This window comes from Sus scrofa, chromosome 3 (assembly GCF_000003025.6).
Source record: "Sus scrofa isolate TJ Tabasco breed Duroc chromosome 3, Sscrofa11.1, whole genome shotgun sequence".
Taxonomy (NCBI): Eukaryota; Metazoa; Chordata; class Mammalia; order Artiodactyla; family Suidae; genus Sus; species Sus scrofa.
Genome location: NC_010445.4, coordinates 11,533,167 through 11,656,435, shown reverse-complemented (window position 1 = coordinate 11,656,435; position 123,269 = coordinate 11,533,167). Strand labels below are relative to the sequence as shown.

Genomic DNA, 123,269 nt, shown 5'->3' with positions numbered 1-123,269 from the left:
TCGCCTCCCATCTCTGGGCACCGAGCTGACCTGGAGGGCTGGCAGAAGCTGCTGGACTATTTGGATCGTGTACTTCGCTGACTCAGGACTCAGTTCCTCCAAGCAGTGTGGCCTCCTGCTGGGGCCTTGGCTGGACCCCACCGTCACCCTGACTGCTCCCAGCCCCAGCACTGGCATCCAGCTGACCTCCAAGTCCTGTTGGCTGACCTCCTTGTTATCCTCCACCTGGCCCAAACCACCGCCGGCTCTGCTAGCACAGCGTCAAGAGCCTCCCACGCGGCCTGCAGCTTTCTCTCTCCTCTGCCGTCAGTCACCTTTCGGCAGGAAGACAGCTCCTTCCACAATGCAGATCTGGCCAAGGGTCACCCTTGCTACTCTGTGCTGTGGCTCTCGCCCCCATCCCCCAGCCCCTCTGCCCGGCCCACGAGCTCTTCCACCAGGACCTGTGAGAGTAAGGATGCAACTCAGTTCCAGAGCACAAGGCTGGGCCGGCAGGACCCGGGCTGCATTTGTGCCCCGACCCCGTTCACCCCTTCAGTGCTACACCCTGTGCAGGGCACAGTCTGCTGACTGCCCCGACCTGCCTCTCCACCTCACCTCTAGCCGCTGTCTGCACGTCCTTCTGCTCCAGCGACTCCTTCTCGTTCCTGGAGGCCCAGGTTCAGTCATGTGCAGCTCCCTCAGAACACCGTCCTGCCCCAGTCCTCCCCACTGTGTCCTGCCAGCTCCTTGTTTTCTTGTCTTTCTATGGCCGCATGTGCAGCTTATGGAAGTTCCTGGGCCAGGGGTCAAATTGGAGCTGCAGCTGTGGTCTACACCACAGCCACAGCAACACCGGATCCTCAACCCACTGAGCGAGGCCAGGGACTGAACCCACATCCTCGCGGACACTCTGTCCGGTTCTTAACCTGCTGAGCCACAACGGGAACTCCTGTCCTGCCAACTCCTAAGGTGACCTGCAAGTCTTAACTACAAGGACCATTTCCTGACTCTGCAGTAAGTAGAGTCGCCCTGCCCTGTGCTCCCAGGGAGTCTTGCCCTTCCTCGTCAGGACACTCGGCCCCCATACCTGTCTCCCCCACTGGAACTGAGTGAGGGGCCACAGTGTGCCAGACCCGGACGAATGCCAGGCCTTTCTGCTTCTGGTCCCATCCTTTCCTCCTGCCACCAAAGTGGTCCTTCTGAGAGGCAGCTGAGCCCCATCACTCTGCTTAAATACCCTGAGCTCCAGCAAAACCCCAACGACCCCTCCAGGCCCAAGCCCAAGCCCCTTCTCCAGGATGCCATCCCTTCAGCTATGGAGATTCCGTACTTAGCATGCGTAATATTTTTGACTTCACCTGAGTTACTGGGACCAAGACCAGGTGGCCCCACCCTACCACGTGCTCCCTGAGGCCAGGCGGCTGGCCTGGCACTTTGCCTTCCGCGCTGCCCCATCCTGAGGCCATGTGACCCCCAGAGTAGAGACGTGAATGGAGCCTGTACCCAGGGCCCAGCGGTCAGGGCCACCGCCTCTGCTTTGGCAAGGAAGGAGCGCCCGGGCAGGCCACCTGAGCTGAGTCTCCCAACCTTGTTCCAGTGACGGCGGCAGCAGCCAGAGTCCGAAAGAGAACACACAACAGTTAAGAACAAAGGCGTTCGGTTTGTTTTTTTTTTTTTTTTTTTACTTATTTAAAAAGGCCTTGGTGGCAGGAATATAGTGTAAAAATCATTGGAAAAACTAAAAGGCATTGATACATATCCGAATATACACTTTGTACATAAATTACATTTCCTTTAGTCTTTCTGAGTGAGGTCCTGATTCAGCACTGAGGTCTAGTAGTTCAGAGGTCCCGGGAGCTGCACGTTCAGGCCGGCGTAGTCCACCATGTACATTGGCCATTGCTAGAGAGAGGGGGACAGGGCGTCCGGGTTAGGACTCCAGGTGACACGGAGGGCGCTCCAGAACACGCAGCGCTGCTTTCTGAAGGGCTCCTCCGACGCTGTCTATTGTGAGGCTGCGCAGGGCCCAGAGAGGGGATGGGACCTGTCCAAAGTCACTCAGGTCGCAGTGGCCATGGGGCCTGGGCTGGAGCCTTCTGACTGGTTCCCCCTGTGTCCCGAGGGCTAACCATGCAGACCAGTTTCGGGGGCCGGAGGGACTGGGGAGTGGCTCAGAAACCTCTAGAAACTGAGCCCCTCTGGGCCTCAAGCTCTAAAGCAGCTGTCAGGAGAGCTGTTCTGTCTAGACTGTGGGAGGGGCTGGGGACCCCCTGTGAGCATGGAGACAGGGACAAAGGCAAAGCCTGAGCTTTGGAGTTTTCCAGGAAGGGGTTCAAGGATAAAGACATCCTAAAATCATTTCCAACTGTGTTCCAATATCCTCCACATTTGGACTCAGGAATTTAAAAATTTTTTTATTTTTATTTTTTGGTTTTTAGGGCTGCATGCGTGGCATATGGAGGTTCCCGGGCTAGGGATGAGGCGGAGCTACAGCTGCCGGCCTACACCACAGCCACAGCCACGTGGGAGCTGAGTCGTGTCTGCGACCTATACCACAGCTCATGGCAACACTGGATCCTTAACCACTGAGCGAGGCCAGGGATTGAACCTGCAACCTCATGGTTACTAATCAAGATTTGTTTCTACTGAGCCACGACAGGAACTCCGGGAATTTTTTTTTTCTTTTTGGCTGCACCTGTGGCTAGCGGAAGTTGCTGGGCTGGGGCTTGAACCCGCACCACAACAGTGACTGAAGCCACAGCAGTGACAGTGTTGGATCCTCAACCTGCTACACCACCAGGGAACTCCTGGACTTGGATTTGAAAGCTACTATTTTGAAATCAGAAAAAAACCATTAGGCATGTGCTGCTAATGAGGTTTTGCTCTTGAGCGGGACGGAAAAAACCAGCCACGTGGCAGAACCAGTGGGGCTTCGGAGGTGGGGTCTCCACGCACCAGCTGTGAGACTGCAGAGTCAGTTGGCCTCGGACCCTCATTTTCCTTGTCTACATACTGTGGGTAACACCCACACCGCACAGGGCTGTGGCCCAGGCATGTGATGTGAGCAGAGATTAGCTTAGCATCTGTCTGCCCCGGGAACCTGGTGGTCTGCTCGGCATCTTCGGAGCAGGGAGGTCAGGTCTTTTCCTCCCCCAGCCCTTGCCCGGGGGGCACTGCGAGCATCTGATGGGAGGGGAGGGACTAGCTCATGGGTGGGGCAGGCAGACGTGTCTGCCCACCCCACGCAGGGCCAGCGTCTCCCCGAACCCCAGACCCACGCCCCCGCATGGACAACCCTGCCCCAGTGCCGGGTGAGGGCCAGAGAGAGCGGTCAGGTCCAGGGCGGGACAGCTTTACCACGAGTGAGATCTGATTGGTGGACGCCACCGACTCCGGGTTCGAGGAGGAGGAAGAGGAAGACGAGGAGGAAGAGGAGACGGAGTTCCCTTCAGAGACCCGCTTTCTCTTGCGCTTGGGAACGCTGCTGTCTTTGGCTGGCGGGAGAAAGGGTTGCTGACGTCAGAGCCCCTGTGTCTCTGCCTCCCAACCCCCCTGGGAAAAGCCCTGTTCTCAGGGGTTTTTTTGCTTTTTTTTTTTGTCTTTTTTCCAGGGCTGCACCCGCAGCATATGGAGGTTCCCAGGCTAGGGGTCGAATCAGAGCTGTAGCTGCTGGTCTACGCCAGAGCCACAGCAACGCCAGATCAGAGCCTTGTCTGCGACCTACACCACAGCTCACGGCAATGCAGGATCCTTAACCCACTGAGCAAGGCCAGGGATCGAACTGTAACCTCATGGTTCCTCATCAGATTTGTCAACCACTGAGCTACAATGGGAACTCCTGTTTTTTTTTTTTTTTTTTTTTTTTCCTTTTAGGGCTGCACCTGCAGCATACAGAAGTTCCCAGGCTGGGAGTCAAATCGGGGCCGCAGTTGCCAGCCTACACCACAGCCACAGCAATGGCAACACCAGATCCAAGCCTCCTCTGTGATCTATGCTGCAGCTCGCACAAAGCCAGATCCTTAACCCACTGAGCGAAGCCAGAGACTGAACCCGTATCCTCATGGACCCATGAGTTCTTAACCCGTTGAACCACAGTGAGAATTCCTTGTTCTCGGGTTTGAAGTCCCCTTCTCTGCATTCAAGGCTCCTGACCCACCAGTGGCTGAGGCCTGTCTCTCCAGTCTCCTTTCCTAATCAGGCCCCGAGCCCCACTTGCCTACCCTTCCTGCTCTCACTCGCCTGTCTGCTTTGCTAACACTACGGCTACCCCCCCAGACAGGCCTCCCCAGCAGGCTCTCCTCAGGCCCAGGGTCTCTTTATACCCTCCCAGACCACCCAGCCTGCGGGGTCCTGGCCTCGCCAGAACTCCCCAGACCTAGAGCCACACAGCCTTGGGCTTTGGGAAGAGTCACCTAACGGCATTGCACCTTCATTTTGTCATGAATAAAATGCATTTACAGGGACAGCGTGCCTGGCACCCTGTTACATACTCAAGAAACTGAGAGCTGGTATGAATGCTGTTGCTGCTGTTACTGTCCATGTGGGCTGACCCAGATATGACGATGCTGGGACAGGTCACAGGTACTAGTGGTCCAGAGCTGGAAGTCCAAAGTTCAAACTCCACCACTGCCACGTACTCGCTGTGTGACCTTGGGAAACTGATTAACCTCTCTGAGCCAAAAGGAGAAAAACTGTGTGATGTGAGACCCAAAGGAGATGATGAAAGAGCTGAGCACAAGCCCAGCGCAGAGCAGACTCAGCAGGGGTGGTATTGCTGCTGAATGAAATTCGTGTGAAGACGTAAGACTTATCACAACGATCTGCAGCCGTGTGCTACATCAGTGGGGACTGGGGTTTGACTGCGAGCAGGACAGGTTACAGAAGAGCAACCTGACACAGCCTACCGGAAGGGTCTTTTTTTTTTTTTTTTTAGGGCTACACCTGCGGCACATGGAGGTTCCCAGGTTAGGGGCTGAATTGGAGCTGCAGCTGTCCGGCCTACACCACAGCCACAGCAACGTGGGATCCGAGCCGCATATGCGACCTAGACCACCGCTCATGGCAGCAACAGATCCTTAAGCCACTGAGAGGGGCCAGGATTGAACCACAAAGGGAACACCTAGGTCAGCGTTTCTTAATCAGAGGTGCAACCCCCCCCTCCAGTCCCCAGGGGTCCACCCTCAAGTCCTGCAGCACAGTGGCTTAGTCAGAACCCCAGCGTCTCCCAGGTTCCTGTGCTCTGAAAAGTTCTAGATAACAGGGTCTGGTGCCAGTATTGTCCTGCAAATGCAGGCAGAATTGGGGGGGGCCCAGCCAGTCTCCGCATACCTGCCTACCTCATCCCTGCTGGTCACACGTCCCCCCCTTCCCAAACCCCAGGTGGCTTCCACTGTCCTATCGGATGTCCCCTCTCCTCCTGGCTCCAGCCCGTCCCTCGTCGTCTCTAGCTGATCTGACATGCTCAGCCCTCTGGCAGGGCCCCCTCTGAAGGGCACCTGCAGGCTTTCTGGGCCTCTCGATGGAGGTCTCAGGCTCCCCGGAAGGTACTGAGCAGGGGTGGCTACACTTTCCTCTGAGTGGGCAGCCACCTATTATGTACCACCTGGGCCAGATCTGTCCATAGATTCTGGTCCCCGGGAGGCAGAAGGGTGACCTTTTGAGCCTGTGACTTACCTGTCACCTTGGCGTCATTGCAGATTTCTGCAAAAGGTCTGAAAAAGAGAGAATGAAGTGGCCGTGAGAAAATGAGGTGTCTTCATGAGATGAGAGGCTGCCACCACTGCTGGAACACCAGCCAGGCAAGACCCGGATGAAAACGGACAATCGCCAACCTGCTGCTGTCAGTGCCGGGCCTGTTTTCCTCAGGACTGAGAAGATGCTGTCTGACCAAGCGACCAAGGACCCAGGGATCCTAGAAGGGTGTATCTAGGAGGTTTCCATGTAGCACAGAGGGTTAAGGATCCAGTGTAGTCGCCGCAGTGGCTCGAGTCACTGCTGTGGCAGAGGTTTGATCCCTGGCCTGGGAATGTCTACATGCTGTTGGCGTGGGCAAAACAGAACAAAACAGAAGTGTGTGCCTGGATTTATGGAAATGGATGTCTGAGACAGAAGGGTATTTTTTCTTTTCCTTTTTTTGCTGCCTCGAAGCATATGGAGTTTCAGCAATGCTGGATCCTTTAACTCACTGTGCTGGGCTGGGGATTGAACCTGCATCCTGGAGCTGCAGAGATGCCACTGATCCTGTTGCACCACAACGGGAACTCCAGTACTTTTATTTTTGGCTTTTGGCTTTTTAGGGCCCCACCCTGTGGCATACGGAGGTTCCCAAACTAGGGGATCGCAAACTAGGGGTCGAATCGAAGCTCTAGCTGCTGGCCTCCACCACAGCAACACAGGATCCGAGCCACACGTCTGCGACCTACACCACAGCTCACGGCAATGCCAGATCCTTAACCCACTGAGCGAACCAGGGATCGAACCTGCATCCCCATGCATACGGGTCAGATTCGTTTCCACTGAGCCATGACGTGAACTCCCGGGAACTCCAGTATTTTTAAAATGGCTCTTTTACTTTATTTTCTGGCTGCACCCATGGTATGCGGTAGTTCCCGGGCCAGAGACTGAACCCGTGCCACAGCAGCCACCCAAGCCTCAGCAGGGGCAATACTGATCCTTAACTTCTGCACCACAGAGGGAACTCTTCTTTTATTTTTTATTATTTTACTTGCAGCATTTTTATGTGAACCTCCCCCCAAATGAGATGGAACCTGTGTCCATCAGGAGAGGATGTCACGGCCCATCTAGGCCGTCACTAAAGGGAGTCATCACGGGCAGGGATGATGGTCAAAGCCCGCGGGGCGGACAGAGGAAAAAGCAAGTTTTACATACTGTCTGCAGAGAAATACCGTTGGATCTCAGCTTCACTTTTCAAAATGTATATCTAATTGGCATTAAAAGGAAATGCGGAAGGCAAACGCCAGAGTGCCTCTGGAGGTTCTTTTTCTTGGAGGCATGCCTGTGTGGGGGGCATTTTCTCTTATTTTCCAGAAGTTAATTCAGGGAGTGGGCTGCAGGTACGAAGGGAGGGAAACCTCTACTTTTTGTTTGGGACCCTGCGAAATAGTATGATTTTTTGACATGTGAAAATATTATTTACATTTTATTTACATTTTAAAAGATGGAGGATAAAACTGAAAAAAGAGGTGGAGAGGAAAAAGAAAGAAATGTACCATCAGGGTTAACGCTGAATAGTATCTTCTTTTTCCGTACCTTTCTGTATTTCCCAACTTTGCTGTGTACATTTTTAATCCAAAAATAATCAAATAAACTATTGTATTTACAAAAAAAAAAACAACAAAAAAAAACAAAACCACTAGGGAATTCCCATTGTGGTGCGGCGGAAACGAATCCAACTAGGAACCAAGAGGTTGTGGGTTTGATCCCTGGCCTTGCTCAGTGGGTTAAGGATCCAGCGTTGTGGTGAGCTGTGGTGTAGGCAGAAGACGCGGCTCAGATCCCACGTTGCTGTGGCTCTGGTGTAGGCCCGTGGCTACAGCTCCGATCAGAACCCTAGTCTGGGAACCTCCATGTGCAGCAGGTGTGGACTTAAAAAGACAAAAGACAAAAACAACAACAATAACAACAACAAAAAAGCACTCTAAGGATATATGATAAAATATGGACTGTGGTTACTCTGGGTGGTGGGGGTAATGAATTATTGGGTTTTTTTTTTTCATTTTTTGGCCACTTCATGGGACATGGAGTGCCCGGGCCAGGGATCTGATCTGAGCCATAGTTGCAACCTGAGCCACAGCTGCAGCAGTGCCGGATCCCTAACCCACTGTGTCAGGCTGGGGATCGAACCTGCATCCCAGCGCTCCCAAGACACTGCCCATCTCGTTGTGCCACACCGAGAACGCCTGTCTTTTTTTCCCCTAAATATAGTAAAATGGATAAAAATGAGTGGTATAGTCAAAAAAAGTCAGATTTAATCAAAATTGAAAAAAATAGTTCTCTCATGGCAGAGAGTTAAGGATCCAGCACTGTCACTGAGGCTCGTGGCACAGGTTTGATCCCTGGCCTGGGAATTTCCATGTGCTTCAGACGGGGCCAACAATAAAAAAATTTAAAAAAATAAGCAAATACCCATGAATGCTTCAGATGAAAGGGGTTAGAATCAGGACACCTGGTGCTGCAAATTGAAAGCTCGTGGCCCTGCAAAATTCAAACACTGAAACCTCCTCCCCGCAGTGTGGGGGTTTCTGTTGGGAGGTGATGAGGCCAGGAGGGTGGCGCCCTCATGAACAGGACTAGGGCCCTTTGAAAGAGGCCCCAGGGGGCCTCCTGGTCCCTTGCGCCATGTGAGGACTCGGCGAGAAGTGGGCCACCCTTGAACCAGGAACACGGCCTCACCAGACCCCCAATGTGCCGGCGCCCCTTGGACTTCCCAGCCGCCACAACTGCGAGAAATCCGTTTCCACTGTTAAGCCCCCCGGCCTGTGATGCTCTGCTCCAGCAGCCTGAGTGCACTGGGACCCGGGTCTGGAGCCCAGCTGACCCACTGTGACCTAGACCATCCTTTTCCTCACTCTGGTATATGTTTCCTTTTTTTTGTGTGTGTGTGTGTGTGTGTCTTTTTGCCATTTCTTGGGCTGCTCCCGCGGCATATAGAGGTTCCCAGGCTAGGGGTCAAATCTGAGCTACAGCTGCCGGCCTACACCACAGCCACAGCAACGTGGATCCCAGCCGTGTCTGCAACCTACACCACAGCTCACGGCCACACCGGATCCTTAACCTGCTGAGCAAGGCCAGGGATCGAACCTGCAACCTCGTGGTTCCTAGTCGGGTTTGTTAACCACTGAGCCATGAAGGGAACTCCCCCCATTTTTTTTTTTTTTTGGCTGTGCCTGAGGCATATGAAAGTTCCTGGGTCAGGGATCGGACCCAAGCCAGAGCAGAGCAGTAACCAGAGCCACAGCGCTCACAATGCCGGACTCTTTGCTTGCTGAACCACCAGGGGACGCCTCAGTTTCCTCATCCTTAAGAGGAGCGTGCTGGAGTTCCCGTTGTGGCTCAGCGGTAACAAACCCAACTAAGGATCCAGGAGGACGAGGGTTCAATCCCTGACCTCGCTCAGTGGGTGAAGGATCTGGTGTTGCCATGAGCTGTGGTGTAGGTCGCAGACGAGGCTCAGGTCTGGCATTGCTGTGGCTGTGGCTGTGGCGTACGCTGGCAGCTGCAGCTCCGATTCTGCCCCTCGCCTGGGAACCTCCATATGCCACAGGTGCGGCCCTAAAAAGCAAAAAAAAAAAAAAAAAAGAGGAGAGTGTTCAGCTGGCCTGTCTCCTGGATTCTGTGCAAGTGAAAGGGCCCCCCTCCCTCCTTTTCTCTCTCTCCAACGCTTGGGTGGGCGTGCTTTGGGGGTTCCCCCCCCCAGATCCCCGCAGCACCCTCCTCCACGGCCCCGCCCCCAGCTGCTGGGGACACTCACTGGAGCTGGTTGATGATGACCATGCGGACATGCTCGCGGGCCCTCAGGATCTTCTCCAGCCGGTGTATGTCATACGTGTTGGGGTTCCGGAAAGGGATGTCATCAGGCAGGCCCGTGACCTCGACGGCGTCGGGGCTGTCTCGGATCAGTTTGTAAGGGACCAGCACAGGCCGGTTCAGGCCCAGGGCCTCACCTAGAGGGCACGGGGGTCAGGGCAAGGGACCCTGTCAAAGCCAAGCTCTCTGGGGGAAGGGCGGGGATGCAGCCCCACGCAGCAGCCACCACACCACAGAGAGCTCACACGTCAACACACACATCCCTTAAAAAAAACATCCAGTTAGCAAAACTAAAAATCCCACACCCAACACTGACAGCGAAACAGGTACTTTTACACCTGCCCAGTGTGCACACCCGGACCTCCCACTAACATTGTGTCAGGGAAAGTAAGTCCTGGAGTTCCCTGGTGGCTCAGTGGGTTAAGGATCCGGCATTGTCACTGCTGTGGCTTAGGTCATTGCTAGAATGCAGGTTTGATCCCTGGCCTGGGAGCTTTCACATGCCTCCAGTGTGGCCAAAAAAAAAAAAAAAAAAACCACACCTGGGAATTCCTGTTGTGGCGCGGCAGAAACGAATGCAACTAGTGTCCATGAGGTTGTGGGTTCGATCCCTGGCCTTGCTCAGTGGGTTAAGGATCCGGCATTGCTGTGAGCTGTGGTGAAGGTTGTAGATGCAGCTCAGATCTGGCGTTGCTGCCCGGCAGCTGCAGCTCCGATTAGACCCCTAGCCTGAGAACATCCATATGCCGCAGGTGCGGCCCTAAAAAAAACAAAAAAAGGTCCTTACTTAAGTATTTATGGATGAAATGACATGATGTCTCAGATTCCTTTTTTCCTCTTATGGTCACACCCCATGTCATATGGAAGTTCCCAGGCTGGGGGTCAAACCTGCACCTCCACAGTGACTGGAGCTGCTGCAGCCAGATTTTTTTTTTTTTTTTTTAAGTATAGTTGATTTATAACATTGTGCCAATTTCTGCTGTGGTCGAATTCTTTTTTTTTGGGGCCGCATCTGTGGCATATGGAAGTTCCCAGGCTAGGGGTCGAATCGGAGCAGCAGCGGCCAACCTACGCCACAGCCGCAGCAACTGGGGATCTGAGCTACATCTGTGACCTACACCGCAGCTCACAGCGACGCCAGATCCTTAACCCACTGAGCGAGACCAGGGATTGAAGCTACATCCTCAGGGATACTAGTCAGGTTCATAATCTGCTGGGCCACAACGGGAACTCCCTTAGGTTTGTTTTAAAATACTAAAACTATCAAAGCGAGCCTGAGGAAATGGATGAAATAAAATTGGCAAAATGCTGGTAAGTGCAGAAGCGGGGCGGGGGATGGTTGCATGGTGCGTCACTGCCTTGTTCTCTCTGGTTTTGTATGTTTGAAAACTGACTCCAAAATAAGAAGTGAAAAAGACACCGCAAACCACGAGCAGAGTTCCTGTTAGTCTCAAAATGAACCCCCCGCCTGCCCGCCTCTCCTCCCTCATTGGGATCCGCCTCCCACCAGCTCCCGTGCCTGGTCCCAGGCCCTCCTGCCTTCGCCCTGCTCCCTGAGCGGTTCCCTCCGCCTGGCAAACTTCTCTCTGATGTTTGTCCCCTCCTGACATTCAAGTCCTGGTGAAAACGTCCCTGGAGTTCCTGCTGTGGTGCAGTGGGTTAAGGATCAGAGTCAGTCCCTGGCCCAGGAACTTCCACATGCCATGGGTGCTCCTAACAAACAAAACAAACTAGGAGTTCCCGTCGTGGCACAGTGGTTAACGAATCTGACGAGGAACCATGAGGTTGCGGGTTTGGTCCCTGGCCTTGCTCAGTGGGTTAAGGATCCAGCATTGCTGTGAGCGGTGGTGTAGGTCGCAGATGTGGCTCGGATCCCGCGTTGCTGTGGCTCTGGCGTAGGCCGGTGGCTACAGCTCTGATTTGACCCCCAGCCTGGGAACCTCCATATGCCGCAGGTGCAGCCCTAGAAAAGGCAAAACGAACAAAAACGAAAAGAAAAACAAAAACAAACCAAAAAAACAAAACTCAAAAGTCCCTTCCTGCAAGGAGCCTTCTTGTTCACTGGTCCAGACGGGCTGTGACGACTCCCGTCTTAGCCGCAGCCTCCTCCCCCCACTTCTCCATTGGCCTGTTTTCCTGTCACCCTCTGCAATTCTTCTCTTTTTCCTACTGTCTTCTCTGCTACAGTACGAAGTGGAGATGATACTAATACATTCATCGCAAAGGACATGTAGAGCGAGCACCTGGTACCGCCTGGTTCTCAGTCATCTAGAAAACGCTCAACCCGTGGTAACAGTATTAGCAACTGCACCATCCTGGCTTCCGCCCTGGCACCTGGATGCCTTCTGCACAGGACCTGGAACCTCTCATTATTCCACCGCCAATTCCTCCCCCTACACTGAGGCCCCTGACGGCAGGGTCAGACCTCCCCCCCGCCTGGAATCTCAGGGCTGAGAGACAGCTGGGCAGACAAGCGTCTGCATGAACAAGCACTTGGCTGTGGGCCACGGCCTTTGCCACACAGCCCAGCGCTAGAGGAGCAGAAATGCTGACTGCCGTCCTTGCCGTGTGCACTGCGGATCGGGGGTTTTTCTCCTTTCTTGGATGGGAGAATGAGGGGTCAGCTCCCGACCGTCATGGGCAGGGCCACTATGTCCCCAGGGAGCGGGCAGGCCAGCTGGGGGCATCTGGAGGCCAGGCTGGCTGCGGAGGGCAGGGGTCTCCTCTCCCCAAGGAAGGCAGCCCCCCACCCCCCCGCCACGACCCTGCCCTCCCCCGAGACGCACTGACCGTATTTCTCGTTGAAAAGCTCCTTCACCTGCTCCCGGAGGATCACCTTCTCCCCGAGTCTGTTGGCATCATCTTCATCTGCGAGAGGAAGACAAGGGGGCACAAGGGTCAGTGTGGCCTCTGCCAGCGGACACGCTTCTTCTCCCACGTGGCGGCCCAGACCCTCACCTGCGGGAACAGGCTCTCCAGGGCCCGCCCACGCCCCTGTGGTGGTTCTGGCCTCAGCTGTCTGTATATCCATCCACTCATCCCACATTCTCTGAACAGCTTCCCCAGCACAGGCCCCACGGCAGGCCCGGAGCACCCCGGGGGAGAGGGGGACCGTGAGCTTCCTCCCCGGGACTCAGAGCCTGGCGGGGATGGTACCCGGTCATAGCGCCCACCCAGCAGTACAGCCTGGACCGGGGCACCTACCCCGTCTATGCAAGTCTGGGGAGGCCCCTGGGAGAGCAGAATGCTCAAGGGACCTCCTGGGAAGCGAGTGACAGATGGGGTGTGGGTGGGAAAAGACCCCAGATGTAGGACTGGCCCAAACGAGGGCACCGAAGGGTGAAAGGTCACGGTATGCTGGGTGCGGCTAGAGCAGGTGGTGGTGTCAGGGGAGGGGCGGGGACGGGTCCAGCGTGGCGTGTGCCAGCCTGATCAAGCTGGGTTATCAGGAACTACGCTGGCTGCCTCACCCACCAAGAACCCAAGGCCTGTGACCGGGGAGACAGGCACATTTTGAGGGTGTAGGGGCTGCACACACTTCCTGCTTGGACCCTGTGCTCCCCTCGGCCCTCTCCTGGGCCTTGAAGAGCAGCTGGGGTCAGTGGAGCCCCAGACACGGGGCCTGGCTGGGCCAGGAGAAGCGGGGAGTGAATGGGACGGAGAAGGTCTGGGCACCTGCGGGCCTGTGCCCCGCGTTGCGGGGTAGCTGGAGTTCCGGGAAGGGCCCTGCCTGGGCGCCCTCGAAGAGATCCCACTGGCTGGGTCTCTGCGGCGGGGCGTGGGGAGCAGACTGGGAGCAGGCAGGGAGCCAGGGCCTGGGGGCTGAGGCAGGAAAACCACTCCCGTTTTAATCTGGAAGGTCTCACACAACCCGGTTCCATTTAGGAGGCCAACTCGGGGACCGCGTCTGTCTCCCAGGCCGGGGCTCTGTGCCTCTGGGACTCTCTGCCATCCCGGCCTGCACATCACAGCCCAGCCGGGGGCCCGGCCTCCCCACGCACCACTGGGGAAGGAGCCTCCCAGCCCAGTCACCTCCCCACTACCTGACACCCCTCCTCCTTGAGCGGCTGCCCAGGGCCACCCAGTCCCCCTGTAACCCACACTCCTGCCGTTGGGCTCTAGACCAGCTCTTCAGCCTCGACCAGCCAGCCGCCCAGGAGCCCACGAGACACGGCAAACGTCCAGCATCCCTGATAACATCCTCCTCCTGCACCCCCATCTCTGCCACACCAAGACCCCAAACTCAGCACTCTCGGGACCCTCTCTCTTGCCGCGTGCCCCCCCAACAGCCCTGCCGGTGGCCTTCAGGACCCCGGATGTGGCAAGAATCACCCTGCCCCTTCTCCAGCTCTGCAGACAACCATGACAGAGCCCCGGGGGCCAGGGCCACCTCGAGCCTGCAGGGAGGTGGAGGGTATTTTCTATCTATCTATCCCCTTGTCACCAGGGAATCGCCCTGGTGGCCGGGTGTCTGCACAGGCGAGGCAGAACAACAGGCCAGGGAACACACACCTGGGATTCACCCAGCCTGTGCCGGACGCTCTGCTGGCAGCTTTCCCAGACACGCTCATAGCCGGGCCTCACCACAGCCAAGGACACAAAGGTTCAGGGAGCTTAAGTCACCTGCCCAAGGCTAAGTCACCTGAGGCCTGGCACTGAGCTGGGAGAATCCAGTGATAGCTCAGGTCCTGGGCCTGGGAGTCTGCCCTCAGGGAGCACGCCTGTGTCTCTGTGGCTGCTCCCTGACTTCTCCCCCAACTCTTTATTTTTACTTAATCTGGAGCAAGGGGGTTGCATTTTTCTGAAAGGACAAGTTTTCGCTTTTTTTAAAAATCTTTTTAGGGCCGCACCCGCAGCACAGGGACGTTCCCAGGCTAGGGGTCGAATCAGAGCTACAGCTGCCGGCCTACACCACAGCTACAGCAACACCAGATCCAAGCCCCCGTCTGCAACCTACACCACAGCTCACAGCAACGCTGCATCCTTAACCCACTGAGCGAGGCCAGGGATCGAACCTGCAACCTCATGGTTCCTAGTCAGATTTGTTTCCGCTGAACCACAATGGGAACTCCAGAAAGGACAAGTTTTTGAATGAAATAGACCAGGTTAACCTGCCGGGGGCTGGAGGAGAGAGCCGCTGTTCCTCCGCAGAGGAAATTAGAGGCAGCTCCTCTGGCGATAGGCATGGGCAAAGGAGTGACCTGCTTCCTGGGAGGTGAACTTGAAGTGCAGGTGAAGACGCCCTGTATTCCTGCTCCAGCCCCAGGCCTCCAGCGTGATGCAGGGAGGGAGGGCAACATGCCTGGGATCAATCTGAACACTTGGGTAAGGCTCAGAGGTGCTCGGCCAGAGAGGATCTCCTGACATGAGTCGTGGCCACTGTCCCCAGCTGGCCCCTGTCCCCAGCTGGCCCCGAGTCCCGGTGAGCCCCGGACGTGGGGGAGGAAAGCCTTGCTTCCTGCTGGCCTGCCTGGCCCGGCCCAGGGGGCCTCTTGGCAGGCTGCGGGCGGGTCACGGGACTCCTTCCAGACAGAGCCAGGCTCCTGCCGCCACCGTCACACACCCACAGTCTGGAGAGGGGGCAGCCAGGCCTGTGGTTCCCATGGGGCTCCCCAAGGACGGAGGTGGGAAGAGGCCGTCCGAGTCTAGACCAGGGCAGGGCGGGCCCCAGCCACCATCACCTCGGAGTCTGGTTTGCTTGTGGTCAAAACAAGGATCAGGAAACAGCCTCAGAGAACAGGAGACCGTGGGGAGGGGGTGAGGCATAGTCCCCGAGGCCCTTGGAGCTTCCGCCTTAAACCCAGTTTTCTTTCCCAGGCTCTGAGGTGCAGCCCCGTTGGCAGGAGGTAAGACCGCAGGCTCTGAAGTCTGCCTGCCTGGTTTCCAATCTTGGCTCTGCTATTAGCTCATGACCTTGGGCAACCAATGAATTTCTTCGTTTGGAAAGAAGCAACAAGGACCACACCATGGAGCTGCCGTGAGAAGGAGGTGAGGACGTGGTTATATAAGGGCGAGTTATTGCTCCTCTTCTCGGGGGGCGGGGGGGGGGGGCTCTGTCTGAACTTCTCTGAACCCAGGCTGGCTGTAAGGACACCAAGGATTGCAATCGTTTCAGAAAGGTCTCCATCTGGAGATGTCACAAGGCTCAATATGGAGTGTGTGTGTCCTCAGTGAACCTGGTTGACCGTCTGCATATAGTGGGGAGAGAGGGTGTCCCCAGGGCCAGGGCCAGGGCCCTTCCTGAGTGCCAGAATGCAAGGCAATCTTTTCTTTTCTTTTTTTTTTGCTTTTTAGGGCCATACCTACAGCATACAGAGGTTCCCAGGCTAGGGCTCAAACTGGAGCTACAGTTGCCGGCCTACACCACAGCCACGGCAATGCTGGATCCGAGCCGTGTTTGTGATCTACACCACAGCTCACAGCAGTGCTGGATCCTTAACCCGCTGAGCGAGGCCAGGGATCAAACCTGCATCCTCATGGATCCTAGTCAGGTTCGTTAACCACTGAGCCAGGAAGGGAATGCCAAGTCAATCTTGATTATAACCCTAATGCTGTGTGGTGTTTGGAAAATCACTCAACCTCTCTGGGACTCAGTTTCCAGAACCCTCAAATGGGAATCCTGGCCTGTTGAGAGGGATTCAATGATATCACATATAAAAAAGTTTAAGGTTGGAGTTCCCTTGTGGCACAGCAGGTTAAGGATTCGGCACTGTCACTGCAGTGGCTTGGGTAGCAGTTGTCATGAAGGTTTGATTCCTGGCATGGGAACTTCCACATGCTGTGGGTGCGGCCACAAAAAAAAAAAAAAAAATTTAGGTCTTACACCATCAAAGTCAAGTTATCATTGATGTTATTACCAGACCAATGTCTCGATTATCTCACAGAGTCTCAGGAAGTGAAATCTTACATGGGAAATTCTTCCAGATAATGGAAGTTTATTCTCTTAAATCCCTGGGTTTGCTTTACTCATTCGGGAGAGAATATTTTCGACAACACATCAAGAACTCCTTTCTTTTTTAAAAAAATGTTATGGCCGCATTCGCAGCAGAGGGGAGTTCGTGGGCCTGGAACTTCCTGCAGCAACGCGGGATCTTTTAACCCACGGCCCTGGGCCAGGGACCAAACCTGCGCCTCTGCAGAAACCCAAGTTGTTGCAGTCAGATTCTTCATGCGGGAACTCTGAGTACTCCCTTTTTTTTTTTTTTTTTTTGTCTTTTTTTTTTTAGAGCCACACCCGGGGCATATGGAGGTTCCCAGGCTAGGGGTCTAATTGGAGCTGTTGCTGCCGGCCTCCACCAGAGCCACAGCAACGCCAGATCCGAGCCACATCTGCGACCTACACCACAGCTCAGGGCAATGCCGGATCCCCAATCCACTGAGCGAGGCCAGGGATCAAACCCACAACCTCATGGTTCCTGGTTGGATTCGTTTCCACTGCGCCACGATGCCACGACGGGAACTGGCCCGAGCACTCCGTTTTTATAAAGCACACCGCTGGGGGAAGGGGAAGGTCATCCTCACGACCTGACCTCAGTGCCGTCCAGAAAGTGCTGTTGAACTTGTCCAGGCAGCAGCGACCTGTCCCCCACTGAGAGCTGGCATTTCTCCCACCTCTTCCTGCTTTTTCCAGTTTCCTGCCCACCCCCCCACCTATTGTTGGCAGCTCTCATCTCGTGGTTTCTAATCTGCTGTCTGTTAGCCTGAGGAGTAACTGAATTCTGCCTGGGGAAAGAAAGCAGCCAAGCTTATTAACCCCAGCTCTGTACACAGCTTTAGGCCAATTGGCTCGGGGGGACGCCTGGGGTGGCCCCACAGCCCTCGTCAGGGGCAAAGTACAAGAGCCCCGAGCAGAGCAGCCTGGCCTTTCCGAGCTCAAGCTGATGAATCTATACTGCTAATCATGATCCAAACTGGCACAGAAGCAGCTGGGAGTGAGGGAGGCAGCGCGGAGGGAGAGACCAGGTCTCCTGGGACGAGTGGAATTGCTGTTTCTCCTCCCCCCTCGCCAGGCTTGAACTGCCTGCGATCCAGGCATAAAAGCCCCAGGCAGGCCTGGTCCACGAGAGAACATAGGTGGATATATTCCCCGGCACCCCATCTTGGCAGAATCAGGGGCTGCTGGGAGACGGTCAGGGTTGGGGGTCGGGGAGACAAGTCCCTCCCTGAGGCCCCGTGGCTTGTAGAACTTTCGCCAGGATGAACGGGTACACCCGGCTCCCCCCTTAACCCTTCCAGGACCCACATGTAGGTGCAGCAGGAATTGCATCATCTCCATTTTAGAGATGGAGAAACTGAGGCTCAGAGAGGGGCTGGCCATGCTGCAGTGGGGTGGAAGCCCTCCCCAGGCCTGTGATCTCTTGCACCCAAGAGAAACTTTTGTACGTGTGCCAAAGAAGACAGGCTCAAGCTTGCCCACAGCACTCGGGGAATGGCAGGACCACGGAGGGAAGCTGGGGGCGCCAGAGCAGGAGAACGGACGAATTAACTGTGGCGTAGTCAACGCAATGGGATATGACAGGGCCCCAAAAGCAAATAACTACGGCCACACAGTCCAACATTCTGCTGTTTTGTTTTTTCTTTTTAGGGCTGCACGGGTGGCTGTATGCGTTCTACACCACAGTTCACGGCAACACTGGATTCTTAACCCACTGAGCAAGGCCAGGGATCAAAGCTGCATCCTCACGGATACTAGTCGGGTTCGTTTCTGCTGAGCCACAAGGGGAACTCCAATGTTTAGTGACAGAAGCGAGTCCTAAGCTAACTGCAATAGGGTATCTTGGTTATGGAAGCTGAACAAAGTAGGAGTTCCCATCGTGGTTCAGCGGAAACGAATCTGACTAGCATCCATGAGGACACAGGTTTGATCCCTGGCTTTGCTCACTGGGTTAAGGATCCGGTGTTGCCATGAGTTGTGGTATACATTGCAAATGCGCCTGTGGCTGTGGTGGAGGCCAGTGGCTACAGCTCCAATTCACGCCTAGCCTGGGAACCTCCATATGCCACGGGTGCAGCCTTAAAAAGACAAAAAAACCCAAAAGTTTAGAAAAGGAGTTCCCTGGTGGTGCAGGGGGCTAAGGCTTGGGTGTTGTCACAGCTGTGGCTCAGAGAACTTCTGCACCCTGCAGGTGCAGCCAAAAAACCCCTAACAAAACAGCGAAATGGAATAATTTTGGTTTAGGCAAATATTATATGCAACAGACATATTTTAAAAAGTCAATCTGTGAGCAGTGATTAAATCCTGGGGATAACAGCTGTCAAAGATGTTTTGGGGGAATTTGAACACACTGTGTAGAGGATGATAGGGAGTAAGTTGCCTGTGACAGTGGCATTGTGGATATGCAAACGAAGGAGCTGTGGGCTGAAATATTTAGGCATGAAGAGTCAAGGTGTCTGCAACTCACTTCAAATGGAGAAAGAGACGAGACGGAGAGAAAGGGTGCGTGAGTGAGAAAGACAGGAAGGGAGGGAACCTGGCTAAGAATGAATAAATCCAGGAGATCCCTCTGTGGAGCAGTAGATTAAGAATCTGATTACAGCAGCTCGAGTCGCTGTGGAGGTGTGGGTTTGATCCCTGGTTCGGTGCAGTGGGTGGGCTAAAGGATCCAGTGTTGCTGCAGCTGTGGCATAGGTCACACCTGCAGCTTCGATGGTTTTTTTTTTTTTTTCTTTTTCTTTTTTTTGTCTTTTTAGGGCCTCACTCGTGGCCTACGGAAGTTTCCAGGGTCAAATCAGAGCTGCAGCTGCCGGCCTATGTATGCCACAGCTACAGCAACGCCAGATGTGAGCCTCGTCTGAGACCTATACTGCAGCTTGCATCAACGATCCATCAGATGGATCCTTGGCTTTTTTGCCTTTTTTTTTTTTAAGTCTTTTTCTAGGGCCACACCCGAGGCATATGGAGGTTCCCAGGCTAGGGGTCTAATTGGAGCTGTAGCCGCCGGCCTACGCCACAGTCACGGCAACGCCGGATCCTTAACCCGCTGAGCAAGGCCAGGGAATGAACCCGAAACCTCATGGTTCCTAGTTGGATTCATTAACCACTGAGCCACGACAGGAACTCCCATCAGATGGATCCTTTAATCCAGAGTGAGACCAGGGATTGAACTGGTGTCCTCATAGATACTAGGCAGATTCTCAACCTGCTGAGTCACAACGGGAACTCCCTGTGGCTCAGATTTAATCCCCGGCCTGGGAACTTCCAAACACTGTGGGTGCAGCCAAAAAAAAGAATAAATGGGTCCAGAGAAAGGATATATAGGCAGCATTATACTACTCTTTCTCTTTTATTCCCTGCAGTTTTGCAATTTTGGGGGGCAAAACCAAGAGAATGACACACATAAAATTCAGAATATTTGTTTTGGGAACAGAGACAGGCAGGATGAGGGAGAGCCCATGGGTGGGTGTGCATTACGGGTACTGTTCTGACTCTTAGGTGGGTGGTGGTTCGCAGGCGTTCACTGTAGTATTTGTGAACAAGAGAACGAGCCAACGAGGACAATGAATGAGAGAACAAAAACAAATGAATGCCAAGCGCAATGGGCACAGCCACTATGGAAAACAGTCTAGAGGTTCCTCAGAAAACTAAAAATAGAATTATTATATGATCTAGTAATCCCACTCCTGGGCATATATCCGGACAAAATTATAGTTCAAAAAGATACATGCACCCCTATGTTCAAAGCAGCAGTATTCACAATAGCTTGTGAATAGATGGAAACCATGGAAACCACCTAAATGTCTATCAACACGTGAATGAATGAAGTCTGTATATATATGTGTGTGTGTATGTATGTGTGTATATATATATATATATATATATAAAATGGAATACTACTCAGCCATAAAAAAGAATGAAATGTCATTCAAAGCAATATGGCTGCAACTAGAAAGTCTCATATTAAGTAAGTCAGAAAGAGAAGGACAAATACCACATGAGATCACTTCTATGGGAATCTAAAATATAGCACAGATGAACCCATCTATAACACAGAAACAGACTCACAGAGAACAGACTTGTGGTTGCCAAGAGTTGGGGGGAGTGGTGTGGACGGGGAGTTGGGGTTAGTAGATGCAAACTATTCCATTTAGAATGGATAAGCAACGAGGTCCTACTGTACAGCACAGGGAACTGTATCTAATCTCCCAGAACAGACCATGACGAAAGATAATATTAAAAAAAAAAAGAATGTGTAGGAGTTTCTGCTGTGGCACAGCAGGTTAAGGATTTGGCATTGCCGCAGCTGTGGTGTAGGTCCCAGCTGTGGCTCAGATTTGCTCCCTGGCCTAGGAACTTCCAAATGTGTGAATCCAGCTGATAGAAGAGAGAGAGAGGAAAAAAAGGACATTAATGAAAAAACTGAAGAAATCTAAATAAAGCCTGTCATTTAGTTAATTACATGGCACCAACCAATTTCTTAGGTTTGAAAATTTGCCTGGGCTGTGCAAGATGTTACTTACCATCCTACGTGGGTCAGGCAGTGTTTGGGAACTCTGAGCGATCTTTGCAACTCTTTGTAAATTAAAAGTTATTTCAGAATAAAAAGTTACAGCCATCCATCAATTGACCACTCGCTTATTTTTTAGCTTTTTAGCTGTGCCCACAGCATGCGATAGTTTCCAAGCCAGGGATCAAACCTGCGCCACAGCAGTGACCATGCGACCACGCCGGATCCTTAACCTGCTGCGCCACCAGGGACCCCGGATCTCTTGATCTTAACATGCGGGGACTGAAGGCAGAGTAGGTCGTGAGCCCAGGACTACGATGCAGCTGATCAGTGCATGGCCCACTGGGAAGGGGCAGTGGGAGGGAAGAAAGCAAGCCTTGTCCCGAGTTCCCTCAGGCTGGGATCTGTGCCCTCATCCCTTCGTTGGGACGGGATGTGGGTGGTGGGCAGACCACAACCTGCCCGGGCAGATGATAGATTCCTCCCTGGAGCCAGCTGTCTGACCCCCAGCTGACCCTCTGCACATGAGAGCCTGGAACAAAGGCCAGTAGAGGGCTGTCTGGCTGGGGGCCTCCCCGTGGGGGCTACCAGGTCCTTTCGCTGCCCTCCCGGTTGCCAGACACTGGGAGGCAAATCCTCCATCTGCTGATTACACGCCTGCACCGGAGATGGTGCCTGGGGACTCACACGGTGATGCTCTCTCTCTACCCTCACAAGCCAGGTGTTAGGATCCCCATTGTACAGATGAGGAAACTGAGGCTCAGAGGAGTCGAGGTGCCTGTTCACAGCCACCAAGGCCACATGGTTTGCAATGGGTGGCCCTAAGACGCAAACCCAGGTCTCTCTGACCGCAGTGGTAGCTTTCCCAGCTGAAAGCGGCACAGCACCTCCACAGGGGCCTTTCTCACAAAGTCTCCCGCAGCCCCAAGGCTCAAACCTGCAAGCCTGGCTGGGCAGAGCAAGTGCCAAGCTTTCTTGAGGGGGTCTGTCCTGGATGGACAATCCTGGAACCAGACACACCCAGGACCCTCCCAAGGGAAACTGCCTCCATCCCTCTCCTCTCCCGTCCCTCCTCCGCGGTCCCAGCTACATACACGCCAGGGACAGCACTGATCCAAGGCTGCCAAGGCCTGGGCTGAACTGTGGCCATGACTGGTACGCAGGTACCAGGATGCCAGGCATTAAACAAATATGATAAGTGGGGCATCAGTGCCCGGCTTGGGGAAGGTGGGCAGACAGAGGCAGCTGGATCCACAGGCGAGGGCTCTGCTGCCACGGGCTGGGGAGGTGGGTTTTGAGGCTACGATCCCCACGCTGTGCAACGAACTCTGCAGCCAACGACCTGAGGACACCTGCTCCCTGTGGGCTGAGCCTGCTCTCTTTTCATGTGTTCAGCACGAGAGCTCCCGAGCCACAGTCACGCCCGACACATCGCAGGTGCCCGATAAACAGCTGCCTGAGAAATGAAGCTCCCACGTGCCAGGCACTCTTCTCAGAGGCGTTGACGTAATCCTTCTGACAACGCTATGAGGTCGGTCCTAGGGGTGTCTCCATCCTACAGGCGAGGAGACTGAGGCACCCAGCGGCTAGAGGGTGAACAGGAGCTGCAGCTGCCGGCCACAGCCACAGCCACGCCAGATCCAAGCCGCACCTGCGACCTACACCACAGGGTATGGCAACACCGGATCCTTAACCCACTGAGCGAGGCCAGGGATTGAACCTGCATCTTCATGGATGCTAGTCCGGTTTGTTTCTGCTGAGCCACAACGGGACTCCCATTCGTATCTTTTTATTTTTTTGCTTTTTAGGGCCGCACCGACAGCCTATGGAAGTTCCCAGGCTAGGGGTCTAATCAGAGCTACAGCTGCCGGCCTACACCACAGCCACAGCAACACTGGATCCTTAACCCACTGAGCAAGGCCAGGAACTGAACCCACATCCTCATGGACACTCTATCGGGTTCTTAACCCACTGAGCCACAATGGGAACTCCATCTTAAGGCTTTAAATACCAGCAATATGCTTGTGATTCCTCAAATTATACCTCGAGCCTGGACACTCCCCTGAGCCCCTCCTAGGACATCAGACCTAACACACCAGACCTGCCCGAAACTCCCCCTCCCGCCCTCGCCCCCGAGCTGGCTTCTCCCACATCTTCCTTGTCTCGGTTACCTCCCAGCACCTTCCAGAAGCTCAGTCCAAATCCTTGAGGTCAAACTCGACTCCTCTGCCAGCCCACAGCAGCACATTCTGTTGGTTTCAGCCACAGACTCCGCGCAGAGTCAAGGACTCACCACTGGGGCTGCCACCACCGCCTCGCCAGCCCTGCTATGACCACCTCCTTATCCCACCCCCACTGCCGCCCCTGTGTGAAGGATCCTGTCAGACCCCAGACTGCACCCAGACTCTCCTGCTCAGAAGCCTGCACTGGCTCCCAGCTCCCTGGGAACGAGGGTCAGTGTCCTGATCCAGCCCCGACCGTGGGCCGTCGCTCCCATTTCTTTTTTCCTTTTTTTTGTGTGTGTCTTTCTGTCTTTTTTTTTTAGGGCCACACCTGCAGCATCAGCATGTGGAGGCTAGGGGGCCACAGCAACACCAGGTCCGAGCCACGCCTGCGACCTACACCACAGCTCACCGCAACACCAGATCCTTAACCCACTGGGGGCGGCCAGGGATCGAACCCGCAACCCCATGGGTCCCAATCGCATTCGTTAACTACTGAGCCATGACGGGAACTCCTCTCCCACTTCGACCTCATCTCCTGATCTCCTACCACGTCATCGTCTGCCACCCCACCCAGCCTCCCCCCACCGCCAGGGGCCTCAGGACCTTTATGCTCGGACCTTTAGGTCCAAGGCGCTTCCCTAGGCCCCCTGGCTCGCTACCGCCCCCTTCAGGCCTCTGCTCGCAGGCCTTCCCTGGCCACCTCACAGCTGCAGATGTGACTCTAAAAATAAACACAGCCTCTGCCATGTGCCTCTCAGCACCCACGTCTCCATCCTTTGCACACTGTCTGCTCCCCGGCGCTCACATCAAAAGCCCGGCCGGCGCCTCCCAACGGTTCCCATACTAAGTCAGTGGCCCTGAGCTCCCACTCCTGAAGGGGTCCTGCTGCAGGCCGTGCTGTCCACCCCCGGCCTGGGGGCTCCAGAGGCCGCATGTCCCCTCCCCCTGGCCACCACCACGAGCTCTCTTTTGCCAGGAGGCTGGAAAGATCCAGTCCACCCAGGAAACCACAGGCGCTGAGCTCTACTTAGCACCCCACCCCCAGGCCTCCCCTTTTGCGGCTCAAAGACGCATTTATCAGCCTGCGAGAGCTTCTGTTCAGCACGCGGTGCCGGCTGACCCTGAGGGCTGATCTCATTCCAGCCCAAATAAAGGCGCTGGTTGTTCCTGTCAGCTTGGGTGGTCCCAGCTGGGGAACTAATCTGGGCAGGGTTTTCTGGAATGTTGCAGAGAAGTTTGAAGCCCCCCGCTACCCGCTCCCTTGTGGGGCTGGGGGAGCCCCTTGTCTAACAGCCGCTGGGAACCTCGAGGTACCTCTCCCCCACCTGGCAGGGCCGGGACCACCGACCAGCCCAAGGGCAGGATGGGGTGCCACCAACCCAGCGGAGCCCCCACAGGCCAGGAAAGGGTGGGGCCTCCCTGCCATCTCATTGTTCCATCGCCCACTGGCCGCCCTGCCTGGAAGAAAGGAGGCAGGCGGCCAATTCCGGGCCTGGCAGCCGGGCGTCTGCCCACAAAGGCCTCCACGCCCCGCCCAGCAGATGCCAGCTCTTCCCGAGAAGGCAGAAGGGAGATCATTACTGGAGCCTAATTAACAAAGAAAAGCAGAGATAATTAAGTGGAGAAACATGTGGCTGGCGCTGGAATTGTGATTGCTTTAGAAACTTGAGAAAAGGATGCTTTTATTTTGAGCTCTCAAGAGCGTGGCTGAGTCGGAAGGGTGGAGGGCGGCGGGGCCAGCGCGAGGGGCGGGGGCGGGGCGGGAGGGCCTGGAGGGTGACCCTGCTCCACGTGACCTTGAAGCCCAGAGACAGCATTAGCTGATTCAAGATCAAGGACAGTGGGCGTTCTCCTGCGGCCCAGTGGGTTAAGGATCCTGTGCTGTCACTGCAGTGGTTGGGTCGCTGCTGTGGCTCAGCGTTTGATCCCTGGCCTGGGAAGTTCCACAGGGCATGGGTGCGGCCAAAAAAAGAAAAAAAATTAAATTAAATTAAGAAATACAAAAATTAAGAAAGGCAAATTCTAAAAAAGAAAAAAAAAGAAAAAAAAAAGAAAAGAGCAAAGACAGTAAGTTAACTTATCGAAGATCACCCAGCTCCCGAGGGGCCTGTGGGGGACTTTTCCCTGCTGGTTTTCAGTCCCTCGCCCCACCCCCCAATGCCCTCTGCTAAGGTCGACCCCAGGCCTGGCCTAGGTCCCCTTCTCCAAGAAGCCCACGCCTCACAGCACTGACAGGGGAGACCTAGCAGAGGCCCAATGGGGACAATGACAAGAGGTGCCATCCCATTTGGGGCTGGGGCCATTCTCTGTCTGCAAATGGGATCGTGGCCCTCTGCTCAAGTTTCTCAAACTGGGCCGCAGACAAGGCTGGGGGTGGCAGCAGGTAAGGTGGGATGATTTATTTTCTCAGCATAATATAATGTGACATAGTTCCTTAAATTAAAGCTCCAGTGAGAGTTTATGGGGTGGGGCCTTCTGAGATAAAGTTGGGGCCCAGCAGGGCTTGCGGGTGCTTGGGCTCTGGCCGTGGGGTCATCAATGAAAGAGTCTGCCAAGGCCGGGTCTGCACAGTCCAATCCACGCCACAAAGCCAGGCCTTCCAGGCCCACCACGCTCCGGCCTGGCCACCCGCCCCCTGGCCCTCCCACACACGGCAGCCATGGGTTCCTCCTCTCCTTGCCTTGGTGCTGCACCCCACAACAGCCCTGGCGGGGCTGGGGGCTTTTCCCCTTTGCAAGTGGGGAAAGTGAGGGCCAGGAAGGCAAACCGGATTTGCTGGTCACACAGGAAGCTGGCAGCTCTGCTCTGTCTGCAGAGCTGGAGCCCCTGCTCTGGGTAGGGAGTTGGGTGGAGGGGGCCCTGGCTGCTCCCCAGACAGTTTCCTCAAGCTGGCAGGGAGGGCTACACCGCTGGGATCCAAAGAACCAAACCAGGAGTTCCCTTGTGGCTGAGTGGGTTAAGGATCTGCTTAGTGTGTCACTGCTGTGGCTCAGGTTTGATCCCTGGCCCTGGGAACTTCCACAGGCCCCGGGCTTGGCTCAAGCAAAACAAAACAAAACAAAGAACCAAACCAAAAGGAGAGGAACCTTGTCTCTGGCCAGAAGGGACCTGGGGCGGGGCAGGGCAGCGGTGGGGACGCCTGGAGCAAGGCTGCAGAGGGAAGTGGGTGGGTGGCTGGGGAGGCTCCTCCCTGGTTCTAAAGGGCTGGGGGGAGTTCCTGTCGTGGCTCAGCAGAAACAAATCTGACCAGAATCCATGAGAACGCAGGTTCGATCCCTGGCCTGGCTCAGTGGGTTAAGGATCTGGTGTTGCTGTGAGCTGTGGTGTAGGTTGCAGATGTGGCTGGGACCTGGCGTTGCTGTGGCTGTGGTGTAGGCCGGCGGCTACAGCTAAAATTTGACCCCTAGCCTGGGAACCTCCATATGCCGTGAGTGCTGCCCTGAAGAGCAAAATTAATTAATGAATTAATTTAAAAAAATAAAGGGCTGGGGCTCCAGGCAGGCATAGGATGCACAAGCCAAAGGTAGCTGCAGCTGGCAGAGCCCTTCTTGCTGTCTCCTGCAGCCTCTCGGGTGAGTGGCTTCTTGGATGTGTCTAACAACGGGGAACTCACTACCTAACAAGGCTTTTTATTTTTTATTTTTTTTAAACCACCACTGTTGGAGAACAGTTCTAGAATGTTCATTTTCTGGATCCCTCTGGCGTTGCCCAGGACTCTACTCTGCTCTCCCCTTGGAGATTTGCAAACAGCTGCCTGACTCAGCTCTTCTTCCAGGCAAATCCCTTCACCTCCTTTCTCCAGGCTCCACCTCGCCTCCTCTGTTCCTTCACAGGCTCCTGTCCCTCAAGGTCCCTTGGAGGTCACTGTGCTCGGGAGCTCTGCCCTGGGCCCTCTGTGCTAAATAAACTCCACATTTGCCACAGTGGTGGCTGCAGCTGCCACCTCCGCCCAGGACACACCCAGCCCCAGTGCCACCCTGCAGGTTCTTGGCACTACTCAGGTCCTGCCAACGTGCTCCTGGGGAGAGACACCACCATCACCCTTCTGGAACCTTCTGCCCTCTCCCTCTCCTCCCACCCCACTGCCCCCTCTAGACCCTCACTCCACCCACCTCTGGATCCTGCAGGCCCCAGTGCCCCAGTTTTGCCTTCTCCCACCCACCTGGGTGGGTAGAAGTGAGGTTACCATGGTAACTGTAAGACAATACAAATCCCACCCTATCATTTCCTTGACTGAAAAAGCCTCCAGCGCTATCCCGGGAAAGCTTGAGTCACCAGGGTTTAAGTCAAGGCCTTGCAGGATTCCAGCGCCCTTCTCTCAGTGGCTTTTCCCCCTTTGCCCAGGCGCCAGAACCGGGTATGTGGACTTGGGCCCTGGGCTGACTACCCGACTGCCTCCTCCGGCCTCAGTGTGCTCAGCGGCAAAGTGGGAATGAAACCAGCATCTACCTCCGGGGCTTGCTGTGAAGATGCCACGAGGCTGTGGGTGAAATGCCCAGGGCCCAGCATGCCATGGGCACTCGGCGAAGACCGGATATGGATGGTCATTTCTTTTTTTTTTTTTTTCCTTGTTTTGGTCTTTTTGCCTTTTCTTGGGTCACTCCGGCACATGGAGGTTCCCAGGCTAGGGATCTAATCAGAGCTGTAGCCGCCAGCCTACGCCAGAGCCACAGCAACGCGGGATCCGAGCCGCGTCTGTGACCCACTCCACAGCTCACGGTAACGTCGGATCCTTAACCCACTGAGCAAGGCCAGGGATCGAACCCGGAACCTCATGGTTTCTACTCGGATTCGTTAACCACTGCGCCACGAGGGGAACTCCTAGATGTCACTTCAAGGCTCCCTGCCTGCGCAGGTGCCGCCCCTGGGCCTGGAACTCCCCCCAGCCTGCCCACTCCGCCTGAGGACCCTCAGCTCCTGGGGAGCTTTCCCAGACTCCCAGATGTGGGGCGGGAGTGGGGGGGAAACAACATTGAACCTGTACCACGGGGCTCAGAAAAGCCACACTGTTGCCATCATACTTCCTGGGGATCAACCTGTTGACAGAAAGGCCAAGCCCCTGACCCTCTGGTCTCCACCTCCTCCAGCCACTTGGCTCTTCCACAGTGTCCAGGGCACACATCCTTCTGGGTTCTTTCCCATCTTTAAGCCCTCCCTCTAGCACCTTCCTTTTTTTTTTTTTTTAGGGCCACACCCACGGCATATGGAGGTTCCCAGGCTAGGGGTCTAATCAGAGCTACAGCTACCAGCCTAAACCACAGCCACAGCAACACAGAATCCAAGCCCCCCCACGAGCCACACCACAGCTCACGGCAACGCCGGATCCTTAACCTACTGAGTGAGGCCCAGGATTGAACCTGCGTCCTCATGGATGCTAGTCGGGTTTGTTTCCACTGAGCCACAACAGGAACTCCCCCTCTAGGGCCTTCTGGACTCCAACCTAAAGTCCTCTTCTGCAGTCACCCTTCCTATGTCCCCCCTGTCCCCCTGTGGGCGGAGGGGCCCTGGCACACGCTCTCAGCACCCCATCCCCCCCTTCTCAGGGGGCTGCCCCCCTTCTGGCCGTTCTCCCCACCCTCTCGCCCCCACATCACTCATTTCTCTAAAATCACACCAGCACCATCCGCACCTCCGGACCCTCCCTCGTCCCATTTCACCCTGCAGTTCTCACCCCATTTCTCCTCTGCCCCAAAGGTGAATTCCACTCCTTCTCTCTTTTTACTCCTGATCCCAAGATTCTACTCAGGTCCCCTCTCCTCCCCGAAAATCAGCCCCTAGGCTGCTCCATCCTTCTGGACCCCAGACGGCAGTGGAGCCAGGTCACCATGCTTCTCCTTCAACAGCTTCTCACTCAGCTCCTGGGACGTCACACCCTCTGGGCGTTCACTTATCTCTCATCTCCCCAGGGCTCATCCTCAGACTCCTCCTGACTGTCCACACTGTGCCTCGCTGTGACCCAGTTACAGGACCACAATACGTGAAACACAGAAGGGCTCCGGCTGTATGTCTCCAGTGGGACTGCCTCTGGTTTGGAGACCTAGCTGCCTCCTCAACCTGTCTCCTTGGCTGTCCAGTTTACCCACCACTCAGAGCCTACCCCTGTTGCCCCTCCAGCTGCTTGGACAAACTCCTGATGCCATCCTTGGTCTCTTTCTTTCCTCACATCTACCACCAGCAATCCTGTTGGCCCAATTTTCAAAATATGTCCAGGACCCCAGGGCCTTTGCACTGACCAACTTTTCACAACCTAGATTTCGACATGGCTCACACTCTCTCTTCATACAGCCCTTAACTCCTGGTGGCCTCTCTAAAATTACCCTTGTGACAATCCTAACTCTGCTGTATCTCCAAGGCACTTGTCACTATCGAATATATTATTTGTTCTTATTTCTCTGTCTCCCCTAACTAGAAAATAAGCACCACAATGATAGGGATTTCTTTCTATTTTGTAGTCCCAGATCTTGCTTGGTATAGAGCAGGCAGTCAATAATTTTGTTTGTACAAATAAATGAACTCCAAGGATCGTGAGCCTAGAGGGTTAGACAAGCCAAATCAATGTTATAGATGCTGATAGCCAGAAGGGGGCAGCAAAGACCCATGCAGTGTGGATGAAAGGTCAGTGGGGTGGGGAGAGCCAGGGCAAAAGCTGTGTGATCTCCATCAAGACACTTAACCTCTCTGAGCCTGTTTCCTCTGGTTAAGATTGGTTTTGGGGGGAGATCAAATGTGCTAGCAGGGGAAAGCTTGGCAATTGGCAAATCATAAGCACGATAGGGATATTAGCTGCCCACAGTTTGAGGAGTTGCCCCAATGTCCACAGCTTGGAGACAGGGCTGTTATGTAAGTATGACGCACCCTGATGAGGGAACATTATAAAGTGTTTTTGTTTGGGGTTTTTTTTTTTGGGCCGTGCCTGAGGCATGCAGAAGTTCCCAGGCCGGGGATCGAACCCACACCATAGCAGTGACAGCACTAGATCCTTAATGGCTAGGTCACCAGGGAACCTCATAAAGGGTTTTACAGACATGGGAAAAATGCTTATGTTTTAAGTGTGTGTATGTAAATTTATAGAAAGAGCAAGGAGATATTCAATTAATGAGCTTGGGGGAAAATTTGGAAGAAATGTATCATCATAAAAAAGAAAAGCCATCTGGGCAGTTAGATTTCTGTATTTTCTAAATCTCCACCATGGGTATATATCCACCCGACCTACCAGAATGTTGTGCAGCTGTTGTTACACCAGCTACCTGGGCGGAGGGCCTTCCTTCCTTCGTCACGAGGGATCCTTCCCAGCTTTATCCTGAACAGCCCCCTTTGCTGCCCTGGGGCCTCGGGCCCCTCTGGATGTGAAGAGAGACCCACCTCGACTTGGGCACAGACTGTCCCCAGCCCCCTGCCTCTCTGGCCCCTCTTGGTCTCCCATTTTAACTCAGCGCCGCTACAGGTGGGGGGTAAGGCGGGGAGCAGGCTGGCCAGGTGGCAATGGTTTACACCGCTCCCAGGCCCCTCGGATCGAGGCTGGTCTATTTGGCCTCTTGAAGGCAGGCCTGGGCCTTGTTCTAGTACAAGTGGGGGGCCACCACCCTCTGGTCTCAGGTCCTCATCAAACTCCCTCTGGCCAGCAGGCCCACCCCCCAGGGATCCCGTGAAGGCCTTGGCCCACTGCTGCCCTGACCCGGAGCCTGTATCCCACCCACCGTCCTCCTAGGCTTGGTCTAAGCCCATCTTCCTCTCTAGCCAGGCACCTGTCCACTGCTCAGCATGAGCAGGAGAGGCTACCAGACACCAGTGGGGAAACTGAGGCCCTGAGGGCAGATGTGACCTAACTGGTTGGGACGACACCAAAGGCCCTCTGGGGTCACCTCTTTTGACCCAGAATAAAACCAGCACAGCAAGGGCCATACCCTCGCCCCACTTTGGGCTGGCCCACTGTTCCAGGCTGAGTTGCGAAAGCCCCAGATTTAATGACCAATTTAGCTTCAAAGCATACTTTCCTTCTTTAGAATTCCCCTTCTTGGCATGGTTCTCTTAGGAAAGGCTTCTAGGGGAGCCTTCGATAAATGACCTAGAAAATCTCAGAGCGATTCTTAACAGGGCCCCCCCCACCCCCCCAAGCCTCCTGTTCCGAGCGCCCTCCTCCCTCCTTGCTGCCTTCGCCTCTCCATCACCTCCTGCCACCCTCCCGCCGGCCCAGCCTTCCCCAGGCACGGGGCTGCTCCCAAGCAAGCCCGCTGCAGTGTGGCAGCGGCTGCAAGGGTGGGCCGCCCAGAGGTTCTAGGTCCTGGGGGAGCCTCGATGGATAAAACCAGGGGCATCTCTCTAACCACCTGAGCAGACAGTTGGATGTCTTGTGGGTGCCAGTCGGGCACGTGACATTCCAGACGTGAAGGGCTCCCCCTACTTCCAACTTCTGGGTGCTAGGAATCCTTCCAGAACTTGGACTCAAGCCTGGGGCAAACAGGGAACCTAAATGGACTGAGATTCAATTTCTGCCACTTTTTAATGGGGCTTCAAGTAGAATCTAGCCTGATTTTGGAAGAATAAAAAATACTTTAGGAGTTCTCTTGTAGTGCGGTTTACTGGCAATTGGTGTAGCAGCTTGGTTCGCTGCTGTGCTGTGGCGTGGGTTTGATCCCTGGCCCAGGAACTTCCATATGCTATGGGTGCAGCCGGAAAAAAAAAAGTTTACATGTCCCACATTTCTGAGTTTGTAGACAAAAGTCCACCTTCTCCCCCTTTTTTTCTTTTGTCTTTTTAAGGCTGCACCTGTGGCATATGGAAGTTCCCAGGCCAGGGGTCGAATCGAAGCTGCAACTGCCAGCCTACACCACAGCCATGGCCAATGTGGGATCCGAGCCACATCAGCAACCTACAACCACAGCTCACGGCAACGCCGGATCCTCAACCCACTGAGGCCAGGGATTGAACCCACATCCTCATGGATACTAGTCGGGTTCTTAACCCGCTGAGCCGTAACGGTAACTCCCATCCCCTATTTTTCAAAGAGGAAAGAAAAAGGAGTAAGTCTCCAAGTTGTCACTGTGCCCAGGAGAAGGCCTGCTGCTTTGCTCTGGCACACCACACCCTCCTTGCCGCTCTAGCTCCAGCCATCGGTGCCCCAGCCATGTGCGCCAGATAGCCCCTCTGCGCCCTGTGTCAGCATCAAACCCCATTCTGCTCACCTCCATGGCCCAGCTTAAGGTCACCTCCTCCAGGAAGCCTTCCAGGACCCCAGGAATAACAATAACAACTGCCATGCCCATTGGCTGAGCCCTTCCTGTCCCGTCTGGTCCAGGGCAGAGGTCTTTACAAACATCTCTCTCAAGCATCAGCAGGGGGAAGCCATCCTCCACTTGCCACCACTGCCCATCATCATTCACTCACATCACTTGGGGAGGCAGCTAAGCCCACCTCCACCTCCCCGAGGAGGAAGTGGAGGCTTGGAGATGCGGATACTGAGCCCAGAGTCACATGGTTAGTAAGAGGGCTCAGGGGGGTTTAACCTGGGTCTGAGCACCAGCCTGTGTGTCCCCATGGCCCCCACACCGCCTCAGCCACTCTCCCAAAGCAGATGATCTGTGGCCCCTCCACGGGCCCGGGGCACCTGTCTCCCCGTACAGCCCACCTTCCTCCAGGCTATGGCACCTGCTAACACCCCGCCTTCCTGATCTGACCTCCTGCTCCAATTCACCTTGAACCCCAGGATTTAATGACTAATTCAGCTGGCCCATATGTCGGGTTTGGCGACAGTGTGATAGACGGTTTGGGAACGGCTCTTTCTAGGGCAGGAGCAGCACCCAGCGATCTCTGGGGAACCCTCAGTGGCCCCTGTGAAACTGGACACCTTCCCAGCCCAGCGTGACAAGCGGCCTGAGTAAGCAAAGAGCTGGCCGGGCAGCCCGTCTGTCCCGGCCCCTCCAGGCTGACACTCAGGCCCGGGTGCCAATGCCTGGGAAGGTGCTGGCTGTTCCATCCTGAGGGCTGGCGCCAGGGCTGTGTTCCCATCTCCTCTTCCAGGCAGCCTGCCATCCTCTCCCACACCACATTTCCAAGGGCTCTCTCTGCACACACAGGAGCCAAAGGCAGGGCTGCAGGGTGGGCGGACCGGCAGAGAAATGGGGGGCAGGCGGGTCTGAGAATCCCAGGGCTGAGATTCAAGAAACTGCTCAAGCGGGAAGAGGAGCTGCCGAGCCCCCCGGCTGGAGGGTGAGCTGTGTCAGGGGAAGAAGTTGCCCTGAGAATGGGGTGAAGGCTGCGGGCCGCCTCTCCGACCCCAGGGTTTCTCCCCAAAGCCTGACGCTTGGTTATTCGGTGGCTGCTCTACGTTACATGCCGCCCGCCTGCAGCCAGTGGGCCCCCTGCCGGAGCCAATACCTCCTTCACTACAGGCAAGTCACTGAAGTTCTCTCGCCCTCCGTTTCTTCGTAAAAAGAGGACAGTAAAAGGTGACAGGGCAAAGCACTGACCCCAGCACATATCAGGTGTCATAAATGTCTTTTTCTTGCTTGCTTTTGCAAACCCATTTAAAGAAGCATACGTGTCCTGCTCCCCAAGGCATCTGGGCCTGCACTTCCCCGCCGGCTTCCTGGGGAAGCACTCACTTCCCCCTCTGTCATCAGCCCCGGCCCCGATGGCCCCCACCTGCTCCAGATCACAGGCCACTTGCTGGTCACATCTCTGAAACGTGAGCTCAGTTTCCCCCTGTTAAGTCAGGCTCTCGTGCCTCCATCACAGGTCAGATGAGTAAAGGAGAAGCCGCCCCAGTTCACTGCTGTAACCATGGTACTGCCTGGCCCTGCGAGGAACGGCCTCCAGAAACACGTGTGGAATGAACCCATGTGAAGCTGTCACCACAGGGGCGACACTTGGGGCTCTCTTGGCAAGGTTTCCTCGGGGCCACCACTGCAGCACGCTGCTGCTGTCACCTCCACCATCATCACCTTACGAACGTCATCGGATCGCGTTTGCACCTCTGAGAGTTCTAGAAACACACCTCTAGACCCTGCTGCCTACCCAGCTGAACGCCTGTCTCTCCTTCCCTCTCCTCCCAGCTCTGCAAGTCCCGCCGGCCTGAGGCCCAATCACAGCCTCCTTCCCCACGCCCCCTTCCTCCCCACACCCCCTCCACCCCCCTCCCTGGGGTCCCTGTAGCCGTCTGGCAGCTGCCACATCACTACAGGCTCAGGTGGGCCCTGGCCCCCTCCAGTCTGCCCCTTCTAAAGGAGCCCGCCGAGCCAGGCCTGGGCACAGGGAGTGAAAAGCTCTACACAGCGGGGTCAGCGGGCACAGAGGAGGGGGAGGAGTGATGTGGCCGTGACTGGGACTGTGACATTGGGTTCCCGTACTGCGGGCCTTCTGCTCCCAGCACAGCCTCCCCAAGGGCATGGGGCTGGCAGAGGCTCCTGATCGGGGAGGGGCAAGGCGGCAGCCCCCCCCCGCCCAAGCCCCTGTCTCTCCGCACACGGGCTCTGGGGTCGGTGGATGTCCCCCTCCCCACTCGCCACAGGGACAGCCTCTGCTCTTCAGGGTGTGGGAGGGCCAGGACACAGCCCAGGGGGAGGAAGTGGGGTATGGATGCCTTGGAAGGGGGTCAGGAGAGGCATCTTACAAAGTGGGTTGGATTCTCGGTACACCTTATCGCCAGGCCAGCAAGTTCCCACGCAGACACCCCTCCTGAGGTTAGAAGCCCCTTGCCATCAACCTCGGCTCACCAAGGCCCCTTCATCAGGGAAAGTGTGGGGCACGGACCCAGCCAGGCCCCTCCCTCCTGAATCCCAGCTGGGTGAAGTTTAAAAGTCGCCTGTGCCACCCTGCCAACCCGTTCTCTGTTGTGGGAACGGGGAACAGAAGGGCAGGGGCCTGGCTCCTGTTCCAGGGCATGGAATCTGTGCCCCCTGGTAAACTCCGTGCCAGTCTCTGGCCCCCAGCACCGTGGCAGGGCCCCCCACACCAAGCGGCCCCCCTCTAGCCAGTGCCTCTTACCAGGCTTTGGGATGAGTCCTTGAAAAGGCCTGGAAAAGAAACAGAGATGAGTGTGTCGGGGGAGGGCCTGGGAGCTTGTTAGGAATGCGGGGGCCCACCCCAGACCTGCGGAGTCAGAATCGGCCTTTTACCAGGCTGGTGCACGCGTGCGTGGGACCCTGGGGCAATGCAGGGGGCCCCTGTGCCCAAGAGCAAGGTCTCCCGCCGGCTCCACCCTGCTGGCTCGGAGAACTGGGGCACATCATCCGTCTCGGTGTCCTCAGTTCTGAGAGGGCCAAACGCCGCTCCCAGGGGGCTACGGGTGCAGCAAGCAGGAGCTGCGGCAGCCAGAAGGGGCCCCTGAGGGCTGCGCATGTTATGGTGGCCAGAGGGCTGGGGGCAGCTGGTCTCAGCTCTGTGAGGCCCCCTACACCCCGGCGGGCCTTCAGCCTCCCTTCCTCCAACCCCCGGGGACCCAGGAGGGTGCTGGGAGAGCCGCCTAGTCCAGTAGGGAGCACAGGACCACCCGGAGGCAAGGCCAAGGGTCGGTGGTGCCAGCCCCTCCCGTGCTGGCCTCCGTCCCCTGACTACCTGGTGACGGTGAACTTGATCTTGTCAGCCACTGCGAGGATCCTCTCCAGGTTCTGGGAGCCAAAGGTGCAGGGCTTCCGGAACGGGATTCCGGGGGGCAGCCCCTCAATGATCACCGAGCCCGGGTTACTCTTGATCCGCTTGTAGGGGACCTGGACCGGGTACTTGATGCCCAAGGCTTCCCCTGTGGACGAGAGGGACAGAGGAAGTGTCATCCGGAGCCAGGGCGTGTCTCAGGCTGTGCACACGAGGGCTGCCATGTGGCACTGCAGAGAGGCGCGATCAGCGGGGGACCAGGAGGCAGGGGGTGTGTTGTGCAGAGGGCCGTGGGGACCAGGAGTGTGGGTCTGTACCCAGGCCGGGCTGAGAAGGGGCCAGGGCACATGTGGCTTATGGCTGCTGGGGAAAGACAGGGGCTACTGTGTGTCAGTCTCATGGCCTAAGAATCTGAAAGCCATCTCCAGGATGGTACCTCATGGGCACAGCTGGCCCTACAATGCCTGCCCCTCCACCTCCATCTTCCCCTGGTTCAGGACCAGCCTGGCATCTGGGAGCAAGGGAGCCAGCCAGGGTGCGGCTCAGACCGCAGGGCCCTCTTTCCGTATCCAGGGCCTGGCCTCATTCCTGTCACCAACCCTTTGCACAGGGCTGTGACACGTCCGCCCCAGTAACTATATTTTGTCTCAGCAGGGGGCACTCCCGAGCCCACTGCTGATCCCTGCCTGGAGGCCTGCTGCCTGCTGCTGTGAGTGTCCATGGCTAATTGAGGTGGGGAGCACCATGGGAGCCCCCTCCTGGACCAAGGGCCAGACACCTTGAGGCGCTTGTTGGAAGCATCATGTTCCAGTGGTGCAGGACATGCCTTTATGAAGACGTGCTGCAGACATCTCCGCACTAGGAGGAATCTCGCACTAGGAGAGAGCTGAGCTTTTTCTGGGCAATAAACTAATGTTTATCTCATGGACACTGGCAATAGTATAGAAGGCCTCATTTCCCTTTTCACTCTGGCTCCTAGGAAACTCCGAGCCTGGTGCACACCCTGCTTCTCCCAAGTACAGAATTTCTGAGTCTTTGTGCCAGTGCTTCAGCTTGTTTGTTTGGTTTTACTGACTGATTGATTGCTTTTTAGGGTCACACCTGAGGCATATGGAAGTTTCCAGGTTAGGAGTCGTATTGGAACTGTAGCTGCCAGCCTACACCACAGCCACAGCAATGCAGAATATGCATCACATCTGCAACCTACACTACAGCTCACAGCAATGCTGGATCCTTAACCCACTGAGTGAGGCCAGGGATCAAACCCGCATCCTCATGGATTCTAGTCAGGTTCACAACCTGCTGAGTCACAATGAGAGCTCCTGTTTCGTTTTATTTAATGGAAATATAATTCATGTACCATAAAATTTACCCTTTTATCTTTTTTTTTTTTTTTTAATGGCCACACCTGCAGCATGTGGAAGTTCCCAGACTGGGGACTGAACCTGTGCCTCTGCAGTGACCCAAGCCACTGTAGTCGGATTCAAAACCCACAGCAGGAACTCCAAAATCTACCATCTTAAAGCATACAATCCAATAGTTTTGAGTGTCCCTACAGGGTTGTGAAACCATCACAGGGACTCCAGAACGTTTTCTTTTTCTTTCTTTTTTGTCTTTTTAGGGCCGCACTGGCGGCATATGAAGGTTCCCAGGCTAGGGGTCGAATCAGAGCTGTAGCCACCGGCCTCCACCAGAGCCACAGCAACGCCAGATCCGAGCTGCATCTGCAGCCTACACCACAGCTCACGTCAACGCCGGATCCTTAACCCACTGAGCAAGGCCAGGGATTGAACCCACAACCTCATGGTTCCTAGTTGGATTTGCACCACGACGGAACTCCCAGAACATTTTCTTTCTTTTTTGGCCGAACCTGCAGCATGTGGAAGTTCCCTAGGCCAGGGATCGAACCCGTGCCACAGCTGTGACAAAGTTAGATCCTTAACCTGCTGTGCTGCAAGAGAACTCCCAGAACATTTTCATCGCTCTAAACAGAAACCCCAGGAGTTCCTGTTGTGGCACAATGGGATTGGCAATGTCTTGGGAGACCTGGGGCTCAGGTTCAATCCCTGGCCTGGCCCAGTGGATCCAGCGCCCGTGCAGTTGCGGCGTAGGTGGCAACTACGGCTTGGATCTGATCCCTGGCCCGGAAGCTCCATATGCCACGGGGCGCCCAAAAAAGGGGAAAAAAAAAGAAAGGCCACACCAACTAGCAGTCGTGCCTCAGTCCTTCCCTCCACGCCCTGGCAACGACACTAATCCACTTTCTGTTTCTGGGGATTTCCAGCCCGTTTTAAATTCTTTCCCCTGACTCTGCTGCTGCTTTGCAGTTCACAGCCGACTGCGGAGAGATCCGTTTTGAAAAAAAAAAAAAAAAAAAAAAAATCAGACAGAAATGAACCTAAACCCATAATCCAGGAATGGGGGCACTGCCATCTTTACTTTCTCACTTCTCGCCTCTAAAAGGGCTCTTGTTACAATGACTGATGCCGCCATGTTGCCAAACATGGATATCTGCCCTCTTTTGGCAAAAATCCAACACAGACGACCACTCCCCACTCCCTGACGCCACCTTCTGGTGTCCATGATGCCTCGCTTCCCCAGTTTCCCATTCCTGGACCCTCCTCCCCTTCCTGGACTTGACCTCCAAACACAGGGCTCCTTGGCCTTCCGCATGGGTCCTCTTTGCGCTCCCAGGGGTATCTCCTCTACTCTCATGCTCTAATTTCTGCACCAAATCCAGAACCCCCCCCTCCCAAACAATAGCTCTGTCTTTCTACTCACCCCCTAAAAACTCAACACACCCAAATGGAACCCATCATTTCCCCTCTCCAAACTCCCCGCCACAGTGAGGGCACTGCCCCTTTGCCCTGGCTGGCAGTTTGGTGTCCAGTTGTCTCTGGCAGGTCCCGTGCTCCCCCCCGCCTCCCCCTTGTCATGGTGACAGGTTCAGGTTCAGGTAACCCAGGTTCAGGTAACCCAGGCTTAAGTCAATGACAATTGACTTAGGTCAATGAGCATGTGACATTTCTCTGCCATGGGGATTGGGTAAAGAAGGACATATGACTCAATGAGGACTGATGAGAAGAAACAGGGGGAGGGCTCAGGGAATTCCAGGAAAGAAACTATTTAGCTCCCTTGAAAATGCCCACGGAAAAGTCAGCTAGCTCTCTCCCTTCCTTCTGGAGGGTGTGGATGGGATATCTGGACCTGCTATGGCCATTCTGTTAGCAGGCGGGAAGTCAACCTAAAAAAATGCTGACACCATGGAAGACATCAAGGACATCCCTGAGCTGCTGGATCTAGCTGATCCTGAAGGCCACCCTACTGCTCAATTTCCTGAGCTATGGCCAATGGCACTGCCCAAAAACAGCTGCACCAATCGTTTTCCCATCTCACAGGTCCTCTTACAGCATAACACTCACTGACACCCCCCCATAAACGATGCGGTCGATGCCCCCTTCTCTTGTACTTGGGTGGGATTTTGTATCTGCTTTAACCAGTAGACAACCTCTGAGGCTGGGTCAGACACGGCAACACAGCTTCTACCTGGCTCCTTGAAGACACTCGGGAGCCCTGACCAGCAAGGAGGAAATCTACCTACCCTGGAGTTGCTGCACTGGAAAGCCCACGTGGGAGAGTCACACAGAAATCCAGAAAGATGCCCGAGGGGCCCACTGTGCCAAGCACCAGCTGTTTCCCCAGCCCTGGTGTCCCATGTGTGAGTGAGCCCAGCCGCCTTCTGCCTGAAACCTCTGCATGACAGACCCAGCACCAGAGCTGCCCAGCTCAGCTGGTCCCAAATTTCTGACTTGCTGACACCGTCAGAGATAATACATGGCCATGGTTATTTCAGGCAACTACCTTTTGGGGTGATCTGTTCTGCAGTCAAAGTACCTGAACCAAGAGGCAATTAACCCCCTTAATGGTGGAAGCCAGTTTGAGTTTATTTTTTTTACTTGAGGCCAAAAAGCATCCTAACTGATAAAGCTTGTTTCTCTCAAGCCAAGATGCAACCGGATGCCTCCACTCCCTCCGCTGCCCCTGCCCATTTTGCACCAGCGATTCTCCCTCTGAGGTACATCTTGACTTCATCGTCTAGTTTCCTGCAGCTTCCTGGCCAGGGCCTGCCTGAGCCATCCCCACTCTCGCCTCAACTACTGTTCCAGCCTCTGAGCTGGTCCCCCGGCTACTCACAGGCACTCACTCTCCTCACTACTTTTTTTTTTTTTGGCCGTGCCTGTGGCATGCAGAAGTTCCTTGGCCAGGGATAGAACCCTTGCCACAGCAGCAACCCAAGACACTGCAGTGACAATGCTGGATCCTTAACCCACTGAGCCACTGGGGAACTCCTGGAAGACAACTTTAAAAGGGCAAAGCAGAGGTCCTGTTGTGGCACAGCGGAAACAAATCTGACTAGGAACCATGGGGTTGTAGGTTTGATCCCTGGCCTTCATTCGGTGGGTTAAGGATCTGGCGTTGCCGCGAGCTGTGATGTAGGTGGAAGATGCGGCTTGGATCTGGCGTTGCTGTGGGGCTGTGGTGCAGGCCGGCGGCTACAGCTCTGATTCGACCTCTAGCCTGGGAACCTCCATATGCCGCAGTTGCTGCCCTAAAAAAGACAAGAGACAAAAAAATATATATATATATAAATATAAACAAATAAAATAATAAAAGAAAAGGGCAAAGCTACTTCCTTTACTTCAATCCCCCCAACAAAACACAAACTCGCTGTCATGGTTCCCTCCAAGGCCCTGGACAGCTGCTCTGTCTCGAGCCAGCTCCGTAGGGCCGTCTTCTCCCCAGGGCCTCCCTCATGCTTTTGCTTTTGCCTCCTTCCTAGGACAAGCCTCAGGGCCTTTGCACATGCCATTTCCTCAGCCCTTCCTTCACACTCTGACTGATTATTAACTGATTAACTTCACTCGGTTTTTCTTCAAAGAACCCTCCCCTGGCCTCCAATCTAAGGAAAGCTATTTTGTCTTGAACAGCCTGCTCTTTCCTGCATAATCGTGGAACAACGCCTCACTGTTACTGGACTCTGGGTAGAGGTGTTCGAGGCAGATGTCCCATCGCTGGTCCACAGGGCCTGTGAAAGCGGGGACTGTGTGTTTTCTTCACTGCTGTCTCCCCAGGGCCTGGCACATAGTAAGTGCTCAAGAAATATTTCAGTGGAGTTCCCGTCGTGGCTCAGTGGTAACGAACCCGACTAGTATCCATGAGGACTCAGGTTCGATCCCTGGCCTCACTCAGTGGGTTAAGGATCCGATGTTGTCGTGAGCTGTGGTGTAGGTCGCAGATGCGACTTGGATCCTGCATTGCTATGGCTCTGCAGCTGCAGTTCTGATTTAACCCCTAGCCTAGGAACATCCATATGCTATAGGTGCAGCCCTAAAAAGACCACAAAAAGGAAAAAAAAAAAAAAAAGAAAGAAAGAAAGAAAGATTTGTTAGCAAGGATGTGGTCTTTTCAAAGGGGACCACAGCCCGAACCGGGCCGTTCCTGCTTTTCTCCCTGCCCAGCCAGCTTCCCTCCCGCCTGGGCGCCCCGGCCTCTCCCAGCCTCACCGTATTTCTTATTGAACAGATCCTGGACTTGCTCCCGCAGCGTGTTGGCGATGTCGATCCGGGAGAGTCTGGCGTCGTAATTTTCTGCAAGGCGAAGAACAATTACGGATTTGGGCTGTTCAATGAAGAGGCACTCAGTGACTTCCAAGGAATGCGATTTTCTAATTAGGGGCAACTCCTCCTCGGGCAATTATCTGCTCCTTGGAGTGGGCCCCTCGGAGTCCTCCAGCTCTAACGTCTTGATGGAGATGGGGGTTTTTTTCCGGAAGGACGTACACTGTTGCGACAACAGTGATGAGTCGGAAATTAATTGTTGACATTTGAAAAACCACACCAAACCAACCTGGAGGTGAGAGGCTCTGTGAAGGGGAGCCGGCCCCTGGCGGGTGGGGCAGTGGGGAGGGGGGAGCCGGCCTGGCAGCTCCCCACGGTCACTCACTCACCCAGAGGGGATGTGTTAAGGAGCCGGCGTGTCAGCACCTGCCACAAGGCGCCTGACCTTGGGGAGATGAGAGCCTGGCACTGCCTTGTGGGAAGAGAGCGATGAGTGGGGGGAGGGAGGGGATGGATCTCTGGGCAGCTGGACCCCAGTCTCCTAAGAGGGCTGGGGGTGCAGAGCCGTGGGGTGAGGTGGGAACACAACCTCCCCCCCCATCATAGAAAGTTCCAGCTGCCCGGGAAGGAGTGAGAGGCGAGGCAGTAAGCAGGTGCCCCTCTGGGATCTGGGTCCTATCTCCCTGGACGCCGCCACCCCCCGGCGCTGGCCTTTCCTGTCACTGGTCTGGCAGTAATGACCCAGGGCCACCTGGGGAACACCTGCCCTTGGCGAAGCACAGCCACAGCCCTGCGCTGCCCAGGGACTGCTGTTCTCAGCCACCCGCAGCCTCCCTGATGCTCCACTTGATCCTTTTTTTTTGCTCTTTAGGGCCCTCCCCGTGGCATATGGAGGTTCCCAGGCTAGGAGTCGAATCAGAGCTGCAGGTGCCAGTCTACACCACAGCTCACGGCAGCGCCAGATCCTTGACCTGCTGAGCGAGGCCAGGGACTGAACCCACAACCTCATGGATCCCAGTTAGGTTCATTACTGCTGCGCCACAACAGGAACTCCCTGCTTCTGGTTCCTGCCTCATTCCTCTACCCAAGCTCTCCCCCATCTTCCAGGGCCCCCCTCCACACTCACTTCCTCCCCGCCACCTTCTTAGCCCTCCTCTCCTCGGATTTCAAAGCGCTATGAAGAGCCTGGCTGACTGCCTCATTCAATGAGGGCAGGTCAGCTGCCACCCCAGATGGCCAGCAGGCTGGCTCCTGTGCCCTGTACTCTGTCCTCCCCAGCCCCCCAGCGCCCCCATCAGGAGCCTCTCACTCACAGCTGGCCAACTACAGCCCTGCCCGGCTGCCTGCCTCATCTGCCTGCTTTGCTCAGACCCCCAGGGCCCCGAGGTTGGCAGCCAGCCCCTCCCACCCCCAGCCTGGCCCTCCAAGCCAGGTCAGGGTCATGGCACTGGGACAGCGGACCCCATCCTGAGCTTCAACCTTACCTTGAAAGCCCTGCCTCTTCAGGCTCTCGTCCACAAGAGGGTCCCCGGAATCCCTCTCTGGGGGCGGGGGGAGGGGGAGAGAAGCCAGGGTGAGCAGGCAGCTCCTGGGACCCAGGACAGAGGTGGTGTCTGGTGTGGGCAGGCAAACCCGGTGGGGAGGGTGGTGGGGGATGCCAGGGGACACAGGACCAAGTTGGAGGAAGCAGGAGGAGGCGTGGTGGCAGAAGCCTGGGGCCCCTCCCCCGCCCGGCCAGCACCTCCGCCCATGACCCCAAGCAGGGTACCTTGGGTGTCTGTGAGGGGCTCTTTGACTCCTTCTGTGAGCAGCTCAGGCCTGCAAAACACAAGTGGGGCTATCACCGAGGTCCCTCCAGGCCTCCCGGTATGGCTCAGCTCTCCCCTCCCTGGGCCTCAGTCTGCACATCTGTACAATGGGTGCTCCTGGCTCTGGACAGTCCAGGTCTAGAGCCCCGTCCCCCAGGCAGCTGTCCTGCCAGACCCACGTGCTGGGCTCTGAAGATCTAGCAGTGAGCCAGACCAGCCTAGTCCTGGTGGTTCCAGGATGCTGTTTAACTGCCACCGGCCAGGGTCAGAGCGTGTGGTCTGGGGGGCTTCCCACGGAGCTGGTTTGAAGTGCAGAAGCGGTCAGGGCTGATGATGTGGCAAGATCTTGGAGGGGTAGGCGAGGTCTGAGGTTTCTGGCTGACACTATTTCACTCCGGAGTTAGGGGCCTTGGGGACCAGGCCCGGCTCTGCACTGATGTCTGTTACCGCCACAGACAGCAGAGGCCGTCCCGGACATTAGGTGACCCGCCCGGTGGCCCCGAAGCAGGTAGTGTTTCCATCATCCCATTTGCAGGATGAGGAGACTGAGGCCTCAGGAAGTATGGGGCCCGAGACCACAGAGCGAGAGGGGCAGAGTTCAAACTAGGGCCCTCCTCCTTGCCAGCCCGCAGCCCGCAGCCTCTCCCCACCTCCCAGGCCTGCTTCCTCATCTGAAGTAGAGTAAGAACACTGCCCTGGCTTAAGCAGAGGGAGGGGGTCTTACAAATCCAAGTCTGAGGAGGCAGCAGGACCAGAGCTGGGGGCCCTGCTCCGTGCCCGTGGGGAAATCCGTACATTTTCTGGGCTTCGGTTTCCCCACGAGGAGAAGGCAGAGAGGAAGCGATGGGGGTCGGGGGTCGGGGGTCGGGGGTGTCTAGACGCAGACCCGGGCCTTGTCCAGCTCCCGAGACTGTGATCCAGGGCAGGGCTATGCCTCCTGCCTGACCCTATGAGCCCACCTCTGGCTTGGGCACAGACGCCTGCTGCCAGGACAGAGGGTAAATCCTCATCCACTGGCTGCCTGAAGCAGGGGGCGGCATCCTGAGTGTGGCCTTTGGCCTCACTCCCAGGCAGGGTCTCCTCTGGGCCACTGCCCGCCCTGTGACGGAGAGCTCATCACCTCTCCAGGCAGCCCACCCACAGACCCCTCCTCACACCGAGCCCGGGTCCGGCTCCCTGCCCTTCAGGAGATTGGAAGGGGTGGCTCTGCTAGCTGCCACCCTGCACCACCCCCAGCCAGCCCCACTTCCCCAGTGCCCTCAACCTGCCATAGAGCCCAGATCCCCTACCACCCAGACAGGCCTGCTCTAGCCGGACAAGGCTGCCCTGAACACTGGGCATTTACGATCAGTGCTGCATGATAAAGCCTGGCTGGTCTTCGAGCCACCTGCTATCAGACAGACCTCCTGACCTCTAGGGAGGTGGGGGGCTGGAGACTGAGTCCAACCCCTGGGCCAGGAATCCAAGCAAGCCCAGCAATGAATCCCAGTTCAACTGAGGTCGGTGGCGCTGTCTGGATCGTAAGCACACGCCTGTGCTGGAGGGCGACGGGCTCTGATTTCACAGGAGGAAGGGATGGAAGCTCTGTGTCTGGTTCCTTCCAGACCTTTCTGTCTCTTCATTTGGCTGGTCCCGATTTGTATCCTTTACACAAAACTGTCTTTGTAATACAATGCTTTCCTGGGTTCTCGAAGTCGTGCTAGCTAATTACTGAACCCACGGAGGGGGTTTTGGGAACGCCCGAATCTGCAGCCAGTTGCTCAGGAGCGGCAGTGGCCCAGGGAACCTCGGAACTTGGAGCTGGTATTGGAAGTGGGGGTGGCCTTGCTGGGGATGGTGGCCTGCATCTGAGGGGTCTGCGAACTCGGAGTGGTCAGCGCCAGAACTGCGCTGCAGCGCTTCCGTCAGACAGAACCCTCTGCCTCTCCTTCCCTGGACCCCCGTTTCCCATCCATGTAAATCCAGCCTTGGTTTTAAATTTCCCAAACATTGTCACTGTAGTTTCTTTCTTAGGGTTGCACCTGAGGCATACGTTCCCAGGCTAGGGGTCAAAGAGGCGCTACCAGCCTACACCACAGCCCCAGCCATGCCAGGTCCAAGATACATCTGTAACCTATGCCGAAGCTCACTGCAATGCTGGATCCTTAACTCACTGAGCAAGGCCAGGGATCGAACCTGCATCCTCATGGATACTAGTTGGGTTCTTAACCCACTGAGCCACAATAGGAATGCTTGCTTTTTTTTTTTTTTTAATATAGTTGATCTACCATATTGTGTCAGTTTCAGTATATAGTCAAGTGTATATATATTCTTTTTTCATTTTTTTCCATCAGTTTATTATAAAATACTGGATCCAGTTTCCCGGGCTATACTGTGAATCCTTGTTGTTTATGCACTTGGTATAGGGTAGTGTGCATAATCTCACACTCCCGATCTATCCCTCCCCCGCTTCCCCTTCAGTAACCATAAGTTTGTTTTCTATGTCTGTGCAGCTGTTTCTGTTTTGTAAATAAGTTCATTTGCATCATTTTTTTTAGATTCCACATATAAGTGAGATCCTATAATATCTGACTTTCTCTGTCTAACTTCAACCTCACTTAGTATGACAACCAAAGATTTTTTTTTCCCTTTGTTTGTCTGGACTGCACGCATGGCATGCGGAAGTTCCTGGGCCAGGGATTGAACGCACACCAGAGCAGCGACCTAAGCCACTGCAGTGACAACGCCAGATCCTTAACCCGTTGTGCCACAGCGGAACTCCAACCAAGGAGTTTCTTAATTTTTTTTTTTTTTTTGTCCTTTTGCCATTTCTTGGGCCGCTCCTTTGGCATATGGAGGCTCCCAGGCTCGGGGTCGAATGGGAGCTGTAGCCGCCGGCCTACGCCACAGCCCCACAGCAATGCCAGATCCAAGCTGCATCTTCCACCTACATCACAGCTCGCAGCAACGCAGGATCCTTAACCCACTGAGCAAAGCCAGGGATCAAACCCACAACCTCATAGTTCCTAGTCGGATTCATTAACCACTGAGCCACGACGGGAACTCCGAGGGTTTTTTAATTTTGGAGAATTCGATGAAAGCACAGGACCCTCTCTCCAGAAGAATGCACAAAGAAAATGAAAATTCTGGGTACATGTTTGTTTAAGAATCTGGGTTAAGACTGTTTTGTTTTGTTTTTTGTTTTTTAAACATTAACTTTATTTTTTAATATTTTTTAAGGCCACACCTGAGGCATATGGAGGTTCCCAGGCTCAGGGTTGAATGGAACTATATAGGCTGTGGTATAGGCTGTGCCGGCCTATACCACAGCCACAGCAATGCCAGATCCTTAACCCACTGAGTGAGGCCAGGAATTGAACCTGCGTCCTCGTGGATGCTAGTCAGATTAGTTTCCACTGAGCCACGACGGGAACTCCAAGCCTGTTTTTTGATCAAAGGTTTAGGAAGTATGATTTGATTTTGTGCTGGCTCTAATCAATTGGCAGTGGTTCTCTGGAGTATTATTTGGAGGGACTTGGGAGTCAAGTTTAAGTGCAAAGCAAGCAATCGGTGATATTGCCTCCGAGCGATGGCTTCTTACATGTATTTTATGGGCTGAACTGTGTCCTCTCCAAATCTCTTCTCTTTTTTTTTCTTTCTTTCTTTTTCTTTTTTGCTTTTTAGGGCTGCACCTGAGGCATATGGAGGTTTCCAGCTAGGGGTCGAAACAGCTATAGGTGCCGGTCTATATCACAGCCCCAGCAACTCCGGATCCGAGTCTTGTCTGCGACCTACACCACAGCTCACGGCAACACCAGATCCCTGACCCACTGAGCGAGGCCAGGGATTGAACCCACATTCTCATACGTACTAATTGGATTTGTTTCCACTGTACCACCATGGGAACTCCTCTCCAGATTTCTTATGTTGAAGCCCTAACCTCCGGAACATGACAGCATTTGACGATAAGGTCTTTAAAGAGACAATTAAGTTAAAATGAGGATATCGGGGTGGCCCTAATCCAATTTGACTAGTGTCCTCCCAAGGAGAGGAGATGAGGTCATGCAGACAGCGGTCCCAGGGGTGTGTGCACGCCAGGAAAGATCCGGGGAGACTGAGCAGGCAGGTTGTCAGCTGCCAGCCAGGGGGAGGAACCTCAGGGGAAACAAACCCTGCCCACACCATGATCTTGAACGTCCAGCCCCCAGAACCGCAAGGAAAGGGTTCTATTGTTGAAGCCTCCAGCCTGTAGGACGTTGTTACGGCAGCCCTGGCAAACTAATACACAGACACATACAAACACACATACACGCGTAACACACACACAAACACACTTGCGATTTACTGAGATGTCATTCACATGCCCCAAAATTCACCCTCCCCCTTTTTGTGGCTGCACCTGTGGCATGGGGACGTTCCTGGGCCACAGAAAGGACCCATGCCACAGCACTGACAACACTGAGCCTTAACCCGTTGCACCACAAGGGAACTCTGAAATGCATTCCTTTAAGGGGTACCTAGTGATGGTTTTCAGTAGAGCCACAAAGTTGTTTATGCAGCAACGGTTAATTCCAGAACGCTGACATCACCCCAAAAATGTATCCTTCTTTAAGATTTATGAAAACTGACAACTTTTCACTAGTATTCCCAAGAGTACTTTTGGTTACTTTTAATTTTTACTTTTTAAATTTTATTTTATTTTTTGGTCTTTTTAGGGCTGCACTTGCAGCACATGGAAGTTCCCAGGCTAGGGGGCTGAATTGGAGCTGTAGCCACCGGCCTACACCACAGCCACAGCAATTCGAGATTCGAACCCTGTCTGTGACCTACACCACAGCTCACAGCAACAACGGATCCTTAACCTACTGAGCAAGGCCAGGGATTGAACCTGTGTCCTCATGGACATTAGTCAGATTCATTTCCAGTGAGCCATGATGGGAACTCCCAATCTCTCTCAAAATCACCTAGGCCACAGCAGTGACAACACTAGGCTATTAGGGAACTCCTAAAATTGATTTTTTTTTTTAAAAAAAGAAATGAACTCCTGATACAGGCAACCAAAAGGATGAATCTCAAAAGCTGAGTGAAAGAAGCCAGACCCAATAAAATACAATTATGATGCCATTTATACAACATTCTGGAAAAGGTAAAAGGACAGAATATTGATCAGCAGTTGCCTGGGGCTTGTGTGGTCAAAAAGGGAGACACAGCAAGCTTTGGGGGTGATGGAACTGTTTCGCATCTTCATGGTGATGTGACTGTATGAGTTTGCCAAAAATCGAAGAGCTGCGGGGAGCTCCCTTGTGGCACAGTGGGGTAAGGACCTAGCACTGTCACTGTAGTGGCTCCGCTTGCTGTTGTGACTCAGGCTTGATCCCTGGCCTGGGAACTTTCACATGCCAAAAAAACTAAAGAGCAGTACATTTCAAAAGGGTGAGTTTTATTGAATGGAAATCAAACTTCAACAAACTCAACACTAAAAAACCCCAACCCATCTTGATCGAACAGCTATGATGTGCCAGGTCCTTTACTAAGCCTTGATCTCCATGGTCACCGCATAAACAGCACAGTGAGCCCCACGGAACACCCTCAGCAACCTGCTCAAGGTCACAGAGTAACAGGAGGAGCTGCCCTCCGCCCCAGGAGACTGTGAGCTACCCCAGTGCCTCCAGGCCTCGGCTTGAGGGGATGGACGGGCAAGCAGCCCTCGTGTGTTACGCCCCTCCTGAAAAGTGACAGCTCCCGGAGTTCTGTCCCCACCTTGACCTCTCCCCTTGGTCTGAGTCCTGTAACCCACCTGCCATCCCTCCCTGGAAGGCCCCCACATACCTCGAACATAACACACATCAGACCTAGCTCTTGACCTTGGCCTCTGTGCACATCACCTGCATCTCAAAAGATGACACCGCTGCCATGCCATCTACGGAGCCCCCAACCTTGAGTCATTCAGGCCCCTCTTTCTCTCACACCCCACATGCCATGTATCAGCTACCAGCTCCATTATCAAAATACTGTCTGTAGGAGTTCCCGTCGTGGCGCAGTGGTTAACGAATCCGACTAGGAACCATGAGGTTGAGGGTTCGGTCCCTGCCCTTGCTCAGTGGGTTAATGATCCAGCGTTGCCGTGAGCTGTGGTGTAGGTTGCAGATGTGGCTCGGATCCCGCATTGCTGTGGCGCTGTGGCTCTGGCGTAGGCCTGTGGCTACAGCTCCGATTAGACCCCTAGCCTGGGAACCTCCATATGCCGCGGGAGCGGCCCAAGAAATAGCAAAAAGACAACAACAACAACAAAAAATACTGTCTGCAACTGACAACTTTTCACCATTCCACTCCCCCTTACCAAGTCCAAGAGGCCACTGTGTCCCCCTGGGCCAGGTACAGCTTCCTCGCTGGTCCCTGTTTCTGCCCCTGCCCACCCTCTTCAAAATCTTCCAGTGAGTTCTCATGAAATTTGAAATAAAATCAAAACTCTTCAAGCTGGCCCAGGACCCTGTATGCTCCAGCTCCTGCTCTCTCCTGGTCCTCAGCATTCACACCCGCCCCTCACGCACTCTGCACCAGTCACACAAAGGCATGTCCCTGCCTCAGGGCCTTTGCACCTGCTGTTCCCTCTGCTTCAATGCTCATCCACCAGATATCCACAAGGCTTGCTTCATTAGGTCTCTACTTCAATGTCTCCTCCATAGACAGGTTCCTCCTGCCCCTCTTTGCCCCTTTAACCTCATCATTTTATTTATTCACTTATTTTTTTTTAATTTTAATTTTTTCCATTATAGTTGGTTTACAGTGTTCTTGTCAATTTCCACCGTACAGCAACGTGACCCAGTCTCACATACATATACACCTTCTTTTTCCCACATTAGCCTCCATCATGTTCCATCATAAGTGACTGGATACAGTTCCCTGTGCTGTACAGCAGGATCTCATTGCTTATCCACTCCAAAGGCAATAGTTTGCATCTGGTAACCCCAGAGTCCTAGTCCACCCGACTCCCTCCCCCTCCCCATCTAGTGATTTGAGAGATAAATGCACTAGAGCATTTATCTCTACCTGATTCTGCCTTGTGATTTTATTCGGTGCGATCAGCCAACTGAAGGGCAGGACTCAGTGGCGCTCGCTGCTGCATCACTCCTGGCACAAGGCGGGCACTCAAGATGTATTTGTGGGAGGGAGGAACCACGTATCCACTGCTGGCATCTCCTGGAGCACCACCCTTTCTGCTTCTCTTGATGCAAACCAGGCCTCATGAGCGACCCTGCCCCGCCACTCTAGGCGTATTTGTTTTTGTTTTCTTTTTACATTCGCACCTGCAGCATATGGACGTTCCCAGGCTAGGGGTCGAATTTGAGCTGCAGCTGCTGCCCTACCCCACAGCAAGACCACACGGGATCCACGCCACATCTCTGACCTGCACCACAGTTTGCAGCAACACCCAATCCTTAACCCACTGAATGAAGGACAGAGATCGAACCCGCATCACTGACACTAGTCAGGTTCTTAACCTGCTGAGCCACAACGGGAACCCCTCTAGGCATGAAGAACACTGCGAGGCTCCCAATTTAGGGGCCAGTTACTCCCCTGGGGAGAACAAACCCTTAAGAGTCTCCTCTTTCTTGTCACTTTTAACCAAACTAAGCCTAAATTTACAGTAACACACAGATGCAAAAAACAAAAAACAGGTCACCCGAGGTCCTCCGTCATCTTTTAAAAATACAGTAGCTGCCTCCATTCCCTCCAAAAGGCCTTTCTATCTGAGCTGGGCACACAGGCTGGATATGCTGGAGCGCCCTGGGTTCTTGCAAACCAAAAGCAGATGCCGTCGGAAACAGAAGAGACCTGAAACGCCAAAGCCTGATTTTTTAATCCTGAGGTCAGAGGGTATTGTCCCCAGCCTGGATGTCCCATGGCCCAGGATACAAACACACCTGACCAGAGGATGCTCAGAACTCCCCAGGAGATCAAGCCCGTGGGCATATTCCCATTTTACACCTGGGCAAACTGGGATCAGGTCTCTTGAGACTGAGAGGGCATCCGTCTGGTTGCTTCCGGTCCTTTGGGCCTGGGCTGGACCTGGGCAACCTCGTACCTGCCCAGTGGAAGCCAAACCTCACCTAATGCCCTCCCGTTCCCCAGTCTGAACAGGGAGATGGCTACTTGGCGCTGCTGCTGGGTGCCAGGCAAGCCTGGCAGGGCTGCCGGGGACCCGGCCTGGCCTTACCTCTTGATGACAAACTGGATGCTGTTGCTGGCCTCCAGGATCTTGCGGAGCTTGGCGATCCCGAAGCAGTTGGGCCTGCGGAGGGAGATGCCTTCAGGCAGCCCCACCACAAACAGCTCCTCTGGGTACATCAGGAACTTGGAGTAGGGCACCTTGACAGGCTCCGAGATGCCAATGGCCTTGGCTGCAGAGACACGGCTGCTGTAGGGCCACCCGACCTACGGGGCCATGAGCCTCAACTCCCACCTCCCATGTCTGCATGGGGGGCCGCAGGTGCCAGAGCCCTTGTGAAACCCGGCTCTTGGTTGAACCCTCCCGACCGTCCAGAGAGGTAAGTACTGTTAGCCCCCGTCTGCGGGCTCGAGACCCGGAATCCAGAGAGGATGTGACCTGTCTCAAGTCCCAGAGCTGGGAGATGTGAGCCTGAGTCAGCGGGACCCCCAAACCTAGGCTCAGTCTACGGTCCAACAAAGTCCGTGGTTTTGTAGGAAAAAAACCACTGACGGCTGGTGGGGCCTGGCACTGACTGCAGCCAAGTCCACTTGTTCCCATGCTGCCAGAAAGGCCCGCCAGAGGTCCCCTGTGCCACCATAAATAACCCTAAATCCTCTGCAGGGCCCAATACCATGCCTTGGGCACAGATCTGAGTCCCAGGCCAGGCACTGCCACTCACTAGCTGTGGGGCCTTGGACCAGCTACGGCACTTCCCCAGGCCTCGTTTTCCCTCATCTGTAAAACGGGAGAACTGGTGGGAAGCCCCCCCCCCAGTGCCCGGCCAGCCACGGGGGCGGAACCAAGAGCAGCTTCTGCCCGGCCTCCCGGCCTCATCCCTGGTCTTTCTAGTGGGAAAGACCTCGAAGGTGTCCTCCAGAGGACCCTGAGTGAGGGTGGTGGGGACTGAGGGGCAGGTACAGCAGACAGAGTGGCCTCTCCCAGCTGGGGCTGAGGCAGACGGCACGTGTGAGCATGCTGACCGAGGCGGCGGGGTGCTGCATTTCAGAAGGCGGGCTTCTCTGGCAGTGCCTGGCTCCCCGGGCAGGGTGCCTGGAGCCCAGAAGGTGGCTGGGCAGCCGTCCCTGCAATGCCCCAGCCCCTACCCAGTGGGTCCCAGCCCTTCTGGCCCCTCCCTCCCCCATCGCTGTTCAGGGAGCTGCTGGGATGGGGGCGCCAGTCAGGCCTAAAGTCCCTTGGAAGAACGGCAGCTGGAGGGAGGTCGGGCCGGCCAGACCCTGCCCGGCTCCTCGCTCACCGTAGCGTGTGTTGAAAAGCAGCTCCACCTGCTTCCGCAGAGGCCGGATGACGTCACCGTGACTGTCTGGAAGGCAAAGGGCAGCTTGCTGAGCTTCCCTGGGGGCGTGGGGACCCAGCTTCTCACTCAGATCCCAGTTCTGCTTTTCACCGAGAAGGACCCGAGAAGGCACCTCGGGATGGGGAAGGGTGGTGGTGGCAGGTAACCTTTTTCCTCCGAAGTGGCACGCCCGCACACAGGGCCACAATTCCTGGGCTCAAATACCTGCTTGTGAAAGCGGGTCTAGGGCATCACCAGGCCTGAGTGGCAGGTTTCGCGATCTAAGAATGACCATGGGCCTTTCGATATGAAAGTCACTCTAGCCCAGCAGTGACTTATCCAGTGCATGAGTACCAAGCCTCCCAACTGAGTACGCTGCCACCAAGTGGCAGTGGATATTTGCTAAGAGGTCATAGATTCCCACCCTCCCACCCCTGTATCCTCTGCCAAGCTGGGTTTGGGACTGGGAAAGTGACATTTCTCTCCTTTGACGCCACTCATTCCATTCCAGGGGTGGAAACAGACCCACCTCACCTTGGTCTCCCTGCCTGTCCTACTCCCATGCTCTGCGGGGCGGGACTGAGCAGTGTTCCTAAGACTGAACACGTCTGTCGGACACAAAGCCCATTTTGTGCTTTCAGGCCTGATGATGACTTGCTCAGGAAGACTAGGCTCAGATTTCAGCCTCAGAACCTTTCTGGAAAGCAGGGCGTATGTGAAAACAAAGTAAGAAAGCCCTGCAATTTCCTCTGCCAGAAAGAACTGCTCGGGCCCTGACCATGTACCCCCTAGATCTAGAAGACGGGTTTATAGACCTTCTCCCAACTCAGGCAGCCCACAGGACTGCCACCCCCAAAGTGGGTGCTGGGGAGAGACAAATGGGAGCCTTGGGATGGGGGAGGGGAGGAGACATGAGGGTGAATGGGGAGCAGCGCCTCACCCTCCACAGGCCTCTCCTCAGGCCGCGGGTCCTCGCTGGGGCCTTTATCTGAAAGAGAAAAGGATGCCAGGCAGCCACGTTCATCACCTCCTGCACTGTGCACCCCAAAGTCGGGCCAGACAGGTGGGGAACGGCAGGCCCAGACTCAGGAGCGTAGGAACCTACTCTAGTGCAGTAGGTTAAGGACCCAGTGTTGTCACTGCTGTGGCAGAGGTTTGATCCCTGGCCCAAGAACTTCCACATGCCAAGAGCATGGCCAAAAAAAATGTATTTAAAAAAAAAAAAAAAAAGGAGTTCCCACTGTAGCTCAGTGGGCTAAGGACCCAACATAGTCTCCATGAAAATGCAGGTTTGATCCCTGGCCTTGCTCAGTGGGTTAAGGACCGGTGCTGCTGCAAGCTGTAGTGTAGGTCACAGATGTGGCTTGGATCCCGCCGTGTTGCTGTGGCTGTGGTATGGGCCGGCGGTTGCAGCTCCAATGCAAAAAACCTCAAAGCTCCCCTAGCCTGGGAACTTTCATATGCAGCAGGTGTGGCCGTAAAATTAATTAATGAATTAAAAATAAAATAAACGTTCACCAGCACTGATGTAGAGAATGAAAAGAAAATCAATCTCTTAACCTGACATAGCTAATTTTTGGATATTTTTCTTCCCTCAAACCAGCGATTACGTTGTTAACATGGTCGTAAACAACTCGTCGTAAACAATCAGTTTTGTGTCTTCAACGCTCTTCCTTGTTGCTTATTTTTAGCGGCTGCGTAAGAGTCCACCAGGAGGGTACTGTTGACGGTTCCATGACAGAAGGACCGGTTCCAGTTCTTCCTGGTCCTTGTTAACGCTGCCACGAACATCTCTGGGCAGGAAACGTCATCCACATTTCAGACAGTTTCCTTCGACTGGGTTCCTGGATGTCCGGGCCGGGGTGGTGGTGGTGGTGGTGGGTTGCTCATTTTTGCAGTTCTTCAAACAGACCAATTTCTCTAAAAAGCCATTGGCCTGTCTGCATTCCTACCAGCACCATGCATGCCTAGTTGCCAGGTGCTCAGCAAAAGTTCTGTCCAGTCAAAAGGTGCAAGAGACATTGCTTTGTTAAGTCCCCGTTTCCCTGTGGCTGCACGTGTTTGTTTGCTGTCTCTCTCTCTCTTTTTTTTCCATATGGAGGATCCCAGGCTAGGGGTTGAACTGGAACTGCAGCTGCTAGCCTACAACCACAGCCACAGCAATGCCAGATCCAAGTTGCATCTCTGACCTGTACCACAGCTCATGGCAATGCGAGATCCTTAACCCACTGAGCAAGGCGAGGGATTGAACCTACGAGGCCAGGAATCGAACCTGCGTCCTCATGGATGCTAGTCAGGTTCGTTTCTGCTGAGCCATGACGGGAACTCCTCGGCCTGAGATCCTGACGTCATCCGAGTCCTCTCATTCCTACGGATGACCCCTTCTGATGGCTCACAGTTGTCCATGTGGAAATCCGCTCCAGAACTGTGCCTGGGACTAACACGCCGGCCACCGTTTGCAATTTGGGCAAACCCTCTTCTCCAAGTCTATCTTCTGTTGTCAGCTCCTTCTCCATCCACTGACTTCCCACCTCCTAAGGATGGTGGATCTTTTTTTTTTTTTTTCCTTTCTTTTTGGCTGTACCCATGGCATATGGAAGCTCCCAGGCCAGGAATTGAACCTGTGTCACAGCAATGACAATGCCACATCCTTAATCCACTGTGCTACCAGGGAGCTCCCTGGATGGTGGATCTTAGGTGTTATCTGTCCCGGATTAGACTCATGTTTTTTTTTTTTTTTTTTAAGGGCCACACCCACAGCATATGGAGCTAGGGGTTGTATTGGAGCTACAGCTGCCGGCCTACGCCACAGCCACAGCAATGCCAGATCCAAGCCTCGTCTGCGACCTACACCACAGCTCACGGCAACTCGGGATCCTTAACCCACTGAGTGAGGCCAGGGATCAAACCCACAACCTCATGGTTCCTAGTTGGATTCATTTCCACTGTGCCACGATGGGAACTCCTGGGATGAGACCCACGGGAAGCTGCAGGTTACGCGCATGCCCAGCAGCTCTGCAGACCCTTTTCATCTGGCCTCATAGACCTGGACCCCCGGGTCCTCCTCACTCTCTTCTGTTTCCAGACCATCCTCCCGACAGAGAAGAGAGAAGCAGACGAGAAGCAGAGACGTTCTGCCTTTCTTCTGTCACCAATTAACATGGCATCATCCATCCGGGCCTGTAGGAAACCTGCTTCTTTATCTTTCCAGTCACGTGCTCATTTTTTGGGGAGGGGAAGTTTTTAAAAGTGCAGTCAAACATTCACACTATTAGAATAAACATGCATGGACCCACTAGCTGGAAACTGAATAAATGTTAGCATTTTGTCATATTCGCACACGATTTTTTTTTTTTGCACCCAATTTTTGGGATAAAACATTAGCAATACTGTTTTTATGTTTCCAAATTTAGAGAAATGCTATATTGTCCATATCCATCTGCACTTGCTTTTCACACTGAACATGACATTTTGAGATTGCTTTGCACCGTTCTTTAAAAAACCATGCTTTTGCACAGTCTCCGTAAGCAATACCCACCCCTCCCCTCCTAATCAAGCCCACACTAGGCAGCACACCCGAGAGAAACAAACGCCAGCCTTCTTCCCGCCCCGGCCCGGCATCCCTGGTTACAGCATTTTCCAAACCCAAATCATTTACGTACTAATATCCATATCTGCAGAACTTCTATATTATCATTTACACACTATTTGTCTTTAAAATGATTCACTTCTTTGTTGTTGTTGTTTTTAGGGCCACGCCCACAGCATATGGAAGTTTCCAGGCTAGGGGTCCAATCAGAGCTGCAGCTGCTGGCCTACCCCACAGCCACAGCAACACCAGATCCAAGCTGCATCTGCCACCCACACTGCAGCTCATGGCAATGCCAGATCCTTAACCCACTGAGCGAGGCCAGGGATCGAACCCTCGTCCTCATGGATGCTAGTCGGGTTCGTTTCTGCTGAGCCATGACGGGAATTCAGAAAATGATTCACTTTTTAAAAGTATTACCTACGTATAATGATACTTATTTCTTTTCTTTCTTTTTTTCTTTTCTGGCTGCACCTGTGGCCTATGATAAGCTCCCACACCAGCGATCAAATCCAAGCCAGAGTGGAGACCTGCGCCACAGTTTCAGCGATGCTGGATCCTTAACCCACTGTGCCGGGCTAGGGATCAAACCGCCATCTTCCACAGAGACCAGCTGGATCACTAACCCACTGGGCCACAGCAGGACCTCCCCTTCTTTCTTTTCTTTCTTTCTTTCTTTTTTTTTTGGTCGTTTTGCCTTTTCTAGGGCTGCCCCCGTGGCATATGGAGGTTCCCAGGCTAGGGGTCAAATCGGAGCTGTAGCTGCCAGCCTACACCATAGCTCATGGCAACGCCGGATCCTTAACCCACTGAGCAAGGCCAGGGATCAAACCCGCAACTTCATGGTTCCTAGTCGGATTCGTTAACCGCTGCGCCACGATGGGAACTCTGTCCGCTTATTTTTTACCTATAACAACATCTGTTGAAAATGGATGCAAAAGGGCTGGGCATGTGAGATGCATTCAACTATCCTTTTCAACTCTGTGTGGTTTTGAACATTTCCAACGTAAAGTTTAAAAAACGAAACACACAGAACCCCACCCCATCCCTGCTGCTATCCGCCTGCACAACCACTCCACTTGATTAAATTATTACTAGAGTCTGTTTCTGACTTTGTCCCCAGCCTTCCGCAGTCTCTTCTCAGCCTCAAGGTCAGAATACTGTTAAAACGTCCCCCATTCGCACCAGCGCCCCCCACTAGTTTCTGTCTCCTCAGAGTCACGTCCCCAATCCTTCCTGGCATGTATGCAACCCTGCATAGCCCACGCCGCCACCTCCTGTCCCCCACCTCACTCCACTCTAGCCACCCTGCCTCCCTGCTCTTCCTTGGACATACTGAGCACAGCCCACCTCAGGGCCTTTGCACATGCTGCTCCCTCTGCCTGGGAAGTTCTGTCCTGATGGCCACATGGCTTCCGCCCGCATGGCCCTCAGGTCTTTGCTCCAATGTCACTTTCTCAGTGAGGTCCTCTCTGACCACTCAAATCCTGTAATAACCACCCGCTCCTGTCCCTGACTCTTCCCCTCCTGCTTCTGTGTCTCCCACAGCACTTACCACCATCTGACTTCCTATTTTTTTTTTTTTTTAATTGGCTGGCTTACTATGTGCCTCCCTGCACTGGGATGGGAGTCCACAAGGGGACTTCAGTCTACTGGGTTCACTGCTCTGTTCCCAGTACCATGCACCGGACCTGGTACCTAGCAGGTGCTCAATAAATAGTTGTTGAATAAATGAACAAGTTTATCCAAATGGGAGCTTCTGGGAAAGTCACAGTAACCAGACTTCATATAACTTAAGGCCCGTTTTGCATTTTCAGAAAGGAACTCAGCCTGGGTTAAGGAGGGCAGGGGGCAGGGGGGGGCACTCAATGCCAAGAAAAGTCTGGGGGCTTCCTGGCCCATTTCTTACCAGTCAGCATCTCCATCCCGTATCCAGAATCTTCTGAGGGCAGATGTCCAGGCATGGAGTCTGTCATTTCCTCGGAGGTTGGGGAAGGGTCTGGAGGCAAAACTCCGAATGACGACAGCATCTTCTGTCCGTCCCACCCCACTGGGGTCCCAGCCCAGGGACCCAGAGAGTCAGACAGGGAAGCTGCACCCAGGACTCAGAAAGGACAGCTGTGCTGGAGGCCAGTGGGGACCAGAGGGGCCTGGGGCTCTTGGCTACCACATACTGCGCCTCTAGAGGCCAAGAACACAAGCCTCTCCACAGATGTGGAAACTGAGGCTCAGAGGGTTCCAGGTCGGAGTCCAGCTCAGATCCTCTTACTCTGCAGACCTTTTATTCTCCCCCCTCTGCCTCCCAGATCCCGGGGGCCTCGGGCCAGAAAGGGGAAGGCTGGGGGCACCTTCAGGAAGGTGGGAGCTGGGACGGGACCCCAGCACAGAGGGCAGACCCAGCTGCAGAGAGCGCACGCAGTGCTGCACCCTTTCACGATCAGACCAGAGAAACGGCGCCCCAGAGACAGAGCAGGACAGCCCAGGGCAGGGGCGGGGACATGGGGGTGTGGCAGGTCCAGGGGCTCTGCCCTGCCTGGGGAGCTGCTCCATCTCTGCCTGGTCAGGTGGGGGGCAGCAGAGTCAGCCCTTACCTGGCACAGTGACCTGAATGATATCCAGGTCCTCTGGCTCAATTTTGATGGGTCTCAGCCCACTCAGCTCCCCGGAGGTTCCTGCGAGGGGGAAACGAGGGATCCGGTCAGGTGTGGGTGTGAGCCTGGCAGGGCAGGGCAAGTCATTCCAGAACATTCTCCTGTCTGTGACTTGTTAGTAGTGCCAGGAAACGTCACATCAGCCCTGGTGCCTGGGCTATAGATGGACCACAATGTACAGACCTGGCAGGTGAGACCCACCTTGCCAAGGACACATGAAGAGGTGGTGATACCAGAAACCAGGTCTCCCAAGGCCCCCTCAGAACCCCCCACATCCCATCTGCCCCTCCCTGGTCTGCTCAGCAACTCCCAGCGTGGCCTGGGGGGCAGGGGGCCGGGGTGGGCAGAGGGATTCCTTAGTACCCCAGGCTCGTGGTCGGAGCCTGCCTCCTCCCCAGGGCTGCTGAGCGGGGCTGGGGGACGCCCTCCCACTGCACGCGCGCGCACACGCACACACACACACACACACAGCGGGGCCCTGCTCCTCACCTGGCCCGCAGTCCTCCGAGAGACCGCTTTTGTCTGACCTGTGGGGAGGAAGCCAGGACAGGACGTTGCATCAGCCCCAGCTCCACCCACCTCAAGCCATCAGGGGTCCATCCCGCCCCCCACACACTGTTCCCAGTGCCACACCCCCCACGACAGGTCTCCTGGCTGCCCCTATCCTGGGGTGAACTTCTGGATACCCACCCTCCCCACCAGCTGGGCGCTCCTGAGGCCTGGGCCTGGCCCGTCTAGGAGCCCCACAGCTTAGGACAGCGGGGGTTTGACCAGTGCTAGTTGGGGGGGGCGGTGGGAGCTGAGGGGACCACCAGCCCGGAAAGGGTAGGAAGGCTGGGAAGGAGGCTGGGCGGGGCCTGCGATGAGGTTCAATTCATTCACAGAACCCTGTCCGGAGAGACCGGGCTGGGTCAGGAGCCCCGAGGTTAAGGGCCCATCCCTGGTCCCCAAGAGCCCGGAGCCTTGGCGGGGGTGGGGCTGGGGGTGCGCCAGTGACCAGGCCATGAGCCGAGGGCGGGTCTGAGACCAGGTAACGTGTGGCTAGATCCCGACAAGTGACAAGACCCCTCCAGGTGGGAGAATCCTGCAGAGGCTCTGGTCCCCTGAGCCCCCGGCCCGCTGAGTGCTGAGGCACGGGGGTGCCTGGAGGAGGGGGCCCCTGGCCAGCCCCAGGCCGGGCTCCTCCCCGCAGGTAACGCCACCTCGGCCCAGCTGGGCTGCAGCTGGGGCGCGGCCTCACCGAGCGGTCCCCGCCGGGTCTGGGACGGCAGGACGGGAGGCCTCTGCAGAGGTGTCCTCTGGCGGGCTGGCTGGCTCCAGCTTCGTGGGGTCTTTGGTAAACTTGTTCCCTGGGGGAGGGAGTTGAGGAGGGCAGGGGGGTCAGGGCACAGGGCCTGCGGCCTCCTCCGCCCTCGGGGCACCGGCAGGGGCCTCTGTGGGAAGCTCCTGGGGGCGCCCCTCCGGTGTGGTCTGGCCTCTGCCCCTCCTTCCCGTGGCCTCCGTGTCCAGCCAAGCCAGGAAGGGCTCCTAGGGAGGGAAGCCTCCAGGGATGAGGAACAAGGGCCCTTGCGCCAGAGGACGCCAGGGATCTGAGCGGACCGGGTGGGAGGAGGGAAAAGCCAGAACGGCCTTCCTGACTCACACACGCTCCTGAGGCTGGAAGGGGAGGGGGCAGAGCTTCCCCCAGGGCTGAGCCACGGAACCAACCATTCTTTCGCTGAGTTGCCCCAGGAACCAGAGGATGGTGCTCTTATCACCCCCACTTCACAGATGTGGAAACTGAGGCCCATATGACCTTGCCCAAGGTCACAAAGCCGGGGTGGGGAGTTCCTGTTGTGGTGCAGTGGTTAACGAGTCCAACTAGGAACCATGAGGTTGCGGGTTTGGTCCCTACCCTTGCTCAGTGGGTTAAAGGATCCGGCATTGCCCTGAGCTGTGGTATAGGTTGCAGACGCGGCTCGGATCCCATGTTGCTGGGGCTGTGGGGTAGGCCAGCGGCTACAGCTCTGATTCGACCCCTAGCCTGGGAACCTCCATATGCCGCAGGAGCGACCCTAGAAAAGGCAAAAAGAAAAAGAAAAAAAAAAAAAAAAAAAAAAAAAACAAAGCCAGGGTGGGACCCAGATGCTCCCTTTGCTGCACCTGGCAGAGCCCCCCTCTTCTACCTGAGAGGTTGGTTGCCTACTGGTCACTGCCCGGGCTCTGGGGCCACACACGGGTTTGCAGCCAGGCCCCAGGGCTCGCTAGCTAGACTTCAGGGCAAAGAACAGAAGCCACTTTACAGGGCTGCTGAAAACTAAATTAAATTAGAATGAAATATGCCAGCAGCTTAGGAGAGCACCCTGACATGCTAGTAGTTAGGAAACAGTAACTTTATTCCTCCCCGACCAGGGCATCCCGTGTCTGCAGCGGATGTCTGGACAGTCTCTCTGCGCCTGGGAGCTGGGGGCCCTGTGTCCACCCAGGACGCAGAAGCCACACCCAGGGGCCCTCCCTGCCCCGGGGTCCGGTGTGACAGCAGCTCAAGCACTCTTGGGGCATCCATTCAGCAGCTTCAGAAGGGCCTAGAAGGTACCCACACGTACCTGTGAAAATTCGCTCATCAAACATCCTGGGGAGAGAGGAGAGACGGGCATGAGAGGGGAGCTGGCACCCAGGTCCCCTCAGTGACGGTCACTTGAGTCTCACATGCACGGCTACTGCTGCAGAGCTGGGCACCGGGCTGGCCACACGGAGGGCAGGAGAGGGTGGTCCAGAAAAGCCAGATACCCCAAATAGCCAGCGATCCCGAGCCACTTCTCCTCAGCCAGGGGACACATCGGCCAGCCCCTGGGGGTCCGGGGGTGGGGGGGCCTCCTGCAGCCTTGAGCTCTCCTTGGCCACAGCTGGTGGACAACTCACCAGGACTCCACAGCCTTTGACCCACCATCATCTGTGTCTCAGCGACAGGGGCAGGGATGGGCCCTGCTTCCAAGAAGCTCTCTGTCAGTGGCACAAGCCAGGCCTGTCCCAGATTGTAGCCTTGCAGGGCGACATGTGGGACTCCTCAGGGGTGTCTCAGGGAGTCGGGGGTGGCGGGCTCAGGTGGGATGGTTAAGAGGTTGCCTAGGTAAAGGCACAGGGGAGGGCTGGAGGCGCTCAGGGGGCGGGAACCGGCCTTTGGTGCTGTGCTCAGGCCCGTCGTCTCCCCGTGGGCAAGGGGGGAGCCCACGGCATGCACGGCACCATGCGCGACACTCCGTCATCACACAGGATGGATGGGAGGGGGGACGGCTGGGGGCCCAGGGCCACCTGGGGACTCCTGAGTCATCCTGATAAGACACCTGGAATTCTTATTCCAGGAAATCGAGGATGGGGTAAAGGTCGGTGAGGGAGCTGGGGTTACCTGGCCGCCTACCTCCAGGGCTGCTGTTCTTTCTGCTCTACTCCCAGCCCCCACCGGATGGCCCCCCCCATGTGTCGGGGAGCCTCAGGCCGCTGGTCTGGGGAGCCTGCAGAGAGCCAGATGAAGTAGCTGGATGAAGGGACAGGCTCTGGTCGCTAAAGTCAGGCTGCAGAGGTGACATGGGACAAGTGAAGTCCTGTTTGTCGGAGCCCCTTTTTCCCAGAGTTATTCCCTCTGGCTGCCTCTTGGCCTTGGGGGATCCAGACGGAGCGGGGGGCAGGCGGAGTGGGTGCCTCTCAGGATGAGAACAGGATGCCATGCTTGGGGTCTTGCTGCCCGGTGACTCCAGGCTCTGCTTTCGGTCGCCCCCTTGTCTTTGGACTCAGACAGCGACGGGTGCCTGCCAGCATTGATGGCAGGTTATGTTTACTTATCAAGGAGCACGGGGGAGGGGCCTGCGCCATCCCCTAGGGGGGCTGCGGGTGGGGGAGAAGGTCTGTGTGGCTCCAGCTCAGTGACAGATGCCCTCACAGGCTGCCTGGCCCGGAAAGCCTGCCTGACGGGCGCTGATCAAGGGTCGCCGTGCATGCTCCCAAGTGCCGGGGTCCCCCTCAGGTCCTTTTTGCCCTTAAGTCCTGCCTTAGGTAGAACTGACACATCCAGCCCTCAGGTGTGAATACAGCCCTCACTCGGGGGCGTGTCCTGGGGGGAACCAGGGATTTGGGGGCCAGAGCTCAGCGTGAGCGGGGTCCCAGGGGTCAGGGAGCCCTCTTCTGCTAATAATAAGACCCCCAGGCCTTGTTGAGGGGCTTCTCCTTTGGGCAGGAAGGAACTCGGATCTCCCCGACCCCACAGACACCTGGGCCGAGGCAGAAACTCCACCCCTTGGCTGCTCCCCCAGCCCGCTTTTCTCTGGACTCGCTTCTGCTGGGACCATCTCTGCTGAGAGCACCTCAAATGTCTCACTGGTGAGGCGGGGACATGTAACACAGGGAAATGTGCTGGGCTCAGAACGGAGCAGCCTGTGTTTGAAGCACCTTGCTCACAGCCATTCAGTCTCCAACCACCACTGTGACAGGTGGATAACGGGCCCGATTTTATAGATGAAGAAAGTGAGGCACAGAACAGGTAAGGCACTTGCCCAAGGACACACAGCTGGGAAGTGGTAGGATTCAGACCCAGGCTGTCAGTGCTACCGCTTATACGTGGGGGGTGAGGTCAAGGAAAAGAACTGCTGTTTACTGAGCATCTATCACGTGCCAGGTGTGTTCTGTCTACTTCATTTCTGTTGAGAAAAACCTGAGACGGGGGCATCACTGTCCCGGTTTTTATTTTTTGGCTGCACCCACAGCACACAGAAGTTCTCATGCCAAGGACTGAACCTGTGCCACAGCTGTGACAATGCCAGATCTTTAAGCACTAGGCCACCAGGGAACTCCTCATTGTCCCTATTTTAACAAATAAGGAAACATGAGGCTTAGAAGAGAAGCACACAGCTCATGACTTCAAGCCCAGTCTGCCCGATGCCAAGCTTCCTCCTCCAGGAAGTCCCATAGGCTTGCTGCTCAGAGGCCACTCTGTCTACACCTGGAAACATGCTGTTGTCATGCTCCCTGAACTCAACACGGAAGTCACCATCCCCCATGACTGGCGGTAGCTGCTGGGGGCAGGGGGCGACGATGCCTTGAAGTCCTCTGTAGAGCCCAGGGCAGGGCTGGGCCTGCGGGAGGCGCTCAGCAAATACTGGTGAGGAATTAAGTGAGCTACAGTTTGGACCAAGGGAGATGAAAGTCAGTCACAGCGTGGACTCAAATACCAGGGTCAGGTAGGTAAGAGGACACCGGGAAGGCCCTCCTGCCTTCTGCTCCCCTAGCCCCTGCCTCGCTACCAAGAAGTCAACTGAAGGAAAAGGACTGAGGCAGAAGCCAGAGAGATTTCAGCGAGACAACAGGAGGCACTGCCAGACAGAGGGGAGACTGATTTCAATTCACCTCCAGAATGATTCAGCCCGGGGGACACCCCCCTCCCCATAGGCATCGTGAGGGCACAAGGGACGGCTTGGAGGTGGTCCCTCTGCTGTAAGTGACCAGCGTGATGGAGGGCTGCTGAGGGGCACTGAAAGTCACGGAACCACCTGCTGTGGAGGGGGAGAGTCTTTCCGAGTGAGGAGAGGGGAGGGCACCTGGATAGACAAGTCGGCCTCCTTGAAAGGCACGGCCAAGACAGGTGGGAGGGAGGAGGGGGAGGAGCTGCAGGCAGAGGCAAGGGCTTCGGGCTCAGAGGCAGGAGAACCAGGAGGGACAGGGGAGCGGCCCCAAGGCCATCACAGCGGCTGCCAGAGCGCCTGCGTGGTACGCTGGGAGCTGCTGCACTGGGGGTACACGGAGAGCCGGGGAGGTGAAGGGTTCTGAGCAGGAGTCCCCGCATCAGAGCTGACTCTGAGTCCCCTCCCTGGCCCACCCACCTCCCGGCCACTCCCAGCCTCCTCCGCCGATGGCCCCTGCTCATCCACGCCCCAGCCTCTAACATGGGGATCCCAGGGGCCACCTGGACCCCCTTCTCTTCTTGCCGCTTTTTCCCACCTGCTTTGTGATCCCTTCCTGGCCCAAGATGCCAACGCTCAGATTTTTATCTCCAACCCCGACCTCCCTCCCGAGCTTCTGACATCTTAGCTCGGCCTCTGAAAATTCCATCTCCTAAGCGTCTCCAAGGTGAACTCACTCAGAAACACAGGGGACCCTGGCCTCCCCACTCCCCTCCACATTCCACCTGCCGGCCCACCCCATCGCAGCCCAGATTCTACCCCCAATCCAGCCACTCTTCTCCCTCCGCGCACCACGGCCGCAGTGGCTTCCGCACCAGTCTTTCACCTCTGCTTCCTAGACTCTGCTGCCCCCACCCCTGGCAGCCAGAGGGCCCAGCAAACCCCGGCTCCTGCAGAGGCCCCTCCAAGGCTCTGGAATCACTCCTCGCTCTGAGTCAATCGCCACCCCTTTCCCCCTCAGGCATCTGGGCTGCTCACTAAGGACAGCCCTTCACCAGACTCTGCCCAGCTCGGTGCAGGTGGACCTTCTCAACCTCCCGGCTCTGGCCCAGCCAGCAGGACCTTCTCACAGAGGCCCCCGGACTCCCCTCAACAGGCCCCCAGCACGTCCCTCTCCCGTTACCCTGTTTGTTTCCTGAGCTCTAAGAAACTGGACGGCACGAGTGCAGATCTGCACAAGCACTTTCATCCGTCCATCCACCCCCTGCACAGATACAGCTGGCCTCTGCCACATCCCGGGGACGGCGAGGGGCACTGGGGGTTCAGCAAAGAGCCACAAAGGCCTGGCTTATGGTCTAGGGGCAACAAAAAAGCAAGCAGGCACGTGAGTCCCTGCCCATGCTGGGAGCCCCCCCGCCCCCAGAGCACCCGGACAGAGACCTGGGAAGGGTCTGCAGCGGTCAGGATGCTGGAGGAATGGCCTCTGGCCAGCCTCCATCTCTAACCGCTTAGGAGGAAGCATCCCAGGAAGTTGGGCTTTGCCTGGAGACACTGATGCTCGCTTGGTGGCAAGTTTCCCGCCGGAGTTGGGAGACAGGGGACTGGGGGGTGGGTGTCAGCAGGCATGGCGGGGAGAGCGGGGGATACAGTGTGTGCAGGCTGCTGCAGTTCTGGAGCCCATCGTGCTGGCCTTCTCCCACCCGCCCACACACTGCTGCACAGGGAGACTGGCCACCTGGAGGACAGGGAAGGTGGACAAACTCCCAGCAGGCAGGGAGCCCCGTGGGAGGTGCAGAGGAGGAGAGGCCAGCCCAGCCCCACCTGAGCTCAGGCAGCTAAGTGCGAACAGCCTTAGGTCATCTTCAGGGGCAGGAAAGCATCCCTGGCTAAGAACTTAGAGAGCACCCGCTTGCTCAGGCCAGGCACTGTGCCTCCATTTCTCTATTCAATCTTCAGAAGAGGCCAAAAGGAGGAGGCCACACAGCTGTCAGGTTACAGAACCCCTTCGCTCCACCCCTGTCCCACTGTGGCCTCCCCGGGGCCCTGCCTCATGCCTGGTGTTGCCCCAGGCCCAGCCCCAGCACCCTTGCACCTCAAGCCCAGGTCCGGCCCCAACACCCTGAACCCCACCCCAACACCTGGCACCCCAAGCCTAGGCCCAGCCCCGACAGCCTGGCACCTCAAGCCCAGGTCCAGCCCTGACAGCCCACCCTGACACCCCAAGCTCAGGTCCAGCCCCGACAGCCCAGCAGCCTAAGCCCAGGCCCCTGCACCTCTTAATGACGAAGTGGATGCTGTGCCGCTCCTCCAGGATCCGCTTCAGCTTGGGGACCCCGTAGGTGCAGGGGCGCTTGAAGGGGATCTTGTCCGGGATGCCCACGATCTCCACGGCCTCCGGGTCGCAGGCGATCTTCCTGTAGGGGACGGGGACCATGTGGTCCAGGCCCAGGGCTTCCGCTGGAAGGGCAACGGCAAGGCTGAACTGAACGCGGGATGGAGGCCGCGGGACATGCAGGGCCCCAGGGCCTGCTCATCACTGCCTCCCGCCTCCCAGGCACCACCCTGGCCACACGGAAGCCAGAGGGATCCTCCCCAAACGCCAGAAGCATCACTTCTCTCTTTAAAAACATGCCTGTGGGCTCTCATCTCACTCCGAGATGGCCAAAGTCCTACAAGGCTCTATGTGACTGCGACCCCCTCACCTCTGACCTTATCTCCGTCCTCTTGCGCCCCCGCTCGCTCCCTCTCTCTGGACTCCTTGTTGCTTCCCCAACATCCCAGGCACACACCCAACCCCAGGGCCTTTGCACCTGCTCTTTCATCCACTGAGACCCTCTTCTCCCAGATCCCATACCCTTCCCCCCTCCCTCTCTATTCAAACGTCCTCTCAAATGTCACCTCGGGAGCCCATAGCAGCCCCTTCAACCTCTTCTTGCTCCGGATCTGCTTTACGTTCCATTCCCCATTTATTACAACCTGACATCACAAATACATTCATCTGTGCATCGGTTCACTGTCTGGAACCTAAACAGGGCAGGACACAGAGGAGCCACTCCCTGCACACTGGGGAGTGGGCGAGCGGCGGAGGGAAGCTTCCCGGCTCAAGGTGGGCTCTTGGCGTGTTGCCTCTAGTCCGTGCCGGTGTGCCCTTTCCTCCAGGGAGGGGCCTGGCACTCTGCACACTCAGTGACGTAAGTGAGACACCACTGAAAGCTGACAGCTTTGCCAACAGCAGTGTAGACAGAATCCGGGCTCAGGAAGTGGTTATCTGCTTTTTTCTTCCAAACCATTAGGTTTGGTGCTGTGCCATCTCAGTCATTCCCTCACACCCCGGCTCCGCCTTTTCATTCAGTCACTCACCAAGTCCTTCTTTTTTGTCTTTTTAGGGCTGCGCCTGCAGCATATGGAAGTTCCCAGGCTGGGGGTCGAATCAGAGCTGCACCTAAGGGCCTACACCACAACTACAGCAATGCAGGATCCGAGCTGGTCTGCAACCTACACCACAGCTCACGGCAACACCGGATCCTTAACCCACTGAGCGAGGACAGGGATCGAACCCGCATCCTCACAGACACTAGTCGTATTCTTAACCCACTGTGCCACAGTGGGAACTTCTCACTACATACTTCTGAGCACCTACTGTGTGCTTGCTGGTACTTTCATGAGGCCCCGTTCTCCCCAAGCCTTGGGAGATGAGCTGGGCCGGGGGCCGAGTGTACACATCACTCTTGCCTGGTCACTCCAGCCTCTCCCAAGGGTCCTGCACCTCCCGGCTGCTCCTCAGGCCCCTCCCCATCCTGGCCTTGACCTCGGGCCACACCAGGCTTTGTCTGTGTCCAGACAAGTGCCAGCCCAGAGCTGGAATCCCCTGCAGCCGCGCCTGGACCAGGGCGGGGCAGAGTCGCCGGATGGACCTCTCCCTGGGGCGCCGCCAAGGCTGTTTCTCTGTTGCTGCGGCCCTGGTCTGCGTTGGCGGCGCTGGCAGCCAGATCCCACTGTGCAGCCACACTTAGCTCGCTGTCTAATTAAACCCTCGAAATCGCAACAGCTGTCAAAGCATTTCTTCCCTCCACTGCCGGCGTCACCAGCCAGCCCCAGCCCCAGCCCTTGAGTGACGGGTGCTTGGGTTCTGCGCGTCTACACAACTCCATCTCCCTGCGGCTACACCTGACTTGCTGGCCTGTCTTTTCAGTGGCAAGAAGATCCAGGGCACAGAGGCCCCGGCCCACCCGGCCTCTGGGCACTGCCCACGGGGAAGGGGAGGACGAAGCCGTCATGCACGATCCTGGGACCTCCGTGTCATCTCAACCTCTTTCCAGGTGACAGAGACGCTGAGGCTTCCTGAAGGCTGGGGTCCCCCCATTTCTTTTTCTCTCTCTCTGCACTCCCAGCTCCATCGCTGGCCCATTTCACCCAGATCTGGTGGCTGAAACGGCAGAACTAGGAGCAGGATCTGCTTGGCCAGGGTCTGCAGCATGCCTCAGGCTGCCGAACAAGGTCCCCGCCCACCCCCAGGACCCCCAGCACGTGGCGGGAGAGGGAAGCTTCTCCCCAGGGCAGCTGAAGGGACAGCTCAGAGGAAGCTCTGGCCTGAGGAAGGCAGAATCTCCGCCACTCCAAGCCCAAAGCTCCTTGGACTTGGCCGTGGGGATGAGCCCCAGTGCTGATCTCCGGGAAAGACCCAGAATCCCAGAAACACCCACCATGTACAAGAGGCTGGAAAACCAGCAGCTGCCAGTCTGCTCTGGCAGAAGCCGCCCCGCACGGACAGAGCCGGTCCTCCCCTGCTCCCCTCGCCCTACTCCCCATCCAGCTCCCAGCCCCCTGGGGAGGAGAGAAGGTGCTGCCAGCCTGGCTCAGCCCCACCCCAGCCAGGAAGGCCCTCCGCCAAACCCACGCGTGTGCGCAGGCTTCCCCAGCCGTAGGGTGGGTCAAACAACACCTCCTCCACGAAGCCACCCCTGACTCTCCAAGCCGTTGAGACCTCGCCTCTGAGCTGCCCTCCTTCCCAAGGGCCCCCACCCCTGCACGCTCAACACACTAGAATGTACCACCGTGTACGGCGCACTGATGCAGGCACCTCTTCAGGCACCTGCAGAAGCACCTTGAGACGAGAGTTCGCCTGATTGCCTGGCACACATGGCTGAGAAGTAAGCAAACTGGTAAATGTGTGAGAACCAAAAAAAAGGGGGGGGGGGGAAGCAAGTGGGACTGTGACAGAGTCTTCAACTCCTAAAACCTGGTCACTGCCTGAGTGACAGGGTGAGAGGGGGTCTTTTGTGATTCCTAACGAGCCCCTTTCAACCCACCTGAGCTTATGCCAGTGAGGTAGCTCTGAGGGCAAAGGTGGGCCCCTAGGTAGGCTTCGGGATGGGTGCTGGTTGCCAGAGGAACCAAACCCGTGATTAGAAGCCTGGAGCTTCCCCTCGCCCTGTGGGAGTGAGAGGGGCTGGAGCCTGAGCTAATTGTTACCGGCCAGTGGTTACATCGGTCACGCCGACTTCAGGGAACCTCTGCCAAAACTCTAAAAGAAGGGGTTCAGAGAGCTTCTGGGAGGAAGATCATGTGCCAGGAAGGTGGTCCGTCCCAAAGGCCACGGGAACAGAAGCGCCTGTGCTCGAGACCCTCCCAGACCTCGCCCTAGGTACCTCTTCGTCTGGCCGTGCATCTGTATCCTCGATGATAAACGGGGCAAAAGACGCAATGCGTTTCCCCGAGTTCCGGGAGCCGCTGCAGCAAAGGGCCGAACCCCAGGAGGGGGGTGTGGGAACCATGGGCGTGTAGCCAAGTCGGACAGAAGGGTGGGTTCCCTGGGGTCCCACCACATGGGACCGGCTTCTGAAGCGGGGGCAGTCTTAGGGGACTGAGCCTTTAACCAGCGGGGTCTTGTGTTAACTCTGGGCAGTTAGTGTCAGAGTTGAATCGAATTATAGGACCCCCAGCGGGTGGGAACAGAGAAGGAGGGTGGCTTGGCAAGGAAAATTCGCACGTCTGGTGTCAGAAGTGTTGTGAGTAGAGAAAGAGGGTTTTTTTGTTTCGTTTCGTTTTTTCATTTTTTTTTTTGGCTGCCCCGCAGTATATGGAGTTCCTGTGCCAGGGATCAGATCCGAGCCACAGGAGCAGCTGAAGCCGCAGCTGCAGCCACACTGGATCCTGAACCCACTGTGCCAGGCTGGGTATGGAACCTGCATCCCAGTGCTCCCAAAACGCCACCAATCCTATTGCATCACAGCGGGAACTCCAGTTTTTTTGGTTTTGTTTTTAAAGCTAAGCAGGAAGGGAGGGAGGAAGGAAAAGGATGAGAAAAAAGAGATGAGAGAGAGAGGGAAGTAGAGGCCGGGAGAGAAGAAGGCAAGCCCGACAGGTCTGACCTGGTCACGGTAAAAGGCCAGGGTCAGGGAGGGAGACTGCCAACTCCCGGGCATCCGGCAAGTGGCCGTGGACTCCCAGGGCAGTGCTCTCCCCCAGCCCCTCCTGTGGTCCCATCCTGCCCAGCGGCTCCCCCCAGAGGGGCTGCACAATTCAGGTGGTGTTCCATGACGCCACACCCACATGCTGAGTGGTCTCGGGTACCTGCGGCATCTCCCCAGGAACTGAAAGTCACCCACCCTGGCCCAGGCCACACTGCAGGTGTAGGAGGCCGCGCGGGTTCCCAGGACCCAGGGTGGGAAGGGCTCCCAGGCCGGTGTGCCCCTGCTCTGCAGCCAAGCAGCGGCCGCTCTTTTCACCTGGCTGAAGCTCTGCCCCACGGGGGACACACCCCTGCCCCAGAGCATCTGTGGCCCGGAGTGTGGTGAGCGGACACCTGCCCCGAGCTCGGCTCAGTCCTGGGTGCTGGTGACACAGAGGGGCCAGAGCAGTCCTAGTCCTCATGGGGGCAGATATAGACAAGACACATCGAGTGTGTGGCACGGAACAGAAAGACATCGGGGCTTTAAGGGCCTGGGTTAAGTCTTCAAGGACAGGTGGGCGTGTGTCTGCAAAATATGCAAAGGGCAAGCGGGGCGGGGGCACGGTGCGAGCAAAGGTAAGGAACGTGCAGGCAGGCGAGGCCGACAGCTGTTTTCTGGGCCCGCGGGATGGTCCTCTAGACGGGGAGCCTGCCCCCCGACCAGCCTGCCTGCCGACAGGTGACTCAAGGCCTGGGGCGCTGCCATCAGTCCCGCCCCCCCCCCAGAGAATCTGCAAGGGAAATATTGACACAACCACCCCCAACCAGACAGGAGATGACATTCGTGTTGATGGCGCGCGGGTGCCAGCATATGGCTCCCGCTGTCGTGTTGGGGAACACGAGTGATTGCCACATAATGAGATGCTCAGCGCGCTGCTGGGGCCACGCCGCGGCCCGTGCCGCCCACTCACCATATCTGCTGTTAAACAGGATCTGCACGCACTCCCGGAGCGTGTTGATGTCCTCGGTTTCTTTTATGAAGGCGTCCCACTTCTCTATCAAAACACGGGAGGCACCAGTGAGGGGCCGTCGGCGCAGGGACTCCACGGCCTGGCTGCCTCTTGCCTCTCTGGCCACCCCCGCGAGCAGCGGATTTTGTGTGGGCTCAGCTGGACCACCCTGGGCCTCTCCTGAGCCTTGACCTTGAAAACCAAAGCCTCGTGTCTCGTGCACCTGGGGTCTCACCCGGCTTTGGCTCCCATCGGCGTCCCTTGAACCCTCAGTCTTGGTGGCCTCTCCCATAAAACCAGTCTCTGCCTCCATCTAATAATAATAACTAGAGCAATCGTTGGGTTCATTAAAATGATAATAATAGCATCTTTAGCAAGTGTTCATCTGTGCTAAAGACTTTATATAATAGAATAAAGAGCCTAGTTAATCCCTCAGGACAACGTGTAAACAGAGATGCTATTCCCATTTTGCTGATGGGAAAACTGAGGCTCAGAGAGGCTGAGTAACTTGCCTGCGATCACCCAGGTAGGACAGGGGTGAGAGCCTTTCTCGGCCTGTATCCCTTGCCCAGCATGGCCTCCCACAGTGCTGCTCCGCCTGGACATCCAGGTCCCCTCCCTGGCAGCGATGCACCTTCTTTAGCACGGTGAGGTCTCTATTCTGATCCCAGGAATCTAATTTTCTTTCTTTTTGTCTTTTTAGGGCCACACTTGTGACACATGGAAGTTCCCAGGCTAGGGGGTCAAATGGGAGCTGCCACTGCCAGCCTACACCATAGCCACAGCAACACCAGGTTTGAGCTGTGTCTGTGACCGACACCACAGTCCCAGCAACGCTGGATCCTTAACCCACTGAGCGAGGCCAGAGATCGAACCCGTGTCCTCACGGATACTAGTCAGGTTTGTTACGGCTGAGCCACGCACGACAGGAGCTGGCCCAGGCATCTAGGTTTCTTAAAGAACTTCTCATTGAAGGCGAGCTTGAGACCTCCACAAGGCAAAAAATGCTGTAAAGTCTTACTTCGCCTTTGGGTATAAGTGAAATATACCCAAATCTTCCTGTTCTCTGTACTCTGCAAGGTACCTTTTTTTTTTTTTTTTTTGGCCACGCCCATGACACACAGAAGTTCCTGGGCCAGGGATTGAACTCAAGCCGTGGCAGTGACTTAGGCTGCTGCAGTGATAACACCAGATCCTTAACCCACTGTACCACCAGGGAACTACTTTTAAAATCTATCCACATATTTTTTTGACACTCAAGCCCTCATGAGGTGGAATTTTTTTTTTTTTTTTTTTTTGCTTTTTAGGGCTGCACTTGCAGCATATGGAGGTTCCCAGGCTAGGGGTTGAATGAGAGCTACAACTACTAGCCTACACCACAGCCACAGCAATGCAGGATCTGAGCTGCGTCTATAACCTACGTCACAGCTCATGGCAATGCCAGATCCCCAATCACTGAGCGAGGCCGGGGATCGAACCCACATCCTCATGGATGCTAGCAGGACCCATTTCTGCTGGGCCACAACGGGAAGTGCACCCAGCCGACACCTTGATTCCAACCTCACGAGAGATGCTGGGCCAGAACCACCCGGCTAAGCTGCTCCCAAATTCCTGAGCCACAGAAACTGCAAGGTATCCCTATGCGTCACGTCAAGCGACGTGTGGGGGCAATTTGCTACGCAGCAGTGTGTAGCTGTGACGCTCTGGTTTCCCTCACAAGTCTCTGGTGCAGAGCTGTTCCTTCTTTCTCTCCCAAAGCCCTGGGGGCAACGTGGACGTCAGCAAGCACCACCCCAGTCCTGGATCCCCACTCTGGTCAGGGTGCTGCACAGGCACCGTCCTACCTGACTTATCGTGGACGATGGAGAAGAGGATGCGCTTAGAGGCGTGGACGTTCTGGATGAGAGGACCGCCAGGCCCGGGGGGCTTCTGTCCTGGACAAGGGAGCAGAAAGGTACAGGTTCAAGGTGGGCCCCAAGAGGGGTCCCCCAGATGGGGCCTGAGTGCACAGACCAGATAACAGGCTCTGGGGGAACAGTCTCAGCCGCCAGGGAGAACCCGGGCTGAGCCCCGTGACCGTGAACTCAAGGCAAGTTCCCTGACCAGAGGCCTGAGACATTCTTAGCAGAGTCCACTGCCCGAACAGCAGAGGAGGGAAGGCAGGACGCCTGAGGTCACCCTTGACAGGTGGGGACACTTGCCCCATGCATAGAGGTCCCATCCCCCTGGTCAGCCCATATATGTATGGAGGGGAGAGGTGTCCCTTTTGCTCCTTCTCATAATAACAAAAATAGGTACAACTTACAGGCACCTACTATGTGCCAAGCTCTGGACTCGGTGCTTTAACAGCACAGTTCTCAAACTTGAGGACACATGAGAACCACGTGGCAGACTCGTCAATTTGCAGGCAGCTGGGCCCTGTGCCAAAGCTCCAGGTGCAACAGGACTATGGCTGGGCTGGAGAATGTGCATTCTTTCTTTCTTTCTTTTTTTTTTTTTTTTTTGTCTCTTTAGGGCTGCACCTGCGATATATGGAAGTTCCCAGGCTAGGGGTCAAATCAGAGCTACAGCTGCCAGCCTATGCCATAGCCATACCGGATCCGAGGCATGAATGCAATCTACACCACGGCTCACGGCAACACTGGATCCTTAACCCACTGAGTAAGGCCAGGGATCAAACCCATGTCTTCATGGAGCCTCATCAGATTCGTTTCCATTATGCCACAACAGGAACTCCAGAGTGTGCATTTCTTACATGTTCTCATTTAATCTTAAGCCAGCAAGATAAGCACTACCGGCATCTCTGTTTTACAGACGAGGAAAGTGAGGCTCAGAGAGGTAGAGATTTGTCCCAAGGACACACACCACCATGTAGCAGGGCCAGGATATGGGCACAGGGTGTTTCCATGGCCAGCTGTTACTTTTCTTATGTTTCTAGTACCCTAATCCACGCCAGGTATGTAGTAGGTGCTCATTAAATGCATGGACTGATTAGCAATGTCTACCCCCTCCACAGACCTCCCTGGAAGTCCTCTCGGGCATCTCTTGGTCCCAGGCCCAGGGTACCATTCACAGATGACTGGAGGCAGGCCTGGGGTCTGGCTGGGTCTGAGCTAGGGCATCATCCGACCTGCCACGGCCCCTTGCTCCTACCTGAGCCCTAAGCACCCGACCTGCCCCGGGGCTCATGGCAGCAGCTTACCACAGCAGTCCGGGAAGTCTTGGGCACCAGGGGCCTTGGGCTCAGGCCCGGGCCGGCCGAGGCCCAGGTCGCTGGGGGCAAGCGGGCAGGCGGGCGTCTCCTGCTTGAGCTCCCTCACGGTGTGGTTGGGGAGCGCGGTGCTGTACAGGAAGCCAGCCATGGACGAGGAGGGGGCGGTGGGGGGCAGGTCCTGGGGTGGCCCCTTGGGGGCCTGGCCGTGCAGGCCACAGTCCCGAGACCCCTTGGCTATCAGGGAGACGCCGTTCAGCTCCACGAGGGCCTTCGAGTCCCGCCCGCCGTCCTCGAGCGGCCTGGGTGAAGGAGAGGATGCGTGACAGCTTCGTACACCTGTCCTGCCAGAGGCTTCTCCACCCAGCGCCCCCTCTGCAGAGCATGACACTTTGGGAGGGGCAGGAGCTAGTCCCCATTTTACAGGTGGAGGGGGGCAGACCCCGGGCAGGGTTGGGACATGCCCAGGGCCACATGGCTGGGCCACCTGAGGCTCTGCCCCTCTGCTTGGTGCCTCATCTCAGCTGACGCTGATGGTCTCCCATCTCCTGTCGCATCTGGCTGCTCCAGGCTCGGGCACTGGCCACGGTGCCTGAGCACGGATGGGCGACTCAGGCTGGCTGCCCGGCTGCCCTGCCATCGGTACCCGACCCAGCCCAGCCTCCGCGACCTCCTGGCCCGTCAGTCCCTAATGGAACCCGAGCGGGTCCCCACGATGTGGCTTCCTGCCTCCACACTTTTGGGCGGGCTGATCCTCATACCGTGGGTGCTGCTGGTGCTGCTTTGTCCCCAGCCAAGCCCCTGCAACACAGATGTCCCCTGGAAGACGTCCGTGACCCAGCACCTGGCTCGGGGCGGGCTCTGTGATTGAGTTTCTGCCTCGCCTCCGCCATCAGACTGGGAGCTATCACAACCAGGGTCCCCTAGCAGTTTCTGAAGTCCCCTCCCCTCTGGTTGGATCAGTGGCCTGGAGGGGGTGAGCCAGCATGGAAGCGGGGCACCCTCGCGGTCCGGCCCCCAGGCCCTCGGCCGCTCCCAGGCCGCTGCCTCGCTCACCTCTTGAGCTTGAAGCGGATGCGGTGGCTGTGCTCCAGGATGGCCATGAGGGCCTTGGGGTCATACTCGGCCGGCCTCCGGAAGGCCAGGCCCTCGGGCAGCCCCTGCACGGCCAGCAGCCCCGGCTCCCTGAGCAGCCTCTCGTAGGGCAGCGGCACCACGCTGGCCCGTCCCAGGGCCTCGCCTGTGGGGGGTCGAGGAGAGGGCCTAGAATGAGAGGGCAGCCAGGCTGGGGTGGGGCCGGGCGCGCCCCAGAGCTGACTCCCTGCAGGGCCGGGTCCCCGGGAAAAGGACCCCACAGGCCCCTTAACCGCACACCTCACGCAGACTATAGCCCTGCAGGGGTGAGTGGGATGGGCGAGGCCCCCTCGTCTGCATCTGAGGGCATCCGCCGAGGTGGAGGGCATCCCTGCTTCCCCGCCGTGCTCTTCTCGGGCATCAGGGTGGAGGGGAAGCAGGGCCCGGGGCTGCAGGCACGAGGTGAGGAGAGAGGGGTGAGGGCGAGAACGTAGGCCAGAGATGGCGGGAAAAAGCCTTGGGAGGAAGGAGAGAGGATGAGAGAGCAGGGCAGGGGAGGAAGCGACGTGAAGAGGAAGAGACAGGCTGAGGTGACGGTGAGCACCCGAAAGGGGTGAGGGGAGACAGGGCCAAGGGACACTGCCGCCCCAACCTGGAGAAAGCGGCCCCTCTTGCCACAGCCACCTCTGACACCACCCGGGGTCGGCAAGGGGGGTCGGGGCAGAGTGAGCAGGGCGTGGACGGCTCTGGGCATGAGCTCTGCATCTGGCAAGGGTCCGCAATGGCCCAGCCAACCACACGTGACAAGTCCCCCCATCCCAGGTGGCCTGCGGGCCTGCCAGGTCCTCCAGGCCCCCACCCCTCTAGCCCTCCTTCTCCTGACATCGAAACAATGGCAGAAGTTTCCTCTCAGACCTTTGCTCCTCAGAACCAAAGGCCACAACACGGAAAGGGACACAGCAAGTCAGAACTTATGGGTGGGGCTCTCGGGGATGGACAGGACCTGGGGAGTATGAAGGCCACCACTGGGCCAGAGACTCTGCAACCTGATATTTCCTAAGGGAGGCCAGGCTTGCCCCGCCCCGCCCCCCTCTCACCCCACTGGAAGGACTTGGCTGGCCAGTTAGCTTTCACTCAGTCATTCAACAAACACCTTCTGAGGGTCAGCTGTTACTGGGCCCTGAATTACAGGCTAGGAATAGTAAAAAGGGCAGGCACAGTCCCTGCCCAGAGAGCAACTGGGCTAGTGAGGGGACAGGGCACGGTGGGTGCCCAGAGGGGTCCTAGCCCCGTGCACAGCAGGGGGCTAGCTAGAGCTGAGCCTTAGACAGCAATGTGGTGTCCACCAGACACAGGAGGGGAAGGCCGGCCCCAAAGGCACAGCGGAGCAAAGACAGGGACATGTGAAATGAAGCCAGAGTGAGCAGGAGAACAGGACGTGGGTCAGCAAGGCTGGAAGGGTGGGTGGGGCCGGCCGGGTAGGGCTGACGCCATGCCCGGGGCAACGCGGAGCCCTCGAAGGCTGTGGACGGAAGATGCTGTCGTCGGACTTGTGCTTTGGGAAGATGCCTGGGTCACAGGGCAGGTGGGGGCAGCAGGGAGCTGGCCTGGAGGTGAGGGGACCAGGACAAGCCTGGGGCCATTTCCAGGTGGGAGGAGGCAGTGACCAGGGCCCAGCGCCAGGGCAGGGAGGACAGAGAGGGCCGTTCAGGAAACGGGGCTGGGACGGAAGATTCATGCCTGGGGTTGCAGAATGGGGCGGGGGGTGGTGGCTGGGCAAGGCCCCCATGCCTGGAGGTTTTACCCAGGGTCTGCAGTGGGGCAGGAGGGGGCCTCCTCCGCTGGGCAGGAGAGGGCCAGGGCTCCCACCCGCCTGGGGGCCCCAAATGGAATGAGGAAGGATCTTACTATAAAGAACATCAAACACCTCCTCTACCATCTTCCGCAGAAGGTACACGTCCGAGCCGTGCTCCAGGGCAGACCGTGGGATGTTCCGGCCACCACCCTCAGCCCGCGGCACCTTCTTCGGGTGCTCTGCCTCCGGCTCCTTCCATGGGGCCCCTCCTGTGGGACACAGAGCACGCGGGCCCACGGTGAGTACCCGTCTCACCACCTGCCCAGTGAGCGGGGATGTCCCTGCCCCCTGCTAAGCCCTGCAGCTGGGCGGCCCACACAGTGCAGAGGAATGAATGAACCAATGAAGAGTTAATGAGTGAGCGAGCCCTGCTCCAACCACCGGTCTAGAGCCAGGGCTGGTCATTTCCGAGTTCCTCGTGCCCAGCCTAGAGCACCCATCCCTGGTCACCTCGAACCTGCTGTGTGACCTCGGGCAAGTCCCTTCCCTCTCTGGGCCTCAAAGAGACCAACTGGCCAGGCTCAGAACACCCCTTCGTGTCTTTGTCAATTGAGGCCTTAGTTTTCTTTCTTTTTTGGGGGGGCCGCACCCACGGCATATGGAGGTTCCCAGGCTAGGGGTCCAATCAGAGCTGCAGTTGCTGGCCTACGCCACAGCCACAGCAACACCAGATCTGAGCCACGTCTGTGACCTACACCACAGCTCATGGCAACAATAGATCCTTAACCCACTGAGCAAGGCCAGAGGTCGAACCCGCAACCTCATGGTTTCTAGTCATATTCGTTTCCACTGTGCCATGACAGAAACTCCGAGGCCCTAGTTTTCAGCTCTGCCAAATGGGGAGACGATGTGGGGATCCCACCAGGAGGCCAAGGGGCTGCAAGGAGGCAGTTGCATGCCAGGCTGGGTCAGGGTGAGGGCCTGTGAGCGTCAGTGGATTCTTGGGTAGGGAAGATGCTAGAAACTGCATTGGAAAGGGGGATGAGAAGAGGGCCTGGGGGCCCCTTCCCAGCTTGGAGCCTGCTCTCCTTGGGGACCTGCGAAGCTTGAAATAAATAGCTTGCTATAAATAGCAGCTCTGCCTGGCTCTGGGAAGCCAGGTGCACCTTCCCCAGGCCCCAGCCTGGCTCCTAGCCTGGCCACCTAGGGCCACAGGACCCTGCCACTGCCCACCCTGACCCTGGCCCGGCCCCCCGCCCAACCTGGGAGCAGCTACAGGCTCTGAGGGCTGATCAGGAGACGGGGCTGGCTGGGTGAGAGGCTGGACCCTAGTAGCAGTATGCCCAGCCCCCAGGCACAGCCTTCCCAGAAATGGCTGATGTCAGGATCCAGGCCCAGGGGGTGACAGGGTGTGATGCAAATGCTAGAAACAGTGAGGAAAACACCAGCTGGCCTTTACGGAGGGGGAACTGAGCGCCAGGCATTGTTGTAAGTGCTCCCCACATATCGATTCGTTTCATCCTGAGATCCACCCACGAGAGGGTAGCACCGTCCTGCCCTTTCACAGATGAGGAGGCTGAGGCCCAGCAGGCAGCAGGTGGCAGTGCCAGGACGGGGTCTGACTCCAGGGCCTGCTCTTAACCCCAAAAGCTCTAAGTCTCAAATCGCGGGCTCGGATGCCCTGCCCAGGCTCTGACCCTGTATGATCTGACCCCCCCACCAAGGGGAAGCTGGCCCCCCTTGGGAGCTCACTCGGGAGCTCGGGTGCAAGCTGGGCACCAGGCGCGGATGGAAGTTTAGGGCCTAAGACACTATGGGTGTGGGGAGCAGCCACAGTGTGGGTGCTGGGGTGCAGGGGCACGAAGAGGGCCTGGGTCGGGAGGGACATGAGTCTGGAGGCTGGGGAGGCGTCTGCCAGGCAGAGGGTAGGGGTGAGGGCCTCCCAGGCGGGGGTGGGGAGCGGGTAGGGGCAAAGGCAGCTGTGAGCAGGGACACGCAGTACAGTCGGGGAACGAGCACTGCAGCACAGCACAGCCCGCCTGAGCACCAGGGATGCTGGAGCGGAGAATGCAGAGGCCTGGAGCCAGTTACCGGGGGGCCCTGACGGCCCAGGCGGCACGGAAGAGTTGGTGGCTTTGGAAGCACCCTCTGCCTCAGGGCTCCTGGCCCACAGCTCGGAGTGCTGGTCACTTCTGGGAGCGATCAGGACCCCTTGGCAGGGGATCTGGGGGTGCCCTGCTATGCCTCCCATTTTGAAGACATGGAGTAGAAGGAGCAAACCCCTCCTCCATCACTCATGGGCTGAGTGTCTCCCAGGGGTATGCTCCTGTACCTCATTTTCTCACTTCTAACCCGGTGGTGACTGTCTCCTGCCAGGAGTAGTTAACAACACCGCCACACGGCCCAGCCCTATTTAGCACAATCTCCCTAACTGCTCGCCTTTACAGAGCATTTCCTACGTGCTGGGCGTGTCCCCAAGTCACTTCATCCCCCCAGGCCATCAGGAAGCGGTTCCGAGATGCTGTGATCATAAGAGAGACAGTGCCAGCCTCGTAGGACTGAGGTCAGGACAAGCGAGTTAGCCCTGTAAAGGGCGCTGTACACAGCAGGCACTCAATAAGAACCAGCTGAACACGTGCTCTCGGCGCCTGCGTCAGGGACACACAGGAACAAGGCCCCAGCACTGGGCCTCAGCGTCCCCTTTTGTCCATGAGCAGCGGCAGGCGGCTGGGTCCGGCCCCCCCTGGGGTCTGGTCAGCTGGTGTCTACGGCCGACAGGCTGCGGTGGGAACCCAGCAAAAACTCTGGCCACCCGGACAATGCCTTGTTGAGAAGCCTACACCGGCCCCTCCTGCCCCGTGCCTCCCCCAACACAGGGTCGGCCAGGGTGGCTCCAGGGACCCAGCAACGGGCCGGAGCTCCTGCCCTCAGCGACCGCGGGGCCTGGTCCTCCGGAGCCCTGGGTACTCACGGCAGAACCTGAGGAAGTCTGACTGCAGCTCCTTGCGTGCGTTCAGGAACATTCTCCCCTTCTCTGTGCCGACCACGAAGGCGCTCTCATCGTGCACGGCGACACACGCCACCTCCGCGTTGAGCTTGGAGAGTGCCGAGCACTGCGGGGGGAGCAGAGGTGTGAGCTGGGGGAAGGTCCCTGCTCAGGACGCCCCCGAGCAGCTGGGGCAGGTGGGAGGTGAGCTCCCAGGAGCCTGGGACCCCACCAGCAGCTCCAGGGAGCGATCACCCCCCCAACGTGTGGGTCTCAGAGTCTGCAGTGGGAATGAATGAATGACGCCCCTGAGCTTGGCCAAGGTCAGAGGGAGAAGACAAGGTCATGGGGGCCAGAGGGGGACAAAGGCACACACGGCTTCTGCCCCTCCCTCTCCCTGCTCTCCTGCTCTGGGGTGGGCTTCCTGTTCCCAGCTCCAGGGACGACCCTGTCCTGGGCTCTCTCCAAGTCCTGGATGAGGGGCTGGTACAGGCCCCCAGAGAACCGAGGCTCTGACAGATCCAGGCCTCGATCCCACATCGGCCTTTTTGCTGAAAGTCACGCCCTTCTTTGGGCCTCCGTTTCCAAATCTATAGAATGGGGGCCAGCAGCCCAGCTCCCTGGGTCGTGATGGGCTTGTGTGGGGATTCAATGGGAGCTGATTGGTAGGAAAAAAAATCTCAACTGGGCCATTGCCTACAGGCCAAGAGGGTATTTCTGCAGCCCCAGAGTTGAGATTGGCAGGCTCACTGCAAAGGAAACCCTAACACGGGGGCGGGGGCGGGGGTGGGGGGGGCAGGTGTGACCACGACCGAGGAGACCAGCATCCCGGGCCTCCGACCTACGGCACCAGGAAGACCCTGCCTGCAAAGCTTGTGGCAGGCAGTCAGCCCCTGATAAATGCTGGGTGGTTTTCTTTTTGAGGGCCGCAGCCACAGCATATGCAAGTTCCCAGGCTAGGAGCAGAATCAGAGCTGCAGCTGCCAACCTAGGTCACAGCAACGCCAGATCCGAGCTGCATCCGCAACCTATACCACGGCAGCTCGTGGCAACACCAGATCCTTAACCCACTTGAGCAAGGCCAGGGATTGAACCCATTTCCTCACGGACACTGTGTCGGGTTCTTAAGCCACTTAGCCACGGTGGGAACTTCTAAATGCTGGCTTTAATCTGAATTAGGGCTCTGTGAACGGTGCTCAAGAAGTCTGGCTTCTGATCACAATTCTGCTGCTGTGTGATCTGGGACAGGTTCCTTAACCTCTCTGGGCCATTATGCCTTTCGTGCCAGCTCCAGCTCGGAGCTGTTCTGGTGAGGAGGCTGGAGACATCTCAGGACCAGCCGACCTGTCCCCTGGGATCTCCTCGGGGCGGGGGAACGGTGTCCATTGCCTGCTCTGCAAGATTCAAACAAAACCCTTTCCCCGAGGCAACACCACCTAACAAACCAACAAGACAAGAAGATTCAGCTGTTTCTGAGGAGTGGCCACCGGAGCTGGAGGAGAACCTTCGCCGTGTGGTCACTTCTCAGCTGAAAAGCCGAGGCCACTGCGAGGAGGGGACTCACCCAAAGGCACAGAGAATGGTGGTCAGGAGAAAAAGCCCGGAAAAGGGTCCGGGGGAGGAGGGACAGCACTTTGGCCCCACCCACGACCCCCCAGGGTGCCTGAGGACCCTGGCCTGAGCCCTGGAGGATGCTGGAGTTTAATCACTGCCCAGCAAGTGCCACTGCCACCCACAAGGTCCCTCGGGACACCTATAAAGGCCTTGTCCCACAGCCGGGGGATCCTGTCTTGTTCATGCCACCAGGACAAAGACCGAGTCCCTGGCACCTCCAAGGAGCCTCTGAAACACCCTCTAGACCAGCACTGCCTCCTAGAATTCCTGCAATGATGGAAATGCTTCTGAGTCTACACTGTGTGACACTGCAGCCACCAGCTGCCATGTGGCCACCAAGCTCCTGAAATGAAGCTAGCACAACAGAGTAACTCCATTGTTTATTTAACTTTCAAGATTTACAATTTAGGTATCAATTGTCACATGTGGCTAGTGGCTGTGGCACTGCCTGTATCAACTGTACCTCCATCGCCATCAGGCTAACACTGCTGCAGGCACAGGGCTGAGCTCCTGGGGCCCCCTCCTCAGGAAGGCCGCCCCCCAGTGGCCTCCCCAGGGTTGCCTACCACCTCTGTCCCAAATACCACTGAGGTAGCCCTTGAGCCACCTGCAGCAGGGACAGCCTGGAGGGAGGCCCTTGGGGAACTGTAGACTTTGTCCCTGGGGTCCTCTTGAAAAACTGATCATGCTGTGTGACATCAGGCAAGGTACTGCCCTCTCTGAAGTTCAACTTCACTGTCCTAAAATGCAGGGGTGCAGTTAACTGATGCCAGACAGACTTTCTTTTTTTTTTTTTTAAAAAAAAAAAACACCTGCCTAACCCCCATCACAAAACTTGCCCAGGAAAAGGTTGGAGGGAAATGACATTATTATTTTCTCACGTGGGATAACCGGCTATAGGTTTGCATATGGAGCCAGTGGCATCAAAGGAGTGACGCAGTTACAGCCCTCACTTGAACCACGGGGACCACAGCTTTGTGACACATCACCGTCCACACACGCTCCTCCTGGTGACCCGCTGGGAGGGAGACCCGTGCCCATCCCAGCGACAGGACTGGGGTGATGAAATGGGGATGGGGCGAGGGGACGCGGGGCGTGGGCCGGGGCCAGCGGGACGTCACACACGCCTGATCTCACGCAAGCCTCCCGCCCCCCGATGGGGGGCAGTGGGGCAGATGGGGACAGTGAGGCCCAGGTGGGCAAGGGCTCCTGGGAGCAGCAGTGGCTACGGCTGCCCCACTCCTCTGGGGGGCAGGGACACTCACCATGGAATCTAAGGCAGACACGAGGCTGGTGATGATCTCGTCCTTGCGGGCAAAGGCGGAGTTCCAGCGGTCAGGCCCGCAGCCGTTGGCGGGGACGTCGCAGCGCTTTCCCAGCAAGGCCATGGTCGCCTGGGTGGAGGGAGGGAGGGAGGAGGCGGAGATGGGCGCGGGCCGCGGGCCCCCCACTCGCCCCCGGCCCCCAGGGCCACCTCTACTTCCCAGGCGGGAAGAATCTGAGAAAGCTGGCCTTCTCTTCACCCAAGGGTCTAAACATACATGACGGAATTTTTTTTCTCTTTTTAAGGCCACACCCGCGGCATGTGGAGGTTCCTAGGCTGCCGGTCTCATGGGAGTTACAGCTGCCGGCCTACACCGCAGCCACAGCCACAGCCACGCAGGATCCAAGCTGCATCTGCGACCTACACCAGAGCTCACGGCAACGCCGGATCCTTAACCCACTGAGCGAGCCCAGGATCAAACCCGCATCCTCATGGATACTAGTCGGGTTCTTAACCTGCTGAGCCACAACAGGAACTGCTACATGATGGAATTTGAGCCTCGACAGGCATGGACACGCAGCAGTCTGCATCACGGCCCATACAGTTATGGGCACAGAGGGCACAATAACAGGGGTGTGCCCCAGGACCTGGCTCCCCAAGTCTGCATCCCCAGAGGAGAGCCCAGTACCCTGAACAGTCTGCCCGGCAGCCGTAGCTGCCAGCTCTCCCCACGGCCCTCCCTTGCTCACACACCCTCCATAGCTCCCTACTGCCCACATGAGCTCGACTCCCCAGCTTGGTATGCAGAGTTTCCAGACTCCTTCCCTTGTCCCAACTTGCCCCCATATCCCATGCTCCGGGTCCTCTAAGTGTCACCATCCCCCAAACATACCAACACCTGTCATGGCTCCCCAGCTCTCGCCAGTTCCATTCTGCCCTCCCTGGCCCGTCTGGCATCTACTGACTGACCCTTTAGCTCTTTTTTTTTTTTTTTTTTTTTTTTTTGGCCACATCCATGGCATGCGGAAGTACCTGGGCCAGGGACTGAACCTGCACCACAGCTGTAATGAGAGCCACAGCAAAGATAAGGCTGGATCCCTAACCTGCTGAACCACAAGGGAACTCCCTACTGCCCCCTAAGCTTTTAACTGTCACCTCTGCTGGGAAGGCGCCCCCATCGCCCCACCTCCGACCCCTTCCCATCCCAGGCGAGTCAGGCATCCCCGAGCCCCCTCCATCACAGCTTTGAATCAAACCACACACTTCCTGGGGCAAGGCTGCTGCGCCAAAGCCAGGGAGGCTCGGTCTACTTCCTGGCCTCAGGACTGAGTCTCGGACGTGCAGAAAGATACTGCATGGAAGAGGCCCCTTCGTCTCAGACAAGGTTCCCCCAAGACAGGACTTTGCCCCTCGTCACGAGGCTCCTGGAGGACAGAGCTGTACCCTCCCCCTCGCCGGGGCACCCTCAGACAGGGCCCCATTCTGGGCTGCCCCAGGCAGGGAACAGGACCCCTGTCCCCACCCAGCCCCACTCGATACAAAGGTCCATGATCCATCCTTCCTTTTCTTTTTCTTTTTCTTTTTCTTTTTTTAAGGGCTGCACCTGCAGCACATGGAAGTTCGCAGACCAGGAGTCAAATTGGAGCTGCAGCTGCCGGCCTATGCTACAGCCACAGCAACTCCAGATCCAAACTGCACATGGGACCTACACCACAGCTCATGGCACTGCCAGAGCCTTAACCCATGGAGCGGCGCCAGGGATCGAGCCTGCATCCTCAAGGAGACGAGTCTGGTTTGTTGCCGCTGAGCCACAACGGGAACTTCTCCATGATTCATCCTGCACCTCCCTTTCTTGGTCCCGAGAAAGAGAGGTCCCGGAGGCGCACCCACAGATGCCCCAGTGCCAGTGCCTTCCTATGGGACAGCTGCCCCCTCACCAATCCAACCACACAGGACAGAGGGCAGGGACCGGGAGCCGCAGTTTCTCTCCCCTGTGCCTGGCCTCAGGTGGCCAGTTCTGGGGAGTGAGCAGGAAGCAGGGCTACAGGCACCAGAGGGAGCCTTTGAACACTGCTCTCTCCGCTTCCTGCGGGCAAAGGAGTCCTGCACAGAACTGGGGTTGGGGTCGGGGTCAGGGGCCCCCGGGCAGGTGACAGCTGGACCTGGCACCTGATACAGTGCCAGGCCCAGTGTCTTCTGCCACCAGAGCTGCCTCTGGACCATAAGCTCTATGAGGTCAGGGGCCGGTCTGCCCATCACCGCTGCACCCCCAGGGCCCAGCTCAGTGTGGTTCCAACCATGGACTGTGGCCTTTCGGTGGGTGGTGTAACTGATGACACAGAACAGCAAATGTCAGAATTCGCCACACAGAACAAGGGGAGCAGTGTCCGGCGTCAGCGACAGCAACATTCAAAGCAATCGGGGGTGCACTGGTGCTTGGCTCTGCACTCTGTCCTGGCCCAAGTTGGCTATTTGGCTGTGGATAAATATTGATTTTTAACAAACTGGCCAAGTCGGCGGCTGCCCAAAATGTGCATGGGGGTCACGTCTAAATGTTTACAAAATGCATTTCTCTCCCAGGCTGCAATATTAGAAAAGCTTGAAATCCATAGCATTAAGGGATGCAGAGGGCCTGACAGGCCCTGGCTGGGACGTGGACCAGGAGGCAGGCCGTGGCCTTCTGTGGCACGGAGCCCCAACGCAGGTCTGCCCTGTGACCAGCTGAGAAGCTTGCCTGCCTGGGGCAGGTGACGTCTGGCTCCCCCACCCCACCCCACCCCCGCTGTCCCTTGAGCCATTCCCAGAAAGGCCTCAGGCTGCCAGCCTCCCAGCTGCTGGAACCCAAATCGAATCAGGGCAAAGCAGGAGGCACCAGCCAGCGCTCCAGCCCTGGCCCTCCCGGTCGCCCCAGACGGCTGCTGGCTCCTTCCGGCAAAGGTCCTAATCCACTTAGGAAGAAACCAGGGACTCGGGCGGGAGGGGGGAAAGGGGCTGGGCTAAGGACCATCTTCCAACTTGTCCCGGCCACCTGGGCTCCCAGGACCCTCTGTCCTGAGCCGGAGCCCAAGAAGCCCAGCCCTGGGCAGGCAGGTGTGTTTGGGCAGGAGGCAAAGTGAGAGCAGGGCAGCTTCATGTGGCTGCAGCTGCAGCAGGTGGGACGGGGGCCAGAGCCATGGCCGTGAACCATGCACACAGTGAGACCCAGGACCTCATCGGATCAACCCCCTAAACCCCGTTTCCTCGCCTGCAAGGTGGGGCTAGTTCTAATTGGAAAACGAGGGAGAAGAAAATCACCCAATAAAACCAACAAACTGCAGAGAACAGAGAGCGTGAAGTAGAACCGTTCGCCAGGAGGCAAGCGCCCAAGAATCCACAGGACAACGTCCCAGGGGCGCGAGGGGAGGGGATGGTGAGGACGGAGGCCACACACGTCACACACAGGCAAGTGAGGACACGGGGCTGGCGAGGGTGGAGGCAGCCAAGGGCTGCTCTGTGCCACCCCGGAGAGGATCCTGGGAGTGACATCACAAGCGACGGGAGGCAGAGCACAAGCAGTCAGGAAGCCCTCCGTGACCAGGGACTCCCACTCACCCCGGCTTCCCGGGTGGGCAAGGGCTGCGAGGGCCGAGAGGCAGGAGGGAGGTCGCGAGCATCCTTCCCCCAGACATTCCTCGAGGCCCCAGGGCCGCCCCACCCGGCATCCCTCCCTACCCAGCCACGCGCCTCTGGTGCTGAGCGCTGCCCGGGTCCTGGGCCATCTCCCGAGCCCGTCCAGCCCCCTCCCTCACCGCAGGGCACTCTCCCGGCTTCGACAGCATCTGTATGCTGGTGACTCCATTTCTCTCTCCCCGAGCCGCACCCCCAAGATGCCACCACCTCCACGTCTCCTCCTCAGTGTCTCACAAGCATCCCAAATGGAACACGGCCCCTCACTCCCCGCTCGGATCCACTCCTCTCCCGCCACCGGCTCAGATGCAGGCTGACACCTGCCTCACCCCAGGGTCCCTTCTGCCTCATCCCTGAAACGACCCGGGAGGGGCCCCGCTGGCACTAGCTGAGCTCCAGCACGCACCCCTCTGTGCACTGCTCGCCACCTCCCCGGCCAGGCCACCATCCTTGCTCACCCCCACTGTGGCAACGGCTCCCCGCTGGCCTCCCCGCCCCCACGGCCCCCTGCAAACAGCAGCCACGTCAGTCTCTCGTGGCTCTCCTGCTAACAAGCTTCCAAGGGGTTCCCGCTGTGGGTACGACGTCACCTCCCCATGTGACCTGGGACCACGTGCCCTCTCCCCTCAGCATGGGGCTCTGGCACTGCCCCTTGCTGTCCCCCAAGCACACCGCATGCTTCCTTCTGGGGCCTCGGACTCGAGGGGAAGCTTCTGCCAGGTGCCATCTCCTCCCGCAGCCTCCCTCCTTCCTTCGACCTGGCAGCCGCTCAGCAGCCCCACTTTGTTTATTTCCTTTGTAGAGTCCGAAGCGACTTGTTCCCGTGCTTCCTACCAGAGTTCCCCACCTGGAACGTGGCTCCAGGGGGCAGAGGCCACGCCTGTCGTGTTTACCATATTCCCACTGCCTCAAACACCTGCTTGCATTTCCACGGACACTCAAGAATGTTTGGGAAAAATTAATAACAAGTGTGATGGTCGGCCACGCTGGGTGGGAACCAGGATGCCCACAAGCTATAAGCAAGGTGTCTGACAACTTACGGCTTGTGTGGCTCCCCAAAAAAAAAGCTGGAGAGAGCCACAGATATGCTCTGGGCATATCTGGATCTTGACACGTCCAGGAAGCGTCCAAGAGCTGACAGTGCAGGGGGCAAGGGTCAGACAGATGTCCTGGACAGGGGCTCCCCCAAGTGGGGTCCCAGGTCCCACAGCATCAGCGCCACCGTGAAGCTTGTCAGAACATCTGGGGCGGAGAATCAGAGCGTCAGCGTGTGAGCCGCAGGCCTGCTACACCACCACTCCACCACAGAGACCTGCCCAGGGCCCCCAGCCAGCGGGTGGTGGGGCTGAGGTCTGTCCATCTGTCTCTCTGTCCCCCAGCCTGGTCCCTTCCCATGGCTGTGCGCCATGAGGGTTGTAGTCCTGGCACTCACCAGAATGCGGGGAGCAGGAAGATCGGCTGGTCAAACCCACAGCTGACGCTCAGCAAAGCTGACCGACTCACCCCAGTTTGCCTGAGACCTTCCCGGGTTCAGCACAGAGACCTCTTAATTCCAGGCAAAGCAGGATGGTTGGTCTCCCCACGACACAGGGACCAGCAGGACCAGGAGCCCAATTCTCCTTCTTGGCCACTGAGAACAGGGACAGACACCAGGAAGGAAGGAAGACAAAGCCATGGACATTAGGTCCTGCCTTCTGGTCCAAAATATCCAACCTCACTTAATAAGAGATGAGAGAGAGGCTTTGGGGTGCCTCGGGGGAAGGGGACAAGGGGTGGGGTCTCCCAGGGGAGGAGGCAGGAACTGCTTCATCCAGGAGATCACAGGAGGGCAGGGGGCCACTCTCTTGATGTGTCTGAAGGTCACAGAGGAACCAGAGGGGACAACCTTCTTTTATGAAGACTCCAAAGGCAGAGCTGGGGCAGGGAGAGAGGATCCCGGGTCCCTGGTCTGCAGGGACACTGCGGTGTGACCTGCCCCATTACCTGGCTTTCCAGCAGCCCTGCCCATCCGTGAGCCACGGGCAGGTAGCCCAGTGGCTGCCAACACCTGCCGTTCCCACTGCCAGCTTCCTGGACCCCACCCCCGAGAAGCAGGTCCACGTCGGGCCCAGGACCCTGTGTCTTTCAATCCCCGGGGGATTATGACATGCAGTCTGGTCCGAGGCCTGGATGATCTCTGGGGAGGCTTCCAGCTCCAACATCCTGACCCCAGTTTTCCAAGCAGCTCAGCTTTTCCTGCCCGCCCGCCTCCCACACTTGCCAGGGATTCCTGACCCAGACAGCGGCAGCTTTGCTGGCTGCCGAGAGCTGGAGGCCGGCCCAGTGCCTGAGCCAAAGATGAGCTGAGCGCCTGGGTCCACGGCTGAGTCACAGCTGCCCCAACTCAAGGGAGGCACCCATGGGAGTCGGGCCCAGAAAGCCCACTCCAGCCGGCCCTGGGGCCGGGGCGAGGGCGAGACAGCTGGGGTGTCCAATCCTAAACAGCCCACACTGGTGCTCCAGGCCAGCTGGGGGGGCTGGAGGGAGACTGTCCTGGAACTTATCCTTGCTAGTGCCCATGGCCTGGGCGCTTGGAAGACAGGTGCTCACTCTGGCGGGTCCCTGACTCCCCCAGCTGGGCGTGGCCCCGCAGGAGTGGGTGAGCTGGTGGGGTGGGAGCTAGGGCAAGGGTAGGTAGGGAAAAATCAGGACTGCGGACAAACCTCCCAGCTCAGCCTGTTAAAAACACTCCTTTCCTGGAATTCCCAGTGGGGCTCAGTTGTAACGAGCCCGACTCTTATCTATGAGGATGCTGGTTCAATCCCTGGCCTCGCTCAGCGGGTTAAGGATCTGGCGTTGCTGCAGGCTGGGGTGTAGGTCACAAATGTGGCTTGGATCTGGCACTGCTGTGGCTGTGGTATAAGCCGGCAGCTGTAGCTCCAATGCGACCCCTAGCCTGGGAACCTCCATATGCCGCAGGTATGGCCCTAAAACAAACCAACAAAACCCCCAAACCCGGCCCCCTTTCCTCACCCGCCATCCTAGGTGGTCCCTTCGTCCAAGGGTTCAACACCCCTATACTGACACACGGATGCTCACTCACACGTCTGCCTCTTGAAGCATGTACCCTTTAACCTCTGCAGAGACTTGAGGGGTAGGGGTTCCCCAGGTGAGCCGCTGGCCAGGGAAGGCACCTGCCAGAGGTGGCCCTGGGCTCATTTCCTGCAGGTCCAAGAAGGAGAAACACTGTGGCGCAGCAGAACAAATCCAACTAGTGACCATGAGGTTTGGGGTTCGCTCCCCAGCCTCGCTCAGTGGGTTAAGGATCCAGAGTTGCCGTGAGCTATGGGATAGGTCGCATTCAAGGCTCGGATCCCACATGGCTGTGGCTCTGGCGTAGGCCGGCAGCTACAGCTCCGATTCAACCCCTAGCCTAGGAACTTCCACATGCTGAGGGTGAGGCCTACACACGGCACAAGAGCAGCCCCGGACAGAGTGAGAGCAAGAGGCCTGGGTCCACCAGGCTGGGGAGGGTCCCTTGTCCCCACTGGTTTGGAGTTGAACCAAGAAACAAACCCGCTCTCCTGCAAGCAGCCTGTCTAGGGGGCAGCGAGCGAGGGGCCACCCCCAAGCCGGTGCCCTCTTCCCAAGTGCCGGCGTGTCCAGGTCCCCTCACATCGGGGACACGTGTTGGCCCCCCTCCTTCCCTTCCACACACATTTGTTGAACCCAGAGGCTTCACTGGCTGCGCCTCAGCCGCCCAGCGAGGCCACACGAGAACAGAACAGAGAGCACACCTCCACCTGGCCTTCAAATTGGGCCACGGTCCCAAGGGAGGGCTCTTAGGAGGTTGAGGGGGTGCAGCCCGCGACAGCTCGGCAGAAGCTGGAGGCCCGGCCACCTGTGCGGAGGCCCCAGAGGAGATGCCCCCCAGGCCTCCCTTCACTCCAATTCCTTCCCTTAATACCTCCTAGAGCTCACAGGGCCAGCATGAACCATGAAATGAGGACAGGCAGAGACCCTCTCTCAGGTGACAGGGCTTGAAAAGGGCTACCCCTCCTTTCACGTAAGCAATGTCTGTTTATTTAGCTTTGGGGGAGTCAGAGTTTCCAAATAAGGTTTCTCTGAGTTGATGATTATTGAGAGGGTTTTGAAGGGTGAATAGGAGTTCTCTGGGAGCACGTGTGGATGGGTGGTACTGACATTTCTGTGGAGAAAGGTACAGGCAAGAAGCTTGGCTTGGAGACAGACAACTCTCACTCTGAGTAGGGGGAAGTGCTTGGTTGTACCCACTAAGTGTCAACACTAAAATGAGAGCAGCTGCTCAGTGGCCTCTGCTGGAATGGGGGGGGGGGAACAGTGTACCTGACAAGCGCGTCTCTGACTCAGAGGTGAGTGTGAGCGCGAACAAGCCAGACATACCCACAAACATCACAGGTGCACACACAAATGTGCCAACACAATCCTATTGGGGCCGTCCTGGCTGGGAGACACAGAGAAGGTGCCAACCCAGGTCCAGTGCCAGCAGCACCAGGCACACAGATCAACAGGACACAAACTTTGCCCTCAGGGGTCACCATACTTTCCAGAGTCCCTGCCCCACTGTGAGTTGACCTGGCCCCTTCTCCTGACCCCACTGTCCCCCTTCTGGCGTCCAACACCCCAGCCGCGAGGCCCCTGGACACGCCTGTCCTCCGGCTTCTGGGCCTTTAGCACCTCTGTGCCCTTTGAAGAAGACACCCTCCCCTCTGCCTGGCTCTCTCTTAGCTGCTGTCAGGCATGTCGGTGCCCCCTGTCCTGACCCTCCAGGCTGGCCTGCTGCCCTTGGCTGGGCACCCTCCTCTGGTCAGGATGCAGAGGTGTCCAGGCCCCCATGAGACCACTAGCTCCTGTGTGCCCACCCCCGGGCCTGGCACACAGACTGGGCCTGGAAAGGCGTCCAAGGGGAGGGCTGTTTCTCCAAGACTGGAAGAATCACGAGACATGAACAAGGTGGGTGGGGAGGAGGGGGACACTCTGGACAGAAGGCAGCAAGGGCAAAGGACCTGAGGCACTGGCAAGGCACTTGCAGCGCTTTCAGCACAGACCAGTCAGACTCTGGAACTGTCTGGTAGGAATCTCAGCCTTTACCTGCACTAAGAGGGTTCTGCTCCAACCCTGGTCCAAGGGACAAGCAGCCTGCAAGCCTAAGAGGACACCCCCGCCCAGAGCCTGCATATTCTGGGCACTCAGGCCCCAGCAACCCACTGGGCAAACTAATCCCCGTTCCGGGCCCCCAGGGAGCCTTTTCTCTGTGGTGTCCACCTGAGCGGCTTTAAACACAATTGCAAATTCTTTTTTTTTTAGGGCCGCACCCAAGGCACATGGAAGTTCCCAGGCTAGGGGTCGAATCGGAGTTACAGCTGCCAGCCTACACCACAGCCATAGCAATGCCAGATCTGAGCCGTGTCTGACCTACACCACAGCTCACGGCAAAGCCGGATCCTTAACCCACTAAGTGAGGCCAGGGACGGAACCCACATCCTCATGGATCCTAGTTTGTAACCCACTGAGCCACAATGGGAACTCCCTGATGGCAAATTCTCCATCCAGTGGTGACCGCCAAGGCCAGGTCCCAAAAGGTGCTTGGCTTTTCCTGGCATCTCATTCTCCTGGAGATCCTTGCTCAGAACTCTGGGCCGACACATAAGCAGTCTGGCTATCCTGAAGCCACTGTGCTGGAGGGGTCGAGTGGATCTCGGGGTGCCTGAGGAGCCCCAGCTCTTTCCCAGGCCAGGCAGCAGCCCCATAAGGAAGTCTTTGAGACGACCCCAACCCCGACCACCCTCTGACCGCAATTGTAGGTAAGACCCACCAATGGTAGCAAGAACCACCTAGCTGAGTCCAGTCAAGCCCCAAACTGTGGGAGATCCAAAGGAGAAATGACTGTTGATTGACACTGCTAAGTTTGGGGCTATTTGTTATACGCCGATAGGTAACTGATACACCCAAGGGCAGGCATCCCCAAGGGGCAGCTGTTTGAGAAGATGAATAGAACTTGGACACATGTTGGGGTGCCTGCCCAGTGTGGGGCAGAGCTGAGATGGGATGAGAAGGGAGAGGTCAGCCAGGAATTTCCATCTACCCCCCTCGTCCTAGCTGGTACATATTAGGAGAGAGCCCGTCTTTAAGATGGCTGCTTAGGGGGAAAAAAAAAGAGTTCCTATTGTGGCTCAGCAGTAACAAACCTGACTAGTATCCCTGAGGATGCAGGTTCAATCTCTGGCCTCATTCAGTGGGTTAAGGATCCAGCGTTGCTATGAGCTGTGGTGTAGGTCATAGATGTGACTCAGATCCTGAGGTGCTGTGGCTGTGGTGTAGGCCAGTAGCTGCAGCTCCGATTTGACCCCTAGACTGGGAACTTCCATATGCCATGGGTGTGGCCTTGAAAACCAAAAAAAAAAAAAAAAAAAAAAAAAAAAAAAAAGGCTGGCTGCTCAGGAGTTCCCACTGCGGTGCAACATGATTGGTGGCATTTATGGAGCACAGGGACGCAGCTTCGATCCCTAGCCTGGCACAGTAGGTTAAGGATCCCATGTTGCCACAGCTGTGGCACAGGTCACAACCTCAGCTCAGGTCTGATCCCTGGCCCAGGGAACTCCATGTGCTGTGTGGCAGCCAAAAAAGAAGAAGGGGGGAAAAAAAGAATGGCTGCTCAACATTGCCCTTAGGGATTTGAGGTAAACAACAACAACAAAAGCCCCCCAAAGACATTCACGTCCTAATCCCTGGAGCCTGAAATGTCACCTTATATGGAAAAAAATCACTTTTGCAGATGTGATTAAGTTAATGGCCTTGAGATGGGGAGATGAGCCTGGATTATCCATGTAGGTCCTAAATGCAATTACATGTACCCTTATAAGGAGGCAGAAGGAGATGTGACACACGCAGAAGGCCACGTGGAGACAGAGCTGGGAGAGCTGGCCTTGAGGACTGGAGTGATGTGGCCACAAGCCACAGAATGCCAGTGGCCACCAGAAGCCGGACGAGGCAAGGAAGATTCTTCCTGAGAGCCTCTGGAGGGAGGTTGGCCCTGCTGACACCTTGACCTTGGCCCAGTGATACCGATGGTACTGATTCTGGTTCTGGCCTCCCCAATGGTGAGAGAATAACTTCCAGTTTGTTTGTTTGTTTTTTGCTTTTTAGGGCCACACCCACTTTCCCAGGCTCAGGGTCTAATCTGAGCTGCAGCCTCTGACCTTTGCCACAGACATAGCAACATGGGATCTGAGCCGCATCTGCGACCTACATACACCACAGCTCACAGCAACGCGGATCCTTAACCCACTGAGCAAGGCCAGGGATCGAACCCACAATCTCATGGTTCCTAATCAGATTTGTTTCTGCTGAGCCCCAATGGGAACTCCCCGGGTATCTTAAGGCACCAAGTTAGGAATGCCCCAGGAATGAATCCAGGCCCCTTTCACGCACCACATCCCCACCCCCAAAGCCTGGTCCATGTCCCCAACCTCCTGGACACGCCTTCCTCAGCTCAGACTTCTACAAAGCTAGGCCTGGGGTTTGCTGGAACGTTTCCGCATCTCTTCCCTATGGGAAACTCCAGGAGCCACCCCTGGAAAGAGCTGGACTTTTCCGGATGCCGGGGGAACGCCCCTGACTCAAGTCTCTCTGCCCAGGGTACCAGCTGGGCACCAGAGCCGGCGAAAAAACATACTATCACCACGCAAAACGCAAAGGCATGAGCACACGCCACCCAAACACAGCCCCCACACCATCCGCTGCCATATGCTTGTGTTTCTTGAAAAAGAAGCTTGAAAGAACAAACAAAAAAGAAATTTCTCCCCTCCTGAGGGGAGGGGGCATCCCTTCTCCCCAGCAGCCCTGTCTCCCGTCCCAGTTCCCCCATGGGGACCAACTTACCTGCAGCTCTGAGTGCCCCCCCGCCCCCTGCGACCGCCTCCCACCACTGTCCACTCATCCCTGCAGAACAAACAGGCCATGGCGCTACGTCCACTCCCGCGAGCCCAGGCTGGCTCCGAGCGGGGCAGCTGGAGGGGACCTGACACCGGCCACGGTGCAATAGAAGGCAGCCCAGATCTGTGGTCAAGACACCCAGACCCCAAGCCCATCTCTGACCCCAAGTCCTTTCCCTCCTGCCTGCCGACAGAGCCCCCGTTGTGTCCTGGCACCTAAAGGCCGTTGTTTGAGGCAATGAATCTTGGTGATGCCCTAAGGCTTAGATGGAGGCAAGTCTAATTCCTGACCCAGGACTGGTCTAAGGAGAAGCAGGGACCCACTTCTGGCCACTGACAACGAGCCTTCTAGGAAAGCTTTTCCTGCTCTCAGGGATCAAACGAGGATGTCTGGATGTTGGAATGTGATGCCAGCGGAGGACCATGAGAGGAGCTGGCGCGGGACGTAAAGCCATCCCGTAGAAGACGGCAGAGCAGACCTGTGAAAGGACCTGGACCCTGTGACCCACGGTCCGGGCTGGACACTGAAACAGTCTATGATCCCTAAATTGCTTTCAGTGGAAGTTTCTTTCCCTCACAGTGAAAAGCATCCTAGTTAAGTCAACCTCTACCAGCTGTAAAACCACCCACTCGTTTATACCTCCTGGTCTCGTTTATAACACTCCCTTTCCAGCTGGCAACTAGAGAGATGCCATCTCATTTGGTGACCGACCCACAACAAGAATCTAGGATTCAGTGGCTGGCACTGTAGCTGGTGCCCTCACCCTGCACTCAACCCTCGTCTCTCCTGCCCACAGAGCTGGCACTGGCTGCCCTACCCCTTCCACCAGCTGCCTGGTGGCCAGAAGTCCCTTTAGACCAGAAGGACCAAAAGCCACTTCCTCGGACAGAAAAGACTGGTCTCTCTGAAGTCCCAGAAGGCTGCCCCAGGGCTGGGCCGCCCGCCTCCAGATTCTTATTACAGGAGAAACCAAACCCCTCACTTCTTCAGTCTGTTTATCAAACTACTTGCAATGGAACACAATTCTCATGGAAACAGATTCCGTGGCAGGCATTTTCATCCAATTCAGATTCACTTCTGCTTCCAGGTTAGGCCACAATCTTCGCTTTACTGTCTTCTTTATATCATCTCCCTATATAGCTTATGTTTTTTTGTGGGGTTTCTTTTGTCTTTTATAGGGCCGCACCCAAGGCATATGGAAGTTCCCAGGATTGGGGTTGAATCAGAGCTGCAGCTGCCGGCCTACACCACAGCCACAGCACCGCAGGATCCGAGCCACATCTGTGAACTACACCACAGCTCCCGGCAACGCTGGATCCTTAACCCACTGAGAGAGGCCAGGGATCGAACCCACATCCTCATGGATGCTACTCGGGTTCGTGAACCACTGCACCATGATGAGAACTCCTATAGCTTTTTTTTTTTTTTTTTGTCTTTTTGTCTTTTTGCCATTTTCTTGGGCCGCTCTCGCGGCATATGGAGGTTCCCAGGCTAGGGGTCCAATCGGAGCTGTAGCTGCCAGCCTACGCCAGAGCCACAGCAACGCGGGATCCGAGCCGCGTCTGCAACCTACACCACAGCTCACGGCAACACTGGATCCTTAACCCGCTGAGCAAGGCCAGGGATCGAACCCGCAATCTCACAGTTCCTAGTCGGGTTCGTTAACCACTGCGCCATGACGGGAACTCCAGCTTATGTTTTTTTAATGAGTCCTTCAAATCACTTTTGGAATAAGGTGGGATATAAGGGAAAATCAATCCAATAAACTTTCAAAAGCTCTGGTGGAGTTCCTGTTGTGGCTCAGTGGGTTAAGGACCCCACGTGGTCTCTGTGAAGATGCGGGTTCAATCCTTGGCCTCTCTCAGTGGATTAAGGATCCAGCACTGTCACAAGCTGCAGTATAGGTCGTAGATGTAGCTCAGATTTCCCTGTTGCTGTGGCTGTGGTGTAGGCTGGCAGCTGCAGCTCCGATTCAACCCCTTGCCCAAGAACCTCCATAAGCTACAGGTGCAGCCTTCAAAAAAAAAAAAGCCCTGATGCCAGGCGCTATTCAAGAAGAGAAAAGCCCTGCTTTCCAAGAAGCAAGTTATTTCACTCCCAAACCTTGCTCTCCTCATCTGTGAAACAGGGCAAATCAGACCCACCTCACTGCACTGTTGGGGGATTAAATCACGTTAGTTAAAATGGAATCTATTCTTAAAAATCTCAGTCTCCAAGACTTTCCTGATAGGGAGTTCCCACTATGGCTCAGTGGTAACGAACCCAACTAATATCCATGAGGATGTGGCTTCCACCCCTGGCCTCGCTCAGTGGGTTAAGGATCTGGTGCTGCCATGAGCTGCGCTGTAGGTCGCAGACGCAGCTCAGATCTGGCGTGGCTGTGGCTGTGGCCAGCAGCTGCACTGCAGGTCCAATTCGACCCCTAGCCTGGGAACTTCCTATGCCGCATGTGTCGCCCTAAAAAGCAAGACAAAACAAAATGAACAAAAACATAACACTCTCCTGATAAATATCATGGCCCCCTAATCCTTGCCATCGAGGAAAGTCTGTCCAAGCATCAAATCCATGTTTCTCCTGCCAAAGCTCCCACCGGCTTCCTGCCAGTGGGCACCTGGAAACACGGAGGATGTCCAGGGGAAGGTCCTTCTGCCATGACCTCACTCGCGAAGCCTCTTTCCTACGTGCCCCAGTTCCTGGCCCTCAGACAGTCAGACGTGGTAGAAGGTAACAGAACTGGCTTCCCACCCCTGGCAAGTATGCAAGGCCGGAAGAGGTCTCAGCAGGCTACTGGCTAGACCGACTCAAGCCCTGGAAAAGGGATCAAAAGAGTGACTTCTCAGATCCAGTCCAGCTGGAAGATCCTATCTTTTAGCAAATGTTGATAATAATAAAACAGTCTCCAGAGTTCCCATCACAGCTCAGCAGTTAACAAACCGGGCTAGCATCCATGAGGATGCGGGTTCGATCCCTGGCCTTGCTCAGTGGGTTAAGGATGTGGCGTTGCCATGAGCTGTGGTGTAGGTCGCAGATGCAGCTCGGATCCCGCGGTGCTGTGGCTGTGGTGTAGGCTGGCGGCTAAAGCTCTGATTGGACCCCTAGCCTGGGAACCTCCATATGCTGTGGGTACAGCCCTAAAAGGGCAAAAAGAAAAAAAATCTCCAAGAGACACCTGTACCTCTATGTCCACAGTAGCCTTATCCACAACTGCAAAAAGGTGGGAGCAAAGCAAATGCCCACGGACAGACAAGTGGATAAAGAAAGCGTGGTCTATGCACACAGTGGAATGTTACGCGGCCTTAAGAAGGAAAGAAATTCTGACATACGCTACAACATGGATGAGACTTGAGACTTGAGTGACATCAGCCAATCACGAAAGGATAAACACTGTGTGATTCCACCCGTAGGCAGTGCTGACGGCAGGCACATTCATAGAGACAGAAAGTCGAGTGGTGGGGGCCGGGGCTGGGAGAGGCGGGAGGGGGCGTCAGAGCTCAAGGGGCAGAGCTTCGGTTTGGGAGGATGACAGTTCTGGAGAGCTGCTGCGCAGGGAAGCGAACGTACCTCGCACCACTGAACCCAACACTTAGAGACAGTGCAGGTGGGCGATTTTACGTGATGTGTATTTTACCACAATTAAAAAGTAATAACAGGAGTTCCTGTTGTGGCGCAGTAGTTAACGAATCCGACTAGGAACCATGAGGTTGCGGGTTCGATCCCTGGCCTTGCTCAGTGGGTTAAGGATCTGGCGTTGCCGTGAGCTGTGGTGTCGGTTGCAGACTCGGCTTGGATCTCGCGTTGCTGTGGCTCTGGTGTAGGCCAGAGGCTACAGCTCCAATTCAACCCCTAGCCTGGGAACCTCCCTATGCCGCGGGAGTGGCCCAAAGAAATAGCAAAAAGACAAAAAAAAAAAAAAAAGTAATAACAGGAGTTCCCATCGTGGCGCAGTGGTTAACGAATCTGACTAGGAACCATGAGGTTGTGGGTTCGATCCCTGGCCTTGCTCAGTGGGTTAAGGATCTGGCGTTGCCGTGAACTGTGGTGTAGATTGCAGATGAGGCTCAGATCCTCCATTGCTGTGACTCTGGCGTAGGCTGGCAGCTACAGCTCCGATTGGACCCCTAGCCTGGGAACCTCCATATGCTGTGGGAAGCAGCCCTAGAAAAGGCAAAAAGACAGGAAAAAAAAAAAAAAGTAATAACAACGCTGGAGTTCCCGTTGTGGCACAGTGGAAACGAATCCAATTAGTATCCATGAGGATGCAGGTTCGATCCCTGGCCTCACTCAGTGGGTCAGGGATCACGGTGTTGCGTGAGCTGTGGTGTAGGCCGGCAACTGCGGCTCTGATTTGACTCGGAGCCTGGGGACTTCCATATGCTGCAGGCGTGGCCCTAAAAAGCAAAAACAAAAAAACATAAACCAAAATAATAACAATGCTCAGAGCAGCGGCTACGGTGTACAGCGCACTATCGAGTGGGCCCACGATGCCAGGTCTGGTGATGCACGTCACCTCCCAGATCTCGGATTTCAGGACTGGCTCCTGAAGCTCCACACTAAGCCCAGGTACATTCACGTCGAACTGGTCGAGCTTAGAGGGATACAGGCTTTGGCTCAACGCACAAAACACTTCCTCAGCAGGAGGGAAGCGGGAACATCGGGCAGCACCGTGGGCCCTGGACTCCTGGGGTTTTCAAGTGGAAGTTGCCCACTTATTAAGGCCTCTTAGGGAGGGTCTATGCATGGTTTTTTGGGGGGGTTTGGGTTTTTGCTTTTTAGGGCCGCACTCATGGCATATGGAAGTTCCCAGGCTAGAGGTCAAATCGAAGCTACAGCTGCTGGACTGCACCACAGCCACAGCCATGCCAGATCCAAGCTGTGTCTGCGACCTACACCACGGCTCAAGGCAACGCCAGATCCATAACCCACTGAGCAAGGCCAGGGATGGAACCCACACCCTCATGTATCCTAGTTGGGTTTGTTAACCACTGGGCCACAAAGGGAACTCCTATGCATGGTTTTCTTGCACACGCGCAGCATATGGAAGTTCCCGGGCCAGGGATTGAATCCAAGCCAAAGCTTCAACCTATGCCACAACTGTGGGAACAACGGATCCTTAACTCACTGTACCACAGTGGGAACTCCTATGCATGTTTTTTTACTTTTTATTATTTTTTTTGGCCGCGCCCACAGCACACGAAAGTTCCCAGGCTGGGGATCAAACCCAAGCCACAGAAATGACAACACTGGATCCTTAGCCACTAGGCCACAAGGGAACTCCTGTGCATGTTTTTTAAAGGAGAGACAGGCACCATTTGCAAGGCTCCTTCCATCAAGTCACCTGGCCTGGGGCTAAGTGGGCATCCAGGACAGGTCACATTCGCTTGATGCAGAAAGTGAGGCAAGTAAGGAAACAGAATAGCAAGAGCAAACTCAGACCACTTAAGAAAAGAAACTCTTAGTGCTTCTGAATGTCATGGCATTCAGAGCTGGCTGGACCCCCACCTGACCACCTCTGCATGCACCTGGGGAAACCAAGGCCCAGAGGGGAGGGGCTGTGCCCCAGATCCCTGCATCCCCAGCACAGGTTCACCCCAAAATACAGTGAGCTCTCCCATGAGCTTAAATGCTGTGCTGATGGCAGAGTCTTTCCTGTTCACTGCAGTTCAGGGCTTTTAGGGAAACACTTTATTTCACCCAAGCACATCCCGCACCCATAAATACACACGCCACACATATGCACAAGAGAAACAGCAGACAACCTGAGTGCCCGACGGGGGCTGAAAACAGCAACCTGCAGACCATCGACCTCATGGAAAAGCCTGGAACGGAGGGTCCAGACTCACGGTCTCAGCAGGCAGCACCCACGAGTGACCCTCTCCCTGCTACTGTTCTGCATTTTGCAAATAATCTGAGATAAGAAGTGTGACATTTGCAATTTGGAAAGAAATAATAGAGATCTTAATCTTAAAAAAAAAAAAAAAAATTCTTTGAAATAACCACTCCACAGGCTGCTCCCACCCCCACCCCCACCCCCGGGGACAGGACAGCTGCGCAGGCCTGGGCAAAGGGCAGACCTGGGGAAGCATGTGAATCCTGCCGCTTCCTGGGAAAGCCAGGGAGACCTCCCGCCTCCTCCTTGGAGCAGGAGCTGAGGCCTGGCTGTGGGAAGCCCCTTCTCAGCTGAGCCCTGGGTTCTAGAAGGCAGGGTTTTGCTCCTGCCAGGTGGAGCAGAGCTCTCCAGGACTAGGCTAGGGCCACGCCTGTGCTCTAGGCACTAAAACAACCAAAGGAACCCTCAAACCCAAGTTCTACCCCCTGAGGAGATGGGGCACGTGCTGGTGGCAGCATGGGGTGTCCAGGTCGCCCGCAGGCCTGTCCCAGCAGGAGGCGAGGCCCGGCTCCCACGGGCAGACAGCTCCCTGGGGTCAGGTTCCACTTGGATATTTAAAGCCCGGCTCCTGGCGGGCGGGCAGGGGCTGCCTCTGTCGGCGTGACCAGGATGAGAAATCGCAAGCCTGACTCAGGCCGCGTGCCTATGGCAACTGGCGGCGTGGCCTTGGAGATTAATCTCCAGGCTGCCAGCGGGCAGGGGCCTCTCCCGGCAGGGCCCCTGCTCCCTGTGGAGGCCCTGGGCCAGGGAACAGGATCAGGCCCACTCCCAGGATGAGGAGGGGGCACCCGGCTCTGCAGCAGGGCCCCGGCCAGGCTCAAATCACACACAAGTTCCCACGGCCACAGCCCCCGCCACACCCACCCCCAACGCACGTGCGGGGACATGGCCAGACACGCACACGCCAGAACCATCACACTTCATTCCACGGAGCACTGCGACAGACAGCAGGTGCTCCTGCCCTGGACAGAGTCCCAGACTGGGAGGAGACAGGACAACTACCATAAAACAGACTCTTGGAAAAAAGAGATTAAAACACAGGGCAACGCTTCTTAATGTGAGCGGCGGTTATTACATGGGCGCAGACACGGGTTAAAACTCATCACACTGGACCCTTATTTATGCATCTTACTCTAAGTAATTATACTTCCATCAAAGGTTAAAAATAAGTGACACAAGGAGTTCCCTCTGCGGCACAGTAGTAATGAACCTGACTGGTATCCATGAGGATGTAGGTTGGATCTCTGGCCTCAATCGGTGGGTTAAGGATCTGGTGTTGCTGTGGCTGTGGTCCAGGCCGGCAGCTGTAGCTCTGATTCAACCTCTAGCCTGAGAATTTCCATATGCCGCAGGTGCGGCCTAAAAAAGCAAAAAAAAAAAAGTGACATGTGAGCAGCACGGGATGGTGGGTGGGAAAATCAGGGAAGGCTCCTTGGAAGAGGTGACACCCAGGCTGAGTGTGGTGTCATGTTGTGCAAGAGCGGGAGTTTGCAGGGGAGGAGCAGAGCCAGGGGAGCAGCGCCCAGGCACCACTTGTCTATACAAGGGGGACAACTGCCCTGCCCCCTGCAGCTCCCACTCCTGGGAATAAAAAGCTGAGCAAATAACAGCAGGACCGTTTGAAGGACGGCCAAGTTACCGGCTGCCCAGGAAACCCAAGCAGCAGCCAGGGCCGCCCACGCAGCTCAGTCAAGCCAGAGCAGAGCCAGGGGTCAGGGGTGGGTGCGGGCCTGGTTCCGCGTGGCGGGCACGTCCAGGTTGGGGCAGGAAGTGGCGGGTGAAGAGATGCTCGCAGCCACTGGGGCAGGTCGAGGACCTCAGAAGGTATCCTTTAGGGGACGGGAACCACCAATGGGTTTGGAGCGCGGGCAAGACAGGGTCAGGTAGGGGGTTGTGGCAGACAAACTACAGGGGGCAGGACTGGAGCTGGGGCTCTGGTAGTTACTAAGCTTCTGCAACAGCCCGGGCCGGGGATGGCTGGGCCTGAGGCGGACAGTGGCAGCGGGACGGAGGAGAGGGTGGATGTGACCATCGAGCAGAGCAGAGCTTTGGGACCAAGTGGACGGGGGTGGTCCGAGAAGGAGTGACACCCGGTTTCTGGTTCGGATGATGGAGCGGATGACGGCGCCCCTGGCTCAGCAGGGAACAGGGCAGGGAGGCTGGAGGAGAGCAGGCTGAGAGGCTGGGTCAGGGACCCCCAGGGTCATCAGCGGCTGGGAGCTTGGAGGCGGGGGGATCTGGGGTGAAGGGACAAGACTATGAGACGCGGGGTGGGGTAACAGCGAAGGCACGGGGGAGAGACTGCGGCGGGAGGAATGAGAACCTGGGGACAAGGGAGAGGCGGAGTCAGGGGAGGCGGGAAGGGGAGAGGGCAGAGGGCAGGAGGCTGGCCAAGAACCCAGAGGGACACAAGAACAAAGAAAGCAAACGGGGGCGGGGGGGCCAGGGGAGTGGATGCGGAGGGCTGAGGGGGGGCGGCAGGTGGAGGCGTGGGGTGTGGGAGCGGGAGGGGGCGGAGCGGGGGCTCCGGAGGCCTTCATCCTTCAGGAGGGGAGAAGCCAGAGCCAGCGGCGCTGGGACGAGCCACACCCCTCCCTCACCTGCGCACCAGGCCTCCCGGGTCCAGATGGACCCAAAGCCTCTGAGGTCAGGACACAGGCCCAGGAGCCCTTATGCCCAGGTCCCCGCCAATCCAGGACCACCAAGAGTCCCCACCCACGGCCACCTCCTCCCAGCAGATGGGAAGGTGGCTAAAGGACATCAGGGGGCATGGTGGTCACTAGCGTCCCCCTAACAGGACGGGCGCACGTGGGGACAGGGGTTTTGTCCTGTTCACGGCTGTCCCCCAGAGCCACGGTGGGCAGCCCGTAACACCTGCTGGGTGGCTGAAAGGGAACGGGAAGTCTGAAAGTCAGGGAGATGGGAAATGAAGCTGAGCCCAGCTCCATCCTTGCCCCAGCACGACCCACCCCACTACCCCTGCAGCCAACCAGCCTGCGTCCCTCTGCTGCCCTGTCTGCCCCTCTTGGCAGGGGAAATGCCTGGGCATGGCGGGCAACCGACGCTGGGGTCGGGAGCCCACCCAGCTCCCGCCCACCTGGGACCTCCACCCCCACCCACTCTCCACGCATTCCCTCCTGCGCAAAACAGCGCCACCCATTCCGCCACCCTCAGCATCGTGAGGGCCCCGTGTGGGAGGACACGTGCTCAGTGTTTGGCTCAGGCCCAGAGATCACACAGGCTCGTGAAAGAAGTGGCCATGACACAGGTGACACCGATGGCACTGACGTCACCTGCTGAGCAGCTGTCTTCCCACGTCACCCTGCCTCATCTCCTCCAGGTCAGCTCGCCCGGGGCTCCTGACAGGCAGCACAGGGATACTCCTGTTCCCCTACATGCAGGGGGACCAGGGGACACGCAGGCCTGGTACTCAGTGGGGCGTCATGTGCACAGTGTGTCAACAGGCCCTGGTTCTCAGGCATCTGCAGAGCTTGGGGGCCAGGTGTCAGGAGGCGGCGGAGAGGAGCCGCACTGGGGCGGTGCCAGCCCCCAGGGCGATGGCATCTCCCGAGAGCCCCCTTGCCAGATGCAAACAGGCCTTCTCAGAAGGATGGGCAACGTGGACCAGGAGCACCAGGCCCTTTCTTGTTGGGAAAAAGGCTGGGCAGAAAAAGCTCACTGCTTGTGGGTGGGCTCATGCCGGGGTGCTGGGCGGGCTCACAGGCCCCCTGGGCCCCGCCCCCCCAGCACCCCAAACACTGAGCCACCAGGGGTGTATGCTGCAGGGGGCAAGGGTGCCGGGGCGAGAACCTGGCTTCTAGCTCCAGATGACAACCGCCCGCTCTGGACCTGTTTCCCGTCTGTCAATCAAGAACTTGGGTGACAAGCTCTCAGCCCCAGAGGTGTGGACCACCGCGACTCCTCCCCTGGCGTCTGGCCCCTACCCCCGCCCTGATGTACTCCGGAGCATCCAGCATAGTCACCCCACCCCTCGCACCCCCTCTTCCTTTCCAGCCCATCCCAAGACCTCGATGCCCCCCAGCCCCCTCAGCTCTTGTTCTTGCTCCTTTAACCCCACGACCCCATTCGCTCAGGACCCTTTCCTCCTGCCCTCCCCATCCAGGGGTTCCCTCAGTCCCAGTCCTGGGTCTGCCCACCGCCCTGAGCTTCTTATCCATCTGAGAGATGCCGTGGACTCCCACTGACTGCGTGGTGTTTTCACCGCACCTGCTGAGACCTGGACCCAGAACTGGGCTGAATCAGGGCCAGTCCCCACCCCAGAGCTCCCAGGTGGGAAAAGAGAAAGAAACCAAAGGAGCTCCCTGGTGGCCTAGCAGTTAAGGGCTCAGCACTGTCACTGGCGCAGCTCGGGTTCCAGCCCTGGCATGGGAACTTTCACACACCTCGAGCGTGGCCAAAAAATAAATAAATAAAATAAATGGTGCCCCACCGAGAGAGGAGGCCGTCCCGTTCAGATGTCCATTCATCAGGCACTTGTCAACTGCACCTCATGCCTCCCCAGGTGCTCGTGCCCTCTGCTCATGCACCTGCACATACGTCAAAGCTGATACTTGCCGGTGCCCAAGTCCCATTCATTCCTTTCACACGTATTTAAGTAGCACTTGCAGACCTGCTGCATGCTCTAGGCAAAGAATTCCACTAGACGGGGCCACACAGTCCACCCTGTGGGGTCAGGGGTTGGTTGACATCAATGACCAGGTCCCTGGGGAATGACACGCATTCTTCATGGCTGGAGGCTCAGAGGCCCCCAAGCGCAGGTGCACACCTATCACGGCGTGGGTCCCGGGTCACGGCTTTCACACAGCATCACGTCTGAGGCCCCTGAACCCTGGGAGGGAGGCAGGATCTAGACCACCAGCCACCCTACGCTGGACAACCAGGGCCCCGTGTGTCAGGGATCTGCCCTCGATCACACAAGCACCCTGGGGGGGCCAGGACTCCCAGCCACGTTCCTGCTCCGTTCCCTGCCCCCCCCCCGGGCATCCTGGGGGTCGTGCACAGATACCACTTCCTTCTCCCAACACACCACTCCCACCCCACCCTCACTTGGGCGAGGGGAGCCTGGCTACCTCGATCCACCAGGACCACAGGGCTCACCTAAGCCTCCAGCCAGGTGACATGATTCATCAAAGTGACCTGTGCCTGCCCTTCTCTTCCAACCCAGGGTCGGGGAGAGCCTGGAGGAGCCCTGCCCAGGCCACACCATCCCCTCCCAAGGGCCTGGGCACTGCTGATGGGGGAGCCCCCAGCTAAAGCCCACAAGAGACCTGAGTCCAGCTGAGGCTCTGCCACCCACCAGGGCTGTGTGACGCTGAGCCACCTGCTTCCCCTCTCTGGGCCTTGGTGTCCCCGCTTTCTCTGGTAAGGACATCCCTGGCACCCTGCTCCTTCCTCCCTCCCTCACAGAGCCCTGGTGGAAGGTGAAGGCCAGGCCCCAGTGGAACCTTCCTTTCTTTTTTTTTCTGTCTTTTTAGGGCCACACCCACGGCATATGGAGGTTTCCAGGCCAGGGGTCGAATCACAGCTGCAGCTGCTGGCCTACACCACAGCCACAGCAACGTGGGATCCAGATCCGAACCGCGTCTGCGACCTACACCACAGCTCACGGCAATGCTGGATTCTTAACCCACTGAGCGAGGCCCTGCGTCCTCATGGATGCTCATCGGGTCTGTTAACCACTGAGCCACAACGGGAACTCCCCCAGTGGAACCGTTCTACCCAAACCCCACCTTGGCCTCTGGCCTGGCTGAACCCCACTTTTTCACAAAGCCTCGGCCACACCACAGCCATCATGACCTGCAGCCGTGGGTGACCAGCCAGTGCTGTGCTGTGAGCACCCTTCTTTCATCCCCTGCAGCAACTCTCCAAGCACAGTGACTCTCCCCACTTGGCAGATGAGGACATGGATGCTCAGAAAGGCTGCGTAACTTCCCCAAGGCCACACAGCAGAAAGACTTAGGAGCCAGCTTCAAAGCAAAGCCTGCCAGAAGGAGCAATCGTGCAACTGACCCCCCTCACACCTCCCCTGGGCAGCCCCCCAAGCAGGCTCACTGCCCCATGACTTGCGTGCAAATATTTTCAGAAAGGCTGAGTGGCTCTCCCACGGTTCAACATTCCAAACTGTCTTCTCTGCCTCACTCCAGAGGGAGGGCTTCAGGACAGGGGCCAGGCTTTCTTCCTGGGGTCACAGCGAGGCCCAAGGTGGGCTTCCCAGAGGCACCGTGAGTCCTGACAACCAGAAGAGACCCACAGGTACAGAGATGTCATTTTCTGAGCCAAAAACAGGTTAGAGGAGCCTGGAGAAGGTCCTGTGCTCCCAAGATCATGGGCCTTCTGGGATGTTGGGCTGAGTTGTGGAGAAAGCAGAGGAGGATTCTGGAAGCTGCCAGTCCTCCATGTAGTCCCCAGACTCTGGGTCACCCAGGCGGCACCCCCATGTCTGCAGCAGCAGATGCCAAGCCAAAAAAATAAGAATAAGGAGTCACTGATTTCAGCCCCCAAAGAAACTCTGTTACCTGAAATGAAAGTCACTCCTCTTCCAAAGTTCTGTCCCTGCAGAGGTGCAGGTGGTCAGGGAAGGGTCCTAGGCCTTGCCCCTGGCACCCCTAGGGCTCCTCCCATTGGGTTCCTGGCCGTCCAAGGCCTGCAGAGGGAGAACACCCTGACATTGTTCTGAACTGGCTCCCCAAGGTGGGCAGTGGGCACCTGGACATGCGCTGGGGGCAGCTCTGTGCCATGCCCACCCCGATCCCCCGGAAATCTCGAGAGCTCTCAGCACCATGAGGGTGGACGCGGCCCACGTGGGCAGTAACTTAACATGACACCAGACAGAAGCAGGGCCTGCATCACCGGGACTGGGTCCACCCCTCCCAGGAGCATCAGCACCCCAGATGCCCACCTGCCCCGCCCCCCACCGCAGGGCTCTAGGAGGCTCCTCTTAGGGGCATTTCCAATTTGACAGCCTCATTCTTCACACCCCAAGGACTGTGGCTGCTGGGATTTACCTGGATATGTAATGAGGCCTGAGGGTTCCCTGAGGTGACGCCATGGGCTCCCCAGGGCAGAAATCAGTGCCCCTTCTCCTGCCTGGTCCCAGCGGCCACCAGCCTACACTCCATTGCATCAACCACTCAGCAGCCTCCGGGCAGAATCCACAGCCACCATGTCCCGCTGCGGACGCTCCTCATCTAGGCGGGTTTCCCACGCACTGGTCACCGTCACTGCCCCACCACCCCCGAGCCACACGGTCGGCGCCCGCCACAACCTCCCACCGGCTGTGCCTCCTGGACAGGCAGCCCGGCGAGGCTCAGGACACCTGCAGGAGGGCAGGGAGCCCGGGACCAAGGGGCACGAGATGGGGTTTTGGATCCTGATCTTTCTAACTCTGGGACCTTAGCCACGTGCCCTTCCAGTCCTGGGCCTCAGCTCCCCCATCTGAAAAGGCAAAGAGGTCCCCGTCTTCTGAGGTCCCCTCCAGCTCTGAGTCTGTGGCACACACACACACACACACACACCCCCGGAAGCCTGGGGATTTGGGGAGAGGGAAGGGTGCCCAAGGCTGGGGCAGGACCCCCACAGAAGCCCTGGGACCCAGCCCTGGGCAGAAGTCACATGAGCCTTCCTGAAAAACAGACCCCAACTGGTTGTCAGGGGACGTGTTCGTGCGCATGTGCGCCCACTTACTGGGTCAGGACTTGTTTGCAGTGATGAAATGGTCTGAAATTAGACCGTGGTGAACGCTGCACAACTTTGGGAATGTACAAAAACACACCCAAGTGTACCCTTTAAAGAAAATATTTTCGCTTGTTTTGTTTTTTATCTTTTTAGGGCCACGCCCGCAGCATATGGAGGTTCCCAAGCTAGGGGTCGAATCGGAGCCACAGCTGACGGCCTACAGCACAGCCACAGCAATGCCAGATCCGAGCCATGTCTGCAACCTACACCACAGCTCACGGCAACACCAAATCCTTAACCCACTGAGCGAGGCCAGGGATCAAATCTATGTCCTTATGGATACTGGTCGGGTTCGTTACCGCTGAGCCACAACAGGAACTCCAGAAAATAATTTCCAAACAAACTAAAAACCAACCCCAAAAGCCAACATGCGAGAGAGGACAAGAACAAAGTCCCTACAGACATCACCAGGCACCAAGGACCCACCCACAGGCATTTTTTGGTGGGGACTCATAACCCCCTCACGGCTGATGCCTCTGTAGCCAGGTTTCCTATCACCTGCAGCCAAATGCCCTCCTAACTGATGGATGTGTCCCCTGTGCCGCCCACCGGGACCAGAGGGGACTCAGCACACTGAGCAGTACTTGTCCAAGGATGGTGGTCAGAATGCAACTAAAAGTCAAGTTACTGGGCTGTCACTGCTGGCGGCCCCTGGAACAGACATGCACAGACACACACGTACACACACAAAAGTGTGTATATCATCTAAACAGCCCAGGGGATTAACCGCTCTGAGGCTTCACACGTGTGCTCTCTCCACACACACCAGCTGCCCTTGACAGAGGGGGACCTCCCCCCAAACTGGGTGGTCCAGGGAGACAAGGTGCCCCCCACTGCCACGGCCATCACCCACCACCCCCTGGAGGCCTCTGAGAGCCACAGCCAGGCTGGGAGAGGCAGCAACTGGGGAGGAGGCGGTGAGCCAATGAATGGGTATCAAAGGGTGGAAAAGCCCCCGGGGCCCCCCAGGCCTCCCCCCAAATGCCCCGACCCCCAGCTCGCTTCTAATTCATCAGCAAGTCTGCAGCGACAATCACGGGCAGGGAGCTGGGGGCGGGGACGTGGAGGGACGAGGCAGCCCAGCCCTGACCCACTGCCGGGTGACAGACAAGTCCAAGGCCAGTTGGGAACACAGGAGGGGAGGAGGGCTGTGCTTTAGGAAGGGGGGCGGCATCTAACTCAGGCTCGAGAGGCGCCTCCAGGAAGGCTCCCGGGCTTGCAAGAATTCGCCCAAAGCAAGAGACAACAGCACAGAGGGGAGCAAGACGCAGCGCCATATGTTCTGGAAACCAATGAAGCCCTGAATGGTGGGCACAGAACCAGGCAGGGCCAGGCCGTGCCCAGGCTGGCACACGGCAAGCAGAGGAAGGCCTTCACCTGGACCCCACACGAGGCCCCAGGCTGGCGGCCCCTGTGGAAGGCCTGGCCGCTCTTGGAGTGTCACTTCCCGTCTCCGGACCCCTTCTCGCACTGCCCACCCCTCTGCTGCCATGCCCACCCCAGCCTCCTCCTGGGTCCGAATCCCACCCGTTCTCCAGTCACCTGCTGCGGGCTGCTCTCGGCACAGTGGGGAGGGCGCTTGTCTCCAAAACCCAGTGGCAGGGTCCCTACCCCCAGGGTCGCCCAGCACCCAGGTAGGGTGGGGTATCCGGGCTGCCTGATCACCCACTCTGAGGGTCTGGGAGGTAGACCAGCCAAGGATACTAAGCACGTCTCCCCCTGGGGTCTTCACAGCTTGCAAAAACGGAAACTCGGGCACGGCACAGCGCATGCTCCGGGGGCAGAGCAGGTAAGAGCAGAGCCAGGAGTGACGGCGGCCAGTCTCTCTGGGCCAGCCTCTGGGATCACCACGCGACAAGTTGCGAAAACACTCAGCTGGCATAGGGACCAACTTCTTCCACCTGAACACGCAAATCCTCCCAAGAACCCTGCCAAGCAGGGATAACTATGTTCTTTTGTTCACATGAGGCTCAGAGAGGTAAAGCCACTTGCCCAAAGCCACACAGCAGGTCCATGGTAGAACTGAGACTCGAATCCATGACTATCTGGCTTCAAAGCCCCTGAGGATTAAAATGCACCCTGCTGAGAAGTCAGGAAGCTCTGAGGCAGCCAAAGGGGCCTGCCCCCAAGGAGGGGCCCTTGCCTCCGACCCAGGCAACCAAGAGCACCTCTGCCCTGGATGCATGAGAACACAGCATCTCCGGCAGTGGCTGGCGGGCGGGCAATGGACCAGGATCAGAGGGAGGATGTGGTTGGCCCACCCGCCCAGAGGGCTGCACCCCAGCTGGAAGGCAGGGTCCACGTGGAGAACAGGGGCAACCAGCTCCTTCCCAAAGGCCCTACCTCTCCCAAGCGGGGCCCCTCTGCTGAAAGCCGCCACACCTGAAAAACCAGCTCCTGGATAAACATGAGACACCAGCCAGGCCCAGTCACAAGACCCCCTTGGAGTCTGCCAGGACCACCTTGGAGCTGAGTGGGTGGGCAGGTAGGCGGGCAGGGGTCCGGCATGCTCCAGGGAGCCACCCAGGGGCACCCAAGGGCCCTCGTGCACAGGGCTAGACTGCCACAGTCCTCCCACTGAATACAGCCCCAGGGTGGGACTCAGAGGTCCAGCCTTTGAGGACATGGGGAGGGGGCAATGGCGGGATGGACGGTGGAGATGTGGGGGCAGCCGGCTCATCAGGAAAAGTCCGTGACTTCCTTACACAAGAAGCAAAATTAAAACCCCCCAAATCTCTCAAGACACCCCGGCGGGCCATGCTGTGGCCACATGGCGTTCCCTTCCTTGGGAAGCCATGATCCCTGGGGGACCTGCAAGCTCTTATTGGGTCCCCCTTCCCCTCAGGTACCACAAGGTACTACTCTCCCCATTTTCCAGACCACCAAACTGAGGCCCAGGGGATTAGGCGGCCGTTCCAAGCCACACAGCAGGCAGGCAGCAGAGCTGGATCAGCCTGACCAGAAGCTTCCATGACCAACCAAAATCTCAATGCTGCTCACGGGAACATTCAGAAGGGCCACAGCCAGGGGAGGGGTGGAGGGTGTGGGGGCGCCTCGGGTGCTTGTCAACCAGCATTTGATTTCAAGCCCTAACAGGTAACTTGGAGAGAAGTGGCCCTACTCCAGCCAGAGGGGGACACGGGGAGCTGGAGGCCTGCATGTCCCCACCTCCCACCCCGGCGGGGCCTCGAGGAAGCCCAGCGGCTTGCAGGACCCCAGCCCTGCAAACCAGACGCCCCCTTCTTCCATTCACAGATGACCCCGGCGAAGCACAGAGATGCAGTGTCACTCACCCGAGGTCACACAGCCCCATCCTGTTTGACCCTAAGTCATGCTCCTGCCCGGCCTCCATCCACGCCCCTCCCTCCCCAGAGAAGTCTTGCCCTTGTTTTGGGGAAAACAGAATTTCTACCCCAAGTTATAGAACCAACACACAAGTGGAGACCCAGGACTCACCGCCAGGGACCACCCCCCCAGACTCCCTGGGGAGTGGGACACACAAAGACGGGTGGGACATCCCAGGGCAAGATAGCTCCCCTCCCCCCAGCCCACCCCCTGCCCCGAGAGCATCCGGTTGTTCCGAGGCCACCTGCAAGGCAGCAGCAGACTGCAGGCCTGAGGGCGGCTGCAGGCAGGTGTAATTTCATCGGGAGCTCCCTGTATACGTGAGTCACCAGAAACGGAGGATGAAATTCCAGCTCCGTGGACAGAAGTGTGAGGCGACCCTGGCTCTGTGGGGGTGGGGACGGGGAGCAGGTACCACCTTTGTGAACACAAGGCAAAGGCAGCCCCTCTGCTGGGTGGCCCTGAGCCGGAGGAGACCCTGATCTCCACCAGGAGAGCGGCAGAGCCCTGCGGCACATGCATGCTGTGGAATACTACTCAGCCACCAAAAGGAACCGGCCGGTGCCTGGACCACGCATTAGGCGGAGGGAAGAAGCAAGACGGAGGCTGCACACGGCATGACTGCATTTATGCGACGCTCTGGAGGGCACACTGCAGACTTGGGCGTTTTCCCAGATATTCCTCACCCCTCGTCAGTACATACGATAACACATAACACATGGGGTGAGCCCCTCCTCCGTGCAGGCCTGAGGCTGGATTTCAGATGCCCAGACCCGCAGACCTAGTGCCTCTCCAAGCTTCTCCCGGGCTTGTGGAGGGACAGACGGATGGATGGATGGATGAGGACTCCCACATGGGAATTTGGCCAGTAGCTAGAAAACGCAGCTTGAGACCCCACCAGCAAAGAGGCCTGGCCCCGTGCAAGTCTCCAGGAGAGAAGCAGCCTGAAGGGTCTCCGCCAGCTTCACGCCAGGGAGGGACACGGCCCTAGGTGTCCTCGGCTCACAGCTGGCCCTCCTCCCCCAACCACACAGCCTGGCTGGGCACCAATGAGCTGCCCAGGACCCCAAGCCCTCAAATGGGATGTGTCGCCTCCGCCTTCCCAGCCCAGCTCCCCTGCAGACCTGTACCGGAGTGACGTGCATACCCAAAGCCCCAAAGCCACAGCCCCACCCGGGGGCTCAGGCGGGACAAGGGGAACCACTGCTTTACACAGGAAAACACCGCACAAGACCCTACCCACCCCCTGGCCTCGGGCCCTCCTGCAACGTGCCAGGGGCCTCAGTGTGACGTGGGGCCAGGGTGGTAATTTCCAGCTACCACGCTGCTGTCCCACCCTGTGGCCCTCCAAAGGGAGAGCCTCTCAAACCTGTGACCAGTCAAACAAGGACCCTCCCCTACCAGGGGCCCCAGAGGCAGGATCTCCAAGCCTTGAAGGGGGAACATCAGCGAAACAGCGCCCCAGGACTCAGGTCTGCCTGTGCAGAGCCACACTTGGTGTCTGAGAGGGCGACCCCGCAACTCCCCTGCTCCTCCCAGATCTTTTTTTTTTTTTTGCTCTTTTTTTAAGGGCCACACCTGCAGCACATGGAGGTTCCAGTCTAGGGGTCGAATTGGAGCTAGAGCTGCCTGCCTGCAACAGCCACAGCAACAGGGGGTCCACGCTGTGTCTGCCACCTACACCACAGCTCACGGCAACGCCTGATCCCTAACCCACTGAGCGAGGCCAGGGATCGAACCCGCATCCTCATGTCCGGTTCTTAACCTGCTGAACCACCGTGGGAACTGCCTCCTAGATCTCTTAATACACCATACAGACCACAGTGGCACACCAAGACTGGGGATCCCAGAGCTCCCCGCACGGACCAGGCCTAATAGGGGATCTGGACCCTTGGACCCCAGACTGGAGAGGAAATCAGAATCACCACTGCCCGATTCACACTCACTCGAGACCATCCCCAGAGCCTCAGATGGAGTCCTAACCCCAACTCCAGGCCCCAGCCACACCCCGGGACCCTCCCCAGCCCCCCACAATCTCACTGCCCAGAGGCTGCAGCTGGAGGGTTACCAGATAAAATACGTCCCCTCTCCCAGTTGAGTCTGAACTTCAGGTAAAAAAAAAAAAAAAGAAATCCCTTTTCAATGTAATTTATAGCCCCAATACTGCGTGACCCGTTGCTCAGCTAAAATCCCAGTTTAACTGGACGTCCCTATTTTAACTGGCTAAATCTGGCAGCCCGGAGCAGGTGGTCCTGGAGGAGGGCGACAGGTGGGCACGCAAATAGCTCCGGGTCAGCCAGGCCCAGCTCGGGCCCAGGAGGAAGGGTGTCTGGAACGAGAGCTCGGTTCCCTGCCTGACACACCCCCACCGGGCACCCCAAGCCCGTGTCTGGACAAAGCACCGCCCCACCCAGCTCCTTCAGGGAATGAGCTCACCCCGAAGTGAAGTAGGGCCTGCTGCCCATCCTCCCCCAGGGCTCTCGGCCCCGTGGCTGTCATCAGCCAGGACAGCACTGAGTCTGAAGTGACAAAATATCAACCCCAGTGAGATGCCCCCGCAAATGAGGAACCTGGGTGCCCAGCAAGGCTGGCGTCCCCTCCATCCCAGAAGTCTCTGTTGTCACCCTGTCCTCAAAGGGGTGACATTCCATTATCTTCAACCCAGGTGTGTCCCTTCTCGGCTCCTACACAGTCTCCCACACAATCGGGCCCACATTCCAAACGCTGCCTGCGGATTCCTGCTGGGAATTCCCGTCCAGTGTCCACATCTTATGGGACAGCCTGTGCTCTTGGCCCTGGGTCCGCCTCTGCTCTCTGGGACGTGTGCTCTGCACGTCTGGTTCCCGGAGGCCCCCTGAGGCCTCCGTAGGGCCCCTGGAGCCCGGCACACCCTCCTGGCCTGTCCCAAGGAACCTGGCTGTGTCCCCGGATGCAGGGCATCAAAGAGTGAGATGCCCACAGATGGCCAAGGACCAAGAGAAGCCAGACGGATGACACTGGGGCCGGGGAAGACAGAGGCTGGAGTAGCACGGAGAGGCGCCTCCTGGAGGATGGGGGGCTGGAAGCTCGGGGGAAAGACCCTGGGATTCCTCCCTTTGTGGGGGACCTGCCCCAGAGGTGGGAATTTAGGGACGAGAGGAGAGAGTCTGCTTAGCAACTGGGACCCTCCAGCAGGACCTCATTCATTCACTCGCTCAATAAGTATCTGGGGATCCGCCCTGGGGCACCACAGAACCAAAAGCAAGCCCTGGTCCCTGCCCTGTCCTGTGTGCAACTGGGCCATGGAACTTTTTTTTTTGGCCACCCTTGCAGCATATGGAAGCTCCCGGGCCAGGGATGGAATCCGAGCCTCCACTGAGGCCAGTGCCACAGCCACAGCAATGCCAATCCTTAACCCACTGCACCAGGGATCGAACTGCCACAGAGACAACACTGGGCCTTAACCCACTGTGCCACACCGGGAACTCTTGAGACATGTAACTCTCAAGTGAGATCAATGTTGGGACAGAGGAAGGACAGGATGTCATGGGGACACAGAGGGAGCACTTTGGCCAGTCCCGGGGACGATTCTTGAATTCTAAGTCCTGACAGAGGAGAGGAAAAAGGCAAACTGTACAGCCCTCACCCTCATCCTACCAGGAGGCGCCTTGCAAGGCCGCCCGTGCCCCCTCGGCCGTGCAAAGGCCATTCAGAAAAACTACAGGATGGCAGGTTTCAAAGAGCGGCCGGAGCCAGAGGACACGAAGCAGAACCCGGGACAAGGATGGACCAGGAGACGTGGTCTGTGCTTCCAAGGTCACGCTTAGGACACGACAGCCCCAAGCTGCCACCCACCACGTCACCCTGAGCTCCTCGTCCGGGGTCTCCGACAAGCAGGCCATTACCAGACGGGGGACGCCCTGGCGGCCGGAGACAGGGAGGCCGCGAGAACAGCTGCCGCCGAGACCCCTGTCATTACGTCTGCCTTTCCGACTATTTCCAAGCATCAAACTCTGACAACTGGAATCGTGTCAGAAGGCGAGCCAGCTCAGGGAGACGGCCTGAACTGAACAAACAAGGCACGCTGCGAATAAATGACCCTTCCTCCAGCACCCAGAGAACAGCCCTCTTACGGAGGTGAAGCGTGCTCTTACAACACGATCTTCAAGACCCAGTTTCGCAACCTTTCTCCCCAAGTCCTCCCACATTGTGAATGAGAGGGCAATGAGTGGCCGCAGAGTGGCAACCCTGCCTCCTTTCCTCTGCTGGGGTCCTCTGGGACCCTCTGAGTCAGAGCTACAACTTTCTAGGTCACCCTCAGAGCAGGCTACAGAATGGGGTGTGGTCTTCAGCTTCCCGCATCCCAAAAGCAGGCTGGGGGTTCCGACATCCCGACCCCTTGGGGCCAGGTCGGCGCAGGTCCCCGTTCAGAAGAGGTCAGGAAGTACCTGCCACTCTCCTGTGCACCCCCGCCCTCCTGATGGCCACGGGGCCACCCCCATCCTTGCTGCCCTTGGGCCCAGCCCCTCCCTGCCAGCAGCCACCGGCCTCCCAGCCGCCACCACCTCCCACTCTGAATAAATAAATCATCGATGCCTGCCGATGCCCTTTGGGAATGACGCTGCTGAAATAAATGGGCTGCTCCAAGGCACCTCCTAAGCCCCGAGGCTCCGGCCAGGACCGAGGAGCCAGTCCTAGCCCCGGGACAACCAAACACGGGAGAGATGATGGCCACAGAGGTTGGAGCAGCTTCTGACCAGCCCTTCCTTCTGCTGTGAGCAGTAAGAGAAGCCCCCACAGATGCCCACTTCTCCAGAAGCTGTCCCGGCCTGCCCCGAGACACCCATACCACACTCCATCCAAGGCCAGCGCTTTCCCCACATGCCCAGCAGGAAGACCCCAACCTGCTGGGCTTGATCACTTGGGCTGTGATGGGGACACAGGAGCCTCCCAGCCCAGGTCCAGTCCTGGGAGCCTGGGTCACAGGGCCAGATTTCCAGGGCTCGAACCCCCTCCAGCAATGCCAGCAGGGCACAACGCCCAGCTGCAAGGTCCCCTGTGTCCTAGGAATCATCCCTGGCCGAGGGCTGGGGAGCCCAGGAGAGGTGTCAAGCCCATCATTCGCAGAGATTCAGGAGGGGGGCATCCAGCACTCTGCTGGCTGGCTACAGGGGCCTGCCCACACATCTGCAGGAACTCAGAGACCACCCACAGACAGGGCATCCCCAACTTGCTCCTCTGAAACCTCTGTGACCCCCCACTGCCATCCTCTGAGTCTCCTCCCTCCCACCCCACCAGGGGCTCATCTGCCACCAGTCAGACCAGCCCCCTCCCCGGGGACCCCAAGAGGCACCACTGTGCAGGGGCAGTACTGGCTGTCTGGGACTCGGGGGCCCGTGCTTGGGGGCACCGGCCAGGACACCGGCCCGGCCCCAAAAAAGGTGGAGGTGGGGGGAGCCGGGGGGCGGGGGCCGCGGCCTTCCCAGCCCCCTCCGCTCCCACACTGGCGCCCGCCGCCGCCTGGGCAACACAACTGACCTCATTCGCCAACTGCAGCAGCCTGCGGGCGCCCGCTGCCCGCCCCGGGGCGCCCCCCGCCTCCGGAGGGGCCGGGGCGGGGTGGGGGGGGGGGTGACAGCTCGCGGCTCCCACCCGCTCCCGGCAGGTGGGGGCGGCCGGGCCCTCCCCCTCCCCGGGCCCGAATTATAATCCCAGTCACGTGCCTCCCCATGCACCCAAAAGCCGGACCCAGATTCTGTAACACCTTGAGGGGGAGGGGCGGGGGCCCCGGGGCTGGGAGGAGAGGGGAGCAGGGCCTCGGCGTCCGCCCCCCGCAAAAGTTTCTCCTACCTTGGAGGATCCCCAAGCGCTCCTGCCAGCGGCGCCCCGGCCCCGGCCCGCGGCCAGGACTCAGCCGCCTGCCGCTGCCTCCTTAATTAATCCGGGAGAATGGGGGAAGGAGAGGCAGAGGGAGGCGCGGAGCGGCGGAGGGGGCGGGCGGGAGGAGAGCGGGGCGCGGGGCGGGGAGGGGGCCCGGCGGGGGCTCTCGGGCCGGCCGGGGGGCTGGCGCTCGGCGGCCCCCACCCCCGGCGCGGGCTGCGGCGGAGGGCGGGGCGCGGCGCGGGGAGCGGAGCCGAGAGCGGGAGCGCAGGGAGGCTCTTTGTTCTGTAATCCCAGTAAGATTGCCAGCCATTCGCCCCGGCCCTAATCCCAGCCCCGCGCAACACCACCCTCCATTGGCTGCCATTTACATACGGGATTAGCCCGCCCGGCCCGCCCCGCGCCCCGGCCTGGGCACCGCGGGGGGAGCGCAGCGCCCCCGCCCCGAGCCCGCGCCGCCCCAGCGCCCGCCGCCAGGGGGCCCGCGGGAGGGGCGGCCCCGGCGCCCCCTGGCTGTCCGTGCCGCCCCTCCGTCTCCCCGGCTCGGGCCCCGGGTGGATTAGAAAGCTGCCCCTCGGCCCGGGAGACCGGGACGCAGGAGCCGGGCCGCAGGGTCAAGGTCACTCAGCGGGCGCCGGGAGGATCCCCGGAGACTCCGGGGCCCGGAGCGATCACAGGCCTGGCGCGCGCTGGGGAAACTGAAGTGGCTCGGTGGCTGGTCACCCCTGCCTGCCGTGCCCAGGTTATTTCCCAGGGACTTGGCCAGGTGCCTCTTTCAGCCTTTGTCCCCTGGAATGGGAAGGAAGGCCGTGACATGCCCAAGGCGCAGCAGATCCAGTTGGACACGCCAGGTCACACCTTGTCTGGGCAGCTCTCCTGATCCCCTGACCCAGGCTTTTGCCACCCTCTTGCCCCCCATACCAGCCATCCTAGGGAATCAGAAGCACACCTCCCACCCTCTCCAAAACGTGGGTCTTAATTCATCACAAGGAGCACCGGGGTTCACCATGGTGCCCTGAGCTCTGTGCTTGATACTGTGAACAGGAACACAGACCAGGCCGGCCTCCACCCCTGGGAACTCCTAGCCTCGATGAAGGGAGCCAGATTGAGAATCTGCTAGGTTCCAGCAAAGCCTACGGGGGCCCTGCTGGGCACACAATGGGCCCTTGGTACAGGCTAACCTTGGCCGGCCAGGTCTCCCCATGGCAAGCCCACCAGACTGAGAGCTCTTCCCTGGCAGGCAATGTCCACAGTGCCCTGCCCAAAGCCCAGCCCAGAAGGGCCCTTGTGCCCACTGAATGCTGCCCACAGAGGGTACTCTCCAGAGCAGGGAATGCGGCCCCAGACACTCCCTCTGTCCATGCTGCCCCTGTCCTCCTGGGGACAGCTCCCCAGGCCTGTTGTCACTGGGAGGCTTGGGGACATCTCAGAACAACCTGTCTTGTGGTCCCCCTCAGACCCACCTCCCCGCCAGTCCTGTGATGGCCTTGGCAAAGCAAAGCGACTGAGGCAAAGGGGCAGGGTCTGGACCTTGACTGTGAGTTCAGATCCTGGTTCTTCCTTTTACCACCATGTGACCTTGGGCAGGGCAGCCCACCCCCCAGAGTCTCCATTTCCCACTTCTGCTCCGTCCACCATAGCATGGCCCCCAGTGGATAAATGGTGACGGTGGGCCCTGCTAGCTAGTTAAGTGTCTAACCAGGCACCAGGCACATTACATATACAATAACTTTTTTTTTTTTTTTTTTGGTCTTTTTAGGGCTACACCCACGGTATATGGAGGTTCCCAGGCTAGGGGTCCAATCGGAGCTGCAGTTGCCGGCCTTCGCCAGAGCCACAGCAATGTGGGATCCAAGTCACGTCTGCAACATGCACCACAGCTCACGGCAATGTGGGATCCTTAACCCACTGAGTGAGGCCAGGGATCAAACCTGCAACCTATGCTGTTAATGCTGTTAATGCTGAGCCACGATGGGAACTCCTACAATAACTATTCTTTCCATAAAGCCTGAGGTGGTCCGGTTGGTCTCATTTTATTAGAGGCGAAGCAACTTGCTTAGCAACATGTAACATGTGAGTGGCACTGCTGCAGCCACTCGTTTGGCCCGCTGACACTATTACATCCACATGTGCCTACACACTTGGGAGTTAGGCACAGCCTCAGTGTGACCAGCTGGGGGAAGCTGGTCCCAGAAAGGGTGGACTGGCTGGGCTGTTGGTTTCTGGGCAGACTGCTTCCCAGACCTGAAGTTCAGGGACAGAGCGCCAGAAACCTCTGGACCCCAGGGCCTAGAGAAGCTGAGGCCCTGTGTGTGCTCAGGACTGCCCTCTGCAGGCAGATTCCAAGTGGAGTCCTGGGAATGGATGGCGTTGTCCCGCCTCTGGGCTGCTCCTCCCAGTGGGAACAGCCAGCCTGGCCCTAACCTCACCCAGGCAGAGACTGGCGGCGGCGTGATACAGCAGAAGGCTCTGGCCTGGCATGTCCAGGTCCTGCTTAGCTGCATGTGACTGGGGAATGCCAGCTGGCTCTACATTCACCGGCTGTGTGTGGTAGGTCAAGTCGACTGGCCTCTCTGGGCCTTAGCTTCCTCATCTATAAGAGGGAGCCAAGTTAGTCCTTTCTTCAGGAGGTTTCTATGGATTAAATGACATATAATATGGAAAACATTTAGCAGATTTCCTGGTGCTTGGTAGGTGTTCAAAAAGGGTAATTCTCGTTTTTAAAATTTGTTGGTTTCATCTAGGGGTAAAGTCAGTCTTTGCTTGAAATTCTCTTCATGAAGAGGTGGAGATTCTAGGAGTTCCCATTGTGGCTCAGCAGGTTAACAACCTGACTGGTATCCATGAGGACATGGGTTCGATCCCTGGCCCTGCTCAGTGGGTTAAGGATCCAGGATTGCCGTGAGCTATGATGTAGGTTGCAGATGCAGCTGGGATCTGGCATTGCTGTGGCTGTGGTATAGGCGGCTCCAATTCAACCCCTAGCCTGGGAACTTCCATATGCTGCAGGTGCAGCCCTAAAAAGAAAAAGGAAAAAAAAAAAAAAGGGTGGGGTAGGTTTCTAAGGACAAGGTCACGGACCCTCCCATTTCCGTCAAGTTCAATTCCTTCTCCTGAGAAGGGCAGCAACAGCTCCTTAAGCTGAGAGGGGAGTTAGGTCGAGAAGTCCTTGCCAGTGGCTGCTTCCCACCTAGAGGAGCTTCTCCTGCTGGCTTCATGAAGCACCGACCCTGTCACATCCTCGCCTGGGCCTGGCTGGGTCCCCCTGCTAGGCAGATGTGGAAACCAAGGCTCTTCTCTCTGCCTTCCTCTTAACGCCCCCGAAGCCACAGGACTGTTCCCATTACAAAGCCCTTTCCATGCCCTCATTCACTTAACCAGGTGGGCCCGCCAGTCCCCATTTCACAGATGGGTCATTTTTGGAAGGGATGGGACCCCTGGCATCCTGTCTCCCCGTCAGCCAGGGAACTCCCAGATAGGAGCAGGTCTCTTCTTCCTGGCCCAGTGTGATTGGTTCAGGGTCTCTGACCAGCAGACTGGTCACCAGAGACACCTGCCACATGGACTCTGCCCTCCGCTCCAGCGGGGTTTGGGCCCAGCCTGGGACCCTGACCTTGTGCCTCGTTCCCTTTTCCACGACTCAGGGCCACTTCTAGCTCCTTGTTCCTTGAAGCTCAGACTGCACGGGGCATGGGGGGCAGGGAGGACAGGCCCAGCCATCTCCTTCCAAAGATGGAGCAAGCCTAGAGGGAGCCTGGGGCTTGGCTGCCCTGGATGTGACCACAGGGACCAAGGGTGAGGACAGCGAGCCCGATGCCCTCGGCTTCCAGGTAAGCAGCCCACAGTACCGAGCGGGCAGGGCCTGACCCACAGCGGCCGGCAGTGAGAGGCACGGGGGGACCTCAGACTCCGACCTCCCACCTGCTCTTTAGAGCGACCTATTTCCTATTCCATTATGGAAACCAGAGGGAAAAGAGAGTCGATGTGTGGAGATGTGCTTCCAAGGCGGCAGGCAAGATCCATAAAACAAGGTCAAGCAAGGTGAGCCGAGAACTTGTCAGCCTAGATGTTAAACCTTATCCCTTCCAGGCAGGGTGCTCAGATGGTATGGGGGCAGCTGCTGAGGGACAAAGGGTAGGTGATGGGCGAGCCTGGGGGTGGGGGGCGTCCCCTCTCTGTGACCTAGATTTCCAACCCCCTCCTCCAAGAACAGGGGGTATCCCTGAGGTCTTTGGGCATCTCCCTTCATCCCCTGCCTGGTCCCCATCCTCCCAGATTTTTTCCCCATGGCTCATCCAGACTGCTAAGGGCAGAAATCCTCTCCCTCACGGGACCCATGCAATCAGCAGAGGAACCTTCCAGTGTCTTCAAAGATTTCTGGACCCCAAAAAGCAAAGCCCTAGTCCTGGGTTTTTCAGGGACCCAGGCAAGCTGGGCAGACAACTCGGATGCGGGGAGGTCTTCTGTGAAGGACACAAGCAGATCTGCAGCCCCGGGCATCCAGGCCCCAAAGTCTGGCCCTGGTAAGTAGCCCACGGCAGCGCTGGCCAACAGAAATCGCATATGATGGAGTTCCCACTGTGGATCGGTGGAAACGAACCCGACTAGGATCCATGAGGATGCGAGTTCGATCCCTGACCTTGCTCAGTGGGTTAGAGATCTGGCGTTACCATGAGCTGTGGTATAGGTCACAGATGTGTCTCGGATCCCACGTTGCTGTGGCTGTGGTACGGGCTGGCAGCTGCAGCTCCAGTTGGACCCCCCAGCCTGGGAACCTCCATATGCTGCAGGTGCAGCCCTAAAAAGCTAAAAAAAGAGAAAAGAAATAGGATATGAGCCACAGATGCCTGCCATGGAGGAAATTTTAAATTTCCTGGTCGCCACATTAAAGAAGCAAAAGCAATAGGTGAAATGAATTTTAGTCATATATTTGATTTACCCCCAATACGCCCAAAGTGTGTTCATTTCAGCATGTAAAAGTGGTTTTGAAAACAGATGTTTTACATTCCCTTCCTTCTACTAAGTCTTTGAGATCAGTGTCTGTTTCACACTTGTAACACGCCCCAGTTTGGGCCAAGCAGATTTGAATATGTAACTAGTGGCTAGTCTGTGGGGGTCATTTCTCAAACCTTTTAAAGTCACAAACCCTTCTCT

General features: G+C 57.1%; 1 protein-coding gene and 1 long non-coding RNA gene across 7 annotated transcripts; one reads left to right on the top strand and one right to left on the bottom strand.

Moving 5' to 3' along the window:
- Positions 1,641–118,253, bottom strand: GTF2IRD1 (GTF2I repeat domain containing 1). 4 transcript variants are annotated; one of them, XM_021086348.1, is made up of 28 exons: positions 118,086–118,164; positions 88,820–88,946; positions 88,357–88,558; positions 83,652–83,780; positions 80,758–80,899; positions 77,900–78,055; positions 75,974–76,157; positions 74,909–75,219; positions 73,551–73,640; positions 71,668–71,751; positions 66,579–66,762; positions 61,522–61,547; positions 60,177–60,285; positions 59,426–59,463; positions 58,877–58,957; positions 58,195–58,284; positions 53,637–53,684; positions 52,658–52,723; positions 51,409–51,592; positions 43,172–43,221; positions 42,888–42,944; positions 41,350–41,433; positions 35,750–35,933; positions 35,180–35,208; positions 12,319–12,396; positions 9,473–9,665; positions 5,656–5,693; positions 2,654–3,476 (listed from the first exon to the last, which is right to left on the bottom strand). In XM_021086348.1, exons 4-28 carry the CDS (start codon positions 83,772–83,774, stop codon positions 3,184–3,186), a joined length of 2,922 nt encoding a protein of 973 aa, XP_020942007.1. In that variant the 5' UTR covers positions 83,775–83,780; positions 88,357–88,558; positions 88,820–88,946; positions 118,086–118,164; the 3' UTR covers positions 2,654–3,183. The 4 variants fall into 4 exon arrangements, with proteins under 4 accessions (XP_020942006.1, XP_020942007.1, XP_020942004.1 ...); XM_021086347.1 differs by lacking the exons at positions 88,357–88,558; positions 88,820–88,946; positions 118,086–118,164 and adding an exon at positions 1,641–1,884 and having other exon boundaries at positions 3,340–3,476; positions 83,652–83,774; XM_021086345.1 differs by lacking the exons at positions 88,357–88,558; positions 88,820–88,946 and having other exon boundaries at positions 118,086–118,253.
- Positions 14,539–23,947, top strand: LOC106509666. 3 transcript variants are annotated; one of them, XR_002342328.1, is made up of 4 exons: positions 14,539–15,516; positions 21,112–21,265; positions 22,368–22,642; positions 23,235–23,947. It is a non-coding gene; the product is annotated as an uncharacterized LOC106509666 (long non-coding RNA). The 3 variants fall into 3 exon arrangements; XR_001307384.2 differs by lacking the exon at positions 21,112–21,265; XR_002342327.1 differs by having other exon boundaries at positions 21,112–22,642.

What these genes read in the sequence shown, in the direction of transcription:
- GTF2IRD1 (XM_021086345.1), bottom strand. Translation starts at nt 83,774, where the DNA reads ATGGCCTTGCTGGGAAAGCGCTGCGACGTCCCCGCCAACGGCTGCGGG. An exon ending in GACCCGGCGGGGACCGCTCG is followed by an intron (nt 59,464 to 60,176) that starts GTGAGGCCGCGC and finishes TCCTCCCCACAG; the next exon opens with GTCAGACAAAAGCGGTCTCT. An exon ending in CAATGACGCCAAGGTGACAG is followed by an intron (nt 3,477 to 5,655) that starts GTAAGTCACAGG and finishes TTCTCCCGCCAG; the next exon opens with CCAAAGACAGCAGCGTTCCC.